We start from the raw sequence: 121834 nt of genomic DNA on the forward strand, positions 1-121834 counted from the left end.
AGACTTGAACTTTGAGAGTAATGGTGTAGAGTAGATATTAAACAATATTTTTAATTATGTATGAATGTAATAGTAAATATAATGAGATTTAAGAGTATGAAGGCTTTTTGAGAATAAGAATGAGATTAAAAGGTTGAAGAGATGTTGTAAAAGGAGTATGGGATGTAGAAGTGAGATATATATAAGAGAAAAGTGAGTTTAAGCTTACAAAAAAAAAAAAATGTGTTCAACGGTCATATTTCTATTTGTTGGAGAGTATGTCATCATATTTTGGGTGTAAACGATGACAACATATGCGATTTTCATTTTGAAAATAGCATGTGCAACTGCATTTGATAACAATTCTTCTACTATTTCCACCATTGTAATTTTTTTTCCGAAAAATATTTGACAGCTTCTGTCGAAATAGTTCTTTGTAAGCAAATTGTATTCAAGGCATTGGGTTTACAGTACCATGAGAAGTAATAAAATCCAATGTTAGTAATCATTAATCAGGCTGTTTGTTTCTATAATTCCAACAAAGAGTGGGCCAAACATTCACGGGACATTGAGTCCTTTAAAAGTGATCTTTTTTGGATTTGGATGTCTACTCTTTTCTACCCTAGTGTGGCACACTTTTTCAATCTAGACTCATCTGTATTTGACATATACCTTGCAGGTGCCAGCTAGCTTAATTGGTAAATCCCGCTTGAACCCGTCAGCACTGAGTTGCTGAAATCATTAAAAACAGGCTTACCAATTGAAAAAAAAAAAAAAACAGTGTTTGACATATGCCTTGGAAGATCTTAACTAAGGGTATCAACGGGTAAACTCAGTTCCTGAGGTACCTAGAATTGGGAATCGACATATTTTCTTAACTCCAGTTCTTGTTTGTTGTATTTTTTCATTCTAAAATAAGTGGAATCCGATCTGATGAGAAACAATCCAAAATCTCTAGAGTCAATCTCCCTCATTGTTAGCTCTATACTATGACTACGCAATATTCTTTCAACGCCCATTTCTAGTCTCAAAATTTCTTTGGCTCTTCAATACCTCCACTTCTTCCTTTTCATCTCTTGAGATTCAATTTGACACAATAGAACCAAACAGTCCCAAGCTCAAGTTTTGCAGCATGGTTCATTGCAAAACAAAAACAAAATTGGAACAATGGCTTGTTGAACTTAAAAATCAATGGTTCGTTGGCAGAAGGGGTTGAAATACAGTGTGTGTGTGTGTGTGTGTGACAGAGAGAGAGAGAGAGAGAGAGATATGTAGTAGATAAATGGTACCCATTGACACCATCTTCTTAACACCAAAAATCAAACCCATTGGCAGTTTATTTAATTTATGTGTTTTTTAGCAGAGAGCTGATGCAAGTACCATGTTAGATTATTAAAGAGATTCGTATTTCTAACCTTAGTGCATCTTTATGGTTTGAACAGAATACGATAGGAAGAAATATATGAATCTGTCTACCAGAAGTCTTTAATGATCTTTGTCATATATTACTTCCACCCTTTATTCTATATAAATTATATAACCCATAACAAGATTTAATAAGGAAACCATAATATCAAGGCATCTTAACTATCCGAGTGCCTCCGCGCCATGACCAAGATTCCGCTGGAGATCTCGGTAGAGGTGGAAGCAACACGGCCTTCCAACATAGACCAAATGGCCATCCCATACATTGATTACTCAACTGAAGCATCGAGTTCCTTCGAACTTCCTTAAGTTCAATTGTACTCACACTTGAACAGCGAGACAAGCGGTTTCCAACATCGAAAAAGGCTTCTTTACTCATACTCGAAGAAGAGCGAGAAAAGCAACTCCCGACAGAGAAAAAGGCTTCTTCTCCTTCTTCGTTATCTTCTTTATGTTTCACCCCATTTGGAGGGATAGACAATTCTCCTATGGTTGAAAATAAGTTCCTGTGGAGGCTCTCAGTCCTCAACCGTCCCTTACGCCTCAGCTTCGCTTCCATGGCACGAGCCCGAATTGCCAGAATGAGAACCTGAAAAAGAAACAGAAACACAAATATAGAAGAACGTATAGAGATTGAGGGAACAAAAAATTAACAAGAATTGAATTATATTATTAGCTTTTGGAATTAGTACTACTTCTTGTTCGTCATCGGTGTCGCTAATCAGGTACTCCTCTTCATGGATCGACGTGGATGACTTGTCACCAAATATCTTGCACTGAGTAAAGCAACTCATGTTTGCAGGGTTTCTTCTGTGACACAAGGTTTAAGGAAGTTGGGTGGGGGCTTTGTTGTTATGGAATCTGTATGACAATGGCCTTCCAGCTTATTTGAATTTTTTTTTAAACTATACTTTGAGGCAAAGATAACTGTTTGATCATTAAATACTACTTGAGCCTATGTTACCGTCCGATGTTAATCGGACAGTAACAAAAGGTGGAATACATTGAAGTCGGTTACGATTAATTTTTAACATAAACTTCCAAGTTTCCTATTAATTTTTGCTGTATTTGTAAATGTGATTTTGATCACTTAAGCTAAAGTTCAAGTGAAGTATGACGTGATACCAACCTGTCTGCTTATATTCAAAGACGTGATGATGTCCAAGACGTCAAAATGCATAAATATATGGTTACAATTCAATCAGATTTTACAATCGTTCGTGTGGCCGTGTGGGGGTGATTCTTGGTTGACATGACACCACCATCAAAAGCAACATAAAAAAGCTATATTGATTGTTTTGGCTACAGTGTTCAGGAAATGCTTTTTATGGGGCAACTCCAATCGAGGGCTTCAAAAATTGGCATCTTCATTTTTGAAGGCTCCAAGGGACTTTTCAATTCCAATCGGTTTCACCTTCAAATCACTATTCATGATTTTAAAATAATATTCAAACACATTAAAACACTAAAATATATATATATATATAAAATAAAAAAGAGTGTGGCTATTGACAGTCCAACTTTTATTTATTAAAATAAAAGACTGTTGCAGGGCTTAGACTCGCAGCTCAGTTGGTTTGACACATTGGATCAAATTCAGCTTACCCATCCAAAAAAAAAAAAAAAGTACTGTTATTATCACTTGAATTTTTACTTATTATACTCCAATTAAAAAAAAAATTAATAAGAGAGTTGCTACTGGCACCCCAATTTTGATTATCTTAATTTATTTTCATAAGCAAGACTTTCTTGTAAAATTAGTGGTTCACAATCAAACATAATTAATCAAAAATTTTGTCAGGTTTGATGTATTAATCGATTTGATTTGATTTGATTTGATTTTTAAAATATTAAATGAAAAGACTTTAAAATTAATAAGGGAAAAAAATGATATTTAAATTATGTTACATGAAAAGAGGAGGCCAAAATTGATATTTATACAAATCAAAAAAAAAATACAATAAGATTTATTGGAAAAGGTGAATAGTGATAGAGGTGGAGCTTTTTAGATCTTCTATCCCTTTATAATTGAAACAATGAATAGTGATTTAGGAAAGGCTGTAGGGGCATAAAGTGAAATCATTCAAAAACCAACTTCCAAATCCTTGTTGGCCATCCCCTTTGTGCGTTAAGAGACTAGTACACTTAGCATGTGTTTGAAGGGGTGACTCACGTGTCTATGCGAATAATCGGACTAAGTCTAGATACCCATGTATCCAAAAAAAAAAAATTCCAACAAGTGGGTGGTGTCAAGACGAGATGAAAAAGAGAACCCTAGCATTGGTTTGAGATAGTTTGATCATTAACAAAACAAAAACAAAAAAGATATTTTTATCCCAAAGCGAAAAGCCAAAAAATAAAATGTCTAGATGGTTTCAGCTTAGCACCCTAGTTTGAGAGTGTCCATCAAATATGCTTTTGATTCCGTAAAGTATTTCTATGGATGAATAGCTAAAACTCATCTCCAAGCAAACAAAACTAAATATGCTATTTTCTCGTTTTTATGACATTCTATGTTTGCTTGCAAGTGTTCCTCTTATCCCCTCCCACCCCCACCGTAGGAAGCTATGGTCTCTCCCCAAAAGCATCAGGTTGTCAGCTTCGGCCGACAAGAGTAAGTCTATCATGTCTGACTGATCATCACTATGTGAGGCACACTGCCTTTAGTTCAAACATAAATTCCCATCGTTGTTTTCTATCAACAGTTACTCCATACGACGGTAAGGCTACATTAATGAAAGAAATAGGGAGAGGAGTCAAACAGCATAACTCAGCCCATATGAGCATTAGGTTTGAAAGGCCGGAGCCAAACCTGGATGAAGGATTGCTATGTCAGGTTGACAGCCAGTATAAAATAGTTACAAGCTCCTTAACATAGATCCAAACCTATGTTACCTGGTTTGTCGGTTAGCTTGGTTCGGGCTTCATGGTTCACCACTCTAGAATGAACCTGGTTTGTAAGGGTAGGTAGAGATAATTCACTTCTTGGTTTGCTTTGGTTTCCTAGATCGGTTCACTAGCTTGGCTCGCTTGTGCATATATATAATTCAACTACACAAGTTATAAGTACAGTTATAATGTTAAATAGAAATAAATTAATATAATAATCTAAATTTTAAATATGAACAATGAAAAAAATATTAAAAAATTGGCTTGATTCACCAAACGCACACAAAATTCGGTGGGTTCGTGATTTGGTTGATTTTACGAACCCAGTATGACCTGTAACGTGAACTGATTTGTTTCATACAGGTTCGTGATTCGGACTAGTAGCAACCAATTGGATAACATAGATCCAAACTAAGAAGATTAAAAAGAATTGTTGAGGCCATTGGATTAGATTCTCTTTAAAATTACAGCAACCCATGAATCTGAAGCTTTCTCAGAATAAAAATTAAGAAATAATTAGCTATAATCATGCTGTAAAAATTGACAGTCAGTCACATTACAATAACTCAACTAACACAAAATTACACCCATCAAAGAAAACTTGTTAGTTCTGATGCTTAAAACTTGTTATCTGACCGCAGAAGACCCTTCAACTTAAAAGCCTCTGTGCCTGAAGCCTGCTCAATGTTACAGAAAGGACATGAAATAAATAAGCAAGAATGAACAATAAGAAAATAACTCAATGGTGTGTGTTTTCAGACCGGATAGCTTTGCATGGTGTTAGTAGTTTAAATGATGGTAGAATTGTGGTTCTGTGATTGCATAACTGGTCTGGTCGCCGCAAAAAATTTATAGCTTGTTATCAACTACTAACGACACCAGATATCCATGGAACTAACAATGGTGCTGATGGGTGAGCATTTCTATATGATTCCGAATACTTGTTTTTGAAGTTCAATCTAGGTTTTTCTGCCTGCATTTATTTTCAAATGATGAAAAATACATTAGAATAAAATATAAAAAAAACAAACAAACATGACAAAGGCAAACAGGAAACTTAAGCCTAATTAAACAGACTGCATATTAACATTTGGATAACTTTTACAGTGATAGACATTGAAAAAAAAACTAGAAAAACCTAATCAATGAAATATCATATGGGGCAAGTCTCTATTCTTTGGCAGACAACAGTTTGTTCATTTTTTACAAAGCAAGGAGTTAGACATTAGTGGAGGTGAAGATGGGTTCAACGGGATTTGAACCTAGGTCATGGGATCAACTCTCCTCAAGGCTTTACCAACTTCGCTAAGTGGTACCTTCGGATCCATGGTGGTTTTCCTTCAAATTTGTGTAAAAAAATGTGAATAATCATTCTGCATGTTAATTGACTGCAACCACTACTTTTCAAAAGCTACATTTTTTTTAACGTCCAATGAACTTCTTGGTAACGCAGTCCTCTCTCTTTAGGGATACAAACTGAAACTATCAGATTTGATCCAAAATTTTCAATGATCTGGAACTTAACCACCTGTTTTGTTCAGTCTCAGCAAATACTGAGACATCTCGGCCAAAATGTTTAGAAACAAAACAATACTTTGAAACTTGTTCAAAACAAAAAGAACAAACTGTTTGATAGAGTAATACAACTTCGCCATGAGAGTAGAATCATTATCAAAATATATTGAGAATAATAACTCAATACACAAAATCCAACTTCACCTCTGATTCCACCTCAAATATACTCCCTAATATAATTTTCAATTTTCTATCTTCCCTAGTCGACATCCAAGTCCTAGAATCCTTACTCCTAGTATAACGGTTATGTGTCCCGATATCCTTATGTCATGTATCATATTTTTCATCTTATATCTTAGCCCCCACACCCACAAAACGACTCTATGACTCGATGTATAAGCCCCATAATTTAGACAAGCACTAAGTTCATCCTTTTAAAGCTTATGATCCTACCATCCTCTTTTCTAAATTTTCTTCGATTTCTTGTACTTCACCAAATGAAACTTGGAGGCCTTACTTCTTTCTTCTCCAATAAGAAGCAACTTCAATTTCTTTACCACTTGTTAAAAACTGCCTCAGCATCTGAAAAGTAATATTCGATGAAATAGTCATCAAAATAAAAACGTTTCATTAAGCACGATCCATCCACATAAAGAATATGACATTTCCCAAGTGCCAACCTTCTTTCAACCCTTTCTATCTTCAAGTTCAATAAGTATTTCTTCAGTTTGTAGATGATGAGAGAAATCCATGGGAATGAAGATGAAAATATATTTTTTTCGATAGTACGGCTGTGATTTTCCAGCTAGATTTCCAAGATAGAACTATTCTGTAGAATAGCATTGTCCAAGCACTACCACATAGCACATAAAGGTTAATCAGAATTAACAAGTTTCTTGTTTGAGAAAGAGTGGCATCACATAATATAATAATAATTTGCAAACAAAAGATGCTCAGTAGGCTTCCCAGGCCCATCACTAGTAACCCCTCTATAAAACTAGCACTCACCACCCTCTGAAAAGACTACTTAGCATTTTTTTATTATAAATGAGAGGATACAGAATCCACTAAATGAACCCCTTTAACTACCAAAGAAACCTTTTGGGAGAGCTAATCTACTGAGAAACGAGCTGGAGACACACTAGGGACCATAACTTCTTCAACAAGTATCAAATCCAATTCTGTAAGAGATAGTCCAAGAAGCATAACCTATAAAATGGGCCTCATCAATGTTATTAGAATTCCAGGGGATTATGGTGATTGAAGACAAGATTTTTCGCAAAAGTCAGGGAGCCAAAGTTAGTGGTGGTCCATAAAAAGGGTATAAATTACCTTGTCAAGCCCAAATAAAATGAATGATCCAAATTTATTGAGCACCCTTTCTTAAGTATGACGCCTGTCCCAATCAAACTGAAGAGTAAAGACCAATGCCCACATCCTCAAGAAGAAGCATAAACAAATAAATCAAAGTCATCCTTATAGTGTAAGCTTTGCTTCAGTAATTAAGGAAAATAATCCTCATGGTGAAAAACAAGACTCTTTGATGGAAGTAAGCACAATGTTTCAGGAAAAAAGGAATCAGTGAAGTCACAACCTATGTAGACTATTTTGGGTTGATTCTACAGGTGACGCAACAAAAGCACAATTTGGAAATGCTGAAAAAACCCATTCAAACGACGTTTGGTGAATGTGATTCATGCACCTTTGCAAAGAGATCACCCCAAACTATCCACTCATCAAATTTCATGATGATTAAAAAAATAAAAAACCCCATTTTGTCACAATTTTTTCCAGGTACCTAAATGTATTACAAGATATGGTAGTTTTCGGATAAACTAATATGTTGAGGTCATTCCAAATCATGAAGGGTTGGGCCATCAATGTTTTTAAGACAGCTCAAGTTCAACATTCAGGCCTAGCCAAAAGTATACTACTAGCCCAATTCATAGGGCCATGAACACAGTCCAAGTCCATCTTTGAACTTAAGAATTTCCAAAAGAGACAAAAGATTATATATTGTCCAACTAGAAAGGACATGTCATCAAATTGGCAGGGATTTTGCCAAAAAAAGAAAGATATGTATCTTTCAATCCATACAAATCTTTGACAATTAAAAGGAACCTGCAAGTCAAGGTTCTAAACAAGTAAGGGGAAGACCAAAAGAACGTGGATTGAGGTAGTGAGAGAGGATATGAACACACTTGCAATAACAGAAGACATGGCCTTTTAGATATAATTGAATGGGGGAACAATATTCATTCAGCTGACCCAAAATCTCAGGGATAAGGCCTAGATGATTATGATGATGATATCCAATCACAGCTTCCTAAAAAAGGTAAATTTGGTGGAGGTGCAAAAGTTAAAAAAAATTTATTCATGAGTAGATGGTCGTCTTCTTGATATGGAATTAACTATCTCCAATCCAACTATGAATAATGGAGATGGAAGGCTTTCAAAATCCAGCAACTATCTCTTGTGGGGGGAATCAAAAGAATTTAAATGGAGGATGTGAAAGAAATAAAGAGAAGATCAAGTATGAAAACAAAAAAGAAGTGAAAAGATTTACAAGAACGAAAAAAGAAAAGAAAAGATCACATAATGTCTACAAGTCTTGAGGAATCTTAAAGTATACGAATATCACAACAGTATCTTTTCTACCCCGCAACATCTGTTGATTATTGCTACTAGAAGATTATTTGGTATTCTTATTATAGAAAACTTTCATGCATCAGGAGAAGATACACTTCCATTCTTGGAGAACAGCCATACACACAAAGGAGGGAAAAATTCAATAACATTGAGGGCCTTTGAAGACAAAAAGGAGTCAGAATATACCACCAACAGCTCTTATCCCAAGTCTGAGAAAATCCTATCAAGACATTTTGAGTTCGTTGGAGATGTAAGTTAAGTTTGATTGACATTGAAGTCCTTCGAAGACAAAAAGGATTCAGAATATACCACCAACAGCTCTTATCCCAAGTCCAAGAAAATCCTATCAAGACATTTTGAGTTCATTGGAGATGTAAGTTAAGTTTGATCATCCTTGTTGTATTAATCCATAATTAATTCATATACTGTAACACCCCAGATATTAGTAACATCAACAGTAAAAGTAAACCAAAGATTTGGGTTCAGCTAAACGAATCATATTCCTCCATTCCAATCTGTCCAGAGCCTAATCTTCTTTTATTGAAAGTAAGTTCATATCTGCTTTCTCTACCTTCATTCACGTCGTTATGGGTCTTCCTCTCACTTTTTTAGGACCTTGAGGCCGTAATTGGCCTCCATTGAGCATTCCCCAACCATCTCAGTTGATTGCCCTTGGTTCATAGCCTATTGGAGCTACTCCTACATTTTCTAAATGTAAACGTTTCAAAATTCAAATTACTGAATTTTTTTCATTATAATTTTAAACCTGGGTCCCCAGTGAGAAATTTCTGTCTAAAGTGATCAATGAAGGACGTCCATGAATGGAAAAAAAAAATGAATCAAGTTTGATATCATCTGTGAATTGGTTTTATTAGAAGAATGAATCAGGATGGGTTCTAGGGTTATGTTAGCTTAAGATCACGTTTCTTCTCTTGAACATTTTCTTCTAATAAATGCATTAAGCAAAGATTATAATGAAAGCATCAACTTAATAAACTAAGCTGCATAAAGAAGTATTAAATTTGTTTTTAGAGAACCTCAATGTTTACCTGTTTCAGCCAGCACTCCTGATGCTTATGCTCATAAACATCTGGCGAATAGCAACCAGTCTCAGAAGGGCAATAGACCCATATATTGCATTTGATTTCACCTGGTTTTGCATGTTTAGCCTGATCCAAGCAAGCCTGACAACAGTCAGCGGCACTTTCTTTATGGTGGGTAAGACCCCATTTGACAGCAACGCCAGCATAATCAGAATGCAGCTCAGCATTGCAATCCGTTGGAATTAGACGGCCTGCTATAATTTGGTACTCTTAAAGAGAAAAAGACGTACCCCAAGGAGTAAACAGAATGCATTTGTGAAAACTCTAGAGAAACATTAAGAAGCACAATAGAAACAAAGTTAATCAACAAGAACAAATGATCCATTACCAAACTCCTCTGCACCCTCAGGTTTATCAGCGTGTTCTATGTTGATTATTTCTGTTGGCATCCAAACTCCAATGTCTTCCAATAGCACCACCCAGTCAGACTCCAAGGCTTTTTCGAGCATCTCTGCAAGCAAGCATTCTTAGAATACCAAACACCAGATCCCCTATACTCTAAAAAGTCATGCACAACAAACAGAGATGTCAAAGAAGTATATCATTTCAAGATGAACAAGACTATACTGGCTTCTTGGGCAGGGATAGTTGAATTAAAGATTGATTTTCCGAGTTCCAACTGTTTGGCTTCTTCTAGTTTTTCCTTGCGCCAGATCTCCAGTGCTTCTGCTCATTGAAAATGGATTCATTAAGCTAACCCGGGAAACTATGATACTATAGCAAAATAATGACAAAAAACAAAACCAATAGTGGAAGGTGAGATGTTTCTAACAGGCCTCTTCATCATCAACGATTTATTAATTATTTGAGGTCAGCAACAATTTTCAGACTAACCTTTCATTCACATTTTTCATGACGAATACATGCCATGTCTTATCTCATCTTGCTTAAAAAAATTATATGTGAAAATGCACATAGGATTTTAAAACTACAAATATGGAAAGTAATCTCTTTACTCAAATCCCATTGTTAGTTATCCCAATATATGATCGATAGTGTGAGAAACTCTAGCATTGCCAATCTAAAAATGTCATTCACATTTTTCACGCATCTGTTATGAACTTTTGATAAAATGACGAATACATTCCATGTTTTATCCCATCCTGCCCAAAACATTATATGTGAAAATGCACAAAGGATTTTAAAACCACAAATATGGAAAGTAGTCTCTTTTCTCAAATCCCATTGTTAGTCATCCCAATGTATGATTGAAAGTATGAGAAACTCTAGCATTACCCCTTTGTTTCAAAGTTCAAGTTGGATATAAAATCTAGAGTAATTGAGCTAGAATGATAATTTACAAACAGAAATGGCACAATATTGGCAAAATTACAGGAAATCAAAGTACACCCACCTCTCTGCTCACTCACATTTGCGCTTCCTTTCAATCTCAGAAGAATTTCATCAACTATTTTCTGCTTCACAGACCGTGATAATTCAACTTTTCTTCCTTTAGTGGAAAATTCCTCCTTGATTTCCTTCACCTTCTCACACACAGTAAACAAGTGGCCCATCAAATCGATAAGATAACGGAACAAAAATTAAAAACACAATAAGCAGATCTACAAAAATATCACAAAGAAAACCAATAAAACAGAAAATTTTCCCAAAATCAAAATGTGGGTCTTACCAATCTAACAAGCTCAATGGGTTCCGCTACCTTTCGAACCCGAATCGATTCTTCCATTATCCTAATCTGATCTTCTGTGTAGTTAACAAGTGAAATAACAGACAAACAGAGAAACCCACCTCATCAAACACTCACCAAAAATAGAAAAACCGGTTCTTTAGTACAATCGAATTGGGCCACATTAAAAGGCCAAATTAGAGTAATTAAACACAAAACACGATATGGGTATTTTTGGAGACTTACCATTAGAGGAGACATTGTTGGAGAAGATGTAAAGGGAGGTGTAAAGAGAGTGGAGAATGTAAAGAGCAGCAACGATGTTGATGGAACAGATGACGATTGTGGTTCTCTTGTAAGAAAAACTCCATTTCCCTCTCCCTTGATATCCCCATCCTTCTCTCGCCATCTCTCCCTATCTTCATCCCATCATCTCATCTCTGCTTCTCTCAAAATCGAAAAGTTTCAATCTTTTTTATTATTTTGGTGAGATTTATGTCCTTGGAGAGAGAGAGAGAGAGACAGAGCAATGGCGTTAAAATTGAATCGAAAAAAAAAAAAAAAAAAAACAAAGAACGGGGAGGGAGAGCAGTACAAGCCAAGCACCAGAAAACAAACAGTAAGGTGGTATGATGTTATGTTCTCGAGTTCAATGAGTGTTCAATAGCCCTACACTCAAAAATGCCACGTGGAACACTCATCCCTAACCTACCCACCCAAAAGTCCTGATTGGTGATTTCTTTCTGTTTAATTTGAGCATTTGTATCATTGGCCTGAAATCGCCAATCAGGTTGATTAGGTTTTGATGGTCCACCATTAGATAGGTTGAAAGATCATGTTGGTGTGTGGCTTTGAGGCGTGAGGTCTATAATTATTCAGTGACCCCGATCACACTAGATCATTCTCGATCATTGCCTGATGTTTTCATGTAGGCTTTCCTCGAGGCTACTTTACGCCACCTGGCGTCTCAAAGCAAACAAATTTGCAGTTGGTTCGTGCTAAAATGCGCCAGTGACTTATGGTTAAGTTTCTATTTTTGGTAGTGGGGAGGGTATTTCTGACTTTGAGTATTTGAAAGGATTTTGCAATTGAAGTAAGATTTACATGATCTCCCCAAAAATTAAAATAACTCTCTCTAAACCTTACTTTTTCATTTTTTTTATTAGAAATACTCCCATCACAAAAAGCATTCATTTGTAATGTCAATATTACCTTCATTTGGAAGTATTGAATCATTAAATACTTATTTAAAAGGATAATTGTGTTGTCCAGTGATGTTCAATGCAAGATATACAATGTCAGTAAAGGATTATTTTCTTTTATAAGGTGAGAGAATCGTGCTACATTGACTTGCTACAATACTACTTTTACCAGTGTTTACAGAGAACCATCGATTTTCCTTGAATGCATAGTGACAAAGTCGGAGTTCAAGAATAATTTGACACGAGAAAGCTTTAGAAAAGTTTGAGAAAAAGATAAATTAAAAAATAAAAATAATTTGTCTTAAATATTAAAAAAAAAAAAAAGTTGTTTTAAGTATAAAAAATGTAGAAGAATATATATTTATATATTAAATGAAAATATAATACTAAAAAATAATCTCTGATTTTTCCAACAACTTGTTGATTAAATCACAATTAATCGTGATTTTATAAAAAATTGTTATTTAATCAACAATTGTTAAAATCATGATCTTTTAAAAAATCACATATTTTTGTCCCTATGCTTGAGTGTACAACACTCGTATCTAGAGAAAAAACATCCATGTTGCACACCACCACGTTAGTGAGTGTTGAAGATAGTTGTAAGAAGTCAGTCTAGCATTTTCCAAGATGAAAATATCCCTCACTTACAATGGATTGAGTTTAACTTTCTTTTGCATATATAATATAAAAGATATTTTGTCCATCACTATGAAGAGAATAACCCCAAGGGCTTGGCTGAATGGCAATTTCGAGCCGATAAGCAATTAATGCTGTAAATCTTGAGTTTGATACCCATTATGAGCATTAATTCCTCTAGGTCCACTCACGAGGGCACACCTCACTTACCTGGTGTGTGTGATGTGTGGGTGTTGTACATGCCCCAAAACTTGTCCTTGGATAAGACCATAGTCTATGGATTAGACAAATACGACTTGATCCACTGTCAACAAGGATACCTAGTTATCAAATAATAATAATCATCATCATCATTTTTTAGGTACCTCTCGATTTTGTCACATTTAGGTTGCATTTCTTTCACATGGCCCTTGACTTTAGTCAATTACCAATATTTACCTGAAACATGAATAGCATGTCCCATTAAGTCTGTCGGGCAATGATTAAAATGACCATATTACCCATTATTTTTGTAAATGACAATTATACTCCCATTCCTCCATTGGTTGCCTAAGGTTTTACCACTTTATGATAAATTTAGGGGTCCAACTCAAAATCAATTTGCTATGAGTGGAGAGGCTCAGGAACTAATAAGGGGAGAGACAAGGCAATTTGAGTCCAATGTGAAACTAAACTCAACACACCCCCACCCATGTGGGCTGGACTGGACCAAAGCACATGTTGGCCATTTAGTGTTTAAGTGCAAATTATTGATCCTATTTCTTGTTTGATTCTTGTTCCTTAAGTTCTCCTTAAATAGGGGTGGTGATCTTGCAAAACAACTCTAATGATTAAGTTTGCTGACAATTTAATAGAGTTTCGTCTCAAAGTGGGGCACAGTGCATTTCTTTGCCTTTGAACCATGCCAAATTAGCCTCTTCTGTCATGGATTTTGTGGATCAAATTGTAGCCTTAATTCATGATCATGAATGGCGTACATGTCATCGTGGAAGTTCCACAATATTTCATGCATAAGCGCTTAAGGAACAAGGGTCAACTTCTTTAAAACTTTGACATACATGTTGTCATAGGTGACATCTACTTCCTGATCATTAATGAGATCTTGCTTTTTCAAGGAATCGTATCAACCTCCTAAAGTTTAGGACCCTCGACGCATTGCTCATTTAGTTTTTTAATAAAAAATGTTTTACCGCCTGCGTTGGACATTGAGTCTAACATATTGAATTGACCTGACAGTGCATAGAGAATTGTTGATTTTCGAAATTGTATCTCAAGAAAATAAATCTATGATTATATGTGCACTGTTAGGTCAACTCATTGTTGGACCCAGTGTCCAACGCAAGCGGTATAGCACGACTCTTTTTTAATATATTTATGAGATGAATTCATCTAAAATGATGCATGACATGACGTGGTAGCGGGATCTTAGAGTTGAATGTAACCCACACAAATCGTCATATTATCTAAGTCATCTATATAAATTAATCAAGATGGTTCCTACACCATTTTCGATTGGGCACCACAAATTAAAATATTCCAAAATTCATTGGTCCATGGATATTTAACCCACAACTTTGTTGATTTAAATGAAAATATGGTATTGGTTTTTATTCCTAGTGGGTGGACTCAAGTGTACAAACAAATGCTAAGGTTCATTTTCTAAAAACCACCCACAAAAATTTCTTGAATCCAGTGGGTTGAAGTAGTCTATTAGAATTTTATTTTTCAATAGATCAACAATAAGCGAGCAAAATACATGTCAGGTCAGTAGACCCACTAAGAGTGTGATTGCTAGAATCAAAATTTAGTCAAACTTCAAAATCTTAAGTGATACAATTTTTGTACATAGTTGATGGCCCTATTGATGTTTGGCTCATCTTAGGTGAATATTATGTTGCAAATCTTTGCATGATTATTATTATTATATTTTTTTTTGCGGTAAGCTGGACTTGAACCACGATCTCAAAGATGTTTTGCAATGTGTCAAACCAACTGAGCTAGGGGTCTAAGCCCAAATCTTTGCATGACTTTCTGTGACCAAAACGTTTGAAATCAACCCTAGATGTATCGATACATGTCAACATTTTTTTTTTTTTCTGGAATTCGGCTTCATGGATCCTGGCATGCATCTCTCTATACCTGTATTATTGAATTAAGAAAAACATTTTGGAATATGTCCATTAATTTTCTTGAGCCAATCTATAATGACTTTATGTGGTAAATAGTTGGACATTCTAGGTTTATATTAGTCGGAAATTCTACGTTTCATACATGTTTATCATGGGTGTGGAGTCTTCTTTGTATATATAAATTTATTTGCCCGAAAAATAAGGGAACAACAAGAGGTCAGAGCAACCTAAAAGTATCGATAGAAGGAGACAAGAGAAACATTTTACAAACTTAGCTCACACTGAAAAATAAAGTCTTCTTTCTCCTCCTCCCAACCCCAACATCACACTTCGATAAGCATCATCTTGGTGTCGAAAAACTAGTTTAAGCTCTTAATTAAAACAACATTCAATTACAATTGAAATCTTAAAGTAAGTGATTATATATGTATATTTAAAAGGATAAAACTAGTTTAAGCTTGTTGAAGTAGTTTGATTCGAAAAGTGGTGATAATTACATGGATGGGAAGCAAGTAAGGCTGTATGGGCCAGGTTGGGCCGCTACCATTGGACCCAATTTCCGGGTCAGACTGGCTAGGCTTGGATGTGTTCTTTATATAATACAGAGAGAGAGAGAGAGAGAGAGACTCCCTAGCAATGGATCGGAATTCAAAACCCAAGTCTGACGCTAATTTAAAGAGCCTGGGCCTGACCCAGAATTAACTGGGCCTACTAATAAAATCCAAGCGTTGTCCATTGCAATTGGGGATGAAGGGCAATACACTAACCTTGCCAGCCCATTGACACACTTAGAAGCTAGCCTTATATTAAACACCATATAATCATTTTTATAGGTTGTGCACTTGTGAAAGCTAATCCATGGCCTGGTCTGACATGGCCCAGAAATGAATTGGGCCTACTTATAAAGTCCAAGCTTTGTCCATGGCACTAACCTGACCCATTGACACCCAATGTTTAATTTACTTTTTAATCTTTTGGTGGTTGAACCTTTATTCAATTTGAGGGGAAAAAAAGTCAAGGAAAAGAAATATGGATTTGCTCCCATTTTCCATTTCTATAGATGAAGAGGTAAAGGAAATTCGCATCCAATTTGATGAGCTCCACAAGTAACTTACAAAGGTGTTTTTCTAGGCGACCTGAGATCAAAACGGGGGTTAACGTTCTTCAGAATCTTTGCAAAGTGAGAATACATTATTTTTTATACTTTGTTACAACAAACCAAATTTGTTTCCTTGAGAAACATTTGAAACATTTATTGAATCATGGCGGATTCGGGGTAAACATATATAATCTTGCCAAATCAGAAAAAATATAGCAAAGCAGAAGACTTAAGAAACAACAACAAGAAGAAGAATTTGGGGAGAAGTATATGAAATTTCTATTAATTTCTCAATTCGTAGTGCTCTCCATCCCATTTACATAGACTTATTTATAAGCAAAGCATGTTAATAAACGTCCTATTACTAGCTAAACGCTAAAAAACGAATTCCTCAAAAGAAAACAAATCCTAAACTAGTAAAATTAAAATTAGAAACTAACCTTGAGAAACTAAAATTCTACCTCCTTATTCATTTATTAAATTGTGAAATAAAATAATTGATTAGCCGGCAAAAGGAGCTCTTTTTTATAAGGTAGACACTCGTTAAATGAATATGTAATTTTTACTAATGATTGTAGAAGCTCATGAGCCTAACTCATCCTCACAAAACCGGTTTGTAAGATGAGGATTACCCAAGATTTATATATAGCCCAAGGTCATGATACTTAGGAGATGTGAGACTATCGCTCACAATGATGATGAATTCCACAAATTTTAAGCATAAAATGATTAAGATATAGATGGGTGGATGAAAACCATGCAAGTGAAAAATAATTTGAATCCAAATTTAATGTAAACTACTTGCATAAATCAACTGTGCAAATTAAGCATGAAAATATGGATTGTCTCTTAAGGATGCATTTTCAATAACCATAACATGAAAAAAAAATGTGATTTAATTTCTTTAAAATGCCTTATGGCACACTCTTTTCAATCCTCCAACCATTCTAATATAAATAATTATTTTCTGACTCCCCCCTCTAACATACTCCCCCCAAACTCTCCTAACATAACATGTGCATGAATCATATTTCTTTTACACAACTGTACAAATTCATGGAGATGTGTAATTGTGTATTTTGAGGAAAAAAAATATTGTTCGTACGTATGTCATGTCAAGATAGTTTGGAGGGAGTTGGAAAATCACAACTCTTCTAATTCAAAATAATGCAATAGATACATAATACACAATGGTGGAGTAGTGAAATTAGAGAGTTGGGATTCTACGACTAGATCGCTCTCAATCTTGACATGGTGTTCCAATACTATATTGATGTAAGCTCTTGATTTTGTGACCAGTCGATGCATTATCATACTTGCTAGACCACCTTCGTAAGACTCCGCACATTCCTCCTCCCTTCTCGAGAGATATACTATCTAGTAATATGACGAAAGTGTCGACATGGGATGAATTATTATTAAAAAAAAAAAAAAAAAACAACTATTAGATGTTAAATTTGATTGCCAATAATTTATCAAACCAATAACTAGAAGAAATCACTCATAAAATGCCATGTAATTACTATGTGTGAGCAGGGCTATAAGACTTGTGGATGTGATATAAAACGAAAAAAAATGTGTTGGGGACCCATAGATTTGAATTGACTTTGTCTTTTTATTCATCCACGAGTTGATCTGAACCGTCAATCAAGATGATCAAACACAAGAAGTTGAATTTGTGGAAGAACAAGAGGACAAAGTCGTCTCTATCCAAATAAAGAAGGAGGAGGAGAAAAGACATTTTCCAAGTAGTGGACCGCAGACGATGAAGCTTGTTGGGTTGGGATTGGGAATGCGTCACCCTCGCATAAAATACGCATCGGATATCCCGACAAAATAACAGAATCCAATGCTCGCTTTGCGTCATCCCCTTTCTCCTCCTCTCAATTTGGTTTTCCTGCACCACCACTATTAAAAGAAACATGCCACGTGTAATTATTTTTAATATCTCAATGAATCTCGAGGAAGTAAAAACTATTGTGTAATTATGACAAATAAATTAAGAGAGTTGTCTTTGGCACCCCAAATTTTACTTATTTCAATCCATTTAAAAATAAAGAAAATTAGTGAATGATTGCGAATAAATAAAAATTGAAGTGTCAAAAGAAGCTCTCATTTTTATTTTTTTTTTAACTGGATTTCTATTTTTTGAGTTTAGGATTTTTTTTATTTGAATAATACTGAAATGACTTCAAGATTGTATTTCTTATCACACATCCTGACGTGAAAAATGTAGGAATAATAGATGCTTTTCATCAAGATATGAGTGAAAAAGCATATATGATTCCTGCACACTTCTCCGTCAGTGATGTACAATATGAGGTATAATCTTAAGATCACTCTAATGCGACTCTTTTTATTAACATAATCATAATCGTAAACAACTATTAAAATTATTTGAACTAAGGGTTATAATGTTCATATTATAATTTGAGCAAACTTTTATAATTGGGGTGAGAAATAATTTAAAAAATTGAAATATAAAAGTAAAAGTTATGTGTTTTTTTTTCTTACAGCCCAACACCCATTTGACATATGACATAGATAACAAAAGCAATTAGAGAGAAAAATTTTCTTTCTTGGTTACGGTGAAAAAATAAATTTTCCTAATTAGATCACCTTTTTCATTAAAAAAAAATATGATCCAATACCACAGTATTGTAGATGATGAAATTTCATTTTTAACACCTTAGATCAAGTTCAATTTTTTTTTTTCGTATCACAAGTTTTTAAAGAAATTTAGAAGACTATGGTGTTCGATTTCCAATATGATAATCCATATGGGCCTCACGATATTTTTCAAAATTTAAAATCTAAAAAATAAATTGGAGGGCAGAAGATGTGCATGCAGGAGAGAGAAATTTTCTCTCTATTGCATATGTCATATATGCCACATGTCAATCGTTTATTGGGTTATTTGCAGATTTGCTCACAGCATTACGAGAAAAAACAATCACTCGTAAAAGTTGGGGGGGTCAATAACAGTTCTTTTAAGTTAATTTTGACGAGGAGTGGAGGGATTGTTCCTCGGCGATTTATCAAAATCTCGTTATCTCGCGAGAAGTAAATATAGATTTAAATTATCGTAACGGTAAGAAAATAAATAGAAGGAAGTTGGCATTGAAGAGTAGAGGGCGGCGCTTGAGAAAATTCTAGTAACAAATCAGGTAAGTCTCGAAGTGCGTGTTTGTTGCTGAGTGCAGCAGTGGCAGAAGGGTTAAGTACGGAGAGTGAATAGTAGACAATTGGTACAGCAGAAAGAAACAGGTCAAAAACGAGAGATGGGATGTGATTGATTCTGTCTATCATCACATAATCATGAAGCCATTTTTGTTATGGACTCATTGCTGTGACCCTTCCCCATCATAATACTCCAACAAGCTTAGATCTTTACTATTTTTAATTCATGTTTTTTAAACCTAGATTAAGTTTTCAGAATTTTATTTTACTTTTTATTATTATTATTATTATTATTAGATTGTCTAATTTTGTGATCAGAGGTGTGTAAATGAAGGGATTTTTCAAGCTAATTTAACTTCTTTTCTTGGAATTTAATGGTGAATTTCAATGAAAGTTGTGATGTTTTTACGCCTCTGTCGTGGTATTGGTTAGAAACATAGATTTTTTCTTGGGATACACAAGATTACATTCTCATAAATATGTATAACTGTATATCTCGAGAAAAAGAATTTATGATTTTAACACATGCCACATCAAGGGGCATATGGGATGGATGAGTGTCAGAAAGTCATTATTCTTTCAATTATGGATTTACAATTCAATTAATCATACAAATAATTAAATAGAAACTTTGATCAAAAGACTAGAACATTTCATTACTCACCTCGTTAAACTTCAATTTCGAATAACTGCAATTGTATTAAGATTTGATTTCTCAGAAGTTCTTTCATACGTGATAGATATGTATTAATATTCGATAATAAACATTATGGGATCCACTATTCTTCTTAATAAAAAATATCTTGAAGTTTCCTTTCACCCCTTTGGAACGATGGATGTGACCTTGCATGGAATATTGTCAATTATTGGGTCCTTAGACTTCAATTGCTATGGGACAATTTCCTAACCCATCAAGAGGTATTGATCACATTAATTGGGATGGTATACGCACGCTTTGCCTTGTCGAATTTTGGATGATTTAATTTGATTCCCTAATCAATGGTCTCAAGTTCTTCTATCCAACAACCATTGATTGGTCGATGAAAATGTCACATACAACATTAATTTTCCTTTTTTAAAGAGTCGTGATCTAGAACAATGTCCCGTTCTTATAACAATGTTAGGTGTCTACGTGGCACATTTTTATTGAGTTCAAACACATTGGGCTGCATGAATGGTTTGATTAGGAATCCAATGTGTTTTAAACACCAATTAATACATGCCACGCAGACACGTAACCTATGTCCATGTGGACCCCATATTGGATCCAAGTCTTTTTCAAATAGGTTGTACATTCATTAGGTTTCTTGGATACACATGCCACAACTTTATTAGTCATTTAATGCTTTTTTTTTTTTTTTGTCCTACAACATAATTACCTGACAATATAATTTTAGGTATTTTTCATAAATTAATCAATACTGCCGACTTTTTTGGACCTACAAATATTATTCTCACTTTATTTTAGAAAATGTAATACATATTGTTTATCGATTCGTAAATGGTTTAATATTTTTTACTTTATATAAATTTTACTTTTTCTAAAAACTTTAACTGATAACCTCTAATTTTACTCTTACTTACTTATTTATATATATATATATGAAAAGTGTTCAGAAGTTCTAAAGAGAGTCAAACATTTTTGAAAATAGGGTTTAAAAGTTTCAAAATGGGTTGATTTTTTGTGAGAATGATATCTATAATGAAGAGATCATCCTTACAAAAAATCAGCTCATTCTGAAACTTTTAACTCTAGTTTATATTTTGAAAAATCGTGGACTGTCCGATTTTTATAAATCACTTTTGATGAGGTTAGAAGTTTCGGAATGAGCTGATTTTTTGCGAGAATGATCTCTATAATTATGAAATCTTCAACCCATCCATTGAAAAAATGTTTGGCTCTCTTACTTAACCACTCATAAGACAAGTATGAGAGGTAGGAACACAAGTGAAACAAGCCAAATGCATATCCTCATTTTTCATTTTCTGAGTTTTTTTTTTTTTTTTTTGAGCTATAAAACCTAATACATGAGACTGGAGTTGAGGTCTATCACAATGTCTCATGGTTTCACATGATTAAAAATACAATTTTGATAGTTGTTAATTCTACAATTAATGGACCATATTATTATTAAGAGCTGTTATTAGCATCCCAACTTTTACTAATTACACCCCAATTTAAAATAAAGGAAATAAGTGAATGATTGAGAATAAGTAAAAGTTGAGGTGCCAATAAGAGCTCTCATTTCATTTTATTTTGCTAGAATTCTATTTTTTGAGTTTCGGATTTTATATAAGCCTAATCATAATTGTAGACAACTATTGAAATCGTTTGAACAGTGTTATAATATGCTGCAATGTTGAGATTATAATTTGAGTCAAACCTTTTTAATGTTTGAAGAGTGTGTTTAAGGTGTGATAAACAATTTAATAAATTGAGGAGTAAAAAATAAAAATTGGTGTGCCACTAGCAACTCTCTATTAATATTGTAAAGTAATATACTAGGCTTTTGTTAACGTGCATTAAATATACCTTGAAAATAATCATTTGATGGCACTTTTGGTTATAAAAAAATTATTGTGAGGGCATTTTTGATAGGGGCATACATTATTTTGCATTAAATACACCTTCAAAATAAACATTTGAGGGCATTTTTGGTAAAAGAAATTCTTTTGGGGACATTTTTGGTAGGAAATTAATTTTCAAGGTGTATTTAATGCACCTTAACGTGTGCCCTAAGAGCACATGTTAACAAATCCCAATGATAAATAATACATGATAATAAAATAGATGGGAACATAAAAGCGTTCTAGAAGTGGTTAAGAAGGTGTTAAAGAGTATTTAACTGCCTACAATGCTCCATGAATGTAGAATCAAAATGTATTAAATAGTCATTAACTACCCACAAAACTATTGTTAAGAACATATTAAGAAGTCACTTCTGCTTTTTGCTGTTTTCTTATTTTTCTATCCTTTCGGGTTGGCCACCTCCCCTCTTTTTTCTTCATAATATATATTTTTTTAATCTATAATAAAAATAAAAAGAAGTGAGCACAATCAAATTAAAGAATGTTGAGAAATGTAGGGTTGAGAATTGGCTTTCAATAAATCCCGGATATATAGTCATAGTTTAGGGTGAAAAACCTTATCAACGAATTCAATTTCATCTTGCTCTTTTATATCCTTGCAATCGGGCATGGGCATTGTAGAGGGTACAATCAATATTAGACACGTGACGTAAATAAGAAGAATATTGATAATCGATCACACAATAATTAATGTGTATCTCGAGACGTTGATTGATAAATCTATAATTAGATTTTATTTGGTTAAGATTATAATCTTATCTAAAAATAGAAAGTCTCTTAATTGATTAAATAATATCTATTTTTAGACAATGATGGATTTTTTAGAGAATTCTAAATGGTTTTACTTTCTTTTTAATATTTGACTTTTTATCTATATAAGGAGAATTATTAGGTAGAAGGAGATAGGTTCTGTGGAGGATAAAAAGAGTAGAGGAAGGTAGGTTTTGTAAATCTTGTATTTGCTTCAATAATAGTAGAACGACTCTACAGAACTCGAAGACATAGTCCAAATTTGGGACAAACCCTGTAAACAAATCTTACTTCTTGTCTTCTCTCCTCTTTTTTTTTTTTTTTCCTTTTTTTATATATATTATTTTTGTGTGATTTTGATCATTTGTGTGCGTCAATAACAGTGAAAATCGATTGTTAGGGGTACATCTCGAGAAATTGATGGCATCCAAAATTTTACCTCTACAAACATCCTTTTTGGGATTAAAGAGGCAGAAGAAGAAAGATAATAAGTCGAATGAGTATTATTGAAAATGGGTAGTAGAGGAAAGATAATAAAGTTAGAGGGATATTCTTGAAAAGGAGATAAAAGAGGAAAGTTGGAATGGAAGAGAAAAGAATAGACAAATAAAGTTAAAAGTTATTTTCGAGGTCCATGGTTGTGTTTTATTAGATAGAACTCCATTTCTCGTGGATTTATGAATATTTTTGGACTATGTATACTTCTAGACTCGTGTGGATTTTTCTGGATGTGTATTTCAATGTTGTCAAGATGACGAATCTCATCAATGAATAAGGTGTGCATGCATTGGGGTACTTTGCATTTGAGAATCACGATTAAGTGTTTCATCTCATTTAGAAAAGATATTGAGTTGACTTGAGCAAATCATCTCAATCTTAGACGATTTTTAAAAACCAAGAGTAAGCTAACTGTGTCAAGTTACTTACCTCGGAATAATAACCACCCATTTACACCATGTTTGATTCAACATTATTAAGCCCTTCATACCATTTTTTTGTCTTCCGCAGTCCAAACTATAAACAAATCTCTAATATAACCATGGTTCAAAATTTTACAATGAGTCAGAATGTGTCGGTTGATATATTCATTAACATCAGCCAAGACTGATACGAAATATTGAATGTAATGAAATGTATCCAAATCAAAACATTCCTCCGATGCCACAATTTAAGCCATGCATATAATAAAATCCTTTGCATCCAATTCCATCTAGTCGCCAAACCTACCAAAAACAATATTGTTTTTTTCTCTTAGTTCTTGTAGGTAATATGGATTTAGATTTTACAATACCACATTCTGGGTTCAATGCATTCTCGTGAATGTGACACACTTTGCTTGCTTTTCTATGGGTTTTTTGAGTCCTTGTGAGTTGTGAGCCTTTTAATAGTTCGTTCCATCACTGCGAAGCATCTCTACAGGGAAAAGAAAGTTGGTTCTGCTTACATCTTGAATGCACTAACACCATACCACACCACTGTTACTCATTCAGTTTCAGTTTCAATCCAACTATATCCGGATGGCTTCACCAATCCTCTAGCCTCCATTAGCTTTCTAACTGTTACCGCATCGCTCCACCTTCCAGCTCTACCATATATGTTTGAAAGAGTCACATAATTTCCAGGATTCTCTGGTTCCAAACAGAACAAACGCCCCGCAGCTATCTTCCCGATAGTGATGTTTTGGTGCGCGCGACACGCAGCGAGAAGAGCTCCCCATACACTCTTATCGGGATTGATGGGCATTTTGTTTATGAAACAAACAGCATCCTCAAGTCGCCCTGCACGGGCAAGCAAATCGACAACACACGCAAAATGCTCCATGGTTGGAAAAAAGTCAAATTTTGTAGTCAAGCTGTTAAAGAGCTGAAGACCTTCGTCTACAAGACCCGAGTGGCTACAAGCCGATAGTGCAGAAGTGAAAGTCACGGAATTGGGTTGAATACCAGACTGCTTCATTTCTTGCAAAAGCAGAAGAGCATTTCTGCAGTGCCCATGCATGCCAAATCCTCCGATCATTGTGTTCCATGATACCACATCTCTGATTCCCATATTTGAAAAAATAGTGTAAGCAGCTTCGATGCATCCACATTTAGAGTACATGTTGATTAGTGCATTATATACTGGAATGGACGAGTCAAAACCATTTCTCCAGATGTGGGCATGGATTTGTTTCCCGAATCTCAGATTGCAGGCGGGTAAAATGGTGGATAACGTTATCTGGTCGTTCTCAATTCCTCTTGATTGCATTTCGCCAAAACATTCAATTGCTGAATCACCCATTCCAAGACAAACAAAACCAAGAATCATGGAATTCCAAGTAACAACTTCAGATTTGTCCATAAATTCAAATACATTTCTTGCACACCTAGCCCTCCCACAACTAGCATACAATGTCAACAAAGCGGCCCCAACAGAACCATAGAACCCATGTCTGGTTTGTGTTTTAATCCCAAATCCATGAATTTCACGCCCATTAGTCAGAGACCCCAAAAGACGACAAGAGACAAGAACTCTAGAAAGAGCATCTAAATCGGGGAAAACTACCCCTCTACCCATCATATCCCTGAAGACCCGTAAGGATATCTCATCATTCCCAATTCTCGAATAACCCAAGATTAAAGTGGTCCATGAGATAATATTAGGCTCCTTAATATGTTCAAAGATCTTTGAAGCTTCCTCACAGAGACCCATTCGGCAGTACGCATCCATGATTGTATTCCAAGAGACCAGATCAGGCTTAAAACCATCTAATATCATTAAATCCACTAGTTCAATGGCCAAATCAAGAAACCCATTAAAAACATAACCCGAAATCATTGAATTCCACGATAATAAATCTTTTTCCACCATTTCATCAAAAATCCGTCGAGCTATTTGAACATCTCCACATTTTGAATACATATCAATCAATGAATTACATACTTGTAAATTGAGTTCTTCACCAAACATAATTATATCTCTATGGATTCGAATTCCCTCCTGTAAAGACAAGGATTGAGCACATGCCCTGAGGACTTTCGGGAAGACGTATTTATCGGGTCTGATACCCTTCGCTTGCATCTCACCATAAGTTTCTAAACACTCCTTGTACATTCCATTCCTTGAATAGAAGGCGAGGATCGCTGTCCAAGCGAACACATTTGGTTGAGGCAATTTGTCGAACAATATGTGAGCAGACACCAAATCGTTGCAATCCGCATACATTTGAATCAATTTGGTTGCCATGAATGGATTGAAACCCAACCCATGGAGGATGATCTGTTGATGAACTTGCCTTCCTTGTTTTAATGCTCTTGAATTGCTGCAACGTTGAAGCAGATGGTTCAGCTGGGAAGAAGAGATGATTCTCATATGGATTTTTGAGAATTAATGATGAAATTACTCTCTGGGAGACCCATCTTCTCATCTCATTCGAAATCACCCTTTAAAAGCTCACCACTCTCTCGTTCCATATTTTGAATTTCTTAAGGAACTGTTTTCAAACAAGAAATTTAGCGGGAATTAATTTGACCGTTGTGCATTTGGGGAAGTAAAACTTGGAAGGCATATATGAGAAATGTATGTTTTAAGTATATAATGCTGAAGTGACCTCAAGATTGTACATCACATCGCACATCTTGACACAAAAATGCATAGGAACCATAGATACTTTTCACTTGGGGTGCAACGTGATTCAGTTTGAGGCCAATTTAGAACTGAACTGACCTAGGTTGGTTCCATTAAATGAGAACTAAAACCAAACTAAATTTCTATAGAACCAAATCAACCCAAATCGAGTTAAGGTCGATTTAGTTCGATTCAGCTTTACGGATTGTCAATATCTTCAAAACCTAATTAAATCAACATATTTTTAATAAAACTAAATAGATATGAATATGAAATCTCACATAATAAGTCATTGATCTATCCATCAATAAATAAATAAATAAATAAAATCATTAATGTATCCATTCAAAAAGAAAAAAGTTAATAGTTTTTTCATCAATTAAACGAAAGTCATTAATCCCATTCATCCAAAAAAAATGTCATTAATCTATTCATAAAATAATAATCAATTTATCCATAAAAAAAATAGTATAGTTTATTAAATAGATTAATAATATTTCTTTATAATTTTATTAATATAAAGATTCAGTTCTCGGTTTGGTTCGGTTCTTACATGGCATGAATCAAGAACCAAATCAAATTGCTCAACTCTTTATTTTGTTAACTCAGAACCAAACTAAATGGCATGAATCAAGAACCAAATCAAATTGGTCAACTCTTTATTTTGTTAACTCAGAACCAAACTAAAGTTCATTATAAACCAAATCAAATCAATTCAAAAATCTTGATTTGGTTTGATTCTCGATTTGAACTAGACCAAACTTGTCACAATTAAAATGTACTATCTTGAGTAAAAAGTATCTATGGTTCCTATACACTCTCACGTCAACATGTGCAATATGAGATACAAACGTAACGTCACTCCATCACGATATATTTAAGGCTACCTGTACTTATGATCTGTACCGTTGAAGTTTTGGGCTCACTCCTTGGATGGACCACATTAGTAGAGAAGTGATGTATACCTCACACCAAAGCAAAAGACTTAGAAATGTCCTATCAATAAGTCGTGACAAAATAAAGAAGGGCATTATGGGAATCTTAAGATTTAACTTTTTGACGGTTTTTGTCTTAAACAAAATTTGATTGGAAGATCAAGGAAATGCAATTTTATTGATGTCAAGCAATTTTCATTATTATTGATGAGATGATAATTGGATTCGATTCACTAAACAAATCATGTTCCTTTGTCTCATTTTTTTTTTCTAAAGCCAAACCTTTTATTATTGAGAAAGTATATGTCTACTTTCACGATCTCCATCTAAATTCTTTTGAGTCTTCATTTTTACTCTTTTAAGATATAATTTAAAAGTCATGATAGGGCTACATTGAAATTGACATCGTTTCACACATTGTTGATGTGGAGGTATGCACAGAACCATAGATGCTTTTCACTTTGTATCTCAAAGAAAAGCATTTATGATTCTATACACACGTCCACATCACAATGTAAGAAATGATGTCAATTTCGATGTTATTTCATCATTTTCCATAATTTAATATTGTCAAAATATATAATTTTATTTTAATAGAAAAATATTGTTCAATGATCTTCTACTTTTTCACACATGACCTCTATTTAAGAACTAAGAACTAACCTTTCACATTAATTGACTAATCTTAGGAAGGGGGAAAAAGATAAAATGAAGGAAAATGCTGAAATGACAAAAAGTATTTACTACGATTCTCACAAGTCTGACGTGGGATGTGCATATAACCATAGATGTGTTTCCTCGCAATACGAGTAAAAATTATCTACGGTTATGTATGCATGTCCACGTCAGACTTTTGAGAATCACAGTAAATCCTGTGTCACCCCAGCACGACTCTAAAATGAATCATATGGGAACTTTTGGTTGATTCAAATTTTTGGGTTTGGTTTACATTTGTAATTCACTTTGATCCGATCCACCCGATTACTACCCAATTACCCATAGTTTAAATGGACAACTACTTCCTAGCACGTATATATATGTATAGGCTTTGTCACAAGTCTCAAAACACGTGATCTTCACACACGAAAGGGAATATATTTGTGTCTTTTTGTTTTTTATGTTATAGTAGTGTGTTGTTTATTCACCATCACGGACCACTTGGGTGTGCCGAGTGCTTGTCTCCAACTTAGGCAACTATATTTCTTTAGGTGTAAAAGGCCAATTTGACTGGCAAATTTGATTCCCTTGTAGCCTCTAATATCTTTTTGATTGGATAACCTTTTGATTCTTTTCTTCTTTCTTTCTTTATTCTTTTGTTTTTTAATAATAAATTTGGCTGTTAGTGCATACACCTTGCATTGATCCTGCATGAAATCCTAAAATTTTCCTGAAAAATGTTTCTTGTTATTTTGAAATTTCAAAAATTTTAATTTAATTAAAAAAAAAACGTTTTTAAAAAAAATGGAAATATAGGATGAAGCTAATAACCGTGAAATTGGTTGGTGAACTTCATTGGAGGCTGTTGATGCATATGCAAATGCATGATATCTCATAAAACTATATAAAATCAATGATTTAAAACTTAAAAGATAGATTTCCACTTGGATTCCATCAAGTCGAGTCAGTTTCGATGACTCTTGAATCTACTTTCGCGAAGCCAATGAATTATATTAAAATTTAAAATCACATACACTAGATTAAAAGGAATGTCGAATGCTCTTATTATCTCTTTTGATGCAGATCACACTTCATTATTCTTGTAGGATGTTTACAAATTTCATTGTGAAACATTAATCTGATTCTAATATAATAGAGTTTAAACTAATTGCAGAAGAATTCATGCCTATTCCTTCACTCCTTGTTTTGTTTGTTATTGTTTTCTTCTTGTCAAGTATGCGCAACATACTTCATCAAGAATCTCTTTTTACTTATTTCTGGGAGACATCCTCTACCAAACACTCGATTATGATCATGTTAGAGTCGTGTTTTAAATGTCTACGAGTTTGATTTACTACCATAATTTCAAGGATTCAATTGGACCTTTTTCTTGATGAGATCGAGATGATTGTTATAGACTTGTTCAAATGTATATTTAACTTTTGATGTGGAAGGTATCTTCTATTTTACAAGGAGTCTATCCGAGAAGTCTTTACTTTCTTTCATATGGATGAGTTCCATTATGGTATATTATATTAGATGATAAAATTTCAATATCTCAATATGATACATGTACATTATGAGTCATGTATTTTTTTTATAAATAATGATTTTCTGACAAAATCCCCCCTATGCCCCCATCATAGAACGTAGATCATTTGCCTTGAGACATGTAGAACCATGGGAATGATCTACAATTCTATGATGAGGGTGTAAGGGGACATATGTCAGAGGAAGGGCATTAGACTATCACGACTCGTTTTTTATTAGAGAATCTAATGTCCAAGACGCCGAAGGGGACGCTACGAATCTCCACAATATCCTTTTTTTCAATAATATTTTGATATTCTCATGAGGTATTAGATGTTATGTCAGTTAACACACATCATCTAATAAGATAGAAGATGGTGTGCTATCATTTCATAAGAGATACCATATTAGACATTTTAGACATGACACAGTGGTGCTAATGAAGGGGACCTGGCAACGTGTCTTTGAAAAACATAAGGAAACAACGAGCACCCACCTCATGTCAGGGACGTTGGGACTTGGGACTTGGGTACCACTCTATTCCCCGATGCATGAAATGATATTTTTTTTTCCCTTTTGAAGACAAAAGTGTAGTCTCGAAGCCCGTGTAAACTTTAAAACTAAAAAGACGTGAGCCGCAAAATCTCTCTTTTAAAAAAGTCCATAATAGCCAACCCTCTAAACACTTTAGACAACATAGGCTTTTGAAATTTGAGAGGACTATACACTCCATTCTTAGTAATTCCCCTATGGCCTCCTCATCTCATGAGTAATATCTACACCCACCCTCTCAACTGCTCTCTCTCTCTCTTCTTTTATTGACCATGCATCAAATGAGTCAGAGTTCCCTTAGTTTACATAATTATACTGTTGGGTATTATAAATAAAAGAGAGAATCCAAAGTTTTATCGAAGTGGACTGTAAATATGATCTATAAATGATCATATGAATGCATATTCCACCTAAACCATTTTATCATGACTATTGATAATCAAACTCGAAAAAACTTACTCAATCAATACGCAGTTGCCATGTCGACCGAGTACAAATCGAGTGAAAGTTTTTGAATTAGAATATCACGACTCTTTTATCGTCCCATTGGATCAAAGAGAATTTTTTTATTATTATTATAGAATTTTACGTTACAACGATCATGGGCTCTTCATTAATGCGTGCCACTTCATGCTTAACAAAGATAATTTTGTAAATTGGGGATGTCATTCAATACACACAAGTTCATGTGATTTGTGGATCTCAGATTTTGTAAGCATTCTGAGCAAAAACATTTCTTGGATTGAAGCTTTGAACTATCCAATTGATTCTTTTGTTGTTGTTGTTGTTGTTGTTGCTTTTGCTTTGATCTTCTTTTCTTTGCCTTTTTTCCCTCGATTGTTGTAAATTGGGCAGGTGCTACTGAGTGTACCCTTGGTCTATGGAAAAGATATGCTTGTGGTGATGCAATCTAACTATACTAATTATCTCTTCTATATGTAGCACAAACTAATCCTTTGTTATGTTTATCACTTCAACTATTTTTTTTTTCCTTTCATGATAACACAAAAGGATTTTGTTGACATGTGCCCTAAGAGCACACATTAAAATATTTCATTAAATACACCTTGGGACCTGATAGGCTGAAGACATATAACAAGCCCTCCTACTTATGTTACTAGAAAAACAACTATTAATCATACTGGTATTCTAATAATTTTTAAAGTGATCACCTTCTTGAGTTTCACCTAGTATGTGTCGTTGATAAGTTTGGGGTCTAACTCAAAATCAATTGACAATTAGAGGAGAGGCTTAGGAGCATATAAGGAGAGAGAGAGAGAGAGAGAGAGAGAGAGAGAGAGAGAGAGAGAGAGAAAAGACAATTTGTGTCTGATGTGGGATTAAATTCACACGCCCCCGTAGGTCGGTCTAGGCCAAAGCACGTGGAGATATAAATTGAGTAACATGGAGGAAAGACAGGTCCGCTCTGATACCATGATAAGTTTGGGGGTCCAACTCAAAATCAATTAGTAAAGAGTGGAGAGGCCCAGGAACTTATAAGAGGCGGGGGGGAGAGAGAGAGAGAGAGAAGGCAATTTGCGTCTGATGTGGGACTAAACTCAACAGTCCTGACATGAGCATTTGAGTGTTTTGGTATGTAATGCAGTAGTAGTACTAAAAGAATATTTAAATTGGATCTCACCAACTTGCAATATGAACACAAGGCATTCCATGCTTGAAGATGTCAATGTTTGCAGTGAATGGAAGATCTCATGTTTAAATTGAAATACTCAAGCTGAGTTATTTTGATGCACATACATCTCTTTCACGGATTCCCACAAATCTTTGGCTGATTCGAAGAAAGTATACATTTCATCAATTTTTAACTCCATGGAATTGAAAATCCATGACATAACAAATTGATCATTCGAAAGTCGTTCATCACATTTCGGATATGTAACACCAGGATTGGCATTCTTTCCATTTGATGCATTCAAGTTTTGATTTGTCGCCAATAATTAAGGACACATCTCTAGACCAAGGAAATTAGTTATGCCCATTCAATAGAATGGAAGTTTCATGCATAGATTTCCATTATTACTACTATTTGTCTCCACCATGAGCAAAGAGGATAAATCTCCCAACCAAAAAAAATGAATGATGGCCAAAAAAACCCATTGTAGATTTCAGCAGATCAACGAGAGAAAAAGAAAATGTTGGAATTAGTACAACAAGAAATCGATTATGGATCTGATACCATGAAGATAAACACATACACATACAAAATACAAAGATTTAACGTGGTTTGGCAGCGAGCCTACATCTGTTGGAGGGTAAGATGAGAGATTTTTATAGGTGCTCAAGGATGAGCCCATCAAAAAATAAAGACATGTACATCACAATATTTAGGAAACAACCAATCAAATTAAGAAGGATTCCTACTTTGAGAGAGATATAGACTATAATTTTAGGGACAACTCACGATCCCATGCAATCTTCCATTCTCCGCTAACAGCCAAAGTCAAATCTCGCCATTTCGTAGACCGAATCACTAGTTGAGGAATCATAAAATATAAGACTCCAACAATAACGATCCCTTTAGTTTTTGTTTTGTTTTATTTTTTTTTTCACTGTAGTTTAAAACTACTTCATTACAACCGAAAATACCTAATCACTTCTCTTCCTTATTTTTCAAAATATAATAAATTTCATGTCAATTGGTTGATATGTGATCAAAATAGTCCTGTTTTTGAATGTTTTCAGCTAATACTATTCAAAAATATTCATATTAAATAATTTTACTTAAGAATCATGATAATTTAACTACCCCACGTGGCACACTCAATTGACTCTCCTCACGTGACAAGTTCAGAGTCACAGATTTGTGTGCCTCGAGATACACAAGTGTACTTTCTCATATAAAAATGTGTATCTCAAGAGAACCATGTATCCAGAGGCGCGACTCTCAAACTTGTCAAGTCAGGAATGTCGATTTAGTATGCCACGTGGGGTAATCAGATTATCACCACTCTTTACTTAATTATAAATTTATTATGAATTTTTTTTTTATATATAGTCAACTAGGGTGCATACAAAAAATAACACCAACTCCTAGATACATGTATCTTTTTAACTATTTTTCTATTTACTTTGGTCTGAAAAATGGTATAAAATAATATTTTTAAATAACTGCCCCTACTCTATATAGACAGTGCCGTCCAGTCTTTTAGAATCTTAATTATTTTTCCTCAACTACCCCTACTTATTGGATTACAAAATTATAAAATACAATAATCTTACCATTTTTTCCTAAATTACCCCTGCTTATTGTCTTACAAAATTATAGAATACAATTAGTTAACTGTACATGCAAAAATTTGCTCTACCACATGATCATCAATGATAAAAGTACTCTTCTTTTTTTGTACTCTTGGGAGGGCCTGCAACAAAATCACTCCAACGTCCACGTCAAAATTTCTAGCACAAGTAGTCTACAGTAATTTCAGAGAAGGAATTTTCATACCTTGTTAGTGTGATGCACCCTTGTATTTATAGGGGTTTTTGTCCTTAGATTTTCTTAAATTTTTCCAATTGAGAGGTTACGTCCATTTAGGGATCTACCTTGATTTTCATGAAAGTAATTACATATTCCTTATTTAGCTGGGTTTACTCCAAGCTCTATACCTTTGAAACCTGACAACCTGGCCTACTATTAGGTTAGATGATCGGTTAGATCATCATGTAATTCGATATTTCAATTAAAATTCCTCGAGATTGCCAAGTATCGCTTCTTCGAGAAATATCCTCCACATTAACCAACATTCATATTTTACTGGAGACGGGGCGTTCTCGAGGTACAGTTTAAAACTGCTTTCATCTTTGCTTTACGTATAGTAGCTAAGATTTTGAACATAGTGGGCCCCACGTGTTTTGTTACCCCAGTATCTTCCATGTGCAAGCTTTAACATAACAGTGCCTCACCTGGTAACACAGTCACACTTTTTTTTTTTTTTTGGACTTTTTATTATGGGGTAATAATTCAGGAAAAAAGTTTGCTCCACCCATGCAGGAGCCGAAGTTTTAAACTGTTTCACGGCTTAGTGGGCATGATACACCAAAATCCAGTTTGATTGGTGATTTTGGCATTGAATTCAGTTTGACACATTGAAAATGCTAGAATTCAATAATTACGCTGGTTTTTAGTGTTTCTGTTTATGTTGATATTGTCGAAATGAAGGGTAAACCTGTCATTTTGATGCCCATCTAATCGAGCAGGTACTTAGCTAATTAGTTTTTATATTTAGAAATAAAACATTTTTTTTTAATATATAATTATAGAAAGAGTTAGGCTGGTGTAACTAACTTATTGAGATCTAAGGGTCGTAGGGCCCACCAAGATCTAAAATTTCAAATTCAAATTCTGCCGTAAAAATTAAATTTTTCCACAAAAAAAAAAATTCAAAGTTCTTAGAATTTTTGTGATCCTCATCCCTTTGGAATCTTATCATGTTTCGGGATGCTACATGGAGATATGATAATGAAACTTTCCTTACCTAATAAGGAAAATGTTTTCCAAACGAAAATGCCTCAGGATCTATTTGATTGCATGAAAAGTCATTTTCTATGGAATTTAAAATCTATGAAAATATGGGTTAGATTGGAAAATCAGTTTTCATTGTTTGATTGCTTTTAAAAAAATTAGGAAAAAAATTTCCAAGGAACGATAAGGAGAGAGAAAAAGGCAATGATGGTGACGACGGAGGAGGAGGAGGAGGAGAAAGGGGAGGAGGTGGTCGGCAATGACAATGGTGGCAACGAGAGGGTGGGGGTTGAATGTGAAGATAGTGGTGGTGGTGGAGAAAAAGAAGAAGAATAGAAGAGATCAGGGTTTTGATTTGAGGATGGAAATTGAACACAATGGAAAAGTCATTTTCCGTGCCAATCAAACACACCCTTAAGAGTATTGCTGGGGTTGTTTCCCTTATTACATTTTGAAACGTCAAGAATCCAATTTTTAAGTTCATCATTTCACCAAACTCCCTACAACTTCAAGATCCCAAAAAATTCACAATTGAATTTCATCTAGAAATGTTTCAAAAAAAGTGATTTTACAGAAGCACTTCGATTGAAAGCTGAGGGCCTAAATCATTTTATCCGATTTCAACCCCAAACACTCTCATATATAAAAACCCATCAGTGGGAATCTCAAGAACCAAGCTTAAAGCATCATTAGACCCTTTAATAGTCATGCATCTTTAGGTACAAGATATGCTTTTGAACCTAAGAAACTCAGTGTTATCTGATAGGAATATTGGGTGAGGGTCACCTACTCATTCATTCACCTTTGCTTTATTTGCACATAAGAAAAAGGGAAAAAGCACCTTTAGATAAAGTTCTAAGCTTTGCAAAGGTGAGTGGGAGGTCACTCTTTTCTGTACATGTAGCCCCTCAATGGAAAGTTTCCTTAAAGGAAAAAAAAAAAAAAAAAAAAATTACACTAGTTTTCCGTGCCCAAAATTCATATAAGGTCCATGTGCTATTGTCTACCCTCCCCAACCCATCCTTACTCCTTTCTTTTTCATTTAGGTTTGTTGATGATAACTATGATTAAAAAGCATGAACAACCCCATTATGATTATAACACCTCAATTAACAAAAAAAGAAAGAACGAACGGTGACAACAAATCACGTTACATTATTTGTAATATGGTTGGGCCGCCCATTACATTATTTATGATGACAATTGTAGATGCAAAGGTCCCTGCCCCAATGTCTCAAGATGGTCCTCTCCTTTAATTGATTTTGGAACTTCGGTGGGGTGCTTAAGAATCAAAATCTGAGGCCAAGTTAGTTTTCTATTTCAGTAGAGTATCAACTCGAGATGAAGTGAGTTGCTTAGCTAAAACTTCCTGGTCAACACTCTTTTTATAGGCGTGTTTGGAAGGGTTAGATGGCTGATAACTATCATGTATATATGTTGTGCCATTTCAACGATCTTGAGATGACAATTATCACCCTTTCAGATCACGTTAGAGGGACATCCTCTGATAGTTTCTTTGACGTTACCTATCATATGCTTTGGTGGACTCGAGGTTGAATTTTACATTCCACATTTAATGTGTTTGATGACATATCCATTTTATTTTATTGTTGCATGTACTTAGAATTCAAGAAATAATGTCATTCTCAAAATATTTATTAGCTAAAATTTTCCATAATAATGATTTTAATTTTAAAATATACAAATCATAATTTGTATTTGTTCTTGAAAATGACAATCCTTTTAATACCATAAAAATCTTGGGAAAATTTTCCAAATAATTATAAAAGTGTTATAATATTGACAAAGCTATGACATAGTATTGACACTTTGCAAATTATTTGTCAAAAGTATATGACAACTCTATCGACACATGTAACACTTTCAATATTTTCAAAAAGTAATGTGTGGAGCTAATGAACCAATGGTATGTTGCCATGTGTATTGAAAAAAGTAAGCGTAATTGGTTGGTGGAGAGAAAAATTTTGAATGATTAGAAGTTTAGAATTTAAGTGTTTTTTTCAATACACATGGCAACATGCCATTGGTTCATCAGTTTAACACATAAATTTCTTAATAACAAATTCGTACTCTTTCCTTGGGTAACTAGTTTCTTTTATGTTAAATTTACCATTGTTGCTTGGCCCTAAGCATCCAAATTTCAGGTAACCAAATAATCCTTTTAACGGTAACTAGTCATCCGTTACAACGGACTCTTAAATATTTTGAAAGGTGACGCTTTATGCGTCTCAAAACGTTAAAAGTACGTTTTGGAATAGTGAGGCTTCGTTAGAGCTTTTTATTTTTAACGGAAACTTAAGCTGATGTTGTATCTTTTATGGACCAATTTTCTTCTTACGTTCCCACGGTGCAATAGAAGTTGTACGTCTTTGTTGGTATTTGGGAAAAGATCAATCGTACACGTGGCACCCATTTAAAAAAGGGAATGGGTCATTGGGACCCACCAAAGAGTCCCTACGAAATAATCCAATCCCAATAAAATGATCCGAACCATCAAGTATCCTTCATTCTTTTGTGACGGACGGACAAGATTATATTAAACACAGTACTTCATATGTTTCACCCAACTAATCATTGTTAGCTGGCACGGATCATAACCAACCAATCAAAGCAATTTTGTCCAGTGATCATCGTCAGCGCTTTAGCGTACAAAACTTAAAGTTAAAGAAATGATGAGTTCATCACTTTAATATTAAAGATGAAAATTTTAAATTGTTAACACTTAACAATGGTACGTGTGGGTCTTTTGAGAGACTCATTGCACCTCGGGAATCATAATGTGAATAGCTGGTCTAAGACATTATTCTTTTACATCATCAATCGGAGCATGCCAATGCCGATTAGGGATTAAAATGGATTGGATTCGGGTTGGACATGAGTATATTCATATTCATATATAAAAATTTTATATGGAATTAACTCAAATTCTATTAACTAAAATCTTATTCGAACCATTTTACTTTCACTAAACCCATATCTGATTTAATCGAGTTAACTAATTTGGATTATCGAATTAAATAATTTCAAACTGTTCAAAGTTATTTCAAGGAAAATTATCAAAGGTGTGATCAAAATGTGACTACAATTCAAGACTTCTTACTTTTTAAAAAGAGTTCTTAATTATTATGCCTAACATTTATTGGTTGAAGAAAAATATTTTGAAATTATAAAAATATAATTTACAAAATAATATATATCATTCGGATCTAGATGGATATAAAAGATAGATCCATATCCAATCCATATCCGACTCGGGTCAAGGAACATCAACCCATATCCGACTCATTTTAAGCCTTAACATCGATCAAAGATAGCTAAGACATACTCATGACACCCAAGGTCGATAGCATCTTGACAGATCAAACCAAAGCATCAAGAGCTATTTATAGTAGATGGGATAACGATAGCATCGAATGCCCAAAAGGTACAAATGAATAGTGAAATCAAATCTTCCACACAAGGTGAGAGTTTATAATTAGGATGATCAACTTAATAAATAATCATGAAAAATAATAGGATAGTTTATAAGAAAATTTCATACCTTAAAGATTGAACTATGCACCAGCCTTCTAACTTATAGGTGTTGAACTTTGACATTTTATGATTGCATATGCTGTCTTGATGTCATGGATGTTAGTTGGTCTTTGCCAACACAAGTTTTTGTGCGTCGTCAATTATCCTCAAAGGGTCATTTCCATGTAGGAGCGGATCTTTTATAATACTTATTTCCTATAGTACCATGTAATACGTTTTACACAGTTGAGAGAATGCCACATCGAGACAATTGTAAAAAAAGTTGGAAGTTATTCCCTCAAGTGGTGTATCAAGATGATCCTCATAGATCAAAAATTAGGATGACCTCCATAAATTGGTTGGTGGGCTCATTAGATAACTTACAATAATAGATTAGCACAACATAAGTGGATAAATAAGATCTCAAAAAGTGTGAAATTAGTATGATTAATTTATATTGAATGTAAATTCCAAGAATTTCGCTTAAATATCCATCGAATTGATAGAACTTGATTGTGAGTCAAATATATATATATATATATATAATATATATATATATATATAATATATATATTATATATATATATATATATATATATATGCGGATGCATTGGCAGTTTATGCCTCCTCCGCAAAATCAAATGTTATGTTCGATTATGTAGATACTCTTCCTTTGTTGGCTCATAAGGAGTTTGTTGGAGACAAAATGGGTGTCCCAAACACCAGACGTTTGTAAATCTCTTTTCCTATTAATACAATTCTCATTTGATTAGCAAACAGAATTGTGGAACCTTGATATATGTAAAACTAGTCAACCTGATTCGCCTAAAATATCAAAAAGCCAATTTTGTTATTGCAGAGATTTGTAAAATTAAACAGTTTAATCCATCCAAGACAATAATTAATCTCGAGTCTATAGTTTCCAATATCGAGTTCCCCTAACCCAAGTTTGAATGATATCTATTTCGAGTTGACATGCGCTCAACCTCCAATCAAATGAGACAAGTAAACATGAAACCCAATAGTCTAGTTGATCGGATGGAGCTGAGACACATTGAGCTCGTGGATTCAAGTCCATCTTACCCATAAGAAAAGAAAAAGCTGATTCGATGGAATTTCGAGTTGAGTCAAAGAACTTCCAAACATAATTCGAGACATGTACTGCGTCATAAGTTTGATGATGCCCTCTCGCAAGGGAGTGGATTCCCTGTAGTACTATTTTCCTATAGTACCTTTTGGTGCTTTTTAGATAGATGAGAGCGCCACATCTACAACACGATAAAGTCCGACCATTTAAATATGGAAGTTCAATGACCGTTCATTTTAAAAGCCTTCAATCAAGTTTAAAAATAATAATTTTAATTTTTTTTTTTCAAATCTAATCTAGACCATGAATGCTAGTAACGATGTGATATATATCTATATATAGGAAAAAAGCACTACAGAGGATCTTCCCCGTTCTCTAAAATGCCATGTGTGACATTCTTTTAGTTTAATAATGAATGAATGATGGGTTGCATTAAAATCTAATCATTTTAAGAAAGAGAGATTGAAAAACAAAAAAGTTTTGCATTTCTTACAGGAATTTTGTCTAGCAATTCTCATTGCAAATCCAAACAAAATAATTAACAAATCATAAAAAGACACTAATTTGACGTGGAGTGTGTGCAAAACCATAGATTTTTTCCTCATGTATCTCAAGCAAAAATCTACGGTTTTGTGCACATTCCATGTCTGTTGAATGTCTTTTTTTTAGTCAATTTAGCACGGCTCTTATCAAAACCATTCTCCAAAATTGTCCAAACCTTCATTTTTCTAAATTATAATATTTTGCATCAATTAAATAAAATTATTCATTGGAGTATCCCATGCTATGATTAGATTAGACTAGTATGGTGACCCCATCAATACCACGGTCCAGATTAAGTTGCACGGAGATATTCTCTCTCACTTATGTACAGGATCATCAAGAACACGTATGATGCTAGCTCCTCACATCAACAAAGTTTATTATAGGGATCGATTAGTTGCACACTCCATCACTTAAAAATTTATCTTTGCACTCTCTTTAAATGATTGCACTCAAACTAAAATAAAAAGATTGCACTTTTTTTTACGCTCACAAAAATTATTGTTGGTTCTATAATTTTTATAAGAGATACTTGTTCACATAACAGGCATATTTACAATTTAAACAAGCAGAGAAGATGAAGTCACGAGTAGGTGAACAACACTAAATCTCAACATTATTGATAATGAAGTGTGATTAGTAGGTTAAAATAGAAGTTATAGACTATTGGTTATTTTCCTAGGTTGGTGTGCAAGTAACTGCTTAGTGGCGTGCAACTAGTCCGCCCCTCATCATATTACTTCCTGTAATAGGGTTCTTTCGTTATTTTGGGATAAGACTAAGGTTATCAAAGTAATTTCACAAATATAGGCAATTATTACGCTTAAGACCAGTTTCCTACCGAACGGATTCCGGACATAACAAACCACACGATATGGGTAATAATCCGTTGCAACTTGCAAGATATCCCACATGGGCTCATCAACACAAGACCAACTTCTTAACCTGCTATATCCGGTCAAATCCGGCTTTCACGGGCGAAAATCGGTTACAATCGATGTACTGTTGTCACGTGGCAGTCATTCATTAGTCTATAGTACCTGGCGTAATCCTCAACGGACCAATCCTTGTAACGGCGCCGTCAAGAAACCCGTTCTGCTCTACCGTCACCGTTAATAGTATCTGGATAGTCAGGACCGTATAATAGAACTATAAAACAAATCCAAACCGTCCAACGGAATCCCACCTCCCTCTCTCTTTCTCAAATATTAAAAAAAAAAAAAGAAGGATAAAAAAATCTGAATCGAAGAGGTGTGATCGAAGACAAGAGATCAAGAATTTTACTGAGAGATGGGAAAATATATAAGAAAATGTAAAGGAATGGGTGAAGTTGCAGTGATGGAGGTTGCACAAGTAGGTGTGAGGACGAGAGCTCGAACCCTAGCTATGGAGACAGAGAACACCAGCACAGCGAAGAGGAGAAAGATGGGTTCTGGAGAATTACAGATTTCTTCTTCATATATTCCGGTTAAAAGACGTCGTGATATCGTGAATACGTCCGAGAATCCTATTTCTCCGGTGATTTCGGAAAATTCAGGTGGAGTGATCTCGAGTTCTAGCAACTCTGATCTGGTTATGGCGTCTAGGTGCTCGAGTAATGGATCGAGCGAGCTTGTGAACGAGAGGTCGATGAGATCGATTGTAGATCTAGAGGTGAATTTGAAATTTCGGTTTTATTTAATTAAATTTCGTCGAGTTTCCGTTTCTTTTGGTTTTAATTCGATAAGAATTAACTTTAAATCTCTATTTGTTACAGGCTGAGGGTTTTGAAATTGAAAACTCAACGTCCTTCCACTGCAGAGAAAGGTTTTTATTTTTTTTAAATGTTTATTGATTCTTGATTTAATTTAAAATGAAATTAAAAGCGAGAATCAGAATCGTTATGCGTTTCTTCTTTTTCATCTCTTCGGTCTCCTCTGATTCTTCTATATAATATGTTTATGATTCTCTTCTTTTTCGCCAATTTTTGCTTTTAGGAGAGACACATCTCCATCGAGCGGCTTTGTTGCTGAATCTGAAGATCTGGAGTCGACAGATAGACCATCCGACGCGAATTCTCGCCACAGATCAATGGAGGAGAAGATGCCATCAGAGGCGGAGATCAACGAATTCTTCTCAGCAGCGGAGAATGACGAAAAAAAACGATTTGCAGAGAAGTAAATTTTCTCGAAAACCTTTTTAACGTAGGAAACACTTCTTCCAAGCTCACTTTAGCCGAAACTAAACCTTAATATTTTTTTTTCGACTCTCAGGTATAACTACGATATCGTGAAAGACGTTCCCTTGGAGGGTCGTTATGAGTGGGTTCGCTTAAAGCCATGAATATGGAAATTGCGCATCCAAAGAAATCGAAAAGGGCTTTTAGGAAGTTATTATTAACTATAATTCTGAAATTCTCTCTTTCAGTTTTTTTTCTTTCTTTCTTGTACAGCTCTCTCTCTCTCTCTCTCTCTCTCTCTCTCTTAAACTACCGATTTCTGCGCTGAAGAAGCTTTGTTTGGCTGTACGATATACGGAGAAGCTTCTGCAATTCCCTTCCCTTCCCTTCTGGGATGAAGAACGGTTAGAATAAAAATTTTCACTTTTAGCCCTAAATTTCGTTGGCTTTTGTTCTGGATTTATTTTCTTCTCTCCCAGTTTTGGTTGGTAGTTGGTACACTACTACTGCTAGTCAGTAATTTTTAGGGGTTAATTGTGGGCATTTCTTCCAAAGACGACTGTAACTATTAGTGTCCTCCTTTGGTGGAAACTGTAAACGTCGTCCTAATTAAGGTCCAGAAATCCATGGTCCTCGAAATTAGCAATGCCAAATCTCGAGGATATAGGCTAAGCAATGGTAATTCCGATTATTATTTTTTCCCTTTTTGTCTTTTAAAAAAGAAAAAAATATAGAGCCGTGCTGGGGTGACACAGGATTTACTGTAATTCTCACAATTCTGACATGGAGATAGATAAATGGTTTTTTCTCGTATCACGAGGAAATACATTTACGGTTATGTGCACATCCCACACAGTAAATACCCTGTGTCAACTCAGCATTAGTGAAAATTATATATCAAAGAGACCAATTTCAGTTTTTCTTATAATTTAGACGATTTTTATTTTTACCCGTTTTTTTTTCTTTAACTTAATTGAGATTCAAAATATCACGAGATGATATTTAATTTTTAAGAGTCGGAATAAAAACAAAGAAGTCTGAGAAGGAAAACGAAGTTGGCGAGTTATTGCCGTGGTAGAAGAGGAATAATGATGACACGTGTCAAAGATGAGAGAGGAAATCCAACACCCATGTGGGGGAGTTCGCTTCGCTTCTAGAGTATGGACTGCCATTTTTAGGTGAGAAGCAAATAAATAAAAAGAGAATAAAATAAGGTGGAGCGCACGTGGTGGTGTGGTGAAATAGTGGTGGTCCTCTCTTTATCCTGCTTTCTCTGCTTGCTTTGGATCTGATGCCCAACTTTGTTTTTCGTGGCGAGTGAAATCAACGCCTCTGTAGAGTCCCAAGTACAAAAGAAATTGTGGGTCCCACTTCTCGAGGGAATGTTGCTTATATAATAAGGGACTGTTTTCGTTTTGACATTTCTTCCCTTTTTTATTATTATTTATATATATACACATATATATATACATTCTCTCGTTACGAAATTGATTATGATGGTTTGCATTTCCTCACGCTCAACTGTGTTACCTAGAAAGTCAATTTTGATTAGTTTCTAGCATTAGCACAATAACAGATCAAGTACTTGATCCGACGGCTACAATTTTTTATTAGGCATGCATTTCATGTCATAACATTACCATATATGAGATGTCTCCTTGATTGGAATGTTTGGTTGGATGATTTTCCTATTAAGTTGTAGTCAAGAAATTTGTGAACAATTTTTTTTCCGTAGCTAGGTTGCCCATCGTGAGTTCTCAAAGTTGTTGGAGGATTTGATTTAGAATATTAAAAAGAATAATGATGAATGCACGTGATTTTAATACACAGTTGACATGGCGAGAGTACATAATCATAATTTTTTTTTTTATGCATCTTGATGAAAAAAATCTATGATTTTGTGCCCTTGTTACATCAGTTACGTATCAAAACTTCGTGCAGTCATCACAATTTTATGAAAAACTACTAGAAAAAGAAATTCGAGAGATGTTAAGCACGAGTGACAAAATTGATATTTTATTTTTTTCTAAACATGATTTGTTCCCCATACTCAAGGAAGAACAAGTTTGCAATAAGATTCGGTGGCAGTTCAATGCGAGTCACTAATGTTATAAATAAGAAAATAATGAAATAGAATATACACGAAGAACACATATGAATGTTTACTAAGTTTGTTGGAAAACAAGGTCCATGTGCTTGTTGAGCCAATCATCTATACTTTTTCTTTGATGAATCCTCTTTGTATATTGCAATGGGTAAGTGAAAATATAATATCTTACATGTTGTTTACATCATATCGCACGTCTTCAGTTGGTGAACCATCAAATTAGAGGTTGGTGATTGCTTTATTAAGTGAGTTGTTACTTTACCTTGTCATGTTAATGTTCATCATATCTTTTTCGAAACTTACGATATTGTATTTGGGGCATGTTTTGCATTGGGTAAGTCTCTAATATTCGGATTGGATAGAGAACACCTTTGGGCTTGGGTATGCTATTATTGTGATTTATATATTTTATGTATATCGAGATTTAATGTATTCAATTTATGTGATGCAAATTTTATAGCTCCCAAAGAGTTCTAAAAAACATTTTTAAGATATGAATCCAATTTCTTGATCACAATTCATCATCTTGCAAAGATAGATAATTACCTAGATAACTCAATCGGATTAGGTATCAAAATAAAAGTAAGAAAGAATGGATTAAAGGTTTCTGTATACAAGAATAATGTTATATTTTTCCTACAAATAATTTTTATGGATTTAATGTTCCTATTCAATCACCATATATTGTTTTCCTCAACGGTCAGGACAAATGATCTAAGTAATTTTAAATCAAAATTAATGATTAAAGGCTAAAGAAACTCTTCCTTTTGTGATTCTGGTGGGTTATAGCCTTTCATAAACCAAAAGCCGATTGCTTTGACTATTGAAATTGCTTTGGTCAAGTGTTTAAGCACGGTCAAATCAATTTGTCTAACAATCAAAAAAAAAAAATTTCCCCCAAGATGTAATAGTTTGTCCATTCTCATCCTAGGTAAAATCCATCTTGTTGTGATAGAAATATAATAAATATATCAATTGTTGTTCCAAAGATTCCACCACTTCATTTTTTTTTTTTTTAAACATTCAGGAATGAATATGTACGAAATAGAAAGATTTCAACCACCTTAGTACTATTACAAATAATGAAGAAACTAGTAGATTTAGATAGGAAGCAAAGTAAAATAAATCAAATTTGATACATAAATATTTGGTTTGTGGTCTAATTCCTCCTTTGCTTTTGGTAAACTGTAAACCCTATTGATTAATGCCACAAATTTCACCCTCAAATGTTTAGAGTGGATTATCAACAAAATAAAGACATTGGCAAGGAAGGATCGATCCACAGAGACAATGTTGATCCGATATTCTTTTTACATCAAATCCAATTCAAATTTACGTAACCGATTAAAAATAGTTTTCAAGACTAAATTAGCTAAAACAAAACACTAAAAGAAAAAAAATTAAAATACTAAGAAAAGGTCTAAAGTTCTGTTAACAATTTTAGATGTCATTTATTTATCTCAATCCACTAAACAAAACTAATGTTTGTGGATCGGAAAATCGATCAGTTATATTACAAATGAATTCCAAACAATATATGATCAATGATTAAGTTAAAATTATAAAAGATATATTGAAGGTTCTTTGCCAAATATGATTTATCTTGAATTAATCAAAGTATAAATCATCAAAACAGTTAGAATAATCAACATTCCAACTGTTAATTTTTATTTTAGAAATTTCACAATAAGCAATAGAGCATAGCCATGAGAACAATAAAAAAAAGTTAACAGAATCTTGCTTAGGCTTTCTCGATCGATCTAATGGAGAGTTTAGTAGATGGTTATCTCAAGAACAATAAAATCAAAATAAAATAAAGAGAACATGAAAGTGAAAGAGTTGAGATGAAAGAAAAGAAAATCTTCTTTATTGCTCTTGAATTATGAAATCAGTAAAGTTCCTTCGATTACAACTTCTTGTTCTAAAGAAAGATTAAAATTAAAAAAATAATAAAGTAAAGTTACTAAAATTTTAAATATACATTTACAGATATCCTTTAAGCTTTGGTCTGATCTTCTATTTACAGAGATAAAAAATTAAAAAATCATATTTCAATACGAATAATCTTCAACCGTCAAACTTCTGCACAAATCTTGAGGTTTGACTCATTGACATGACTGCACCGCCCAAGTTGACCAAGGCTCTGCAGTCCATGTGGGCTCAATGGGCCTACATCTTGGTCATTGGTCTTGCTTCAGATCCTAGATCGCAGTGGTATCTTTGGATTTTTTTTATTCGCATTGAAACTTTGCGATTTTCTCATGTTACACATAAATAATCGCAATTAGGTCTGAAATATATAATTTAATGGAAATCAATAATAAATATGGACTAATAATGGATTATATCTAATTAAAAGATATATAATTTACCCGAAAAATCCATGTAATTAGGGTTCTAGAAACTACTTTCTAAACCTTTATCACCAAAATCATGTTTTGCTTGTGGCTTAACTATATCAACTATACTTAAAAATAACTTTGATATCGTACGGACTTGGCCAAAATGTATAATGATAGTCAAGCCTATCTGAACCAATCATCATAGTCCCACATTCACTCCTATCACCCAGAGGACGTAAATCAATGATAGATCTAACAAATTGAAAATGCTCCTCAATACAATGTGAATTACAAAGGGTGTTTCAAATCATCCATGCATAGTACGCTCATGTGCATGCATTTATGCAACAAGAGTTGCCACTTAGCAATATAGATAGGCTTATTTACTTAAATAATTAAAATAGAGATTATTAAGAGATCCTACGTAATTCTCGTTTTTCCATCAAGATGACTTGGTTATATCAGTTATAATAATGATGACATGTGTCGATATGGAAGCTTCTCTTTCTTGATGTTGATGGAATGATAGGTTGCAAACATCTTAAATTAGTCTTCAATACTTTTACGTAGACTTCTATCAAGTCAGCTTGCATAATATCAAATTACATGAACTAAATGAAGGAATTTTTTTTTTTTTTTTTTTCAAAAAATGCAACTACCCACTTTACAGTCTCGATTGACTCCACATAGTTCACTTATCCCCAAAGATACTAATTTCCATCCTACTCGAACAAATGGATCCGTTCCGTTGTCGTTCATCACACGAGTGGGCTTTACCTGGGAACCTCCCATCTAACCATCATGCGACTTCGGTTTGATTTTCTCCAACTCAGACCCACCAATACAGGTTGTCTAGATGTTTTATGGATAGAAATTTTTTTTTTTATATAGGTAAACTATTTTAGTGGTCAATTATTAATAAGCAAATGCGAGTGAATTTTTTTTCTGCCACCATGTGGATAGAACTATCTGTACAGTAAATAATTGGGAATAAAATTAAGGAGCGTAGGACCAACCAAAGTAGCAGTAAGTTTTTATGTTTGTTGGCGCAAGAAAATGTAGAAATGGTGCTAGTGAGATAAGACAAGGAAAGCATAGTGAGGGCCCAGTGGGGAGGGTACAGTTAATGTAGGAGGTGACATAGAGGGATGGGAGGGTCGGGTGGAGAGGTTACATTGCGCCACCAAATCCTCCCTAATTTAATACCCATTTGGTATTGTATTCAATGTACCTTGCATCCTATCACTATAGATGTCTCAAGGTCATGGAGAGCTGCATTTAGCTCTCTCTCTCTCTCTCTCTCTCTTGAGAACGTCCCTCCAAAGATATAGTTTTAAATCTCTTCTTGAATATGAGTAATTCTTTAATATAAATAAAAAAGTATGAATAAGCCCAATTATTTTTCTCATATTTATTTTATTTTATTTTATTGCAGGTTTTGACCTTTGTTCGATCACTTAGTTTTATATTATTAATGTCACTATGTTTGATCATATATAGTTTTTTTTTTTTTTTTAATTTTGAAAGGTAGATTATATATAGTTGGTGCAGCTACATGTAACCATTTTGTTCGTCTTCAGGTATTGTGGATGGTGCATTTTCAATTTCGTGCCAAGTGGCATGAGTACACCAAGGCCGGCCTGTGAAGAAGTGTCTTGTATATTTGGACAATCTGGTCTAAGAAATATGTTGCTCACTCGTATCTCGATGAAAAGCATCTATGGTTCTATACATACATCCACATCAGCAATGTGTGAAACTATGTCAATTTCAAGGTTAATTCAGCATTTTCCTTGCAAAAAATGACGCCATCCATAACAGGTTATGCTTCCAAAGTTACCTTGCATAATTAAGTCTACTGAGTCTGTTAATGGATTGGGTCTGGTTCGGATTAGTGCTGATTTGGTATCAATCCTATAAGGATCAGATCAAAATAGAAACTGAACCGATAAACATTAGATTGGAGTCTTATCAGGTTGGGTTTTATAGGATCTAAACCAGATCCAATAATAATCAGATCAGATTTGGATTGGCCCAAAACCGATTTGATATACAAAATCTAAATAAATTTCATATATGCTAAAATATATATATATATATATATATATATATATATATATATATATATGTAATGAAAATTTATATACTTCCTCACATGGTATCGAGATATGGTTGATCCAGAACCTGTCCAACAAAATATTGGATCGGAACCTTATTGAAATCCAAATCTTCAATTTATTCCTCAAGTTATTGAATTGGAATTAATCAGATTCAGGTCTGATCCGATCCATTGACAGCTCTAATGCCTACATCATACCAAACATGACACAATGGACATGTCATCTTAGCATCATGCGACATGAACACAATCAAAGCTTGGGGCATGCGGGTAAGTTCAAAATTTGGAAAGCAAACCCATTTCAAAGGCATCTCAGCATTGTCGAGGGACAATACGTACGAGGAAAAGTATCCAACTGAGGTCTCTTACGGGTAGAAGCCAAAAATGTGTTGGTCTTGTCCAACGAGGCAACCACACATGTATAGGAGACACCAGAGTCCTGAAATATTATGTCAGTGCCAATAAGACTAACAAATTCACTGAGTGTATATTATCACATTGTATTACCATTAATACAAATAGGAGGAACCCAGGGATTATCGACATAGAACCATCTCTTTTAAAAGATGGCATTAATAATTTTTCTCAAACCAACAAGGAGATCGTAATGTTCTTGCAATATACGTATCAAAATCCATGACTCTTACCCACCAATACACGCATCAGTTAATTACCATAGATGAAGATGTTTAACCTCATGGGATATTAATTTGGACGACGGACGATATCCTGAAATATCAACCCTAAGAAGTCTATTGGTGTCATTCACTGTACTTAGTCTTCTATGGTGCTTGGCACCCATGAGGTACGGTTGCTTGTATCATAAGTTATGAATGTATTTACATCATCATCATCTCAACTTTAAATTTAACTCTCGAAAGAAACAAAGAAAAGGTTGAGTTCTTTCTAATTGTATGTAAATTACAAATGTCGAAGCTTGCTGTATTTAGGAAAGTGGTGTTGTACTTGAATCAACTTAGTAATTAAAGGGAATTCCCATGTTTCTCTATCCGATAGAGGGTGTGAGCTTGAGAGACATTACAGTTAGAACATGGTTTGGGCATATTCAATGAAGGACAATTTCAATCCCAGTTTGAATAAAAATTCAAAATCAAAATCCTAAAAGAGCGAGAGGAACATCCAAAAGAGCTTGTGTAATACCCTAAATACATATTTGGACAAAGTGGACCATTCGTACTCCGAATTTGAAAAAAAAAAAAAAAAGTAAAAAATTAATTTGGTTTTCTTTATTTAATTAAGTAATGGGGATGTTATGATTTAAAAGAAGAAAAGTATTAGTAAGGACAAAAAAAAAAAAAAGATAAATAAAAATAGTAGGGTTCAATGGATCTCACCCAATCAAAACCATAGATGTTATTGTGAGGGTAATTTTGGTCTCAATTAAAGCTTTATTATTTCTTTGATGGAGATAATAGGGAAGCCATAATCGTTCCAACCAAGGTGAGGTTTAAACCAAAATTTATTTTATAATAAATACTACATTTAATAATTATTAAACTTATGCAATATCGACTCAATCATTCAAAAGAGAGAATTGATTAGATCATTAGATCAATGTAATTAAATGAATAAGTTTTATAATTAAAAATACTATAGTTTGAAACTCTTTCTTTTATATCTAAAAGTAAGATTATGTCGTGTGACATACCATTAAAAAAACCTTATAGGCTAATCAATTTAAGAACTTAATAAGTTTCAAAAGAGAAAAAATAAAAGGATGTATTTATTTAACATCACAAACACATGGGAAAAAGCAGGTCTCTTGATCCTATTAAATATTTATTCTAATTTATCTCTACTATAAAACTCGGTGCTACATTTCTAATTTTATAAAAAAAATATGGGTCTTTTTTAAAAGAGAAAACCAAATGACAGAAAAAAAGGGAAAAGAAAAGAGATACTACTAAACTTAGATTCTTTCTTAATTTATATTTTGAAAATCAAGAAGGGGAGAAGTCAAGTTTAAGAGAGGAAAATGAGATCAATATCAAGACCTAGAGTGCAAGAGGTAAGTTTCATTCCTTGTTTGATTAAGGTTATTTTCAAAAAAAGAATCATATTATATTTTTCAAAAATTAAATGATATAATTTAGTTATTATATTATATACATTCTTTGACATCATCACCCAATTTTGATAATGCTTAAGGTATGAATTTTTCTTTATGAAATTGTAGTCATGTTAAAATATTATGATCATGTTTTCTGCACGTTTTCTCGTATTGCTAGGTAATACTCCTTATGTTTGTAACAAGACAATTAATTAAATTCAAGCACATCATTTTGTCGTAGATAGATCCTAAAATGAGGATAACTTATATGGGGGGCTTAGAACCCTCGAGGAAGATTCCAGAATGGGATATAATGACGGTGAAATTCCGTGGGTACAAACCCCTAAACAAAAACAAGATAATCTTAAATGGTGCATATTTGGTGTTGAACTTGTGTTTTCTTAATATTGTATATTGTGATAAATATGTAAATATTAAAATTACATCATATTTTTTATTAATGTATCTATTTTTATATAGTTGCATCACCCTTAATTGATGGGGGAATGTGAAGTTTACTAGGTCTCACAACTTAGTCGACTTATTATGTCATTTATTTTAGATTTGGTTTAATCATGGTGAGTAAAAATGGAATTGGATTGGAACACATGATATTTTAGTATAATCTTAATTGTATCATACAATGGGATTTGTAATAAAGTATGAATTCACAAATTTAATTGTTGAAAACATGAACATTCTAAATTATTTCTAGTATGGGGAAAAAAAAATTGTTCGGTAGAATTATAATAAATTTTCCTCACACCCTAAGTTTTGGATTGTGGGTTTTATTAAGGATTGAATCAGGGACGGAGCTTGTAAGGAGCTGGTGGGGGCAATTGCCCCCACATAACTTTGAGACACCCCTATATTTTCAACTAATTGTATGCCCCATTTGTCCCCACTCCCCCACCTCTCTCCCCATTTGCCCCCACACCCTCACCTCCCTCCAATTTTTGCCCCCACACAACTTTGAGACACCCCTATATTTTCAACTAATTACATGCCCCATCTCTCTGCCCATTTGCCCTTGCACCTTCACTTCCCTCCAATTTTTGCCCCCACATAACTTTGAGACACCCCTGTATTTTCAACTAATTGCATGCCCCATGTGTCCCCACTCCCTCACCTCTCTCCCCATTTGCCCCCACACCCTCACCTCCCTCCAATTTTTGCCCCCACACAACTTTGAGACACCCCTATATTTTCAACTAATTACATGCCCCATCTCTCTGCCCATTTGCCCTTGCACCTTCACTTCCCTCCAATTTTGGCCCCCACAAAACTTTAAGACACCCCTATATTTTCAACTAATCACATGTCGCATTTGTCCCCATTCCCTCACCTCTCTTCCCCGTTTGCCCTTACACCTTTGCCTCTCTCCAAATTTTGCCCCCATAGAATTTTGAGACACCCCTATATTTTCAACTAATTACATGCCCCATTTGTCCCCACTCCCTCACCTCTTCAATTTTTTGTTGATGACATTGTCTATTGACCAGGACTTCTCAAATATTAATTGGAAATTATCTAAATATCATTTTCTTCAACTTCTAACTAAAAACCTCTTAATTTCTCCCTAAAACCATTCATCTTCACTAAACAACTAACCATAGTTTATCCTCACTACAGGAAAATCCTGGCTCTGCCCCAGGATCAAATTGCGGATTCTAAAATTTAGGGCATGACAGCTTGAATGGAGACAATGAAAGTAAATGCGAACTCTCAAAGTAACAGAAGACTTGGCATTGGACGTAGTGGAATGGAAGAACGTGATCCATTTAGCGATTCCAAATCTTTGGGATAAGGTTTTGTTGTTGTCGTGCTAGAATCAATCAGATTGCATGGGTAGTTTTCCATATGATAGTTCATGTAATATGTAAACATAATTTACTGCTGTTCTTCTGTTTTATGCATGACCACTGTGTACAAACAAGGAGAATTTATTCCTAGCTACAAGATTGATACAAAGACCTTGATCATCGACCACATGAAACAGAAACGACAAGCATTGTTATAACAAGTACATACTTTTCTACCCCAACCTACATAACTTCAATCGAAGCGACCGATCTCATGGAATTTGCTCTAATCGAACCATTCTTCTCGAGAGAATACGTGATCAGCATCTTCACAACATGGCGGTATCTCCTTCTATAGGTTGGGAACTTTGAGATACTCCTCGTGATTCCCATTAGCCTGCCAATGTATCCATTGTCAGTTAATACAACATCCCGAACTTTCAAATATAGAGCTCACTATCAGAACTAAAAGGTAGAAAATCTGGTTGGCTGTCAAATATTCAAGAATGTTACTCTTATATCATTGTTTAGGACCAAAAACCCATACAAAAGGATCAATAATCTACTTAAATAATAAAAATGAATGAAGATTCAAAGGAAATACATACCTTCTACTGATGCCCTGAATCTGAGCAGCCCTGACAGCATCCTGAGGAACAGCACAGCCATTATTCCAAGCCTCCATGCGTTGTGTATTGCTACCAAAGAGGACAACTTTCTCTAAGAACTTCGCTTCACTCTCTTCCATATTTATCACCCTTATCTGTTCTTTTAAAACCATTATAGGATAGAAGAACCAATCCACCAACCGGTCGTGGGGTCGATTCATTTGGTTAACTTCAACACCATCAAGCAACAACAACCCACCCGATCCAGCCTTGATGGAGTGGAGAAGATTCTGCAAGCATGAATAAGAAGGAAGTCCTACACCAACAATAGTTGCTTCATTGCTGCTCTTTGCCCTTGACCACTCAATGAGGTCTGCCAGTAATATCACATTTGCATCAAGCATTTCTTTGCCCATCATTTCACAAGATTTCATAAGGCTTTCCCATATCTGTCGCATTTTGAGTTAAACAAAAACATACTTATTAATTTATCTAAAGCAGAATACATTATCACAAATAACAAAACAGAGGAAGAAAAATCAGGAAAAAATAATAAATGAGAAAACAATCATCATGGCCATGTTCAAAAACTGCATATATATATATAGGGGGGAATGCTAACATCCAATATTTCATGGGGACGTTAGCACTTTTTTTTCAATAATAACCCTTCTTGTTTTGTCTTTTAGTGAAAAAGATAAGGGTGTATTGATCTTTTACACAATAAATGTTCGTTTACATAATAAATGTTATGAGCATTTAAGTATTTTGAATTAAATATATATATATTTTTTTTGTAGTGAATACTTTGGCAATCAATGCCAACATAATAAATGCATTTATTAATGGCATAATAAAGTATTTTGAATTAAATATATTTTTTTTTTTTGTAGTGAATACTTTGGCAATCAATGCCAACATAATAAATGCATTTATTAATGGCATAATAATATATTTATTGTGTAAAAGACAAAACGAGGAGGGGTATTGTTGGAAAAAATAAGTGTTGGACAATGCTAACGTCCCCATGACGTCTTGGCATTAGCATTCCCCTATATATATTCTTTGCATTTAATCTTTGACATGTCACCATTGTTTGGTGCCTCTCTTGAAAAATCTACTATGCTGTTTGAAGAAGGCTGTCTATGGACTCCAAGGTGCATGTTTTGCGAGAATCAATATGTGCGTGGAGCAAGATACCAAAATGTTTGAGTTTTAATTTGATTTACTGAAATATTAAGAAACAAATAGTGAGGCTTGGTCAAGTTTTGAGGTTGAATGCAGGACAGTTAACACAACTGCAAGTGGGTATACTGTGTAGCACATAAGAGCACCAATGGCCTGTTATAATTAAGTGTTCTTGTTATTTTTCCATCCCAGTTTTACAAAACAAGACACATATGTGAACTGCATTTCTTTAATGTGAAGATCACGCTAGATTTTTGGATGGCGCATTCTGGGTCTCACACAATGTGGATAAAAAGACACATGTAAGCATAATCTGGTCACTGAAACGCCATGTGGATGGCCATAGGAACTCATAATGTCAAGACATATGGCACACTGAAGAAGGTACAAGACATTATAATCCTAACATTACATGCATGGCAAGTCATATTTTTGACATAAGTAAACACGATATTACACCACGTTGTTCACATGACACACCATGAAAGGATGCCATGCAGGCTGACCTCTCATATCGTGGACCTTGTCCAGTTATTAACTCATGTGGGCATGCATGAGCGATGCATGGAGCAAGACAATAGGTAAGATTTGGTGGTTTGGGGAGGAGACCTGCTTTGTGTATCTTGATTTGCTGTGGGATCTGTTATATTACCATTTACCAGTAACGATGCCCCATGTGAGGTATCTTATGGAGAAGGAACCAATGATACGCAGACTTGAGTGATTAGCGTCAGCAATAACAATGGTAGTCATAAAAAGCTGACATTAGCATCTTTTCACACCCCACACATTATAGATAGGACAACGTCCTAGAGACGACAACAAGATTTGAAAAAGGAATCGATCATGATTTGAAACCGGTTCTTTTCATGACCCCTCTTAACTGAAACAGGAGATCAAATGCCTGAAATACAAGGCAAATTGACCATCACACACACATTTCCTTGAACTACAGCTCTCCCCTTTAGTTCCTTGAACTACCACAATTTCTTCATCATTCAACATTCGTCACACCAAAGAAGAATTAGTGGTAACCCATCTATATTCCCTTTCTATGGCTATAAACCCATTAATCATGAAGAGAATAAAAGTGTTCTCCAAACATGTGGGATAGCTTGTAATAAAAAAGTATGGGATGGAAAAAATAGAAAGAAAATATGCACGAGACTGATAATATAAAACCACACCTGCACCATTTTCACTTCCTGTATTGCCTCCCTAATAGATCTCGAATGCACTAAGCTTGGCATAAGCAATGCAGGTGCATTCGTAGGAACAACACTGGACTGGCTGCCCGTAACATGACTTCCTCCAACAGAGAACTCTGTCAAGTCAGAGGGCCCTTTCTTTCTGTACTGGGGCCTGGCTGTGAGCAATGGAATGGGTATTGTTAAACAAAGAGCTCTAATAGTACTTAATAGACTCAAATTAACCAATTCAAGAATGGAGAAAGGAAAGAATGATTACTTTGGAAATATAGATCCTTCTCTTAGATAAAGCCAGTCATTTGTGTACTCATCGAACTCCGCGACCATGGCAACCAAGTAAGCTGTACCTCTCCGAAAAGATCTTTCCTGCAGAACATAGACTAAAAGGTAAGTTTAAGTGTAGAAAGACCAAGTATACGAGAGATATGAAATAATTAAGGTAAAATGGACCTGATATACTATAACTGATCCATATAGCCCGACAAAGAAGCTTGAGAAAATTGCCAATGAGATGCTTCCGACGACGACAAGTGGCCACAGAAGGATTGTCAAACCAGCGAATGGGATACAAGCTGTTTCAAGGAATGGACCTTCTCGGCTTACTAGATCATGTAGTAATCTGTACCATCCCATGAAAAGAAGGTATGGACTCTTTACTATGGCTATAGAAGTGTAAAGAGGGATCTCTATAATTAATCCCATCAGCCCCACAACAATACATGCAGGCACATGTATCAACCTGCATAGCAGTTAAAAAGTCATGGTATGAATAACTCTTTATTGCCTGTATCTCATATTTCTCTTCGTTCTACTGTGGTTCTTATATCACAAACAACAAGAATCCAATCGAAGAAATAAAAAAGCACACAAATTGTTGGGGGGAATGGGGGAGTCAAAAGAAGCCCAAAGCAAACTAGACTCAGTTTTAAGAATTCCCTCTTCTGCAAGCCAGTGAATTAACCTTCCTAGAAAAATGTGATTGAAAATACTGCAAACCCATAGCTTAAATCATACATATACTATGTATGGCCACGTACTTCCATTTCAAGGCTTTGTGATTCCAGTCTTGGATTACATTATTGATAAGAAAAGTTATTCCTTCTTATAGACGAGATTACAACTTTTGTGATAGAGGAGAAGAGTACGAGCCCAGTTAAATATTTGTGTGGGATCAAATTCTTAAGTTATTGCAAATTCTTAATAAATAACATCCATATAAAATAGGTAGCTTTTATTTTTATTTTTATGGGTACTTGAACCCATGACCTCAAAGTTGCTTTGCAAAGTGTCAAACCAACCTAGCTATGGGTCTAAGCCCAATAGGTTGCTTTTATCTATGGCCACATAATGTTCCATCATTGCTACTGCTATGTGAAGGTTATCCCGGGCAGAGCATTCTTCACTTGAGGTGCTCAAATTAGCAATATTCCATAAATGTGCTTATAATCATATATTTGGCAGAACATGGTGTATGCACAATAACCCTGTGTTATTATAAAATAATATTAATCATTAAGGTTCTCTTTTTTGGGGTCCATATTGTCCAGTAGACCCATTGAGAACCGGACCTGACTTCTTGAATCAGATGGGAGAGGGAATACTCATTATGTTTGGTTTGTCTTCATTCTGTTGAATCATACATATTCACAATTGAATTTTTTTTATAAAAAAATAATGGTTAAACATACTTGAGAGTTCTAGGTTCATTTGAATGAGACCCTTCACGTAGCTCCTTTAAGTATAGTGGGTATGAATGGTAGCAGATATCAGCAAAATCTTGAACTACAGTGCAGCTCCCTTTGATTGTTCCCCATGTCCCATCCTAACCATCCATCAAAGAAAAGTTAAGTAAATCTGAGTCTAGTATTATGAAATAGAATGAGAAAAAAAAAAAAAAAAAACACGAAAGGAATCTATACCACAATGCAATGCTTAAACTTTCTTAAATCACTATTCTCTCTAAAGGCCTCGAAAGCTGCTACCCAAGGCGTGAAGAAACCATAACCCACTCCTACAAGAACACTCCCGGCGATGCTGAGTCCAAGCCATATACCAAATAACCCAGGCATACCGAATAGGAATGCGATTTTGAGTGGTACATCTAATCGATTAGTCCTAAATAACAGAACCCATTTTTATCAATCAAGCAAGTAACAAAGAAAACTGTCTCAACCCAAACATTTGACTTGTTTAAACATAAGCAGATGAAAAATCATCTCAAGCCCCCCACCCCACACACACCAAAAGCAAAAAAACAAAAACAAAAACAAACACACACATACACACACACACAATAAAGCTCTTCATAGACAAATAAAGATAAGGAATTACTAACTTAATAAGGGTATAGACAGTCCAGGCAACATGAGCAGGGAAGAGCCCAAGAATCACCCCAACATTCCCAATTATTACTGTCAGACCAGCAATTGGACCAACCAATATACCTGCAACATGAGAAATCAATACAAATATTCAAGTCCCCATTTTCTAATTATCATGTAAGAGTAAACCCATCACGTTAAGACAAAACAGCTACCATTAAATTTCACCTTAAATACAAGAAAGCTAGAAGAAAAGTTCAAGATATATAAGGGGAAAAGAAGGAATAAAAAAAAAATTACAAGAACCCATCATCAAACTAACTTGGAAAAGTCAAGAAACCAGACAAAAACAAAATATCCATCATTAAATTCCTCAAGAACTTGCATTAAAACTAAAAGATAGAAACGTCCAAAGTGAAGAAGAAGTACCTTTGAGAGCACCAAGAAAGAAAGCAGAGCAGAAGGCAAAGAAAACATATAAGATCTTCAACAAACCTTCGATGGAATTAAACATGTCGATACAAAAATGATCAAAGTGAGAGAAAAAACCACCAGTTTAGATAGAAAAGCCAAGACATAACGGTCAAAATGACCAAGCATAACGTGAGCCACAAGAAGCCAACAAAAAGACTAAGGGGCCAGTTCATCAAATGCAAATGATATTTCCAGGCACGCTTTCCATATTTCCACGCTTAAATGAACAGGGACAAAGATATTGGTTTCAATAATCAGTGGCTATATAAGAAATATGACTGCTATTTATCACCTCTCGATTAATAACAAGAAATGGTGAGATCTGTCTCCTTCTCTTATGGGGTTTGTTGTATTATTTTATTTTATTTTATTTTATTTTTGTTGCAAAAGCCATCAAAAGTAGGCCCCACTACCCACGTTACCGGGCCCACCAACAGCGATACTCAAATATGATGGAGGTCAAAGAGAAATGATCCAGTGTTAAACGATCATATTGCATGTTGTACTTGTATTTGATGATCTTAATTTTCCCTTTAATGTAGCTTTTGTAGTTATGGCCCACCTCATAAACAATATATATGTAAGAAAACATAGGATGATTGATGTGCATGTGCATGAGGATTCTTACACACAGTTTTCTTGTAGCCCGAACAACACTGAATCATGTACACTTTACACGAAAACCTAGACAAAAGTCAACGTGGCCCTCCACAGTTTGAAATATGTTTTGTCTAAACTGTGGAGGTTCACAAAAGTATGTGGGAGGCTTGGGCTGTGAAATAAGCCCAATGGCCCATCTATAAAAATCAGGATTTTAAAACCTTAATTTGGGGATGAGTTCATTATTTTTTAGCCCATTAAATTTGGGACGAATATGAGTTTAAAATTGTATTTGGTGGTTTCGTTCTTATAGGTTCATAACAATTTTCATAATCAAAATATATTTCAATGCAAAGCCTACGTCATTTTTCAAAGTCCTTGGGGTTAGACCATTTTAACCCCAAAAATACTCCTGAAACTCTATAAAAGGGGTCATCACATTTGAGAAAATCTCATGCTCTAAGCTTCGTTTCTCTACCCCAAATTCTACCAAAATCTCTATTCAAAGTAACACTTTCATTTTCACTATCTTCTCTTCTCTTACATAATCTCTATATCTCAAAGAACCTCACTCAAGACCAAAGACTCAAGACTCAAGAAAGAAGACAAGCATTCAAGGTCAATGTGTGTTTAGGATAGTTTACTTTCAAGTTTTGCATCCCCCTATCCCTTTTCTTACCTTCTCAACTCTTTTTTTTCCTAGAAAAACCCTAAAATGTAATGGAATAACCTTCTCCCACACTGGGTAGATTGGGCTCAACCCTCACGCAAGACGTGTGAGGAGGCTCAATTGAGAAGGTGAGAGTTGAAGCCTTACGTGCCCATGGCAAGATGTTGCATGTGAGATGCTCATAATCCCTTGGGGGATGGCACCATGTGTGTTCCCCTGACCATCTTTGTTGAGCCCACCATTCTTTATTTATTCTCGAGCTCGCCACTTTTATTTATTGTTGAGCTCGACGTGTTTTATTGTTGAATTCGACACTTGAGATAAAGACTGGCCTATAGATGATTTCAAACCAAAAGAACTATCCTTGATTGAATTTCATCCAAAAATAAAGAAAAAAAATCCTAATTTTTTACGTCTTCAAAAAACTTGAAAATAGTTTCTTTTTTCCTTCTTAAATCTCTATTAATAAAATCTCTGAAACTCTATTGGAATGTCGAAAATCCAAGTTTTTAGACGAAAACAGTTAGGGCATTCAATTGTGAGAAATGTGGTGAATGAGGTTAAAAGACAGATTAAAAAAGAAAGTTTTACTAAACCGACTATTAAGAAAAGTCCTAAAACTTCGGGACTGATTAGAAAAAAATCCCTCCGTCATAGTCCTTTAAGTAATTTTCCCTTGATTTAAGGGTTAGAAATCATCAATTGATACTATTGCCACACCGAATGTTTCTAATGACACACCAATTCCACAAAGTTGTGGCAATAGCAACTCTCATCATCAATTTTCCCCACTTTTGGTGTCTGAAGTCCCAAGTGTAGAAGACCCTTCTTCCAGTACTCTCCCCTCAAAAGATTAGAGAACCCATCCACATTTTTATAATTTTAAATTTAAATTAGGTTGTCAAATCATAAATTTTGAAATTGAATCGCAGTTTTCGAGGAGTAAGTCATTCTTAAGGCGAGGTGACTGGTGAGTGGAGGATTTTAAAATTTCGAAGTTTAACGTTAAACCTCCCCTCCCTCTGTTCGTGTGCAAATGGTACTACTAGCCTGAAACAAATTTTTTTTTTTTTTTTCAAAAAAGAAAGACTTTTAAAGAGCTGTGTAGTCTGTCATTAATGGCACCATCACCAATGGAGGAGGAAGACTGGATGACTCTGTCCCAATTCTCTCAAGCTAAACATAGCTACACTCCCACTACCCAGTCACCCAAGGTCTCTCTCTCTCTCTCTCTCTCTCTAGTTATGTTCTTTCACTTGTTTGTCTTAACTTTTAATCTAGATTTTCTACAACATTTGCTATTTTTTCTTTAATTACAGAAGACACCTCCGTATTTTTGAAATCGCATTGCAAAGTCTGTTAGCTGGCCATTGCTAGAGAAGAAAAGTGGGCCAGTGAAACAGAAATGAAAATGTCCCTTAAAAATTAAAAGACCAAATCCTACTATTTTTATTTGTTTGCCATTTTATATCTCATTGGGGTTTTCTTATAATCGCTCAAATGCACACCATTTATAGTTTTGTTATTCGCAAGCTTACTAAGCATCCATCTCAACATCCTCATCTCTGTTACACTTATTCTACAATCATGTTTCTTGACTACCTAACATTCAACTTAATAACCATAAGTCGTCTTATCGATGTTTGGTAAAATTTTCGTTTTATTTTGATTGCCATGCATCACTTCAATAATACTTAAAATGTATGTCTCCATTTTTAATCACTGAAACTAATTCTCTAAGTCACTTCTCTCTCCATACTAATTGATAATCAAACCTACAAAATTATTTGCGGCATAATGTACTTCTCCGTAGTTGGATGGGTGTTAATATACATTCTAGACTTTAAATTAACATAAAAAATCCTTTGAACAGGTAATTGCCGATCACGCCAAGGGTTCTACAAGGTCAGTAACATGCATCTTAACCACATGTTGTTTGATTTTTTTTTTTTTTTTTCCAACATTGTGTTGGCACATTATCAATTGCATTATTTTACAATAATATCGTCTCTAAAATTCACCTGAAGCTGCAAGCGAAAAAGACCATCGATGGACACCCATGAAGCTAAATCATTAGCTATAAAACAAGCTGAAGAAGCTCAATCCAATCTAGATCCCAAGTGCCCTAGCTTTGTGAAATCTATGCTCCGTTCACATGTTACTGGTGGATTCTGGCTGGTAAGTGCGACGAGAATTTATGAAAAATATATAACTATGATGGAATTATAAAGATATTTAAATCAAGTTGCTTTTTGTTAACAGGGGCTTCCTGCACAATTCTGCGAGCAGAACCTACCGAAACATGACATTATGATTACTCTGGTAAATGAGAATGGAGAAGAGTACCTGACAAAATACCTAAGCGAAAAGAAAGGATTGAGTGCTGGATGGCGAGGGTTCTCCATTGCACACAAATTAGTCGAGGGAGATGCATTGGTATTCCATTTGCTCAAAGTTACTAAATTCAAGGTAACGGTTTGGTCTACTAATTCTTATCCTGAAATGTTTTTATTGCACATGCTTCCTAAATGGAATAACCAGTTATAATGTCGAAAGACAATTGTTTCAATGTGATTATAAACTGTTTGAAATGAAATATCCATAATAGGAGATTTCCTCTGTGGGTTCTAATGTTCTACCAATGTGGGTATCCAGCAATCATGTTCCCCTGGCACGCGTACAAGTGTGTGGCCGATCTTAGATTTCATCTACTTATGACTGGTTCTTTATTCTCATCATAAGATGCTGTTTATAGGTGTACATAATAAGGGCATATGGCTCGGCTGAAATTGATGGGGCTCTTGTCCTTCTAAATTTGGATGCTATTGTAAAAGGAATCAAACCAGGTACTATGCTTAGCCTCTGAATAATTTAAATGATGATATTCTTATAGTGTCTTCACAAGTTTTCTTCAATGTTAAGTTGAAAAAGATGATGCAGGTAAGGGTATCAAGAGCAAGACTAATAAAAAATCTGCAAAGAAGCGTTCAATTTCTGTTCCATTGGTTGTTCTTAATGGGAGTAGTCGAACTACGAGCCACCCAACATCCGGTTCCAATCACGGGTCACCAACAGACCAGTTTAAAAATGACAGTGAAGAGGTCGACTCAGAGGTTTTGGAAGGTATTAGATTTTCGGGATCCATTGTCGAGTTTAAAGAGGTGAAAAATCTAGACAGTTTCACCATTATAGTGAATGGTTTAGTCATAGATTCTGAAATCTCTGAATACGTGTGGACAAAATACTATGAGCTTTGCTGCAGTCAGAAGGCTTTCCTTCATGCCAATCTTCTTGAAGGCCTCAACTGTAAGTTAGTTGCAGGAATCATTTCCGAAACTGTCAACATTGCTGATGCCATTAGAGCCAGCAGACTTAACACTTCTCAGGTTGAGCTGGAAATATGGGAAAAGAGTTTGAGAGCATTTGAGCAGCTAGGTATGAATGTTGGCTTCTTACAGTGTCAGCTGCAAGAACTTGTTAGCCTCGCCCTTGAATCAAAAGAAGCTAGGGACTCAAGAAGGTACCGAGAAGCTATACTTGCACGAGCTCATGCAGAAGAGGAGATAAATACTGTCAAATTGAAGCTTATGGAATTAGAAGAGACCTCCAAAGGATTCGACCAAGAGATTGAATCTCTGATTGGTAGAGGCAGAGAGCCATCAGCTAAGGATATGTGATTTACATTTTGCTATTTTTTCCCCTTTTTGGCCAACGTCCACTGAACGTCAAGGTGTTGCATGGGGGGCTCTAATGGTCTGTGAAGTGTAGGAGGAATGAATATAAATTTACCAGGTCTTCAACATTTTGTCAATATCTTTTGTAATTCCTTGAAAATGTTCATGTTTTTGTGCAATTTGTATCAATGGGCTTACTTGTAAATTTCAGTACTCTTTTGAGGATGCTACCAATTAAAATATAATAATACCCCTTTCCAAGAATACCCTTCCAACGTTATGCCTTTCCTCTTCTACCCTTTTCCTGCGATCTTTGCCAAAATGGTCCCAAAAAAAAAAAAATCAAGGGTTTTGCTAAAGGCAATAACCCTATGCAGACAAGGGTTTATCTTTGTAATATTGTCTTACGCAAAATGTTTTATTCCGGATCCTGTTATTTTATGATATTATCCATGGGTCCTACCACCATTAACCGGAAGTAAGTTTACCACCTCTTTCAGCTATCAAGCTAGAAACTTTTGCTCAGACAATTAAGTTTCATGTATGAAGTAATTCACATTACCTGTTAGTACAGACGGAGTAAACCTTGAAGCAACCAGTTTCGAAAAAATTTATTACTTGACATGGTTTTGGAAAAGAAATCACACTTCCAACCTCAACCTACAATGATTTTGCAAGACTCTGCAATTCCACTGCATCAAATTACTAGAATACAGTTCCTTGAATTTATTATTTTGTTATCAAAAACCAGGTGAGAACAGAATGGTCCGTGATGAATTTATAGTTTGGCCACTTGTTGACTGAAGGTTGGATCGATGCAAACAACCACCTGGAAGGTTTTTTATCGACATGCGCGGAAAAAAAAAAAAAGAAACTGTTTAGGAGCAAGCAGTGCTGCAAATAACTCATGTTGCAAGAGAATAAGTTGATGAATAAACAAATGGGGCACATGTTTTGCTTGAAATGAGCATACCTTGCCAATACTTCTACCAGAATGAAGATACTCAACAGCATCTGCAACAGATCCAAGACCCAAGAATTTCTTTGAGTCCACAGCAACCTGTTATGAACAAAGTGGGTCGTACTGAGGTATTTTGATCAGGAAAAAAAAATATCATGGCAAGGCTTCTGTAAGGCAAAATGACATGTCCTCTACCAACTATTTTAGAATCATCATCCACTCCTCATTCAAACTATTGGGGGCCAGCAACATGACTTCAGTGTCTAGCTCTATCTAGAACCATCAAACTGAGATGATCTACCTCATTAAGTTCATTTCAATTTCGGCCTTCCTCTCACCCTATTGGTACAATCAAACTGCACTAAAGCTCTCTTCAGTGGTGCTGTGTTGGTCTTTGTTGGACATAATATTTGCATTAGATAAAAGAGAGAGAACATCTCTATGGTATTTATGCTGGATTTTCCATGTCAAAGTTAATTTCCATGTATGAAGGACAAACACACATATAAGTGAGAAATGCATATTCCCACAAGTTAGTATGATTTGAAAAAAATTACCTCAAGATTTCCAGAAGAAAAGAGATGAAAAAGCTTATCCAAATGTTGTTGCCACAAGTGACTGTACTGGACCAGGAAAAAACCAGCCTGAAGACAATAATGGACTGTCAGTATAGAGAATAAATTTTACACTGGATGTTTTAAACCCAAAATCACTTCAACTCATTGCATTGAATTAAAAAGGAAAACTATTTAATGCAATGTGATGTTGTGTTTACTATAAGAACTAACGAATGCTCTGCAAAAAACTAATGAAAGCATGCACAAAACATGTGCAGGATCTGGTAAGACATTAGCAATATAATTTAACTTGGTTTAATTATTACAATAGAACTTGGTCAGACATATAGAATTTTAAATCACCTCAGCTTTTCGATCAAGTATAGAATATACAGTCTGGCAACAGACGAGATAACCGACAGGGAAAAATGGGTAGATCAAATCATGGGAGGTTGCAAGGTCACGTTTTTTTTTTTTTTTTTGCAAGGTTTTAGTGAACCATAAGGATGATGTTCCTTTGAGTTATATTTGATTCTTAGATCATTCATCCTTGCAAAAACTATTGTTTGCAGTACCGAAGTATGAGTTCTCTGCCTAAGAAACTCTTTCTAAAAGCTCCTCAAATTACAATCCCTCCCAATTCTAGGTAGAGGTCTTCTTCTCGCCATCTATTTTTTCAAGGACAAGTTGCTACTTTAAGCAAGGTATTAAATTTCCCTAATTTTCCAAAAAGTAGGTGAAATATATCCCTTTCCCCCGAGTATTGACATCGAGCATGCATTTTTTTTTTTTTTTTTTTTGCAAATCTTTTGTCAAAATCACTATTTGTTTCATATGAACATGCATTTTCATATATGATTACAAAATTTTTATTGTTGCAAATCTTTATCGAAATCACTATTCGATCCATCTGAACACGTATTTTCATTTATGATTACATAATTTTTATTGTTGTAAATCATTTGTCGAAATCACTACTCACTCCATATGAACATGTATTTTCACCGAGATTTTAAAATTGCATTATTTCCTTGAATTATGCCCAAAGTTTTCAAAATTCATGAACATCAAACTTCTCAACCCTATAAAACTCACCCAAACCACTATTGCTTCTTCATACATTGATTCCCAGATGCATTTATAGTATAAAAAAAACATATAATAATAGTTCTATATTTTAATTACTTGAAAGATCAAGAAAATATTAATTATAATAGTAAAAAACAAATGTAAACTTAATTGTAAATAGTCTTACATTGCATAATATGTTTGAATGAAGGGAAATTGCAATGCACATAAGCTCCAAAAATGCAAGATTGGAGAATGGTGTGATTAGAAAGAAGCTTCAGCTTAAGAGGTAGATGGCAGCTCATTAAGTGTCAGATAACAAGGAAAACATAGGTCTACGTAGTTACAGCCTTACAGGAAATCAGTATTTTGGTTTTACATTAGCTAAAATAACATCATGATCATTCTCATGAATAATTACTATTACTCTTATTTTAGGCTATTAGACCTTAGAAACTTGAGCCAGCATGTAATAGAATGCCATGGTCTTCATTTCCTTGCTCTATTTATTTGATTATTATAGTTTTATGGCTTATGAAGATTTCAGTGGTTGTTGCATCATTTCTTAAACTTTTTTTTTATAGGTATAGGGTTAGTGGTCAGCATATGAAGTTGGGTTCAAGGGGGTTTGAGCCTAGGACGTGGGAACACTCCACACACCTTAGACATTCATTGGAAAATTTCCCTGAGGCCAGATTATTTCCACCATTTCCCTGAAAAATATTCTTTCTACATTGAGTTGAAAATTTTCCCTTTCCCGGGAGGTCTCCATATACCTCAACTTCAGAATTTAATACCTTGCCTATGAAAATGTAGTGCCATTCAATTGCAAAACTGAGAATTTTCAGGCCCCATATAGAAACTTAGAAAATTTTCCTAGAAAATAAAGTTTTCTCTAAAAAATTATTTCCTCACATACAAATTCTGCTATCTTGGTGAGTTGGAGAAAAAAAAAATTCTATATAATTCTCCACATTAAACAGCTATGACATTAGTAGAAAAAATTTCCAGGTGCAACCATACTTAACTTTCCAATAAAATTCTCTCCAGGACTTATCACTTCTCAGGATTATCTCAAGGAGTTACTGATGAAAAGATACAACTACAGAATTCAAAATCTTTTAAACCTATACAGATATTTCAAGGAAAGATCGGACCTAAAATGACATGCAAAAATATGTATGCTACATCTTGAAAAGCACAAATTAATTAGAATGGATAAATTCTGATATTTCTTTCAGTCCAATGGTCTACATACCACAGTTTGGCTTTTCGCTAGAATCTTTTCACACAGTCCAGTATAATTCGAAGGCTTCCATCCATGCTCTCCTTGATACTGAAACCAGACTTCACTGATTCAATAATAGAACAATATAACAGCTTCTAGAGTAATCACTATCAAGATTACACCATCAATCATTCTTCAAGTAAAATAGATTTTGAGGAATGCATGTTTACGTGCTTCCACAGAGAAAAGTGAATGAATCAGGAAAGGAAAATCATCACATATTTCACAATTTACAACTGCATGACACCTGCTCCAGCACAAAAACCTCCAAAGGCAATAACAATTTGGAAGACCACTTTGTTTTTTTTTTTTGAAAAAGTATAATATATTGAAAAGGAAGGAAAAACAATATACAAGGAGGCCGAGAAAGTCTCACAAATAGCTACAAAAAGAAAGCAAGAACATCAACAATTACATAAAGAATTCCATCTAAAGACAAAATCATCAAAAGAAGTCCCCTTGAATTGAATATTCTGCTTGGACCATAAGAACAATAAACCCAAGATCTCTAAGAAGCTGTTGTGATCACTCTTCATTTTGTCATTGAAAATCCTATTATTTCTCTCGGTCCACACCCCCCAAGCAATAGCCGAGGGAAGAATAGTCCAAAGAAATCTTTTTCTGGGAGAGAAATCATTATTGGCCCACCCTTCTACCAACGAGGAGAACTTACAAGGAAAGACCTACTGAATACGAAATAACCCAAGAAAATAAGACCAAATTTTATGAGAAAATGAGCAATGGATTAAAATATGGTCAACAGACTCTCCATCTTTCAAGCAAAGCGGACAACAATTAGGCGTAATCCAACCCCGAGTAATCAAGTTATCTAAAGTTAGAATTTTACCAAGACAAGCCAACCATACAAAAAAGGAAACTTTAGAAGGAATAGAGTTGGACCAAATACTGGTTCCCCTGAATGATTGTTCTGTGTGAGTATTGAGCCAATTATGGAAAGATCTAACAGAGAATCTCAAGTCCTTCGTTCTCGTCCATTCCCACCTGTCCTGATTACTCACAACGAGAAGTCGCGAATTCAAGAGCTCAAGGAAAGATGTCACCTCAGTTAGCTCCCAATCATTAAAATTTCTCCTAAACCCCAAATCCCAAGTAGAGCTGGAATCATTGCTAGTCAAACACTGTTGTATAGTTTCATTTTTTTTCCGAGAACAAGCGTACAAAGACGGAAATTGAGTCGCTAGAGGCGATGTGTCACCCCAAATATCCTCCCAGAATCTGATTTTGTCCCCCTTTCCTGCCTTGAACCTAATTCCTTTCTCAAACTCTTCTCTAACTTTTTGAATCCCCTTCCAAATACTACACCCATATGTGCCTTTGGCTACACTGCTATACCAACCTAGTCTCTCTTCCCCATATTTGGCCTTGATGATCCTCCTCCAAAGTCTACCATTTTCCTCCCCAAACCTCCAAAGCCACTTCCCTAACAGAGCTCTATTAGCTAGTCTAAGACCCCTAATCCCCAAACCTCCATTCTTCTTGGGCTTACAAATAACCTTCCACCTGACTAGGTGATACTTCCTTCTCCCATTCCTATCGTTCCATAAAAAATTCCTCATAATCTTTTCCAGTCTAAACTCGACAGACCTCGGAAGCGTGAACAAAGAGAGAAAGTAAACCGGAATACTCGTTAAGGTGCTTTTTATCAAAGTTACTCTCCCCCCTTTAGACAGATACTTAGCCTTCCAAGTACTCAATCTTTTCTCCAATTTCTCAATTACCCCGTCCCAAATTTTTATACTCTTGTATGGTGCTCCCAGTGGTAAGCCCAAGTAAGATGTGGGTAAAGTATCATGCCCACAACCCAAAGAGGCTGCCATCAAATGAATGTCACTCACATCTCCTACCCCAAAAAGCTTACTCTTATGCAGATTGATATGCAAACCTGAAATTGCCTCGTAACAACACAATAAAACCCGAAGCACCCTCACTTGGTCTCTGGAGTGATCCAAGAACACCAAAGTATCATCCGCAAATTGCAAGTGTGAAATCAGAGGGCCGTCATACACCCTAAACCCCAAAAGTCTCCCTAATTCGACAGCTCTTCTAAACAATCTACCCAGAGCTTCGGCTACGATAAGGAATAAGAAGGGGGATAGTGGATCCCCTTGCCTCAACCCTCTTGACCCCCTAAAATATCTAGCCGGACTACCACTAACGAGCACCGAGTAAGAAACCGTTGTGACGCATTTCATAATCCACCTAATCCACTTCGCCCCAAATCCCATTCTCCCCATCATATACTCCAAGAAGTCCCAACTCACATGATCATAAGCCTTTTGAAGGTCAATTTTCCCTATCATCCCATCTTTCTTATCCTTAATTCTTGAGTCAAGATATTCATTGGCCATTAAAACTCCATCAAGGATTTGTCTACCCCTAAGGAAAGCCCCTTGTTCATCTTCAATCAATTTGGGGAGAATAACTTTCAATCTCGAGGCTAGCACTTTTGAGATAATTTTGTAAACCGAGCCCACCAAGCTAATTGGTCTGAATTCGCTTAATTTGTCCGCCCCAACTCTCTTGGGAATCAAAGCCACAAAGGTGCTGTTGAGACTATAATCCAGACAGTTTTTTTCCTGCAATTCTTTGATGACTTTCATGAAATCTGTCGAAACAATTTCCCAGCAATGTTTGAAGAAAGCCATTGTAAATCCGTCTGGCCCCGGAGCCTTATCCCCGCTCATAGAGAAAAGAACCAATCTAACTTCCTCCTCCCCAATTTGTCTTTCCAACCACTCCCTATCTTCCTGATCTAACATATTAAACTCTAGATTCTCCGGCCGGGGTCTTAAAGGTTCTTTCTCTTTATACAGATCTTTATAGTATTCTATCACCCCTTCTCTAATCTCATCTTCTCCTGCCACCATGATATCCTTGATGAAAAGTTTATCTAGTTGGTTACTTCTTCTATGAAAATTAGCTATTTTGTGGAAGAATTTTGTGTTATTATCCCCTTCTTTCAACCACTTGATCCTTGACTTTAGTTTCCAACTAATTTCCTCCATAAGCGCCGTTCTTTGATAGTCCAATTTCATTTTCATTCTTCTACTTCTTTCTTCCTCCTGCAACATCCCTTCTTCTTCTTTATTGTCCAAAACCTCAATTAAAGTCATGATCTCCTTTTTTTTCACATCTAATCTTCCTAGGACCTCTTTATTCCAAACCTTCAGTTTCTCCTTCAAGAACCTAAGTTTATTCTTAAACACATTTCCCGGATTTCCTGTAGCGGGGCATTCAGTCCACCAAGTCTTAACAAGGTCTTTGAAGTTGGGATGAACTAACCACATATTCTCAAATCTGAACGGGAGAGGATGTTTTCTAAGATATCCTGCTTCTAGGAAGATAGGGGTATGATCAGACACTGGACTAGGACTGGCTGAATGTACAACATTATGGAACACTTCCTCCCACTCATTATCTATCAAAAACCTATCCAATCTGGACATCCTTGTGTTACTTTGATTGTTGGACCAAGTGAAACGTCTGCCCAGGAGAGGAAAGTCCATCAGGCAATGTCTATTAATAAAGTCATTGAACTCCCTCATGCCCTTAGAGATAGCCGAACCCCTATTTTTCTCATAGGTAAACCTTGTAATATTGAAGTCCCCTCCCAACACCCGAGGTTTATCCCAATAACCCGCTAAATCTTCAAGTTCCTCCCAGAATTGGACTCTCTCTGTTAATGGTTGGACCGTAGATCCCGGAAAACACCCATTGGAATTCCTCATCCATTTTCTTGCATAGAATAGAAATTGAGAAGGCTCCTACTAAACTATCTGTCACTTGGATCCAATCTTTGTTCCACATCATCAAAATCCCCCCAGCCGAGCCTATAGCAGGGAGATCTATCCAGCCAATATTTCTCCCCCAAATTTCCTTAATCAACTTGTCATCACACTTTGCTAATTTAGATTCCTGCAACGTAACAATAATGGGGTTCTTACTTCTAATAAAAATTTTCACGGCTGCCCTTTTTCTCCTATCCCCCAACCCTCTCACATTCCAGGATAAAATTCTTATCGACATTGGAAACCAACCGAAGGCCCACCGACGCAACTGACCACCTACCTCTTATCCTCCCTAACCCATTCCTTATTCTCACGTGGTCCTAAAAAACTCCTAGTCATCTCTAGGGGTGCAACAACTACCAACTCGTTGTTCAATCCATCTCTGTAACTCCGAATTTCCTGATCATTCTCAGCTAAAACTTGCTCGTTCTTGTCCTCGATGCCAGACACTTTGCTGATTTGTCTAAGTTCTTCCTCTAAAATAACTCTATCTCTCGAATCTCCAATAGCTACCCTCAATATCAAGGAAAGCTCGCTGTCTCCTACCTCTGAAACTAAACCAAACTCTTCTGCCAAATTTAGCGCTTCCCTAGCTAACCATTCCGTCGTTTCCAAACTCGTCCTTACTACCCCTTCCTCAACCATTTCCATTATAGGCTCATTCATGTCTCTGGCCTCCCAATTTCCATCTTTATAAGCCTCTGTTCGACAGTCAATTACCCCCTCCCCTGAGATCTGAGTGGGAATTAATGGTACAAGAGCTAACTGACCAACCTCTTTTCTGTTCTCCCTTTTTCCTTCCTCCTCACTGATGAGTACGCAGGAAAGACAGTAATCTGTGAGACCTTCAGACAATCGAGACCTGTTCAAAGAAATAGGGCCACACGAAACAAACACCGAAGCTACCAAGGAATAAAGTACAGATTCTAACACAGAAAAAAGATGGACAGCATTTGGGTTACCAAGAAACATGGAGAGTACCTGTTGGTAACAAGAGAGGCCAATAAAATTTCTAACCTTCAAAGCTCCCGGAATAAACCTCCCTTGACTACAGTTGCTAGGGAAAGCATCGGATTTAGGACTATCTGGGTGTCGCCACACGTCCACTCGAAATCTATCCCAAATTTTAGAAACCGCTACTAGGTGATGCTTGGACTCCTCCTCTCTCCTAAACTTCTGTCTAACAAGCTCTGATGACTTCCCACTGCCTAACTTCATTTCAGCGTTGATCTGTCTCTCGTCGACCTCCTGATGGCTATCCGTAACCTCCTCTTCTGATGTACCTGATGTTAATATCCCTGGTTGACACCCCTTCCTTTGTTTTGGACTAAACCTGCTACTCTCCATCGTTGCCACCCTTCGAGTTGAGCCATTGATGCTTTTCGTCTGACCTTTGAACCCCAATTTCCTTTTTCTTCTGAACTCTACAACGCCCTTACAGAACATATGAATAGTCGACTTACTTCCTTTTGGTATCTTTTTATAACTGGCAACTCTATTAGGCGATAAAAACCTATGAGAACACCCACGGGCCTGTGTTGTTTTCAGCCCAATTTTCTTATTTAATCTTACTGGGCCGAACCGAGCTCTAACAGACTGTTCTTTCAAGTTGGGCTTTACTACTAGGCCTGGTCCGTGATGCCTCGTATCGAGAACACCCACTGTACCATCACAGTCCAACCCCACCCAAGTCACAGATTGGGCTTATTTTCTGTTCTCTCCTTTAAGCCCACCAGTACCTCCACGGGCCCTTACACACCCTATCACTTCTGGCCTGTTCCACTCCACCACTTTCGGCCTGCTCCACTCAATTAGTTTATTCTTGCGCAGCCACCTGTTGAAGTCTAAGGTCTTAGCTGCCTTACCTAGTAATCTACTTATCCGATTGATGTTAAAAACCCATTGCTGTGGCTTCAGGCAATTAATGCTACTGATACGTGTCCTAATTTTAGCTCTCCTTTTGAATTTTCGCCAGAATGGTGTCTTGTTAAACACTCCTCTTCCTATCGGCTTTGATAGAACCAGGACCCCCTCACTAACTCCAGTCATCTTCTTCTCTAGATGACCCGAATCATCTTGATCCTGAACTCGAACCTCTTCTATCTGGTCTTCCTGTGTGCTTCCTATTAATGTAGTATTAATCTCTACTACATCTTCTTCCTTCGACTCCTTTATAGGTCCCAACCTTGCTGCTTCGTCCCCTATCACCTTGATCCCTACCATATAACGAAACCCATCCACCCAAAGATACAATCCCCGGGGCATCTTCCATGGAGAGCATCCAACCTTAATCCTCGCTCTATCCAGTTTAGCACAGCTGATGGTAAATTTATCCACCTCTAGGAGTCCTCCCAACTAGTCTCCTAACTTCCTGAAGGCCTGGTTTTTCCATAAATGGAAAGGTAACCCGATAACGCAGACCCAAGTCCCTCTTTCCTTCCATTCTGGTTTTAACGAGTAACAGTCTGCAAACCATGGACGTATAGTGAAAGTGTTATTCCTTACAAGGACTGTCCTCCTCGCATTAACCTTTAGAAATTCATTCATGCTATCCAACATCAACAACCGAATGGATGGTTCCCATTCTAACAGTTTTATCTTCGAGTGTTGAGAGATACTTGTTTTTACTTCCCTCAAGAAACCTTCCCAATCAGCCTCCCGAGAGTTTGAGTTGCAAATAAACGACCATCTCCACTTTCCGAACAAAATACCATTATTGAAGGCTTGCTTCTCCACTGGCTTGTTGGCTAGTGTGACCCCAGTATTGTGTCCTTGCTTGGCCCCCTCGCTGATATTTGCCACTTCCTCTGTTGCCGCTGGAATTGCCTTCGAAGTAGAAGTTCCTTTAACTATCTCGGTCCATGCATACTTCGTCCCTCCCTCATCTACCACTGCCTTCATCTTCTCATCCTGTTTAAACTCTGTTTTAAACGCTAAGCTGACTTCCCCCCATCCATTTCCTCCTCGACCTTCCGGGAACACTATCCCTCGAGAACGTAATCTCTCCGAGAACTGTTGCAGTTTCAGAAATCTTCCATAATAGTTTTGCTCTTCTTGAATCAGAAATATACGACCATCCTTAGAGTACTTGGCTCTGAAAATCTGCGATGATGTTCTTGCTGCATCCAGTTGCTTAGATACCCAAAGAGCTTCGTCCTCCCACAGCTGAAGCCTCGATTCAAATCTTCTACCCTTTTCCTTAACCTCTAGCCCTCTTCTCCGAAGAACCCTTACTCCTTTCAGTTCGAAGACCTTACGTTCCACCTGAATTGTTCTCGTCATTCTTCTACCACTTTGTTTTTGAAGCCAGATCCTCAAACAATTGACCTCAGTATGAGTTTCAACCAAACATAAAAGGTACCGATGCAGTTAATATAAATTAATGAACCCCTTTACATTCAGATGTCATAACACAGTTATAATGGTAGCATTAGTCTCTCCTTGTGATGTTTGTCATATAATGCATGTTTTTACAGTTTGTAATATATGTTATTTTCAAATTTGAATATAATGACCTGTGTGTGGGGTTTTGCCAATTATTGAGGATGACATTTTAAAGAACAGATCAAACTTTAAAATAACAAGCATTATAATGGCCACCAAAAAGTTTAACAGTTCTAATTTTAAAAAATTTTCAATTATTTTGTTGTTGAAGCTTTTCAATGTTTTGTAATATGAACAGTGATCCAACCATTATGAGGCATAATAGTCCTAATGGTAATGCCAGCCCACCATTATCCATAATAATGGACCCTTTTAAACCTTGGTTCAACTATGTAAACTTGCCTAAATCAAAAAAGAAAAGAACGATATAACTTGTTCTCTCTGCCAGGTATACCAACACGATATAAAATGCATCATAAGGTTGACACTGAAATGTCATGAAGCAAAACACCACAATGATCTTTCCAGGAAGGATCCAAGTTGTATTTCTAATTATTCTTAAAAGAGCTACTTGGACCTACAATTTTAACCGGTTCATTAATGTACATATTTTTAAATTCCTTACAGTCTTGATTATGTATGTTCGACATATTCAAGGATGCAGTCCTCAAGCTTGCACTGGAGTAAAATTATTTAGGTTCAATACTTCAACTTAAACAAGGAGAAATTGGTAGGGATGTGTGTAGAACTAGTGTGGGATGGATAAAGTGGAGGAGCACGATATTGGATTATTAATTGATCAATGTGTTCCAATCAAACTGAAAGGAAAATTTAACAAGACAGAAATAAGACTAGACATGCTTTATGGAGCTGAATGTTGCATTGTCAAGAACTATGTCAATAGAATATGCAGAGCAGCAAGGTTTGGCTCAACCAAAATATTTAAACACAAGAACACTCACATTCTGTTGGCTTGCCTCTTCTTCAGAGATGAGAATGTTGACATAAATGTGTGGTAAAACAAATAATAGAAAATCAGAAAAGAGTTATCTTGAGGAAATTTAGGAATAGCTCCAATAAATAAAAAACTAAGGGAGAGTCTTTTGTGATGGCTTGAGTATGTGCAAATAATAAGACCGTGGAGATGAAGCGCTAGTGTGTAAGTTGAGCACTCTAAGAAGACTAGAGGAAGACAAAAGTGAGATGGATGTGGTTGAAGAAGATAAAATGTAACATGCCTTGAATGAATAAATGCTTCAGGCTAAGGTTAAATAGCAAAAAAGGAGAAAGGTTGCTGAACTAGTAAAAGGATAAGATGCAGATAATGATGACGCCCTCAGCTTCCACATAAATAGAGGCAAAAAAAATCCCTTTTAATAATTTGTATTCCTGAACCTTTTTTCAGAAAAATTGTACTAGTTGAAAAATCTAGTTCAAAGGAAAAAATGACTGAAATGGTCTTTAATTTCTTCAGATATTTTATTGTACTTCTAGTTTCAGGCTTTCAGTAAGCAAAGTCGGATCATGTGAATTGCATATGAGGTCATTCTTTAAGAAATCCCAACAGAGCAAGCAGAAATGTAATGATCGTCATTGTAACCGACTATTTTAAATATACTAAAGAAACCTATAATATTTGATGCAGTGAACAAAAACCACCTGAGATATCATTCCAATCACAACGAGCCGTCCATAGACTGCCAGTGCATTGAAGCACAAATCAAACATGTCACCACCAACTGACTCATATACGATATCAACACCTTTGGGAAATTCCTTCTTCAGAACCTGGAGCAAGCGAATGCTAAAGTTATATAAAAACTAAAATGAACTGGAAATACTAACCACTATTAAGATGGAAGAGTTCCTAAAGAACAATAAAAAATAGAGATGATTCAATAGATCAGATCCCTCATAGTCCATTCATAACTTAGTTAAGAAGGTGGAAGTAGAAGCTTCCAGAATTACAATTACACCTCATCCCTCTACAATTACTTGTTTAGATTAGGTTTGAAAGAAAAAAATTAATAAAAAAAATATTTTTTTGGTCAAACTTGATACTTTGAACTCATAAAGAAGGCACTCCTTCATGCATAAGACAACACCATTATTGTGGTTATCTACATATGTTACATGAACATAGTTGGAGAAACTCCGCCAGTACATATGGAACATAGTAAGACATAAAAGAAATAGATCCTAGACATCCTAAATGGGGATTTTTATACAAGAACTTAAAAGAATTAACAACTGCATTGAGAGAAATTTCCAGTTCTGCTCCACTTGGTTTCAATGATGAATATCCTTAATGGCCAAATATAAGTGATACAATTTTCAATAATACTAGAGTTTGCCTGTGCCAGTAAAGGGGTAGGAGACGAAAGGCAATAAAATTGGAGAGGCATTATTGTAAAAGGAGGGTAGAAGAGGAAATAGAATTAAGTTTGAAGGGTATTCTTGTAAAGGTGAAGAAGAGAAAAGGCAATAAAATGGAGAATTGTCCTCAAGATTCATGGCAATCTTAAATATCAACCACTCTTTGTGGGGGACAACCGTTGGAAAGACAACTGTCCTGTTTTATAATATAGATATTCCGATCAAAGTACAAACATGGATGGGGTTAAGTCCATAGCTCATCCAGTGAACATTCTGCACTGCATAGATGAAATTGTGGAGAACAGCTTGCCAACTAGCCAATAGAAAATAACAAAGTTCAAAAATAGTAAGTGACTTAACAGCTTTGGTATCTTCAGCTTTATAATCTATAACACGATCAACGCCCAACGCTTTCAACAGTGCAGCCTTTTTCTCACCTCCACATGTTGCAACCACCTTATTTCCAGCTAGTTTTGCAAGCTATACATGCAGCAGGTTGGAATTAGTTACATTCTTTAATCAAAATACAAAGGGACTAAATATAACACTATACTTTGATTGATTCAGTAATAAATAGTTTTCTGTGTAACATATGAGTGAATATTGCAACGCAGACCACTATAAAGAAAAATTAGCCTTGTTCAAAAAATGAATCTGAAAAACACAGCCTACCCATTTCTTTCAAATCCATAATCTCCACACACACACACACAAAAATGTTAGCTAGCATTGATAATGCACATCTTTACCCAGGTTCTGTATTTGTAACATCTGCACCTATAAGAAGGTGGTGCTCCTAACAATGGTCTCTCTGGATTTGTTCAGTTTATGGCGACGCTTTCCTAGGCATCCTAAGAGCCCAAGGCGAACAAATGTGTGATCAGATTTGTCATGATTTACGAAAAAGAGAGAACAGGCCCCAGATTTCCCAGATTAGGGCAATGATGAAAAGAAAGCATGGTTATAAGAACAAATATGCCTCACAAAAGCTTTTTGATCCCTAAAAAACCTTTCCTATGACAATGCTTGTCAAGATTGAAGCCCGCATATATTAGAGACTGATAGCATGTACTGCACTGAGCAAAACATTTACTAGGGAAATTAAGCCTTTCTCTTTTCAGCAATTCTTATTTGCATTGACTAAGTCACTGGCACTTTTTCAGGGTCCAAGGGCACTAGAAGAGGCTATAGAGTACAGGCATATGGAAGAGTGAGGATCAGCACTTAGCAGTAGTTATTTTTTCCTGTATGGTTTTATCTGTACTACAATTTATTTCAGACCATCTGATTGTTTCAAGCAATACAAATTTGAACGTATCTTGTCATTTTTGTATGTTGTGCTCAGCATACCAAAAGCTTTTTAGGTAACTTTGGCTTCCGTTAACTGTTCTACACTAATCCTTAAGGGTTCTAGTGATCTCTCTCACCCCCATCTTCTGTTTCCTTTGTGCAATTTTCACTGTAGTAAATCTGATATTACTAATTACAAACAAAAGGCTGTTAAGGGTACTTTAAATTTTAGGTGTGCTATCAAAACATGCGATGAAAACATCATATTCATTGGGACAGTACATGGTCCAAACTGTTTAAATATGTTCTTTTAAATGGTTAAAAGTTAACTGTCAATGCCCCTGATATTAATTTGGTGAAATACGGATTTTTACCCTATTATCTTACCATTTTAAAAATAAATAAATAATAACACAATAGTAGAAAATTTTATTTGGTAAATATTTTGGAATGTGTACTGTCACGTGAATTTTGAGATCTCTCCTCCATGAGTGGGTAAATTTCTCTTACAAATCTATGATGGCGATGTGACCAACACCTTCCTCGTCTAATAAAATCTAATCAGACTTATGTTTTGTAGAATAAAGCATATTTTTATTGGTGCATGCATATTGCTATAATTGCTTCAATATGCAGAATAGTCAAAATCCTTTCAAAAAGTGCATTTCTGTTGAGGCATACATTAGATCTGGAAAAAGCTTTATAGAGATTATCTTGTTAAGGGACCACAACCATCTGCATAATTGCCTCTCATGCATACCTTTCTTGAGACCCCACATTAAAGTTGGAGTGTGAATAGAGTGTTCTAGATAACACAATTGCATAAAACTAAATAAATGTTCAGATCTTTGGAAATTTGAACAGAGCTGATGCCCAACTAATATGACTCTACCATACCTGGACCGCAAACTGTCCTGTCCCTCCTGCAGCAGCAGTAACTAGAACTACTTTCCCAGATTTCATCCCAGCTGCCTACAAGTTCCATAAATAAAGTTGCACTGTAAAAAATCCATGACATATGATGTATGCTTTTTATCCTTCATGAAATAGTAAATAATAGACAAAACGAGAGGAAGATGCAGAAAATCAGAAAATAATAGAATTGGCTTCAGATAAGCAATATTCGTGCAAGAACGACAGAAGGATGCTGCACCGAACAAAAGTTTAGGTAAATCATAACCAAATCCAATAAGATTTTCAAGCAACAAACCTCCTCTAAAGCTATTGAAGCTGTAAGTCCTGAAGTGAGCATGGCCACTACCTCCGGATCTGGTCTAGGCACAGAAAGAACATGTTTTGAAGGAACCTACACTTGAAAGCATCAGCTGAAGATGAATAAGCACAAGAATAAATAGTAAAAAAAAAAAAAAAACCTTGTAGAAGATTATGGAAGAATGTGTACCATTATGACTTATCAAAAAAATGAAAAATGTACCATCGTGAATTCAGCATAGCTTCCAAAAGTCATAATTGCAGCAGGAGTGCCAATTTTCAAGTCATTGACTGAATCTCCAACAGCAGCAATTAATCCTACAGCCTGCAATATGAGAGGATTAACATCTAGCAACAAATATGAACATCAGTAAAAAATATTTGGATAGAAAGAGAGAGGTTGGCCCAAACTGCTCAACTCTAGGTGAATAAAGATCAGGTCAAAACCAGAACATTGGTATAAGATAATATGATAACAATATAAGTATGTACAGTTATGTAGTTAGATAAGATAATAAAGTAGAAATATCAAAACAGAACATGTGATTTTGGCAGGGTAGGAGCTGTTTTGTGTAAACTGATGTATATGTTAGTTTGCCTGGTTATGTAGTTAGATAATCAGCTATGATCAGAATTATTTTTATTAGCTCTGGATGTCTAGGTTATTTTTGGTTATTCTAATTATATGGTGTGGATGAATGGTGAAAGTTCAGTTTTTTATAATTGTGGATATTTGAGGAAGGAAAAAAAACAGGTGATATTTACAGGTATGAGGTCATTAAGTATAAAAATACAGAGGAGACTGTCGGATTTTCTAATAATACTTACACTATTGAGGTCCACACCTCGGGATTTGGGAACCTGAGAAAATCTAAAGACTAATAAAAATGACTCAAACGCCCTCATATTCAACCTCTAGCCAAGAACTCTTGATTTTCTACCCAAAACCAGTCGTTTTCAAGTTCTTCAGCCTCTATAATAAGATATTTTTAAAATCGATTATTTTAAATATATTCAAATTCAATTATCTTCTAATTCCAAAACCAACACATTACATCCTAACCCTTTGAAACTCCGAAACTCAATCTCATCATAATATAGTAAAAAACAGTCCCCAACACATGGTCATATACATTTCAATGTCCACTTTGCACAACATCTGGTTCATCCCGACCTAGGAAACCTACAGATTTGTCTTCCTTCCACAAACATTATCTGGAAAGGTTATAACACCACTTTAAGCCTTGATGCAATCATCCTAACAAAAAATTTGTATCAAACCCACAAACAAACCTATATGTTTGTAATTCTTAAGAGATATAGTTCTTTCTTTCTTAGGAATTAGAGTTATAGAAGTGCAATTAGAGCAATGGTCATAACCTATTTCTCGAAAGCCCTCCATTATTTCTATGAAATTATCCTTAATAGTCTTCCAACATTTCTTGTAAGACCATCTGAGCTTGGAGCCCTATCACTACTTATCTCTCGAATAGCCACACAAAGTAATCGAACTTTTTTTTTTTTATTATAGATAAAAGGGAAATACGAAGAACAAAAAGGGAAGGTCGAGATGCCCAACCCAGAAAAGGAAACTAACTATCTAAAAGAGTAAAACACTTTCCCACCGAACTAGATAGTCCTAAAAAAAGACCTTTTTCTTTGAAGATCTTCTACCAAAAGAATAAAAATCCAAGAACCGAAATGAAGATCTCTTGGCTAGAAAGCATCTTTCCTTCGAAGGTTCTAGCATTTCTTCCCTTCCAAATTCCCCAAGTAATCGCGGAAGGAGTAAGACTCCAAATCAACCTTTTTGAAAGACAGAAACTCACCCCCAACTGAAACCATTCACCAAAGACCCCTTTTATTGAATTCGAAAGACAACAATCCACTCCAAACCAAGCAAAAAAAAAAAGAGCCCACACCTCCTTAGCCCCACCACAATGGACTAATAAATGATTTGCCAACTCGTCATCTGACATACATATACAACAGAAATTCGGGCCTAAAAACCCCTTTTTCTAAATTGATCAAGCTAAGAATCCTTTCTCGAATCGCTGTCCAAACGAAGAAATCCACCCTAGATGGCACTCTTGGCCCCCACACTGCTATATGGGGAAAAGTAGGATTCCTACTTTTGTTTATATCATTGTAAAACTCTCTATCTAAGAAGAGAGTTTTAGTCTAAGTATAGACTACACTAAACTTTACTTCTTCCAGACCCACTCCTCCTTTTTCAAGGTTCATCCATTATATGTTGAGAATAGGATTCACCTGCTCCCAGGTGTTACGTATTATTGTACCCTCTGATTAGCCTGTGAGCCTCTTATATTGGTATCAAGCGGGATATCCGTATAGAACACAGGCTCAATTCTTTCCACCCTTTGGATGAAGGGGGTGTTGAGTTAGGATTTGCCCGCTCCTGGGTGTTACATATACGCATTTTCGTACTCCTATTTAGCCCTGTACCCTGTTATATCCATTGTTTGCCCCCTTCCTAACAGGTTGACATTTCAGGACAGATGGTTGGTTAACGATATCATCAGCTTAACCTAATCCCAAATATCAGGGTGGCAACATGAATCTTATTTTTCCATTCGATCCTATCTTGAATCATATCTTTAGTCAAAGCATGAGTCTTAATGTCTTTTCTTACAACCTCTATAATTTTGTGGCCTTCCTTCCCCCACTTTTAGAGCCTTTGACTTGCACCTAAGCAATCTTCCTCATTGGGCTATTATTGGTTTTCTTTCTTGCATGCCAAAAACTCTTAAGAATTAACGAGTTCAATCAGTTCATAGTATTTTCATGTTAATCGAAATATTTGCACAAATACTTCAATTTCCTAAGAATAATTAGTGTATCACGATTTTTTCTAAGAAAATTTGTCTAATTTGTTCATTGAGGGAGATTCTTGATTAACGATATGCAACCCAGTACACATTTTTTAAACCTTGGGTGACTGACAAGGTTCAAAGTTCATGTTGTTCGAAAAAAATTGGTGGAAATGTTTAACTAAGACCGAAACGAAATATTGACCCCAAAACATTTGAATGTTTCGGATTGTCTTGGAGCATTTCGGTCGAGACTGTCTCAATTGCCTACAACAAAAAAATTGAGCTAGGTGGCTTAAAGAAAGATGTGCATCCAAAGAGTTTTGTGAGACAGGCACACCGAGTAAACCATGGGGAAATTGTTGGAAGAGAAAAAAATGGTCATGCTTTAATAAGTAATCAAAAACCATTTTAATAAAATTGGCATAGAAAAGATGAACTATGGTATTACAATTTCATAGTACCTCAAAACCAGCATCAAATGGAAGTCGTGAGGTTAGTTCTTTGTCACTGCCACCAAAATATCGGCCAGAGCTGAAATTAACCTGGCAGTCACATCTCATGTTAACCAAAGTGAAAAAGACTAGAAGTCCAAAGTTCTAACTATATCAAAAAATGATATTTATGTTAAAACTTTAGACGAAAAAAATCCATATTAATGTGCAACAGAAATGAAAAAAAAAGTTGAAAATAATAATTAAAAAAAAAAAAACTAGAGAACACTTAAAGGTAATAATAATAGAAAGAAGAATCAAGAACTTACATCGCTAGCATTTACGCCAGCATAAATGACTTTGATAAGGACATGATGTGGTTTGACAGGTAATCTTAATTGTGTATGCACAATTTTAGTTGCGCTTCGGAAATTGTGACTCAGAGTGTGAACAACACTAGATAACAAGAAACAAAAATTTTGTCAACAAACTAAACCAAACAATCTCTCAAACTAATGCACAATTGCCAAGAAACCAACTAACATTAAGAAGAATCTTGAATGAAATACCATGCAAAGCTTACTGATATCATCATCTGAGAGAACAATAAGAACACTAACAAATGCCAAGATGAATTTAAGCAGATAAATATAAGTAAACTTAATCTGATGTTTATTTCTCGACTGCAAACTACTCATATAGGGTGAAGTTTCTTCATCTATATTTTATCATTCTTGGATATTTCCCAAATATATGGTGGATGTTTTCAATTTTTGAGTGGATGGTTTGTTGGGAAGCAAGGGATCTAATAGCGCCGATCCATCCTTATCACAACATGCAATTGGAACAAAAAAAAAGAACCCCCAAAGGGGAGATCCTCCAACGAAGGCTGCTGCTCCTACAGTTTTGAACTCAAAGATCTTAAGGAGTTGATGGAGGGAGAAAAAACAAAGAAGCAAGCTCCAAGAAACCCAAAAAGCGAAGGAGAAAACCCAATCGATGGATCTTCTAGGACTCTGATACCAAGAAGAATTGTAGAAGAAGAACAATTAAGTCTCATAATGAGAGTTTGGCAGACATTTATAATAACTAATGAGTGAATAGACATAAATGCCCTTACATAGAAATAATAAAAAACTTAATAATAGAAAACTAGGAAACTACATTATTTCTAAGAACATATAGCATTTACTGATCCCATGATTCAGAATCAATATATTCGTCTTGTGATAGTAAATGAATCAAATGAGGGAGGAGATTACGAATATGGAATAGAACCACCAAAAGCGGATGAAAAAAGCAGCTCATGAAACAAGTAGTTGCAAAGCACCTGAATATAAAAGACACCTGGCATCTACTGAGAGTAGAACACTTTGCAGCACCCAGTCGCAATGAGTAGCCTTGAAAGCAACCACCAGCACAATGAAAATCGAGAGCACGACAATGATGGTGCATTGGTGCCAACCCCAACATTTATGCTATTGACTCGGTTGGAAGCCACAGATTTCTAACCAAAGAAGAGGTCCGTATCATGGTCCAGAAAAAAAAAAAACTGAAGATATGATGGATTCCCCAAAGGGGAAGAAAGAGTTGATCAATTGGCCCAGATTGCTATGCCTAACGTCGAAAATCGGTGTTCTCGTTCAAGACCTTGGCATTAGACTCTTCATGAAAATCTAGAACACCAAATTTCAATTACTTACCAAAAAAAATAAGAGTAATTTTGTTACAGACTTACAGTTACTGCAAAGCAAAGAAAAAATCGCATTGACAACCTAGTATAGCAAAGTTGAGAAAATGACACTCGCATATGTCATTGTCATTAAATACACCACACCCTTTAACTCCAAACTAATAAAAAAATTGGAGTTAAACTTCTCAAAATTTAATAAACCAAGAACATGGCCTACAAGGAATGAAGGAATTTCTAACAAACAAGGCAAGCATGGAATATATTATAAATGAGTAATAGTAAGTAACAGATACTTTTTCCTTCATTTATATTCTAATACTTACAAAGGATTTGATTGGAAATTTGGAATCATAGAAAAGTGGGAACATGTGGTGATTTATAATTGGGTAGGTATAATTCTACGTACAAGACAAAAACTATTGAGTAATTAATTCAAATTTCAAGCAGTGTGCTTACTGGGGCGTCCAACAAGGGATATTGAAGGAAAAAACACAAAAAAGATTCGGGATATGATTTCAATGCAATGAATTACTTGTTTCCCTTGTGCTAAGATCGCCAAACAATATGGCAAACTCTAGCAAAAGTACACAGGGCTGATTTGTACAATGGTGCAGAAATCCACTTGTAACTTTGCTTATTGTTTGTTGTCTCCCACTCTTCCCACACCCCGACCCTATTTTTTTGGTACCTCATGTCTATTTCTTCTAACAGTGTTAACAATCAAAATATACTAATCAGTCCAAAACCATATTTAACTGGAAACACCATAAGTGAACACCATTGTAAAATCATAGCTTATTAGACTACCAACACCACAGTTAGGAATTTACATAGTCAAAATGACCAACTTGATTATGATACATGCAAAAGTTAATAACTAAGAGTTGGCGTGCCATTTATAGTTTTACTTACATTTTATCATAACTCTGAGGGATTAGAACATTAGATTGTGAGGTGTATGACAGTCTCCTTTTCAAATTTGAAGATTTTACAAGGTACTTTGCTTCTTCCATGGGTGTGGGCCAATACTCCATGCCTCTGCGATTTGTAATCCATAAACATGAGCCAGCTTTACTCTCATCTTTTATAAGCTCAAAAGCACCTAGAAGAAAAACAATACTCAAATATTAAGCATCAATTTCAATATAAAGTGACATAAACATCATCGGCATTTATTCTAGATTACTGCAGGAGAAGGTGCAAGCTTGCTACATAATTTCAAGACATTGTCTGTGACCATGACCTGGGTTCAAAACCCACCTTCACTGTGTAATGACTGACCAGTAATTCGCTTGCTTGGAAAAAGAAATTAAAAAAAAAAAAATACTGTAGAAGAACGGATACATAACAAATGCTTGTGAAACTAAGATATGCATCAATAATTTTCAGGTTGAGTCCCTCAAGGATTGGGTCAAATTTGCTATATTGACACAAGTGTAAAATAGTGGTAGTCAACTAGTGTCAGTATCTACATAACTAGTCACTAGTGCATGGACAGTCATAGTATATTGGTGCCAAAGAAGTATAGATGGGCAAAACATAAAAGCTAGATGAGGGTAACATGGCATCATGGATGAACCTGTGAAAGTTTGAGATAAAACTGTGATAATAGAATTTTATAGGGTTTAGAAGTACAATCACGTAAGGTGATGAACTTCAAGTGCTCAAGGGGTGAAATATAAGCTTCAAACTCCGACCCAATATAGAGAGAGAGAATGCCTCATGTGCACCTGAGCACACTTCACATGTGACTACGCTTTACAAATGCTTCAATACACCTCACTGACATGCGCTTTTCATTGAAAGCATCTTGATTACACCTCACCTCGAAGGATGCACTGTGCACTCCTTTTTAAACACTGTAATATTTATCCATAGATTGTCTATATAACATAATACTAAAATGCATTTGTCCTCTATCATGTAAGAAAGCACAAGAAAGAGGAAAAAAGTTAATAATTGTAAGAAATGCATTTGCATGCCAACATGTGTAATGGGTATGGAACTCGCATATAACATTCTTGTTTTTAGGAGAATTGTATTTTTTCTAGAAAAAAAGTAGAGTATGGAGCTCACTTAGAGAAAATGTTCTATTGGTTGCATGCCATCATTGTGCAATGTGTATGGAGCCTAGAGAGACCATTATTCATTTTCCATCCTAGTGAAATAATCCAACGGATTTTTTTAAAAGTTCTAGGGAGCTTGGACATGTTAATTCATTGTCTCCTTTTTTTCTTTGATATTATTGTGAAAACCCTCAGAGGGATGACATTCAAAGCAGTCTCTGTGGATGCTCTAAAAGGTTTTGGGGTCAATGAGAATAGGCCTATGGTTTCTCATCTTAAATTTGTGGATGATATCCTGATTTTTTGAATGCCACACCTGATCAAGTTTGCTTTTACAGGCTCTTCTTGTGTGCTTCAAGGCAATCTCTGGTTTCTTCACTAACCTTAGGAAGAGCAAGATTTTTGGAGTTGGCTTTGTTCCAAATCCAAATATTCATATTCCAGATGGGTATTTGGGTCGTCAGGTGAAATCGATCCTTATGCCTATCAAGGTATTTCCCTTGGTGCAACTTATACGTCCTCAAGTATTTGAGATCCAGTCATTTGAGTATATGGGGAAGAGGTTGGGATCATAGAGAGTTAGATATATATCCAAAGGAGGGAAAACAACTATGATCAAGAGTACGCTTGCTAGATCACGATTTACTTTCTTTCCTTGTACTCTGTGCCTGAGAACATGAAAGTGCGCATATAGAAGATTGTGTGATATATTCTTTGAAATGATAAGGATGACAATTGTAAGTTCCACTTGGATAAATGGAAGCTTATTTGTTGCCACAAGAAGGGGGGGTCTGGATGTAGGAATTTTAAAGTGATGAATTTGGGCTTGCTGGGGAAAGGTTATGGAGATTCAGCATTGAACGGGATAGTATTTGAAAATGAGCCATCTTTTTTTTTTTTTTTTTTTTTTTTTGATTGGCAACATTAATAGTCAAATTTTGAAAAAGGATTATCAAGACCAAGTATGGGGAAAGTGTCCTAAGGAGAGTGGGGAGGTAAGGCCATCCTATGGTTGTAACATCTGGAAGGCTATCTGTAAAGTGACCTCAAATTTTCGCAAATGTTTTTGTTCCAAGCTTGGGAGAGGAAAGCCATTTGGAAGATTTTTCATGCAGCGACATTCCTCTGCAAGAGAAATTTTTGGTTTTATTCTCAATATCCTCAAAGAAAGATCTACTAGTGCTCAGTTTTATGCTTCATGCAAGAGGGGAGCTATCTTGGGATTTCAGATTCAAGAGAACTTTCAACAATCAGGAGATCTAGGAAGTTGTTGACCTTGACCTTATCTATCTAATCTGTATTGATAATGGCTCTCATCCTGTGGAGGACCAAAGAGCGTAGACTTGCATCTGGGATGGTAAGTTCTCTGTCAAAAATAACCTTCCTTAATAGAAAGAAGTGCATAAATATTTTCCAATAAGACATACCATTCACAACCATTTCCATAGAAACGAAGCCCCCTGATAAATCAATAAACTTGTGATTCACCTTCGATGCCAACTCAGTCTGAACAAACTGCACATCAAATAGATAGCACATTAAGATATCATCCAGAACTTCATGGGAATGTTCGAAACCTCCAAAACCTTGGATTTATTTTATTTTATTTTTGATAGGCAAATAGAAATTTTATTAAAAGAGGAAAGAATGTACAAAAGGGAGGATGAGTTATCCATCCCAAAAGAAGAAAAAACTACCCATAACACCAACAACAAAAATAAAAGAAAACTACTACTCATCCAGATTACAAACCCTATCCCATCTAACCAGAAAATCCTCAAAAAAAACACCCCTCTAAACACTTTAAAAACCTTACCCCAATAGAATACCCTACCCTTTCTGAAACCTTGGATTTTTCACACATATCCCTAAAACATTTATGATTTTGTTTTTTAGTACAAAAGGCAAGGTTGTCATTGCAATGACATGTTTGTAAATAATTTTTTTGAGCTTTTTATATTTACAAAAATGTCATTGTGGAATGACAATTTTCTTGTTTTGCACTAAAGGACAAAATAATAATTGCTTTTTAAGGGCATTTATTGAAAATCAAGGATTGGGGAGAGAGAGGAGTTGTAAGCATAAAAAAAATGTGTGCATTGAATCTAGCATCTAGGCAAAAAAAAACTGTGCAGCTTGTGTTAAACAGGAAATGCAATGGGAATATCAAATCATAAACACTATTGGATGAAAATTGTGCCAATAAATCATCATAATCTGTAGAATACAACTGAACAAGGCTGGTTGCATGTATAAAAGATTATAAGAACAAAGAATGCCTATCATCCAACCAAGAGAAACAGTATAAAACAGAGAAATTTGATCAAACAGGTCCTGAACAAGTACATTATAAAGGGGCAATCCCACATGTAATGAAGCAGAAAGATGGCACGATTTTAATGGTAGCATTCTGATCGTGAAACACCAGACTTAAAACTCCTAAAAGTTGGAGATAAATTACAATAAAAAGGGGCAACAAATTGATCAGAGATGGATGTCAGTGAAAATATTCTCAAAACTTAAACCATTTCTTTGTTCAGATTGAAAAATCCACAATCTTTACATTTATTTTACCTCAGGGCAAAGAACATTGATACGAATTCCTTGACGTTTGTAGGGACGAAGTGATCGAGTAAATAAAACCACACCACCTGACATAAGGAACAAAAAATAAATGAATTGGCACAAAAGGAATATAAACCGCAGGCAAGTGTTTCTATGTGCATAACAGAACTAAGAGAGTGTTGTTCAGAAATTGGGGGAGTATATGCATTAGGGATTTAATTTGAAAACTTAACAAAGGAAATAGTTTATCTGAGCAAGAGAAAACAACAAACCTTTGGAGCCAGAGTATATAGGGTCATCATACATCGGATAAAGACCTGAAGCAGACCCCAGATTTATAATAACACCAGGCCTTCGTCCACCTAGCATTGCTTGAATCTACAAATAAATTATTGATGATTTATGTAACAACCACATATGATGGAGGAGTTCAGCATTTATAGGATTTGAAAGAATATAACCCTAATTTGTCATAAACATGTGTGACGAAAATCCATAACAGAGTGAAAATGAGAAAATCAACAATTATAACACCTAAGTATATAAAGTTATCTTTAGTTGTTGTGCATACCCTTTACAGGGGCTAGATGTCTAATTTTATTAATTGGTGCGACCCAATAACTTGAAGCTCGGAATATTGGTTCTGAACTCCAAGGATTGTGCAACTCATTTCAACCATCTTCTTGTCCTACAAACCCTCTTCTTGTCCTACAAACCCTCTAGAAAGTGTTAATGATTTATCAGAAAAAAGTAATGGTTAATGATTTCATACTTATGTTTTTGCTCCAAGAGAAAAATCATGTTACCTTCCTGTCCATCCCAGTTTAACAGCCCCTAACAAATCCTTATACCCACTGTTATGTGCCTAGAAATTATTATCTTGTATCAAGATTTGATGCATCTTGATGTATTTTATTTTAATTATTTTAGAGTTTCAATTAGTTAAAGAGTCTTAGGTAATGGGTAAGGGTAGTTATGAATTGTGTAGGAGTTATGTAATTATGGTTATGGGATAGTTACTTGAATGAATAGGAGAGTGGGTAGTTAAAATAGTGTTTCTTTGTATTTAAATTCATTATGAGATTAATGAAAATATGCAGAGAAATTATTATTAAGATCCTATTGGATTTTGGAAATTCACCATCTCGAATTGGTGGCCTAGGAGGTCCGATCTCCCTCGAATGAGATCAATCTCAATCTTTTTCTTCTTTTTTATTATTTTTGTGATCCGATCTAAGTGGGTACGTAATATTGGTATCAGAGCAGCGATCCTCACATGGAAATTGAGTCGATGGATGATGAATTCAAGGAGTTTTGCGAGTTTATGCGTGATGGTTTGAGGGAATGTTGTCTCATAATCGAAGAATTTCTCAAAAAAAATGAAGAAATTATTCGAAGAGGAGAAACTATATTTAGTAGAGTCGATGACCCTATAAATGAGAACTTAGATGTGATCGAGGATCAACCTCCACGATCATCTTTCCAAAGATATGAGATAAATGCCAATGAGAGCCTCATCAAGTACGTTGAAGACAAAGAACATCAAAGATCTAATGAAGAGGTACAAAGGCAAAGTCAATATTTTCGAAAAATATTCAAAAATTGTCCTCCCTATCGAATTCAAAGCATATGTCATCAAGCCATTAATTATTTTCAAAAAGTGTCAAGACAACGACATCCAAAACGATTATCGCGAGGACATCATCAATTCCAAGAGACAAATAGTTTGGGAGTTATGTGTTAAGATGAATGTAATTAATTCCAATATCAATTGGGATTCGGGAGGTTTCGACCTTAAGGACAAGATCAGTTTCAAGGAGGATGAAATGTTATGTGCCTAGAAATTATTATCTTGTATCAAGATTTGATGCATCTTGATGTATTTTATTTTAATTTTTTTAGAGTTTCAATTAGTTAAAGAGTCTTAGGTAATGGGTAAGGGTAGTTATGAATTGTGTAGGAGTTATGTAATTATGGTTATGGGATAGTTACTTGAATGAATAGGAGAGTGGGCAGTTAAGATAGTGTTTCTTTGTATTTAAATTCATTATGAGATTAATGAAAATATGCAGAGAAATTATTATTAAGATCCTATTGGATTTTGGAGATTCACCATCTCGAATTGGTGGCCTAGGAGGTCCGATCTCCCTCGAACGAGATCAATCTCAATATTTTTCTTCTTTTTTATTATTTTTGAGATCCGATCTAAATAGGTATATAACACCCAGCCCCACCAACCCCAATTCTTTGTGTCACTATATCTACCAGGATTAAATTATTCAACTAAAAGCTTGAAATATGCCCCAAAACAATCCCTATAGTTGGTTCAGTTTCAAATCCTGTGCAAAAGAGTCCTATGAAATAGCCAAAACTAGTACCATAAACCATAGGTAAAACGACCTCTTTGCAGTCCCTGATCAAACCTGCAACATTAGATCTAGATCTATCCTTCTACAGATCATGACTATGAAAAGATAACTTCAAGATTAAAAAAGATAGGCATTAATGACGGAAAATACTGTAATAGCAAGAAAAATAACTTAAGAATCAATTTCAAAATAAAGTTTGCAACTAATGAAACTATTGGAAAATCAGAAAGATATTCTGTTGGAAAATCAGAAAGATATTTAGCAGCAAAAAAAGATATTCTGAAAGATATATTCTGAAAGATACTTGACAGCAATTACTAAGATTGAATAATTGTAAATAAGGAAGAAATTAGTCAATGATTTATAATTTAGGAATGTATACTTATTAGGTAAACTAATTAGTTATTCTTTTCCTAGTTTAGATTTCTTGTAATTCCTATAAGTAGGAATCTATGTAAGTCAAAAATTAATGAATATATGAGAAAGTTATTCCCAAAACTATTCTCTCTGGTTTTTAGAAACACATCATAATTAAATGACAACAAAAATCTTGTCCACAACAAAATATAATGCCTTTGGGTTTCTATAAGTCCATTAAACAATAATTAATGATTAAAAACAAGTCAGACGTAATGCATACCGCAAGGCGAGTGCAGTCAATAACTGCAATTAGGTTTACATTGATAGTATGTCTCCATGAACCGGTGCCATCAGTTCCATCTTTATGAAATGGTAAAGGATTACTTATACCGGCACTATTGATACAGATGTCCAGACCTCCATAAGTAGCCAAATGCTTCTCAAACGCGGCAGCCACATCTCCTATTCATAACAGTTGGCTGATATGTGAACTTCAAAAATACATAATAAACCATGGGTTCAAATATTAATACATATTGTTATATATCCAAGAATCAATTGCACCCCATCGCTCTTTTTCTCTGTTTGTTCTTTCTATTTTTTTGTTGAAGGGTGACGGAAAAGAAAAAAGCTCCTTCTCTACCGAAGGGAAGAAGAAGACGGAGTGAAAAGTCACCCGTGGCACCCCAACAAAAATAGGTACTTTTTAAGGTTGACATACAAGGGGCTATTTGTGATCTGCAAGTGGTTGCTCTCAATCTTAATTGCCTAACATCTATATCTGCAAACACAAGGGTGTGTCTGCAAATTGAAGATGTGGGACCTTAGGGCCACCCTTCGCTATCGTTCTCCCAAAAGCTTTCGCAGCAATGATGAAGAGAAACAGAGGTAGCAAAACTCCTCGTCCTAAGACCCTGGAAATCCTAAAGAAGCCTTTCAAAGACCCATTCACCAAGATAGAAAAGGATGGGGATGATACACACTTCATAACCCAAATTAAATTACAATTATATATTCATACATTATTTTGGTAATAAATAAGTAACAATTATATAACTCACATGTTAAATTACACTTTAACCACATAACTGCATAGAGATTCCTTCATAGGCACAAACCAGTACAACCAAAGGATATATACATGATAGAGAACCTTGGTACACCCCAATGCTCTATTATTAAATACTAAATAGTATGCATTCTACTACTGCGTCGATGAGATACTAAGGAGGCAGCCAGATTCTATGCATCCTAAAAGGTTTTTGGAGAATCAACTTAAAAAAAATTTAGAAAATTTGGGATGGTAAAACTTCAAAAATATTAACCAAGACCTTGGTAGAAAAGGGTCTATTACAGCACTAAACATTGAGTTTTCAACAACTTTGACTATCAAAATTCAGATGATCTCTTCAATTCAAGAAGTAATGAACACATTAAATACATCAAATAGAAATAACATTCAACATACTTGTGTTAGTAACATCACATCTAATAAACAAAGCTGATGGAAATTTTAGTTCTGAATGGAATTTGGCATTCTCCTTCTCAACCAAGGATGCAACTTCCCTTCCCCTTTCTTCAGAGAAATCCACTACTGTCACAAAAATGCCTTTCTTTCCAAGAGCCAAGCTAAGCGCTTTACCTGCATACCGATCACCATGAGTCCATAAACATACAGATTGAAAAACTAAATGGTAAAATAAATGGCAGTCAAATAACAGATATAATATATTCATGATGTTTTACAAAGTTTAATTCAGCAATACCTAAGAGAAAGACCACAATGTCACATCAGTCATAGTAAACACACACACAGACACACCAAAAAATGAAGTTTATAAGGCTTCAGAAAAGTTGCACAATTGTTGTCATGTACTCTGAAGTCAACGTGTAGACTAAACATGAAATTTAGAAAGTTCTCTAAATTCTGAGCTAATCCAAACACAAACAAGGCAATTGTGAGTGACAGAGATCCCTGAGATACAAATATGCATGAAAAGGATTGATTCACACCGGTTGACAAATCTAATATTCGAAATTTTAATTAAGATTCCAAATTTGATAGATTTTGCATCCAAAGAAATCACAGACAATCTCTAGATTTTTTTAATAAGCAAAGAACCATAAAAGTTGTGAATCCAAATTCCAAAATCGATCTTTTATGTTTTTTGCAGAGAATCATTGAAAAATTTGTTATGGAGATTACCGATTCCAGATCCTCCACCAGTGATCAGAGCTGATAAACCTGGTTTGAGCTCCATGTCTCTCGATTTAGGGTGTGATGATTTGTAAAAGAAGAACTAAGACAGAGATTGGAATGGAAGATATTGGTATCGCTACAGCTACTCGGATTAATCGAGTATTTTTCCGACGTCTTATCATCTATATATTCTGTAACTTTTGTCGTTTTCTCAATTTTTTCTTTTTTTTTTAAGGGCGTTTTCTCAGTTCGGTCGAACCAAAGAGGCAAAAACTATGATCTCATTTGTACTTTCCATAATTAACTCTCTATACACGTGGAAACAGTCCATTAGTTCATCACCGATTTTAGTGGGAGCTGACACTCTCTAACACATTTTGACGGTTAAGAGTGTTCCACGTCAACTACGTATTTAAATTACACTGTAAAAAAGTGTTCGTAAATTAGAGATTCATTGACCGTCCATTTTCATTGTGATGGATTTTTTTTTTATTATTCTTTAAAATCTGATGCAAACCATTAGTACCAGAGATCTGAATTGTTATTTTTTCTTAAAAATGATATTTTATAGGTTATAGAAAAAGAGCGGTCACATGAAAATAGTGCAATGTAGCTCTTCTCCAATATTTCCAACATTTCAATGGCTTCTTTATCTCTTCATGTTCAAAAAAACAAGATTGTTTAGATCCGATGGGACCAAATCTCATCACTTTTTTTTTTCAAGACTTGGATCATAATAGAGATATCTATTTAGTTTAGTGGAATATGGTACAACACGTGGCCGCTTCCGAACACAAATGAAAGAGCTGTTATGCACGCGGAAACATGACATGATATATGGATCGGATAAATGCATTCATTATTTTAATATAGATCAGCGGATGTCTGAAATGGAAAGTCAATGTATCTGTGTAGCTCTTCTTGTTCAGATCATTTGTAGCGTTCGTTTCTTGTAGCTCTTCTTATATGAATTCTTTGTAATTTTAATTTCCTGCAATTTTTCTTCTACAACCCACAAAGTATCACTTTTTAAATATATATATAACAATTTGGATATCTTGTTGGATCATATTGAAAAAAAAAAAAAAAAAAACAATATATATATATATATATATATATATATATATATTATATATATATATATATATATATATATGAGGGCGATTCAAGGGACATATGTAAAATCAATGATTTTTCAAAATATGGGTTAGAGGTTTTGGATTGAGCTGATTTTTGTGAAGATTGTCACTATGATGAGAAGATCATCTTCACAAAAATCAGCTCAATCTGAAACTTCTATATCCATCAAAAGTGATTTATAAATTATTGGCAAAAATTAGTAAAAAGTCGACAATTCACATTCTAAATCACTTTTAATGGGGTCAGAAATTTTAGATTGGACTGATCTTTTTTTTGGATGATCTTCCCATCATAGAGATCATCGTCACAAAAAATCAGCTCAATCCAAAATTTCTAACCCATATTTTAAAATTTTATTAATATTACATTATTTTTATATATGTTTTTTCATAGGTCCCTTGATCCAATACAATGAAAATGGGCTATCACTGAGCCTCCAATTTTCTAGCACTTTGCAACGATGTAATTTGTGGTTTATGTGGCACCATCTTAAGCGTCAAAGTGCTCTTCAGGAAAAAAGAGTGCCACTGAAGATCTACCCCCGTTTCGGGTTAGGATCAAATCTCTATTATTGTTAAAGGAGGTTTATATCCTATACACCCAGAAGTTTGATTGCAACCCAACTCCCCATTTTTTCTACCACGTGGTACATTTAAACAAAAAGTCAAGCACAAGAGACATCTATCAAATGAGTTGGAGTATTTATTTCGTTGCGTCCCGGAATTTGGAAGTTAGTAAGAACCCATCTTTGCACACAACACGAAGTCTCTTTTTGGCCGACTAACCAATTAAACTTTTACCACACAATCATTAAATTTTACGTATTTGGATTTATTTTTATTTTTATTTATGACGAGGGTATCTAAACGTTGAACAGACTCTGTAACCCCCTTTTCCTGTAATGTCGTGTAGCACTTAATCTACAATAGAGGGAGGACCATATTCTATAAAACACCACAACTATCAATAGCTAAGGGCTTAGACCTTATTGGATATAAATAAATAAATAAAAGTTTTTCCTATATATGATCCATGAGTTTTATAATGATCAGTCACTAAAGCTTTAATTTTCAAAAAATCTTTAACAGTGCATTTATAAGTTGTGATTGACGTGAAGCTTTCCTAATCGTCAAAAAGCACTACAAGAATAGGGTACTACAGAGGATCCGCTCCCTATCCAAACGTGCATCCAACTAGTGGAATCAGAAGAGCCAAAGACACTGACTAGGCCAAGGCATGTGGATTCCAACCCTCGGGCATATGTACACCCGCACATCACACACACATCTAGTAAGTGAAGGTGCGCCCTTACAGGTGACCCCAAGGAATTATTGCTCATACTGGGTATCAAACTCACGATCTACGGATTTTCATCACTTATCGATTCAAAATTGCCATTGAGCCAACCCCTCGAGGTTATTTGGATTTATTATCATTGTACAAATATTCTTGGGATCCAACATATTCATTGGAAACATGATATCTAACTAACAACTGAGAAAGGGGGAGAAATTTCATAAGGTTTGGGATAAAAGAACACATATTTTTGGGTAAAAAAATCAAAGATTTCTAAAAGACATTAAAGTTTGAGGTTGAACAAATTGAAAAATGAGTTGCTCTAAGCTGACTTCTTGCGACATTTTACTAACGTCATAATGTGCAAAGAAGCATAAAATTTTTTACTTGAGACATAAGTAAAGAACTTTATGATTATCTACAGATTGTCATCTAAGTCACAGTGTTGAGCACAGTATCGAACAAAATCAATTCAACATTTTCCTTAAAAAGTAGTTTACCAAGAGGTGGTCGATTTGAAGATTATAGATTTTCTAAGAGTAATTAAGGGGTGTTGGACTAGATATAGAAGAAGATCTAATACAATAGATATTTGATTAGTTTGGAAATACAAAGTACCTCTAATATTGATCAAAATGTTGAAAATACAAGGTACCTCTAGTATAGTTCTAAGTACTAACCCACTCTGATAAAACCTGACCATGCCCCCATCAACCCAACCAAATTGAACCACATTTATAGTAAGGAATGATTGACTCAATTTTGGCTTAGGGTTAGTCAGGACTTGTAACTAGCCTTCTAACTCAAGCCAGTCACAAAAAGGTGTAGGCCTAGATTTTGAACTTGTTAAGGTAAGATAAATTTAAATTTTTATAACCCATTAAATAAGGAGATTGGAATAATTTTTTGATGTAACATAACATCAAAAGATTCTATACAATTTCAAAAGCACATTAATTCAATCAAGCCCGAGCTTGACTTGGACTCAGATTTGGGTTAAACAATGCAGACTTGATCGAGATAGGGTTGCCTTCCAAACCTACTTGCCAAGTTGTGACCATTAAATCGGGTTGAGTCCAACTTGAAGCGGCCAACCTACTTCAAATTATGAAGAAACCCTCTTCAATATAAAATACATGGCATTTTGTTTTTATTTTATGTCCTACATTTTCTTCAATGCCACATGTAATTTAAAGGGGAGAGTTTCTTTGAAATTTTGAAGGGGATGCCAACTTCAAAAAATTTCCAATTAGGTCACATTGCATACACTCCTTTCCAAAAATAAAATTATAAAACATTTAAATAATGATTAATGCTAGAGTGACATCAGGGTGGAGGGCACAAAAAATATCTTGACGTAATGGCGTGTGCATACCCATAGATGTGTTTTCTCTTTGATATGAGTAAAATACATCTATAGACATACGCACGCCATTACCACATCAAAGTGTCCCGTTGAGGTCACTCAACACGACTCTTAAATAATATACATATATATATGGGTCAGGTTCAAACGACAACCATTTCAACACACATATAGACAACGTGTTTTGTCTTATATGGGCAAAAATGTTTGGAATGGGCTGATTTTTTGTGAGGATGATCTCTGTGGTGAGGAGATCATCCTGGCAAAAAAATTAGCTCATTATGAAACTTCTAGACCGTCCAATTTTTGTAAATCAATTTTGATGGGGTTACAAGTTTTGGAATGGGATGATTTTTTTGCCAGGATGATCCCCTCATCACAGAGATCATCCTCACAAAAAATCAGCCCATTCCAAACATTTTTGCCCATATAAGACAAACACGTTGTCTATATGTGTGTCGCAATGTGTGTTGCAGGAACCCGACCCTATATATATATATATATATATATATAATATATATATATATATATGGGTCCCGTTCAGCAACAAACATTTTGGCAAAACATTTTTCAAAACATGGGTTAGAGGTTTTGGAATGGGCTGATTTTTGGTGAGGATGATCTCTACGGTGAGGGGATCATCCTCACCAAAACTTAGCCCATTCCAAAACTTCTAGCCCCAGTTTACAAGTTGAAAAATCGTGGACCGCCCATTTTTTGTAAAACCATTTTTGATGGGGTTAGAAGTTTTGGAATGGGCTGATTTTTGGTGATGATGATCTCTTCACCGTAGAGATAATCCTCACCAAAAATCAGCCCATTCCAAAAACTCTAACCCATGTTTTGAAAAATGTTTTGCCAAGATGTTTGTTGCTGAACATTTCCCTATAGAATGTTCAGCAACAAACATCTTGGTAAACATTTTGGCAAAACATTTTTCAAAACATGGGTTAGAGTTTTTGGAATGGGCTGATTTTTGGTGAGGATTATCTCTACGGTGAAGAGATCATCATCACTAAAAATCAGCCCATTCCAAAACTTCTAACCCCATCAAAAATGGTTTACAAAAAATGGACGGTCCACGATTTTTCAACTTGTAAACTGGGGCTAGAAGTTTTGGAATGGGCTGATTTTTTGTGAGGATGATCTCCTTACCGTTGAGATCATCCTCACAAAAAATCAGCCCATTCCAAAATCTCTAACCCATGTTTTGAAAAATGTTTTGCCAAAATGTTTGTTGCTGAACGGACCATATATATATATATATATATATATATATATATTGTCATGTGTCCGAAGGGCACACGTTAAACTGCATTATTTACACTTTGAAAATTGAATGGGCTGATTTTTGGTGAGGATGATCTCCTCATCGTAGAGATCATCCTCACCAAAAATCAGCCCATTCCAAAATCTCTAACCCATGTTTTGAAAAATGTTTTGCCAAAATGTTTGTTGCTGAACGAGACCATATACATATATATGGGTCCCTATCCGTGGCCAACAGTTTGGCAAATATTTTGGCAAACACTTTTTCAAAACATGGGTTAGAGGTCTCCGAATGGGCTGATTTTCGGTGAGGATGATCTCTACGGTGAGGAGATCATCCTCACCAAAAATCAGCTCATTCCAAAACTTCTAGCCCCATTTTACGAGTTGAAAAATCGTGAACCGTCCATTTTTTGTAAATCATTTTTGATGAGGTTAGAAGTTTTGGAATGGGCTGATTTTTGGTGATGATGATCTCCTCACCGTAGAGATCATCCTCACCAAAAATCAGCCCATTCCAAGACCTCTAACTCATGTTTTGAAAAATGTGTTTGCCAAAATGTTTTGCCAAACTGTTGGCCATTGAACGCTACTCTATATATATATATATGGGTAGCGTTCAAGGGCAAACTTTTTAGCAAACTTTTTGGCAAAACATTTTTCAAAACATGGGTTAGAGGTTTTGGAATGGGCTGATTTTTGGTGAGGATGATCTCTACGGTGAGTAGATCATCCTCACCAAAAATCAGCCCATTCCAAAACTTCTAACCCATGTTTACCAGTTGAAAAATCGTGGACCGTCCATTTTTTGTAAACTGTTTTTGATGAGGTTAGAAGTTTTGGAATGGGCTGATTTTTGGTGATGATGATCTCCTCACCATAGAGATCATCCTCACCAAAAATCAGCCCATTCCAAAACCTCTAACTCATGTTTTGAAAAATGTTTTGCCAAAAAGTTTGCTAAAAAGTTGGCCATTGAACGCCCCCCCATATATATATATATAGGGAGGCGTTCGGAGGCATCGGTTTTATCAGTTGTTTTAACAAAAGAAGCTCGACCGTTGGATATACAGCGATTGGATGGTCGAGATTGCTGATTACGTTTAAGTTATAATTTATGGGCTTTTTACAGCGCCATCCCTAGGTTTTACAGTATTTAGTGCCACCTCCCTGACACAATTAAAAACAGAGAGTTCTCCTTCTCTCTCGCTCGAGCGCCACCTCTTTGAAACCCTCTCTCTCTCGCTCCGCTGAAACCCTCAAACCTCACTCTCTCTCTCTATCTCTCTCTCGTTGAGAGTGAGGTTTGAGTGCTACACTTTCATAAAACAACTTAAAAAAGAAAAGAGGACTCCCATGCATTAACAACACCAACCTCTTAATGAATGCTTTTTCTACCTAAGAAAAGAAAGGATGTATATCAACTGATCAAGATGGCCTGGCCTCAGCAATGCGGGATCAATTATATCTGGCCTGTTGGTGGCACCAATTATGAAAACCGTCTTCTTTGCAGACATTCCATCCATTTCAGTCAGAAGTTGGTTCAGAACCCGATCAACAGCACCACCAGCATCTCCATTACTGCTTCCCCTCTGTCAGAAATATAATTAAGTAATATACAGGTTAGGCGAGATTGACAGGCTAAAACAGGGAAAACTAGGTTATTCATCAAGGGCCAAAAAAAAAAAAACAGCAAACCTGTGTAGCAATGGAGTCAAGTTCGTCGAAGAAGGTTTGAGGGTTTCAACGGAACGAGAGAGAGAGAGAGAGAGAGGTGGCGCTCGAGCGAGAGTGAAGGAGAACTCTCTGTTTTTAATTGTGCCAGGGAGGTGGCACTAAATACTATAAAACCTAGGGATGGCGCTGTAAAAAGCCCATAAATTATAACTTAAACGTAATCTGCAATCTCGACCATCCAATCACTGTATATCCAACGGTCGAACTTCTTTTGTTAAAATGACTGATAAAACCGATGCCTTCGAACGCCTCCCATATATATATATATGGGAAATGTTCAGCACCCTAAGTTTTACCACACACTTTAACAAACGTTTTTTGTCCTACATGGGTTAGAAGTTTTGGAATGAGTTGATTTTTGGTGAGGATGATCTCTATGATTAGAAGATCATCCTCCCCAAAAATCAGCCCATTCCGAAATGTTTAGCCCCATGTTTACACGTTGAAAAATCGTGGACCGTCCATTTTTTGTAAATCAATTTTCATGGGGTTAGAAGTTTTGGAATGAGCTGATTTTTGGTGAGGATGATCTCCTCACCATAGAGATCATCCTCACCAAAAATCAGCTCATCCGAAACTTCTAACCCATGTAAGACAAAACGCGTTTGTTAAAGTGTGTGGTAAAACTAAGGGTGGCGAACGGGACCCTATATATATATATATATATATATATATATATATATTGCCATGTGTCCGAAGGGCACACGTTAAATTGCATTATTTACACTTTGAAAATTGAATTTTATAGTGAAAATGCACTTAAAATAATTTTTTTTTAATATCAAAATATTCTCTATTCAAACCTAAAGTGTATTTATTGCAATTTAAGGGTGCCACTACAACGTTGGGCAGACGAAACCGTAGGGCGTAGGTAGATGTACGCTCACTCAGTCAACGTTACACAGACGCACTTGATTGATGTGAATTAGCCAACAACTCTAAGTACAGTGCGGTTGTTCAACTAAAAAAAATCCAACGGTTAGGAGCATCCAACCAATGAGATTAGATTGATGGTCAGGATCATGTCATGAGACGGTGACGAAGAGAATCTATTTTGATAGACAACATGGTCCCCACACGGCCACACCTCCACTTCCTTGTTTGCGCGTCGAGCAGCACAGGTTAACTCTTGGCGCGTTTCGTTTAAATAAATGGAAAAAGTGGACCCAAAGCGCACGTTAAAATCCGGCCTAAAGATACAGGAAGAAGACTTGAATCTCTCTCTCTCTCTCTCTCAACTGTCAGAAATTTAGTTTTAGTTTTTTTATTTTTTATTTTTATAATTTTCTTCTGATTTTATTCCTTATTTATCTTATCGAACATTGGAATTCTTTCAGCAGAAGACTTGTTGACTTTTAGTCTTCCAAATGGAAATTCGTTCGTCCACATTGATTTTTAATTACTAACAATTTCTCGTGAATTTCATTTGTTCGTTCCTCACTTCTTTTATTTTTCTCTTTCAATGAGTTTTTTTTTTTTTTTTTGGTTTCATTATACATCTTTTCTTTGAAGATCTCGAAAGCTTTGATTTAATATCTGGTCTTTCGCGCGGATCATAAATTTATCTTTTAGTAGGAATCAAGAGAATTGGATGAAAATTGATTAGAATTACAGCGAATTACAGCTATTAGATGTTTTGTTAGTGTTAAGGAGCTATTATGGAGGACTAGTTGTGCTCATGCTTCTCTAATAAGGAGATTTTAGGGATTTGAAAGGAGAACAATGTCCACTAAGAATGAGCATCACATGGTCCCATTGTCAGTGCTGTTTAAGCGCGAATTAGCAAACGAGAAGATCGAGAAACCAGAAATCCAACATGGACAAGCCAACCAGAGCAAGAAAGGCGAGGACTTTACGCTGTTGAAAACGGAATGCCAAAGAGTACCCGGGGATGGGTCTACCACATTTTCGGTCTTTGCGGTAAGGGTTGGTTACTTGTTTTATTTTAATTTTACAATTCGGTAGAAATTGCAGATTTAAAGGTTTGCGTTTGTTTCGTTGTGTTTTGTTGTGTCGATTTATTTGTTTCGAATTAGCATCTCAAGGTGGGCATTGAAGTATGCTTACATTTGCGAATCCTTAACATTGGTTTTCCATCTTGTGCTCTCTTCTATGATTTCCATGGGAGACTATTATTGAGAACATGCTTCGTATGTTACCACTCTACGTCACGAGGTTGGCATTTTTCTTTGGGGTTTCTCTCTCCTGAAGAGTTTTTCAACTTTTAGGAAACAGGGCCTCGATAGCCAATTTTTTGTCAAATGGGAGATATGGGGAATTAATTTTTTATTAAAAGAAATGACAAAATCCATTAGTATTCAGGTTTCTTTAGAAATTTTGTGAGCTGGTTATGTTGAAAAATGTAGTGCTTTTGAAGCGTATGAATGCCATTCAGATGAATGTTAATTCTTGAGGCAATCGTGTCTTTCTATGATCAATTGATTCCCGAGAACTGAATAATGTAAGTTGCAATTGGTGTGCACATGTGCCTCCTAGAGTCGAAGGTTTCAATACTGGCTTTGGTTATGGATAAGGTTTTGAGGTGGATTCATTGGTCTGATTGTGAGATCACCTAAAGTCTAAACAATCAGTGGTTTATGATTCCTAGTAGGTACATTATAGATGTAATATGCATTAGGAAAGTGTTAATCACCCTTTTATCCATTGTTCGTTTTCTAGGATGGGTAGGTGTTTTCTTTTTGCTGCTGTTTGGCTACCGTTCTGCATTTACAGTTTTTTCAAGAGATATGGTAGGAGTGTTTGGTTCATGGTTGGGACTAGTGTAAATCTTTGGGGCACAAAGCTCGTTGGTTACAAAGGATATTTTTTGTTGCTTTGGGTTGGGCTATTTGGAAAGAACGTAATTCCTGGATTTTCTTATGGAAAATTCTACAATATTGCAGCCATATATGCAGGTCTATTGGTGATTACATTAGCATTGGGCATCAACAGTAAAAGAAATTAAGGAGGTTAATAAGGTGGAGAAGTTTACTCATAATTGAATTTGGAGCTCCTTAATCTATGATTAATTATTTCAGACTATTCTTTCTTTCTTTTTTCTTTCTTTTTTCCCAGATGTATTCTCTTTTGAGGGAAGTCTCTTCATTCATATGTAATCCTTTTGATCATCAATAAACTTCGTGTTATCTATAGAAAATTACATTTTTAATTATTTTATGAAACAAGTATGCATTTTTTTGAAGGATGATTGAACTTTTATTTGGAATTGCAATGAGTGGAGAATTAAAAAATAAGCTGACGGTTTGTGAAGGATGCCAACCAAACATTTGTGATTGGTGGGACTCCACTTTAGAACATACTCTGTGTCTTGAAGCTGCCTACTTCAGTAATATGCCAGTATTTTTGTTGGATTGATGAATTTCAAATGTCACCTGTTTTTCAGCTATTCGATGGACATAATGGATCAGCAGCTGCTATATACTCTAAGGAGAATCTCCTTAATAATATTTTGGGTGCGATTCCTTCAGATCTTAGCAGAGATGAATGGTTGGCAGCATTGCCAAGGGTCTTGGTGGCAGGATTTGTAAAAACTGATAAAGATTTTCAAGAGAAAGGTATGAGTAGAGCATTATATAGATCATTATAGGGACATATCCATGCATTCAGCTGACTTTAGTAATTCTAACATTCTTACATGTATTTTTATTTAACATTACACACCATCACCAAATAACTATGCATATTTTATTTTACGAATGACGTTTTATTTTATTTTTTAAATAATTTTAATGAAATAAAAAATGTTACATTTGTCGAGGATAGACAACATTATACTTTTTCATGTTTTCTTCTTTGAACGTCCCTTCTTTTTTAATCAAATATAATATAAGCCCAATAATGGGCAAAGAAGGGAAGTGATTTCCCTTCAGAACAAATACGATTGAAACAACATAAAAGGTACTTTCAGCCCCACACATTCAAAAAGAAACTCCCATTAATCATGAATCAAAAAGCTCTAGTTAACTGAATAAATTTCTGTACTGTTCATTATGGACCCCAAAAAATGCTCCTTGTGCTGGTATAGCACGCTGTTGTTGTCAAACTTTTTTTTCCTTGATTTGAATTTTTTAATACTCTTTTGCAGTCTTGTAAGGAAATTGACTTCGCGCAAATTATCTTCTAATGGTATGTCACCAATATATGTTGAAATGGTTGCAGATTGATCTTGTACTTGTCTAGTTTCAGCTATTTTAGAACTTGAGAGTGTTAGTGGCTGTTCATGCATCATTCGGTTCAGTGAATACGTAGTTATAATATTGGACAACGAAATGTTGGATAGGCTTAATCACATTTTCTGGGTGGAGCTTGCTGTGAGCTCGAGTATCTAATAATATGGTTGGACTATCCTTGTATCCTTTGTTATATATACATATATATATATATCCTAAGAAATTGTTTTAATTTCAAGCAATGTAAGAATGATACTGCTTTTTTAGAAGTCAATGTGTCAGAAACATGTAAGAGTTGGTTATGGTTAGGGTAACCAAAATAGAAAGTTGATTTTGGATTTGGAAACCTATTGTTCTAGAAGGGCTGCAATCATTCTTGGATATAGTGAAACCTTCTTAATTTTCATCCATGGATGTAGGCATAGTTGAACAACACAAATTTTGTGTTTTCTTAGTTTCTTGATTGTTATTTTGTTTACACCTTGCTAGATGTAGGGATCCACACTCACAATGATGATTGTTTGGGATTTGAAATGCTTTGGGGTGGGGGGTGACTTACTTTTTTTCTTTGCTTTAAATTTTGGATAAGTGAGACTTGCTAATTGATCACTTGATTATTTTTCAGCACAGTCGTCAGGAACAACTGTCACCTTTGTGATAATAGATGGATGGGTTATAACCGTGGCATCTGTCGGTGACTCGCGTTGCATACTTGAATCTGTTGAAGGTGCTGTATATTATTTATCAGCAGATCATAGGCTTGAATGCAATGAAGAAGAGTAAGTTTTAAAACCTTAGGTACTTGAGACATGCTTTGACATTCATCAGAGCTTGACTTTTATTTTTCCGTAGAAGGGAACGTATAATGGCTAGTGGTGGGGAGGTTGGTCGGCTTTATACTGGTGGTGGTACAGAGGTACGTTCCTTTTTCACCTTAAAATTGTTCATTTATAGTTTTGAGTAGTTAAATTAATTTCATCTAAGCCAAAAACTAAATTTCTATCCTTGATTGAGTTTATTACTGGATTGTCATATTTGCATATCCTGCACTAGTTGCTACAAGATTTTCCTTTCCTAATGTTTAAGAAATATTTTTATTGTTTGAATAAAAGTAGCAGAGTAGTTTTATAGGTATCTCTCTGCAAAGATGAAATTGACTTGGGTTAAACACCTAGTGGCCTAACAGTCGTTCCTTCTCATAGCGATGACCTTGTCTTGATTTAGATGAACACGACAGGAGATTTAGGATGTGGACCTACATTGCCGAAGGTGATGAGGGTTGGGATGGGATATTTGTATAATTCTGCTGAGGATGAGTCAGCAAGAACAGACGGTTCATGAACCGGGGTTGTGTGCCAAGAGAATATGATCAAATATGATTTACCTCAACCTTCGCATCGGGAGGGAAATGCTAGCACCTATTTTTGGGAGGGAGCTTGTTCAACTCTTTTGCATGACCGACCTTGGCAACTCAAGGGGTCAATCACCATTTGTTCTTTTGTTTTATGTAATTGTAGTGTGTTTTAAGAACATTAGTGAATGGGCTTCACTTTTGGCAGTGCTTCTGTCTATGTACTCATCATTTTGACAATATTCTCCAAACTCTAAATTGGCAAATTTTACAAACTTCTCCACGTAGAATTTCAAATTCTAACTAATCAAAGTTTAGTGTAAAGTTGAAGTTTAGTACCTTTGATTAGATGCGTTATCAAGAACATATTTCTCAAATAATATTTCTGGCATTCTCCTTTTAAGTCCTCTACGTTGGATAGACGTACTTTGTGATTTAATTATAGGAATACTTGTGATTGACTTAATAACTATGTGCAAAAGCATGTTATTGAATTTTTATGACAACTCCAATTTTTCAGATAGGTCCTCTAAGATGTTGGCCAGGTGGTTTGTGTCTTTCAAGATCTATTGGTGATATGGATGTTGGAGAGTTCATTGTTCCTGTCCCCTATGTAAAGCAAGTGAAGGTTTGCTATTGCATCTGTTTTATGCACAATAACTTGGTTATATGCTTGTAATATTCTTTATCTCTGCATAATGCTTATTGTGGGCTGCGTGTTTTCATATTTCATCCATTGCAGCATTAAGACTTAATAGGACTGTAAATGAAATGTCATCCTTGTACTACAGTACTAATGTACATTTATGATTTTGTCTTTTTTCCTCCCTTTTGCTTCGTGCTTTACTTGTTCTCTTTCCTTGATAAATTATCTATGATAGCGATAGAAATTTTGATTAATCATCTTAGTGTTACAGTTAATGGAAACAATTATATGATGATTAGTCCTTGATGCATTTAGGTTTCTTCCTGCTAAGATTATTATTTATTTGAATTTCATAAGATCTTAAAGTATTTCCCAAGTACTCAGAGACACTGATAGATAGCTGTTATATACATACAACTCTATAGGTGAGTCATAGAACAAAGAACTTGGTATAGGATTTTGCTATGAAGTAATTGCAAAATCATTAGATGCTACTTATTGGCACATACTTATATGTGGCTAAAAACCTTTGGATTTATTAGCGCTTTCAATGAGTATCTAGTCATTTTCGGACACCTTGTATGAATGACTAGCTATGTTTTAACTACTTTTTGTGGCAATAGTTTCATAAATTCATAGTCAACTGTGTTAAAGTAGACTTGAGATCCACACATGGATTGTAGAATTGTAGACATTAAGTCAATTACTAAACTAATTGGAAAAACTCTTGCTTTTGACACTTTCTCATGGGTAGACTACTATACTCTTTAAGATTTTACTTTATTTAAGAAATAAGCAGGTTCTTTGTTTGGGTTATAATTGTTTGGCAGACATTAGTTCTGCTTTAATGTGCATTTATTTGTTGCCTATGTGTGAAATTGATTTCAGTTGAGCTAAACAACATAAATCCTCTATTTTGGTCTATGACAGTAAGAAAATGTTATTTTCCCCACTATTATCTGTCTAAGCACTGTTCTTCATTATAACTGCCATATTATCTCTGCTGCAGCTATCTACTTCAGGGGGTAGGCTAATCATCTCAAGTGATGGTGTTTGGGATGCTCTGTCCTCAGAAATGGCTTTGAATTGTTGTCGTGGGATGCCGGCGGATACTTCAGCTGCTCGAATAGTTAAAGTACACCCTACAATCCATATGGAGCTTCTCTATTGGTGATGTGATCATATGCTCAATGATTTCATATTTAGTCTCACCCTTCTTCTTGCATCTACAGGAGGCTTTACGGTTAAAGGGTCTTCGAGATGACACAACTTGCATTGTGATAGATGTATTACCTCCAGAAAAGCTAATAGTTCCTCCTGTACCACTGCCAAAGAAGCAAGGTAAACGAGTTTTGAAGTCCATGTTTCACAAAAACTCATCTGAGTCATCTTCTCATTCGGATAAAGAATATTCTGAGCCAAGTGTGGTGGAAGAAATATTTGAGGAAGGATCTGCTATGCTTGCACAAAGGTTTGTAAACTTTCTATTTATGCAGAGTATATATCATCATTTGTAATTAAGAAATAGTGTTTTTTTTTTACTTGAAAGACATTTGTTTGGATTGCAGGTTAGATGTGGCCTATCCCCTGTGCAACCTGTTCAAATTGTTCCTGTGTGCAGTTTGTCAGGTACAGATAAAACCTGGAGAGGGCATCTCGGTACGTGCCAGTATTTCATATCCAGAAAAATTGTCCCCTTGGGATGGTCCTTTCCTCTGCTTGAGCTGCCAATCGAAGAAAGAAGCCATGGAAGGGAAAAGACCATGAGGAGGTACCATAACTCTCTCGTCTTATTATTTCCAAACTCTTGTGCACATTCCTTGTAATCTTGGCATGAACAATTGTTTTAAAGTCAATCATGATGGCAACTCTGTAGTCTCATGTAATTGATTATGTCCACTGATTCAGCCTTGATGGGGTTGAATGTTTGGCTCCATTATGAAATCTACTTCAGGACCCATTTGAAGACCTCTGTTAGTTTTGCCACTTCAAGTCAGATCAGTTTGGGCTGCTTCATTTGTTTGAAAAGCTGCATTATGATTTGAGGATCTGAGATATAATGCACCGAGTTTGTCTGCCTCTCTCAGAGACTATTTGCATTGTTGCATTCAAAGATGCCTTAAAAGTGTTGAGGTACACATTTCTTTCTTTCTGGGTTCGCGTGTAAACTAGTTGATTAAGAATTTATAGTGCTAATGCTGAATTGAAAGTTGTTTTATTTTTCACTAATTACAACTTTTTTTTTAATGGTTCATTGAAATCTAAGAAATGAAACAACAGTCCACCAAAACTCTAGCTTTGTCCCTATGCATTCGAGCTAATTTGTAGGACAGGCCATCTGGACTACCCAATGAGTCCTAATACAAACTCTAGCTTGTGATAAAAGCTAAAAAGGCCTTGTTGTATTTCTTAAGCCCGGACAATGTTGGAACATGATGATCTATGAGCCCGGCCATCAATTCCACAGTTCGATTGTAACGATTTGGATGGTAGGCTATATAACATTTCAAAGGTACAATCCATTTCTAGATCAAATTATAAACAGCCTTACATCTCATGGTCCATGACTCCCATGGCTGAAAAATTCATGGGCATGCACTCGTTTCAGACCACATGAGAGCGCAGATCAAAGTGGATAACTCTAGAAGCTTCAACAACATTTAAAAATAAAAATTGGAGGGCATGTGCAGTCCTCCGCACGCATCAAGTAATTTCTGGGATAAATCCCTGAGGGTGGCCCTCTAAGGTGGGATTCAAACTCAATACCTCCACTTCTTTAGGCACGGTCTTGTCACCAACCCTTAGATGGTTAGCTTCAATTTCATTGTATGTGCTAGGGTCAAAAGATTCCAATCAGTGACATTAGCCCACATATATGAATGATAAGCTTCATTTCAGGAGGAATCTATTGCAATACATTAACATTATACGTGACTTTATGCATCTGAAGCTTGTGTCATTAACAACAATTAAGCCATTCCAGACACCAATGTTAGGGAAAATATCAATCCTATCAGACAGTTGACACTTAGTAAGAGGTTGACCATCACCTAGCTATAAAGGCACTACTTGACCATTTGGGTATTGTTAGCGTGTTCCCATAAGATGCATTAAATACACCTCCAGAACTTACTTTAGAACCTAAAAATATTTTTCCTACCAAAAACATCCTCAAATGGTTATTTCCAAGGTGTTTTAATTGCATCTTAACATGAGTTTGAAGACACATGTTAAAGTGCGTTAAATACACCTTACGAATAAGCTTCCAAGGGCATTTTTGACAACATGTGCCCTGTGGACACACATTAAAATGCAATAAATACACCTATAAAGTTGAATTTTTTATATACCAAAGATGCCTTAAAAAGATCTTTTTTCTAAGAGCATTGATTTCTGAACTTAACCTAACAGGGGGAACTCAAAACTCACTGACGTGGCATAAGCAAAGAATTGTAGATTTTATCTCTCGGGATGCACAACTAACCTGACTTATCTGCCATCTACATCCAGAGCGAAAGAACTTACGGTTGTTTGCACATGACATGTCAGTGAGTTTTTGTGTCCAAGTTGATATCCAAAATCATTAGTCTTTTTTTAAAAGAAAATACTCTCAATACTTAATCCTAAGGTGAATTTATTGCACACTTCACACATTAGAAAAGACCCTTTGATAAAAAGAAAAATTAAAAGAAATTAAGGGTAATTTTGGTGCACACATCAAATCTCAAGATATATTTAATGCACTTTAATAGATTACATCTAATAAGTCAAATTGTGAAGCAGTTAAAATTTAAAGTAACCCTCTTCGTTAGAAGATGCATGACATTTTATATTTATTTTACACCCCTATATTTTGATCAATATTTAGAATCTCTCTTAAAAATATTTAATGGTCTTAAAAAAAAAAGAGAGGTGCTCCTTTGAAATTTTGAAGCGGCATGGCCGTTTCAAAGTTTCTTCCACATCTAGCTGATCACATTTCTATGTTCTTGATAATCTAATGGGCATATATTTTCAGGTATGAGACGTTAAAAATGTAGCCACTAAGTCCAGCAAATGCCCACTTAAGAATGAAAAACGGTAAAGCGATAAGTTCAACATAAATGAAGGACGCCAAAAAAGAGTCTCTTGCATAGCTTTTAATGACCCTCTCAAAACAAGGAAACAAGGTAAGAAAAGGGCGCTCTTTATTAAATGCAAAACTGAAGAGAGAAAGAGAGAGAGTCAGTCTTATTTTACTTAAAAAACCTCATACATTTGAACTAGGGACTTTCAACTTCTTGCCCCCTCCCACCAATATCTTATTAAATATGCAATAAATCTTTGAAGGCCCCTCTCTCTCTCTCTCTCTCTCTCTCTCTCTCTCTCTCTCTCTCACAGAATAGACAAAAATGGAATATTTCATCTCTAGCAAGATACCTCAAAGACAACATCACACTGAAGACTGAAGTTACTTCAACTGTAACATTTTGTACAGAAAGCAGTCAAACACAAAACAACCAAATACCTCACCAACTTCTAGGAGAAAGGGTAAATGTCAGAAGAAAAAAAAACAAGTAAATAAGATCAATCTAAGGGTAAAAACTCAAAACCAACCGACAACAAAACCTAAACCTCACACCCTCTAAATTTATGGAATTTATGGAAAACCCCTACAAAATAAACAAAAAATAATCCAGCTCCCTTCAACAAAAATGATGATTTCTCTACAATTCCTTCATCAACAATGACTTTACATCCCAATATCCTCGTCTCTGCAACTTGACTCTCCATCCGTAAAAGGTTCCTGCAACAATAAACCAAATCAGACCGTTAAGGAAAGGGCATTCCAGTGGTTCTGGACATATTCCTCTGGGTATTGGTTAATATTTGAGATAAACCCTACATAACCAAACTCATGACGTACTCTTTGACTGTGGTCTTCTATGAGAGACTAATATATATAAAAAAAATTGACCAAAATATATACTCCCACCTTCAACTACTTCTCTTAACAACACTTGAGATATTTTTTTTCCCCAAAACACTTCATCCTCAACCTTGGGTTTTGCTACTAAATCAATAAGAACAAATTTTTACCATGGATCACTATGCCTGATCAGAAGTAAGGGTTGAAGACGGACAAATCAAAGACTTTTTGGCAAGAGCTTAGTGATGGGAGACTTTAATCATTTTATGTTACTCTCTCATGGGATACCATAGTCATTGGAGATGCCATCAGTTGGAAAACTCTGGGTGGGTATCTCAAGACTCAAATATTCACCAAAAGATACTGAAATGAAAACCATTTATTCATTATTATTATTATTAGTTTTCATTAATTAATTATATCCTCACCTGTGAGCTCCTGCTAACATGCGCCTCCTCATGAACCAAGATCGAACCCCTCGCCATGGAAGACCCATCACTCTTATCACCTTTCTTTGACCCAACATTGGTTTTCTTCCTACGTAGAAGTTCTTTCCATCTGCTTGAACCCTTTGGAGGCCTCATCGATACAACTTCATTATTATCTTCATCATTAAGAAGTTCATCTCTCAATGTCATCTTCTGCAACTGATTTGTGTTGTTCTTGAACGGCAAAAACCTACCTTTGTAGAAAAGCTCATCTGCAGCCATCATGTTGTGGTTGGACACTGAGAATTCAAAGTCTGAAGATACAGATGATGATGATTCTGATGATCTAGGGATGCGTTCGTGATTGATGATTTGTTGTGGCTCCACGAAATCGTTGGAGAAGGAGATTCTTGGGCTCATAGGAGCGCACCTGCTTTGGTGCTCCGGGTTGAACATGACTATACGCATGTCATAGGCAGCTAAACAACATTCTTAAAACCCTAATATCACTTTTATCTACCCTTCTCCACTGTAGTAGTTGTTGTTTGTATTTATATATGTAAAAAGAGCACAGCTGGCGCCCGATGTATGTAAGACTAATGCATGCATGTGATTATGTATGTATGTGTGTAGAGCAGAGCTGGCGCCCGATGTATGTAAGATTAATGCATGCATGTGAGTATGTGTCTATATTTTTTCATGGTTCTTTTTACCTACCTTGATAGTTGGGCCCTCTCGATTTTAAAAGAATAGAGTTGCGTCTTGGTTCCTTGATCTTGACCTAATCCTGATCCTATACAACTGGAGTTGGTTAGCTATTTTACTACATACCTATCATCTTGCATACCTTATGCGTTAGGACACAGTTGGGTAGAATTTTGGCCCATCAATGTTTGGTCCAACTTTCAGTGGATCCATACATCTAGAGTTGTGAAAATTTAACTACCCCACGTGGCATACTTAATCGACTACTTGATATGACAAGTTAGGAAACCATAGATTTGTGCTTCACGGGATACACTTTTTTATGAAGACATGCAACGGTGTATCCAAAGGAGCATAGATCTACGATTTTAAACTTGTCATGTCAAGGTAGTTGATTGAGTATACCACGTGGGATAGTCAAATCCTAATAACCTGACTACCCCCATACATCTAAGTTAAACTGATTTTTACCTTCTAACCATTGGATTGGACTTTTTTTTTTTCAATTATTATTACTGCTTAAATCTATAGATATATATATACATATGTGATGGCATTTTTTTAATAAAATCCTAGACAACAATCTAGATAAAGTTTTATCCTGTATGACTAAAAAGTTTCGGAATAAACTGATTTTTTGTGATGATGATCTCTATAGTTAATAGATCATCCTTACAAAAAATCAGCAATTTTCGAAACTTCTAAAAAGTGGTTACAAACTAACAGTAAAAATTGACAGTTCACAATTTTTCATCTTATAGCCTATTTTCCCTCTATATGGCATGTCTAAAAGTCTTAAGAGCAACTCCAACCCATGTCTTTAAATTTGACATCTTTTCTAAATTTTGAGAAGATGCTCACCTCCGAACCAATTTGAACTCTAACAGACTCCTTCTTTAAAACAAATCCAATCACTTGAAAAAGATTAAAAAAAAAAAAAAGGGGAGACATGTGTATTTAAAACATGTTCCATAAAAAAAGAACGTCAAAAATGACATTTATAGAAAACATTGGTATTTTTAAAATATGAATAATGATTTAAAGATGTCTTCTAAAATTTCTCAAGATCTCTATGTTTGGAGACATGAACAATGATTTAGAGGGCATTTCTCTAAAATAGAGACCATTTAGAGCTTGTACAAATGTCTTTATCTCTAAATTTAAAGTTTTAGAGATCGATTAGATTGCTCTAATAAAATTGGGAGCCTAACTATTAAACATTCAATTGATAGTTGAGATGATTAGTGTATATCCACCCAAAATGAAGGTTGATGGTTCATTATGATTATGAGTAAGTTTCGTGAAGTTTTAAAAACTCCAGGAAACTTAGATTAGTTAACTTGATTCGATGAATTCTTGAGGTGAAATGGTGTACAAATTCAAAAAGAGTTAATTCATTTAGTTCATTTAAAGGTCACCTATTATAACTTAAAACCTCAATTGAGTAATCAAGTTGCCCAACTCTATAAGTATCTAAGTCTTGCAAAGTGCAAACATATGTACGCATAACCATAAATCGTTTATTATTATTATTATTATTTATTTCAACTAAAAAGTTTATATAAAGAATAAGTATTAGCAATCTAACACCATGGCCCTCTAGACCTTATTGAAAAACTTTGATCTAAGAAAAAAATGTTCTTTTAGTCTTGATCCAAGATTTTGAAAATGGACGGCTATCGAACTTTCATGTAATTCCAAAGTTTAAAATTCAATTATGAAAATTAAATTTTTTAATAAATAAATAATTAATTCTTTAAAATTTATAAAATATTGTCCCCTACAATCTTAAAGCATCATATCATGTTTTTGGATATCACATTGTGGTCCAAGGACCCTTAGGTAAAATCCTTTAGAAACTTACTAAGGTGGTGTTTGTTTGCACTATTTTTCAGTGCTTATTGCTGAAAAAAATTAAATTCAGCACTTTTGTCAAAATAGCGCGTTTGTTTACTCGTGCTTATTGCTGAAAATAAGTGAAAAAAATTCAGCACTATTTTGATGCTGAAAAAAAGTGCTGAAGCGGTAAGCACTTCGCTTTTTTCAACACGGACAAGTATGCCCTTTGTTTTTTTGAGCATGGACAACTATGCCCTTATTCTTAAAAGGATATTACCTCTTATATCCCATGGATAAGTATATAGACACCCCACAAATTAATAAACCCACACCATAGTTAAATTATTTTGTCTTATATGGGTTAAAATTTTTGGAATGAGTTGATTTTTGGTGATGATGATCTCTACAATGAGGAGATCATTCTTACAAAAAATCAGCACATCTTGAAACTTTTAACCCTATAAAAACAAGTTCAAGAACCATAAATTATCCATTTTTTTTTTAAAACTATTTTTAACGAGTTAGAAGTTCAAAATAAACTGATTTTTGGTGAGGATGATCTCTAGACCATATAAATTATCCTCACTAAAAATTTGGTCATTCTAAAAATTTTAATCCATATAAAACAAAACAAAAAATGGCTATAATGTGGGTTGCCCTTATTAATTCATAGGGTGCTTTTATAATTACACATCCTTCATTTCCATCGAAAATTATTCATAAAAAATTAAGTTATTTTTAAAGTTGATTTCAAATTTTGGTGACTTGTATGACATTATTATTTTTAATTTGAAATTTGTGGGCTTTTATAAATAGAAATTATTATTTATAAATTGAAGATTTTAGTATTATTTATTATTTAAAAATAAATTGTATTTTAATTTTATAAGAAATAATATATTTTATTGTGTTTGATAATAAATAAGCATTTAAAACATGCAAACAATGTATAATATGATTGTAAGGGTAACAAAGACAATTTATCAGTTTCAGCAATGTGTAACAAACATAATTCAGCATCTAAACAAACAACTTTTTCAGCACTTAAATTCAGCGCTTATAAGTTTCAGCGCTTAATGCTATTCAGCACTTATTTTTTTCAGTTTAACAAACAGCACCTAAGGCTCCTCGTCAATCTCTTGCAACAATGACTCGTAATAGCATTGTGTGTAAACATATAGTACTTATATCACGAGAAAGAGACGTGTTAGAGTAACCTCAAGATTATCTAAATATTTTTCATCGATAAATGAGTGAAAACGTATGTATGGTTTTACAAACTTTTCATGTCAGGAAAGTACGATATGAGATACAATCTTGAGGTCACTGCAGCATCATTGTGTACATGATTTCTCGACACTGAAGTACACTCTCAACACTACTTCGATTGTTATTAATTTCAAGTCACTTTAGCATTTTTCACTGGAAAAAGCCTACATAATAGTCAAAATGAAGTATATGGCATGTCTAATCAAAAGATATGGTTCAAGCCTTCAAGATAGAATTCAATGAGAGTAAGATAGGAATTTATGTTACTGACTACAGAATTTATGATTGGACACATAAGATAGTGGCGGCAGTGGTGGTGGTCACAATAGATGTGTCGGTGAGTGAGATCCATGCATGTGAGGAGGTATGAAGTATATTGGAGTCATGAGCATTTTAACATGAGTCCCTCTAGCCTTACTAAGGGTCCTTCGACTCATCTCTTAACATAAAAAATCACAATGCAATACACGAGGGTTGATGGATGAAATTTTATAAATTTTGAAAAAACAAATAGATTTCACTATTAAAATTTATTTTTTGAATTTGTGAATAATGTAAAAGATCAAAACTTTGGATATTATTTTAAAAAAAATTATTTTTTAAATTATTATTATTTTTTTATCTAAATTTTTCAATAAAACTTAGATGATTATGATGTTAGATTTCTAATGTGATATCCATAGAGGATAATAACAATACATTATCTAAATCATACATGTGTTCAAGTCGATTAATTGATATTTTGTATAAGTCAATGCATTTAACCTTGTCCATCAACAAGACAGGTCAAAGTAGAAATATCTAACCTGACTGATAGGACAAATCTAGTTTGAGTATCTGCGTAATCTTGATTTACGCATATAAAATCTTAAGATTTAGAGAAGATCTTTATTAGAATCAGTGACTCAATCCCAAAAATTTCAATTTTGTTTAGGATATCTATAGTTTAGGAATTCATCGTGTTTACATCCCGATTAAAAGAAAAATTCTAATTCGAAAGAAGATGTATAAATAGAAATATCAACAGAAATAAAAGAGAATCTTTTTTATTGATCTAAGAGTAAAAGAGTTTATATTTTTATTATTCTTTTATAACTTTAATTTAAACATCGAAGGGTCATGGATCGGTGTTAATAGGAATGACGAAGGAGCAATTTTGATTGAGTAGAAAAGAGTCTATCAAGTCATTATTAAAAAAAATTTCTATAATATTCATTTGAACAAAATGACCTTTAGTATGACTCAAAAATTACTACGTTAGTAAGGAAAGAATTTCACTTTATTTACATTTTAATGGCTGGCATGGAAAGCAACAGAAGTGACATTAAATGATTGGGGTGGGGATAGTGTTTTGGGCCTTGTAAAGGGCAAAAGTTGTATTAAAATTTTAAGGTGGGGGAAGGGGAGAGGAGTGACTAGAGACTAGAGAGTACTGTAGAGAGCAGAGAAGAGGATCAGATGTGTGACAGAACAGAAGGGGGACATGTATCGGACTGTTTGACCTTTCTTTGACTTGTAAGTTATTAGCTGGCGATGTTGACTGATCAAAGGGACCACGTGATTAGGTTTCTTTCTACAGTAGTTATTCTTATACTCCCGGGAGTTATATAGTTACACTTTCGCATTAATGCTCGTCCATTCATCTTAATCTTATGGACCCATAAACTCAAAATAAACAAATCTCCTTTGGCCATACAAACAAACCCAAAGGTGGTGGGGTATATCACAACATATGTAAAAAAATAATTAAATTCTAGTGGTTAAATCACCAATCAGGTTATTGGTGATCAAGAAAAGAGTGTGTCAGTGGGTCCTACAGAGGATAGCAAAGAATACGAGAAGTTAGGTAGCGAACTAATAATGCTTGGACTTGGAGTGAGCGATCCACACTCCTCCAACGTTAAGATAAACATTAAATGAATAATTAAATAATAAATTAAAAAAAATTATAACCTGAACTGAATAAATAAATAAAAAAAGCATTATTAAAATATCGAAAATAGCCTTCTGGTCCATTTAATGCGATGGCCGTAGGAATGAGGCTCCTTTAAATCCCTTATTTGTTTTCTGGATGACTGCACGTGGGCACGTGAACGTGAAAATTATTAAGATAATAATGAAAAAAATGTTGACGAGTCAAATTTCATTATGTGTGGTTGTGTATCACGAGGAAAATCTATGATTCTATGTACAAGCGAAGTCAAAGGAGTAGAGGGGCGGAGTCAGTGAATCGTTATTCATTCAAATACTTTGTAGTTGGGAATGTTCTATTTTGATTGCTATTGGACATTATAACTATCGAGGTGAATCCGAATTACCTCTATCAACTTAATCTTGTAGGCCTGATGGAATATTCTTAACTTTATTCACATGCAAGCATTAGTGTGGCATCTATCAAAATTCATCCGACAATCAAATTTAAGTTAAACGAAAGAAGAATAAAGAAGTGTGTTTTGTTATGCTCGCATTTGATCAGAAGGAGAGCCTTTTCTCTTTCGATTTTAATTCTATTTATAGGGTATGCCATCAGGTTCTTGATTTTGCTCCTCTTAATTCGGGATCAGCTCGTGGGAGATCTTACAATCTGAAATCTCAATTGAAGTAGGATCATTATTTTTTTTATTCTCTGAATCTTGGGATTTTTTTCTTGATTTTTAGAGATCAGACCTACCAAGTCTATCTTGTTTCATCGACTTTATTATTAGAGAATAAACCTAATCCAACCCTACCCTACAATCGAGCAAGACTGGGCTACATGGTTAATTTGGGTACTACCTTCTCGGAATCCTATTTAACTCCTGCTCTCTTTAAGATATGGGGATCTGCTTAGCCTTGGTTTATTACAACTTTTACCTTTTACAATAATTACCCTAATAAGAAGAGTCGTGATTTTCTGACTCCCACTCTATTCCCCTGACGTGGTATGTACATAGAATCATATATTTTTTCTCCTTGGGATACACAACTGCACATATTTATATGATTGTGTATCCCGAGAAAAATCAAGTGGCTCTATCCACATGTCATGTCAAGAGAGTAGAGGTTAATCTAATTAGAAGTATTATATATGGGATGGAATGCATAGATTCATGAAAAAGATTTGTATGAAAGAAATTTGGTGCGAGAAAGAACAATAATAACAATCTAAAATACAAATACAAATAAAATAGTACAATACAAAATTTATGTGATTCACATTTACGTTCAAGTGGAATGACGAGATGCTTTCACTATTTATTGAAAAATATAATTAGGAACATTATTTCACATTTTCTCAATAAAATTGAAATTCCTAGAAATTCTAGAATGCATTTGACATGAATTTATAGTTCGTATGGAAAAAAAAATGAAATTGCCTCAACAATAAAAGCTATGATATTTGAAAAAAAAATCACCTCAAAATAATTAGACCTATGAATTAGGGGTGTAGATGCTTCAACCAATATAATACAATCAACAAGTACACACTAGCATGCAATCCAGACTGTTAAAATGCAAAATCTAATAATCAAGATAAAACACATACCCTTCGGATATATTTTATTTATTTATTATTTTTTAAATTAAAGTATTCAGACCTCTTAGAGCATCTGACTAATCCTTGGGGTACGTGCACTCTCCTCCCCCACATGCACCAAGTAATTTATAAGATAAATCCCTAAGGTGAACATAGTAACAAAATTCAGCTTCGACAAAGATTCAGTTCGACTTATTCATAAAAATTTTGAAAAACAAAATTGGGAAAATTTCAGAAACTATAAAAACGATTTTTTTTTTAAAACTGTACTTTATAATTGGTACATTTTTCATATACGTCACACAAATTAGATTCACATTATTGAATGTATAATAATAATAATAATTATTTATTAAATAAAATAGTAAAATTTAGAAGTTTAAGATGGTCCTTTGAATTTGATGGTTTATCTCAACGTCTTAAATTTGCACTTGTTATGGGAGAAGGGTATTAAGGAATAAAAAAATTTGGGATGAAAGGACATTTAAAAGAAAGATGAGAAAGATTGAGAAGAAAAGATTTTTGTGGGGGGTGAGATAGTATTGAAAAGGTAAGGTGAGGGTGTATTGATATATGCATGATCTTATGATTGATCTGTATAAATCGATCAATCGATATAATTGGCGTCTATAACATATGAGGTCAGAAAATTCGTAACATTATGAATAATTTGCCTACATATACATCTTTTGATTTAAAGTGGATTGCGTTTGTTTTTTGGTCTAGTTGGAATACATCTTCCACACCAGTTTGGGCCCGTTCGAGCAGCCCAGGCCTATTAGCACAACAAGAAGAAAGCCCATATTCGATCATGCAAGGCAGTCAAAATTTTCATTGTTGGTTTTTGTTTTTCAACAGACCAAAACTTTCAAATTAATAGAGGATGGGAGAAATTTGATGGTTCTAAGCCGTCGAATATGGGAAACATCAAAATTTCAATGGTTCTGGACCGTCAAAATTCAGTTTCTAAAGTTAATGGACCTTGGCCCATCGAATTTTACAGTTTTTACATGATGTAGTGGTTTAGGGAGGATCAATGGAATGCCCTCTTACCTCCCTCTTCGCTGAGAGACTAATTAAAATGACCTAAATACCCTCATCCCAAAACCCTTGAATTTTTTCTTCCAATAATCCATGGTCCTCAACCAAACGTGAAATCCCTTTTTAACCTCTTCAACCTCATTATTTTAGGTAATTCTTACTTGAGCATCTAAACTCTTAAAAAGGAGAGGTATATATATATATATTGTAAGAACACAAAAAAGAATAAGATACGTAATTGCAAATCGATTGATGTGAAACATATTGAAACGAACTAAAACTGTTGGATTTAGAGACCTTATAGAAATTTTACTTAATGAAAAGATGAAAAGTTAAGTTATGTATATCAACAGCTAACTTAAATTATTAAATATCGTATAAATAATTATTCTCAAGCCAAGGAAATTTTATTTATGGATTGTGACTATATTTGTGAGATGTCTGGTAATCCTAAGTTGGGTTTCAAAAGGCTAATTTAGAAGTAGAGGGTTGGGTTGAGGCTCAGAGATGGATGGGCAGGTTCGCGGGCAATACTCCCAAGGCGAAAATTCTTGGGTATATGTATTTTCAGGTTGGGATTTTATGAGTGCTTTATTCTTTTGATTGCTTTGTGAGGTTTTTGACGCTGAGAGAGTTGTATAGGTTTGAGAGCTTGTGATCTTTATTGTTGACAGTGGATTGATCTCCCTCTTCTTTGTAAACGTAGGTAATTTATTGAACCACATAAATCTTATTTTCTTTGTGTGTGTGATTATTTTCAACTTATTTTGTTTTTGCTTTTAGGACGCTCCATACTGCAATAATACTATATATATATATATATATATATATATAGGGGGGCGTTCAATGGCCAACTTTTTGGCAAAACATTTTTCAAAACATGAGTTAGAGGTTTTGGAATGGGCTGATTTTTGGTGAGGATGATCTCTACGGTGAGGAGATCATCCTCACCAAAAATCAGCCCATTCCAAAACTTCTAACCCATGTTTACAAGTTGAAAAATCATGGACCGTCCATTTTTTGTAAACTGTTTTTGATGGGGTTAGAAGTTTTGGAATGGGCTGATTTTTGGTGATGAGGATCTCCTCACCATAGAGATCATCCTCACCAAAAATCAGCCCATTCCAAAACCTCTAACTCAAGTTTTGAAAAATGTTTTGCCAAAAAGTTTGCTAAAAAGTTTGCCCTTGAACGCTACCCATATATATATATATATAGGGTAGCGTTCAAGAGCAAACTTTTTAGCAAACTTTTTGGCAAAACATTTTTCAAAACATGGGTTAGAGGTTTTGGAATGGGCTGATTTTTGGTGAGGATGATCTCCTTACCGTAGAGATCATCCTCACCAAAAATCAGCCCATTCCAAAACCTCTAACTCATGTTTTGAAAAATGTTTTGCCAAAAAGTTGGCCATTGAACGCCCCCCATATATATATATATATATATATGATACTTATTGCAAATGTAGATTTTGACTTACCTCGACCTACTCTGTTGTTCCAAAGATGTTCCCTGATCCTGTTAGCATTGGTGTGGTACTTGCCAACAATTCTCACACGATCAAGTTAGAATTGTAGAAAAAATGTTCTCCTTCTTCCTTCTAATCTCCAGGGATCCAAAAAGAGAA

General features: G+C 35.1%; 9 protein-coding genes across 14 annotated transcripts; 3 read left to right on the forward strand and 6 right to left on the reverse strand.

Annotated features, from left to right (window-relative positions):
* Positions 1-1282: 1282 nt before the first annotated feature.
* On the reverse strand, positions 1283-2406 carry LOC147409162 (uncharacterized). Its single transcript, XM_086426050.1, has 2 exons — positions 2100-2406; positions 1283-1993 (listed from the first exon to the last, which is right to left on the reverse strand). Exons 1-2 carry the CDS (start codon positions 2196-2198, stop codon positions 1553-1555), a joined length of 540 nt encoding a protein of 179 aa, XP_086282176.1. The 5' UTR covers positions 2199-2406; the 3' UTR covers positions 1283-1552.
* Positions 2407-4668: 2262 nt separating this feature from the next.
* Positions 4669-11741, reverse strand: LOC147409163 (dimethylallyl, adenosine tRNA methylthiotransferase). 3 transcript variants are annotated; one of them, XR_015172809.1, is made up of 8 exons: positions 11434-11739; positions 11191-11264; positions 10915-11044; positions 10128-10226; positions 9889-10011; positions 9507-9769; positions 5055-5266; positions 4675-4970 (listed from the first exon to the last, which is right to left on the reverse strand). XR_015172809.1 is itself a non-coding variant. In XM_086426073.1 (7 exons), exons 1-7 carry the CDS (start codon positions 11594-11596, stop codon positions 4911-4913), a joined length of 912 nt encoding a protein of 303 aa, XP_086282199.1. In that variant the 5' UTR covers positions 11597-11741; the 3' UTR covers positions 4669-4910. The 3 variants fall into 3 exon arrangements, 2 of the variants coding, with proteins under 2 accessions (XP_086282199.1, XP_086282189.1); XM_086426073.1 differs by lacking the exon at positions 5055-5266 and having other exon boundaries at positions 4669-4970; positions 11434-11741; XM_086426063.1 differs by having other exon boundaries at positions 4677-5266.
* A 12077-nt stretch (positions 11742-23818) lies between these two features.
* On the reverse strand, positions 23819-26497 carry LOC147409164 (pentatricopeptide repeat-containing protein DOT4, chloroplastic-like). The gene has a single exon (XM_086426085.1). The coding sequence runs from the start codon at positions 26124-26126 to the stop codon at positions 24258-24260; it is 1869 nt and encodes a 622-aa protein (XP_086282211.1). The 5' UTR covers positions 26127-26497; the 3' UTR covers positions 23819-24257.
* A 14383-nt stretch (positions 26498-40880) lies between these two features.
* Positions 40881-42892, forward strand: ICK5 (Cyclin-dependent kinase inhibitor family protein). The gene is made up of 4 exons (XM_086426096.1): positions 40881-41352; positions 41456-41505; positions 41676-41855; positions 41952-42892. The coding sequence occupies exons 1-4, from the start codon at positions 40990-40992 to the stop codon at positions 42019-42021; spliced, it is 663 nt and encodes a 220-aa protein (XP_086282222.1). The 5' UTR covers positions 40881-40989; the 3' UTR covers positions 42022-42892.
* A 9477-nt stretch (positions 42893-52369) lies between these two features.
* LOC147409166 (putative membrane protein At3g27390) lies at positions 52370-58232 on the reverse strand. 2 transcript variants are annotated; one of them, XM_086426126.1, is made up of 9 exons: positions 58053-58231; positions 57638-57746; positions 57222-57417; positions 56991-57124; positions 55753-56041; positions 55562-55668; positions 55282-55456; positions 52907-53355; positions 52370-52695 (listed from the first exon to the last, which is right to left on the reverse strand). In XM_086426126.1, the coding sequence occupies exons 1-9, from the start codon at positions 58135-58137 to the stop codon at positions 52542-52544; spliced, it is 1698 nt and encodes a 565-aa protein (XP_086282252.1). In that variant the 5' UTR covers positions 58138-58231; the 3' UTR covers positions 52370-52541. The 2 variants fall into 2 exon arrangements, with proteins under 2 accessions (XP_086282252.1, XP_086282258.1); XM_086426132.1 differs by lacking the exons at positions 56991-57124; positions 57222-57417 and having other exon boundaries at positions 58053-58232.
* A 2222-nt stretch (positions 58233-60454) lies between these two features.
* On the forward strand, positions 60455-63307 carry LOC147409167 (B3 domain-containing protein Os01g0234100-like). Its single transcript, XM_086426137.1, has 6 exons — positions 60455-60581; positions 61241-61272; positions 61395-61545; positions 61630-61836; positions 62123-62213; positions 62308-63307. The coding sequence occupies exons 1-6, from the start codon at positions 60486-60488 to the stop codon at positions 63042-63044; spliced, it is 1314 nt and encodes a 437-aa protein (XP_086282263.1). The 5' UTR covers positions 60455-60485; the 3' UTR covers positions 63045-63307.
* A 235-nt stretch (positions 63308-63542) lies between these two features.
* NQR (ARP protein (REF)) lies at positions 63543-93737 on the reverse strand. 2 transcript variants are annotated; one of them, XM_086426107.1, is made up of 18 exons: positions 93511-93735; positions 92773-92946; positions 91585-91766; positions 88848-88953; positions 88585-88661; positions 87438-87525; positions 84857-85046; positions 82581-82707; positions 82282-82362; positions 79210-79311; positions 78985-79080; positions 78672-78746; positions 76845-76964; positions 75768-75896; positions 66886-66963; positions 64560-64646; positions 64015-64101; positions 63543-63870 (listed from the first exon to the last, which is right to left on the reverse strand). In XM_086426107.1, the coding sequence occupies exons 1-18, from the start codon at positions 93563-93565 to the stop codon at positions 63820-63822; spliced, it is 1905 nt and encodes a 634-aa protein (XP_086282233.1). In that variant the 5' UTR covers positions 93566-93735; the 3' UTR covers positions 63543-63819. The 2 variants fall into 2 exon arrangements, with proteins under 2 accessions (XP_086282233.1, XP_086282242.1); XM_086426116.1 differs by lacking the exons at positions 63543-63870; positions 64015-64101; positions 64560-64646 and having other exon boundaries at positions 66894-66979; positions 93511-93737.
* A 7774-nt stretch (positions 93738-101511) lies between these two features.
* Positions 101512-108751, forward strand: LOC147409169 (Protein phosphatase 2C family protein). Of its 2 annotated transcripts, none has more exons than XM_086426153.1 (8): positions 101512-102232; positions 103716-103887; positions 105128-105281; positions 105358-105418; positions 106374-106481; positions 107509-107634; positions 107732-107970; positions 108068-108751. In XM_086426153.1, exons 1-8 carry the CDS (start codon positions 102035-102037, stop codon positions 108264-108266), a joined length of 1257 nt encoding a protein of 418 aa, XP_086282279.1. In that variant the 5' UTR covers positions 101512-102034; the 3' UTR covers positions 108267-108751. The 2 variants fall into 2 exon arrangements, with proteins under 2 accessions (XP_086282279.1, XP_086282270.1); XM_086426144.1 differs by having other exon boundaries at positions 101513-102232; positions 105355-105418.
* Positions 108752-110933: 2182 nt separating this feature from the next.
* LOC147409170 (uncharacterized) lies at positions 110934-112352 on the reverse strand. The gene is made up of 2 exons (XM_086426162.1): positions 111837-112352; positions 110934-111285 (listed from the first exon to the last, which is right to left on the reverse strand). The coding sequence occupies exons 1-2, from the start codon at positions 112302-112304 to the stop codon at positions 111232-111234; spliced, it is 522 nt and encodes a 173-aa protein (XP_086282288.1). The 5' UTR covers positions 112305-112352; the 3' UTR covers positions 110934-111231.
* Positions 112353-121834: the final 9482 nt, after the last annotated feature.

The sequence above is a fragment of the Akebia trifoliata genome, chromosome 2 (genome assembly GCF_017979445.1).
Source record: "Akebia trifoliata isolate Shusen 1 chromosome 2, ASM1797944v1, whole genome shotgun sequence".
Taxonomy (NCBI): domain Eukaryota; kingdom Viridiplantae; phylum Streptophyta; class Magnoliopsida; order Ranunculales; family Lardizabalaceae; genus Akebia; species Akebia trifoliata.

Bases quoted from the DNA above. Each gene is read 5' to 3' on its own strand.
- LOC147409166 (XM_086426126.1), bottom strand. From the start codon at position 58,137: ATGTTTAATTCCATCGAAGGTTTGTTGAAGATCTTATATGTTTTCTTT. The intron at 56,042-56,990 runs GTATGTTTAACC...ACTGCTATGCAG, and splicing joins AATGAACCTAGAACTCTCAA to GTTGATACATGTGCCTGCAT. The intron at 55,457-55,561 runs GTAATCATTCTT...GCTCACAGCCAG, and splicing joins GAAGGATCTATATTTCCAAA to GCCCCAGTACAGAAAGAAAG.
- LOC147409170 (XM_086426162.1), bottom strand. From the start codon at position 112,304: ATGCGTATAGTCATGTTCAACCCGGAGCACCAAAGCAGGTGCGCTCCT. The intron at 111,286-111,836 runs GTGAGGATATAA...TTATTGTTGCAG, and splicing joins ATGTTAGCAGGAGCTCACAG to GAACCTTTTACGGATGGAGA.
- LOC147409169 (XM_086426144.1), top strand. From the start codon at position 102,035: ATGTCCACTAAGAATGAGCATCACATGGTCCCATTGTCAGTGCTGTTT. The intron at 105,419-106,373 runs GTACGTTCCTTT...CCAATTTTTCAG, and splicing joins ATACTGGTGGTGGTACAGAG to ATAGGTCCTCTAAGATGTTG. The intron at 107,971-108,067 runs GTTTGTAAACTT...TTTGGATTGCAG, and splicing joins TCTGCTATGCTTGCACAAAG to GTTAGATGTGGCCTATCCCC.
- LOC147409167 (XM_086426137.1), top strand. From the start codon at position 60,486: ATGGCACCATCACCAATGGAGGAGGAAGACTGGATGACTCTGTCCCAA. The intron at 60,582-61,240 runs GTCTCTCTCTCT...TCCTTTGAACAG, and splicing joins CCACTACCCAGTCACCCAAG to GTAATTGCCGATCACGCCAA. The intron at 62,214-62,307 runs GTACTATGCTTA...AAGATGATGCAG, and splicing joins TGTAAAAGGAATCAAACCAG to GTAAGGGTATCAAGAGCAAG.
- NQR (XM_086426107.1), bottom strand. From the start codon at position 93,565: ATGGAGCTCAAACCAGGTTTATCAGCTCTGATCACTGGTGGAGGATCT. The intron at 88,954-91,584 runs GTATGCATTACG...ATTTATTTGTAG, and splicing joins TTGACTGCACTCGCCTTGCG to ATTCAAGCAATGCTAGGTGG. The intron at 87,526-88,584 runs GTAAAATAAATG...TTTGATGTGCAG, and splicing joins TCAATGTTCTTTGCCCTGAG to TTTGTTCAGACTGAGTTGGC.
- LOC147409163 (XM_086426063.1), bottom strand. From the start codon at position 11,596: ATGGCGAGAGAAGGATGGGGATATCAAGGGAGAGGGAAATGGAGTTTT. The intron at 10,012-10,127 runs GTATAGTCTTGT...GCTTGCTTGCAG, and splicing joins TATCCCTGCCCAAGAAGCCA to AGATGCTCGAAAAAGCCTTG. The intron at 5,267-9,506 runs GTAAACATTGAG...AAATAAATGCAG, and splicing joins AGGAGTGCTGGCTGAAACAG to GCAGAAAAACCTAGATTGAA.
- ICK5 (XM_086426096.1), top strand. From the start codon at position 40,990: ATGGGAAAATATATAAGAAAATGTAAAGGAATGGGTGAAGTTGCAGTG. The intron at 41,353-41,455 runs GTGAATTTGAAA...TATTTGTTACAG, and splicing joins GATCGATTGTAGATCTAGAG to GCTGAGGGTTTTGAAATTGA. The intron at 41,506-41,675 runs GTTTTTATTTTT...TTTTGCTTTTAG, and splicing joins TCCTTCCACTGCAGAGAAAG to GAGAGACACATCTCCATCGA.
- LOC147409164 (XM_086426085.1), bottom strand. From the start codon at position 26,126: ATGAGAATCATCTCTTCTTCCCAGCTGAACCATCTGCTTCAACGTTGC.
- LOC147409162 (XM_086426050.1), bottom strand. From the start codon at position 2,198: ATGAGTTGCTTTACTCAGTGCAAGATATTTGGTGACAAGTCATCCACG. The intron at 1,994-2,099 runs GTAGTACTAATT...TTTCTTTTTCAG, and splicing joins ACACCGATGACGAACAAGAA to GTTCTCATTCTGGCAATTCG.